The following is a 110,212-nucleotide window of genomic DNA, read 5'->3' on the forward strand; positions in this document are numbered from 1 at the left end:
CTCTCGCTGTGTCTCTCTCTTGTCAAATAAATAAATAAAATCTTTTAAAATAAATAAAAAATAAATAAAAGCCTTTGCTGGGCGCCTGAGTGGCTCAGTCGGTTAAGCGTCTGTCTTTGGCTCAGGTCATGATCCCAGGGTCCTGGGATCGAGTCCGGCATTGGGCTCCCTGCTCAGCAGGGAGTCTGCTTCTCCCTCTGCCCGCCACTCCCCCTGCTTATGTTAGTGCTCTCTCTCTCTCGCTCTCTTTCTGACAGATAAACAAAATCTTAAAAAAAAAAAAAAAGAAATGAAGATTGACTTTGATGGGCTCATCGGTAGACTGGACACGCCCCCCAAAAGAATCAGTGAGCTTGGAGAGGTCAATAGAAACTTCCCAAACTAAAGTGCAAAATAAGTCATCAGTCAGTTGAGAACTTCTAAGTTTTACCCAGCTTTGTCTGCATGAGGTATTGCTATTCATCACACAGACGACTAGGCCCTCTGATAACACGTGACCACCTTTGCAGGATGGCTAATCTTGCAGAAGTTTAGGCCACTGCTTGAGCTCGGCTCCCCCACCCCCAGAAGCACACACACCCCCTCTCACCTGCACATTCTGGGCAATGACTCCCCCAGTGTTTTGGATGATCTATGCCTCAATTAATAATAGAGGGCTAGACGGCACTTAGGGGACAAGGCCAACAGCAGGGGGAGCACTGAGAAGGTCTGACTGACATCATGCTGTGTTCCACAGACAGATTCCAGTCAAGAAATGGCAAGTGAGTGTGTGAAGAATTGATAGAGGAACAGATTGTGAAGGCAGGGACAAGATGCCCAATTACATGCAAGGTGAGGGCATGATCTCCGAGAAAAGGAGACTCCACATCGTCTGAAATGGGGCACAAACACCAGGTCAGTCAAGCAACAGTGGTGACTTCCAGTTGAGTCCCTCCCACCGTAATATCCTGGAGTGCCTCAGAAGCTTCATTCCTGACTCAAGGCCTTGGCAGAGCCCGAAGGTCAGAGTGGACCTGAGTTTGTAGGTGGGCCGAAGTGCTACTGTCAATAGAAGAAGGACTCAGAAGCCAGGCAAGGCCTGCCACCTGCTCATGCCCTGCTGTGGCTGAGCTCCAGGCACTGACTCACATTCTGCCCTGCCTTATGACTCACTTTCTTCATCCACGTAGAGACTCCCAAGCTTGGCCCAAACCAATGGATGTGACAGAACCTCCACTTTTGATCTTCCTGGGTTTTCCTATCCTTGCACACTCCCCACTGTCCCCTCCCACCATAAGTGCCTGTGATGGTTACTTTTATGTGACAACCTGGCCAGGCTGTGGTGCCCAGGTGTTTGCTCAGACAGTAGTTTAGTTACTGCTGTGAAGACGTTTTTTAGATGTGATTAATAGTTACAATCCGTAGATTTTGAATAAAGGAGAAAACCCTCCAGAATGTGAGTGAGCCTTGTCTAATCAATGGAAGGCCTGCAGCGCAGACTCAGGTTTGCAGAAGCAGCAATTCTGCCTCGAGACTGCAACATAAAAACCCTACCTGAGTTTCCCACCTGCCAACCTGCCCTACAGATTTTAGACTTGCCAACCCCCACAATTGCCAACTCCCTAATCTCTGAGACAGATGATAGATAGATATGATAGATATCATCTTCTTGGTCCTGTGTGTATATACGTATATACACATCTTCTTGGTCCTGTTTCTCTGGAGAACTCTAACTGATACAGTGGCTCTACAGAGAGAGGAAAGAGTTCATCTTCTTGCAGTAAATGTAAACCCACAGTTTTGGCCCAAAAGGAATTTTTTCAGTGAAAAACAACCATGCTGTCCATTTCTCTGACAATGGTATTAACAAAAATATATAACCTTTATTCAACTTTGCTGCTTTGCATTCTCTGCTTCACAGAGGTGCAACAGGATGTGGTCTCCTCGCATGTTGACATCAAAATTAATTCTTATTTTTAAGGAAGTCATTCTAACCCTAGCCAACCATTTTTAACTGCAGACACACAAGGGCTCCTACATCTCCAATGGCTTGGAGAGGTACCTGTGGAAACGATGGACTGCCTGTGACCACCAGGAACCCAGCACCAATCCCAAACCACCACATCGACCCTTGCTCACCAGCCTGTAGGGCCAACCTGATGAAGCCGAAACTTCCATTTTTGATTCTGCTTTTTGTTTTGTTTCGTTTTTTGAAAAATAAAGAAAAATACAGGATACTACCATCTGAGAGTCTCCGGAACATGCTGGCAATAATAATAAAATAATAAAAATAATAAAAGTGCCTTCTCTCAAATTACCTCTCTGGAGGGGGCTGAAAGAAGGACGGCCCTCTGCGTGCACTCTCCCATTACATCTCAGCCTCCATGTTAACTGACGTCAGCGGCGATGGCTTTCACAGCGCAGCGTGAGGCAGTCATTTTATTTTACTTTATAACGGTTTCCTTGACTGGAAAATGGGAATGTTTTTGTGGTTGTTATTGTTGTTGTTTTAAAGTAAACTGCCCTGCTAATTTAAGAACTTCTCTATGCAGTGGCCCCTACATAGCAGATACGGGACATCACACATTGAAGACTAAGGCAAGCTACCCAGCAACAATAGAACATAAATGTGCCTGAAACAAATTTATAACACTGTATCTTTTAGCAGATAGACTCATAACTTTATTTTGACAAATGTAAGATAGAAAAATATCATAGAGTGAATATTGCAGTTACTGTTTTTGTAACAGGGTTTGGGATGTGCAGTGTGACTCGAAAGAGCAAGCTTAACTGGATGGACTCACTTCTGTTTGGGCTTCAGTTAATACTGAATTATTGTTCAGCCTTTGCATTTGCTTGAAAGAATATTGGACACAGTAAAACTGGCTTTTCAAAAGGTTATGGCATTCAGTAATAAATATTATGAGGCAATGAACCCAAACAACCTTTGAAATAGTTTTATAATTACTAAAAGCCAACTTTAAACTTCAGGCTTAAAGCTAAGAACTCATATATTCAAAATAGCTTTAACATTTTCTACCAATATATAATAGAATAATAGAGTACTTATTTTTTTAAAAAGTGAAGAAAGATTAGAGTAAACATGATATTTCAGATGACTATAAACGGTAAACATCAATTCAGTATATATAGATGTATATGTATTATTTCAATAATACACTCTTGCTCAACTGGCCATAAAACCTGTAGTTCTAGCTATCACTGAAGACGTGTCTGGGTATGTCCTCTTTGAGCTTATTCACTGTGGGCATCCCGTCTATACTCCATCTTCCGAGGGGGTGGGTTGAGGAACTCTAAGTACATGCAGGTATTTGGTTATGGTTATAAAGAAAGACATAAAATTCATGTGCCAGGAGTCTGCAGTCAGAACCGCTGCGTTCCTTCCTTAAGCTTCACGCTTGTTTGTCTCTGTGATGCCTCAGGTAAACTCACACTAAATAATTCACACAGGTGCTCACGCTGTTGCTGTCAGTCCCTTTCAGCTTCCTTCTTTGCTTCCCTTCCCCACTCCTCAAAGGATAAAATTGTGCGGCCCCTCATTAAAATATGGTATCTCTAACATACAAAATAAGTGTATGTACATATATACATACATGCATTTCCTTTTCAAGGACTGGGTAACTCCTCATTTTCTATCAAATAATCCTTTTTCATATACTTGGTTCCCCTAACTAACCTCCACACTTCCAGGTAAGCATCCTTCAATGACCTCTTGCTCACTTCCGCGGGGCCATCTGTGTTCTGCGAACTCCTAGCCACCTGCGGGCCTCCGCCGGGGCTGCCCCTCGCCTCTTGCCCACTCCTCTGAGTGGGGCCACCTGCTGACCCGCCATTTCCATCCTCCGCGGGTAGCTCCTCCATAACGAATGGCAGCTGATCTCCACTTGGCCGTGCTTCCTCGCCCCCGGGCTGCGTCTCTAGGTCCTCGTAGTTGCTTTGCTTTCTGGTCTCCACGAATTTGGCCACACAGTAAATGATGGAGCCCAGAGTGTTCACCACCACGCCGGCAATGAACAGAGAGGTGGGTTCCACGTCGCTGAAGGCCACCATGCCCACTGTGATGGTGGCGATGCTCTTCACCACGCCTACGAAGCTGGTGGTCACCGCCGAGTTGATGTAGGTGCAGTGCAGCGTGGTGAAGTTCATGGCGCAGCCGATCAAGATGCAGGCCACGAAGATGCAGACCATGGCCGGGTCCTTCCAGCCAGGGAAGGTCCAGGCGTGGATAGAGTCGGTGCTGGCGAAGGAGCAGACGACCAGCAGTGGGGTGGCGGACACCGCGATGACGTACTGCGCGGTGAGCGGCCCGTGCTCCGTGTCGGCGCTGGCCTTCTGGATGAGCACCAGGTAGGCGGCGTGCACCAGAACGGCCAGCACGCCCGTTACGTACCCGATGGGGTCGCCGGTCAGGTCGCCGGCTCCTGGAGCGCCCCAGGAGAACCGCGGAGCCAAGGCAAGAAGGAAAAAGAGAAGACACCGGGTTGGCGAGGGTGGGTATTCACTGGGGCAACGCGTAGGGTTGGTGAGTAAGACAGGGTTCGCGTCCCAGCTCTGCCCAGGGGTATAAAACGCAAGAGCCAAGTTCAGCCAATGCCCAGTTCGAGGCATAATCGGAGGCGCCTTCCCTGCCATATCCCCGGGGCACCCTGGCTAGTTCTGTCCAAGACCAAGGCCCGGGAGAGCGCAGATGCCCTCGGGGTAGGCACGGAGGTCACCAGGCGCGTTGTACCCTTGCCCTCTCCGTGGGGCTCCGGAAGGAAGAGGGATCCCCAGCTACTGTCCTCTACCCCGGGCGGGCTGGGCGCCGAGCGAACGCCTCTCTCTCCCGACCCGTTTCCCGTTCCCGCCGGCTCCCTTCGGGCTCAGTCCTTCAAGCTCGGCCCTCACGTGGGGCTCACTCCGGCCCCCTCTGCCTCGCTCCCTCAGCACCTCGCGCGGCGCCAGAGACCCAAACTAGCCTCCGCGGCTCAAGCTTGGTTTCCATTGTCCCCCGACCCCCACCACTCCAGCCCCGCGTGACCCAGAGAAGTTCAGCGCCCCCCTCCTTCCGACTCAGCCTGGGGGCTCCAGTTCCCAGGCTCAGGCTGTTCCCCCACCCCTCCTGGAGGAAGGAAGCGAGGCAGGGCGGAGGAGAGGGGAGGCGGGTTGGGGGGGGAAGGGAAGGTGGAGAGGGCGATACCGGTTTAGGCGGGGGCGGGGGTCGGAAGCCCGGACTGGGGGGAGGGGTGCGCTCTAAAGGAGGAGGTCGGAGCGCTGGGAAAGGCTCGGCGTGGTGTCAGAAGTCCCGTTTGCGAGCCGAGCACCCACATTCAAGCCTCTCTCTGCCTCAGTCTCCCCATCTGGAAGTGAGGGCCTTGCACTAGGTGATCCCCGCAGTCTCTGTCCGGTGGGGTAGGGTGGGCCGGGGGTGGGCGCGGGTCCCGCTCACCTGCCAGGGCGGCGCCGCAGGTGGTGATGAGCACGGCCGCGAGCACCCCGGGCGAGGGCGCGCCGTTCTTGAGCACCAGAACGCCGATGAGCATGGTGACCAGGGGCAGGCAGCGCTTGAAGACCACGTACATGGGCAGGCTGAGGCCGCGCAGGGACCAGAGCGTGAGGCTGGACTGCAGCGTGGAGAGCACTGCGACCCCCGCGAAGGAGCGCGCCAGGCTCAGGCCGAAGGGGGGCACGGCGATGAGCCCCAGGCGCCGCAGCAGCTCCAGGCTCAGCGCCGCCGTGGAGCTGGTCAGGCACTGCACCAGGGTCAGGAAGGAGAACTGGTAGCGGCTGATGAGGAACTTGAGCAGGATGTTGAGGGAGCCAGAGAAGACCCCGTGCGCGATAGCCACCGAGATGCCCAGCACGCGGCCCCGGCACAGCTGCCGCATCGCGCCGGCCGCGCCGCACCCGGTGGTGGCGGAGCTCCGGGACCTGCGGAAGGAGAGCCGGGAAGAGAGCCGCGAGCAGCGGAGCGAGGGCTGCGGGGGTGCCCGCCCAACGCCGCGCCGAAGGGCAGGGGGCGCCGGCTCGCTGCAGAGGGCAGCTCCAGCCAGGCGTCCTCGCGGCTCTGCCGCTTCGCGTCCAACTGCCCCGCAGCTCCCGGGAGGCAGTGACGAGGGCGGGGGACTCCGAAAAGTGGCAGGGGTGGGGGGCTGGTCTGAGAGGAGTGGCGGGAAACCTAGCGACAGCGATCTGTAAGTATGTGACGAGCTGCAATGGGTTGTGTCCCGCGCGGTTTCCCAGCCAGGGCGGACGCTCTGCTCCTGGAAGACCGGGCAGCTGCGGCTAGCGGGACCCGACTCGCACCTCTCCGGCAGCCCAGCGCCCATCCGGGCGGGCTCTCCGGGCGCCGCCCCCTCTCCTCCGGCCAGGCCAGCTGCTCCCGCTGGCCTGTTCTCTCCAGCGCCGAGCCCAGGGGCGCGGGTTGCGGGATCCCGGGCACAGCTAAAGATGGTAGAAACAACAGCGCTCCAGGGTCGAGCTTATTAGCCGCAACAAGTGACAGCACCCTCAGCCCCAACCCTTCCCTTCCCACCCCGAGCTTCAGCGGCTTTTCTATCCGCCGTCCCTACGGGCGCAGCCGCGGGACCTTGTCCAGCTGCCGGCCAGGAAAGGGGAAAAAGTCGGTGCCAGCCGGCTGCGGGGCTCCCTGATGCTCCCGCGCCGGCACCCCCACATTGAAGAAACCCACGGCCCCAGGACACCACCCCCAGCGTGCTTTAGGGCGCCAAGCCTGGCCTCTTCCCGTGGCCGCCAGCGCGCTCTCCAGTCCGTGCGCCTTCCAGGGAGAGACCTGGGATGACTCGCGTGGCTCTGGGAGAGTTTGGGGGGGGGCGCTCCTTGGCCTCACCGGACTGCGGAGCCTGGGGGCGGAGGCAGGGGCACACGTTCCAAGTGGGGCAAAGATGTGAAATAAGCATAAAAGCAGAACCTAAGTCTCTGGAGGGAGAACCCTCCACCGATCTGGGGGATCCCACGGGGACGACGGTGCCCCACGGGTGGGCGGGGAGCGACTGGCTACGCTGGGAGGGGCGGGGGGCGGGGGGCGTTGGCAGGGGAGGGAGGGCGTAGCGGGGGCAGGAACCCGGGGCCAAGACCGCGCCGAGACTAGGTGTAGCTTTCTCTGGAACCCCGGGAACCGACCGCAGCCTGCGGGGCTGTCGTTGGCGGCTTTGGGGAGCGGGACAACCCCTACCTCTTACCGCCCGGGGGCCCTGCAGGACTTGAGAACTGTTTACTTTCTATCTGGCTAAGAAAAGTAGGAAATTATTTTCTCCGGGCACAAGGCTTCTGTGACCCTTCGATCTGAATTTCGTTCCCTGGAAAGTAACGCCCGGACACGGAAACCCAGCAGCAGCAAAGGGGTTCGCTCAGCCGAGGTCACAGCTAAAAGCCAGACACAGTTCAGTTTTCGCGCTACTTTAAAATTACAGACTTGGCCAGGGTTTGGGAGCAAGGAAGAGAGCCTGAAATTGCAGCGCACCACCTCGCCCTTTCCTTCACTTTTCCTAGCCACCCACTGCCATCGGGATCCCAACCTCCTAGCCCTTAACTGCTGCACGAACTAGTATACACGAACCGCTTCTTTAGTGATTCTTTTTTCTCCTCCTCCATACTTCCCCCTCTGTGCTGAACGCGGCACTTCCAGCCCGGATATTGAAGCCGCGATTATTTTTACCAGAGCAGAAAAATAATTTCCACCAGGGACTGGCAGCATCACTGCAGTCCTTATTCTGGGCCAGCTTTGCATGTGCTGGGAGCTCACGTTGGTGGGAGAGATCTAGGTTTCAACCAGTCCTGCCCAGGGCCTAGTAGGGCCACCTCCCTGCCCCCCTCAGGTGGACACTCAAAATGTTTGCAAATGGCTCAGTGTGTCAACTTTCCAGGAATAACACTGAAAAGCAATTTACTGAAACCCATGCTTCTGGTTCCCTGGGAAATTCTTTGTTTTTGTTGCTAACAGCTATGGTTACACACTATTGGCCATTTCATGGGCTGTTTTTCAAGTGATGTTCTTTCTTTAGGGAATGGGGTCTGAAGCAGCAGGTCACATTACGTGTATGTGTATAGTAGAAGCATATAAACAAAGTATACTCAGATTAAAAAAAAAAAACCTTGAAGATTAACTTTTTAAAGAAATCAGCAAATAACAGATCTCTGCTTCTGGGGACCATTCCAATAAAAGCCATCTTAAGTGAACACAATAAAGAACTGTCTGCATAGACCCAGTTTTGGAGTGATTCATTTCTGCCAGCAATTATAATTGCTTCCATTTGTGATACTAACATTAGGTAAAAGATTTGGGGCTGATTCAGCTATCTTACCCTTCTCATTTAGGCAAGAAAATTTAGCTTAATACTTGAAACCTGCACTGGCATGAAAACAGTTCATTTTCTCTACTTTATTGCATATAATTCTTTTCCATTAGGGCTTTCATTTAAAAAAAATTAATACCATCTCCCACACCAATTACTAGATGAGCTCCTAAAGAAAAATGGGAAAAACAAGAATACTATGTTTAGCAAGGTTAATTGAACAAGAATGTAGATCTGAAGGTCAAAAAGCTATTTGACATACTGGTATCAAGCTCCATTATCTTTGGAGCTACTTAATACATATTGATGGCATTAAATAAATCCTTTAGGTCATTCGTTTGGCAAACATATAGAGCGAGTATTTGGGGCCAGGCAGTTGGTTAGCCACAGAGAATTCAAAGACTAGCACTCATCTGAGTTCTTCAGGATTCACAGGTGCAGGTGAGACAACACAATGAGGCTTATGCAACAGTGGGGCCCCGTGGCGGAAACGAGAGCAATAAAGAGGACAATAAAATCAGCTTTCTCAAGAGGTATCAGAAAAGACATCCTGGAGAAGGAAATATGGTCTTATTTCATTATTTTTAATTGTAAAAGTAACCCATTCCCATTATAGTATGTACAAGGAAAACAGACTTTAGAACAATAATTGAACATGCTATCTTCAATATTCCCCACCCCCAACCCCATACCAACCCCACTACACAGAGCTGGCTACTAGTGCAAACCTTTACAGTTTTCTTATGTATCTATTTATACATACATAATCCCCTTTTTAAAAAAATGATAAGGGCGCCTTGGTGGCTCAGTTGGTTAAGCGACTGCCTTCGGCTCAGGTCATGATCCTGGAGTCCCTGGATCGAGTCCCGCATCGGGCTCCCTGCTCGGCAGGAAGCCTGCTTCTCCCTCTGACCCTCCCCCCTCTCATGTGCTCTCTCTCTCCATTCTCTCTGTCTCAAATAAATAAATAAAATCTTTAAAAATAAATAAATAAATAAATAAATAAATAAATGATAAAATGAGGACATCGACCTATTTGTGTATAATTTACTATTTTAAAAAGCGTATTGTGGGCAGGTCAGCCCCCAAGATCCCTGCTTCCTTGTAGTCACACCTTTGGTCAATCCCTCCTACGTTGTACCAGGGCTGGTCTGTGTGACCAGTAAGACACAGCAGAAGTGATGGTGTCACTCGCTGAGATTAGGTTATAAAAGACTGAAACTTCCATCTGGAACTTTCTGTCACTCAGCTGGGAGGAAGCCAGATGCTATGTTATAGAGACACTCAGGCAACCTGTGGAGGGGCCCACATGGTGGGTGCCTGCTAACAACCACGTGAGTGACTTTGGAAGCTGATTCTTGAGCCCCATTGGAGCTTCAGATACCTGCAGCCCCAGGTGACAGCTTACCTGCACTGTCATGCCAAAATCTGAGCCAAAACCACTCAGCCAAGCCACCCTTGGATTCCTGACCTATGGAAACTCTAAAATAAATGTCTGTTGTTTTAAGCTGCTAGGTTTTGGGGCGCCTGTTATACAGAAATAGGTAACTAATACACCAATCGATAGCAATGTATTTTTCATGTCAGGACACATAGTTCTACCTTATTCTTTCTGATGATTGTTCCATAGTATAACTTTTCTTCTGTAGACAGGCATCTAGATGTTACCAAACAATGATATAATGAATACCCTTGGACATTTGTTCTTACATACTCTGTATGTATTTGGGGTGGAGACATACAGACAGGGAATTCTAGAACTGGAACTGCTGAGTCAACTGGTAATTGAAAATCTTTACTGCCAAACTGCCTTCCAAACAGGTGTATAACAGTGCTCTCACTTTTTTTTTTTTTTAAGATTTATTTATTTATTTTAGAGAGAGCAAAAGAGAGCATGAGCATGGGGGGGGGGATGTTAGCAGAGTTGTAGAAAGGGGCAGAGGGAGAGGGAGAGAGAATCTCAAGCAGACTCCCCTCTAAGTGCAGAGCCTGCCCTGGGGATTCATCCCACCACCCTGAGATCATGACCTGAGCCGAAATCAAGAGTTGGACCCTCAACTGAGCCAGACAGGCACCCCAACAGTGCTCTCACTTTAACTTAATATTATCAGTATTTTAGTGTTTGCCAAACTGATAAGCCAAAAAAAAAAAAAAAAACCCAAAAAACAAAAAAACCGGAATTTTAATTTGCATTTCTTTGTGGTCAATTAAAGTCTGGGCACCTTTTTTGAAGTCTATTAAACATTTGCACTTTTACATCTGTTAATTATCTATTGATATCCTTTGTCCACTTTTATGTTTGGTTGTCTTAGTGATTTTTGAGAGCTCTTTATAAATTATGGCTATTAAACCATTTGTTACATACGTTGCAAATATACCTTCCAATATATCTTAGCTTTGCTAATGGTGTGTTTTGCTCTTTTAATTTTTGTATGTTGTCAGTCTTTTTCTTTAGTCATTTCTCATAACTTTCAAATGAGGGGGAAAGAATTTGTCAAACCAACGTATACCTGAAACTAATGTAACGTTATGTGTCAAACTATACTTCAATCAAAAAGAAATCAAGAATTCACTGAGCCAAGAGCAGGGCAAACCAGGCACGTGGACTACGTTGGACAAAAACAGAAATGAAAACCTGCATTATTTATACAGGGGGTCTGTGAGCACAGCCGTGTTGTGGAGCACAAAGTGGGCGACGACGTGCAGGGAAGCAATGCTGCAGAGAGAGGCAGGGGCTGGTCCCAAAGGACCGCGGCTGTCTGATTCATGAGCTGGAACTTTTTCCTGTAGACAATCCTATACGCAGAGAAAGGTTTTACACTCAAATTGATGTAATCAGATCGCATTTTTAGATCTGTCTCCGGCAGCTCCAAGGGCACAAAACTAGAAACAGACCCCTCATTTAGGGAGGGATCATCTGCTGGGACTGTCCAGAGAAAACTTAACAATGGCTTGAACCAGGGCAGTGGTGATTGGATTGAAGGGAGGAGACAGAATGGAGAAGTATTTAGGGGGTTCAAGGGACAGGACTTACATGATTCGACTTGGAGTAGAGAGGTGGGCAAAAGGGAAGGAACAAGAATGGTATTTAACTCAGCGTGAGCGCCTGGGCGGACAGTACCGGCAAGAAATGAGAAAGCACGTGCCAGAGGAGCCCGTTAGGGAGCAAGACCAGTGCGGTTAGAAGCAAATGAGCACAAAGGCTATGGGGGACCTGGATGGGGGAGGCAGGAGATACAGATTTGGAAGTTTTCCATAAACACATGGAAGTAAAAAACATTGAAGTGGATTATCTCACTCAAGAAGAGGCCTGCTAAGGAACTAATGAGTTCCTTTTTGGAAGAGCCAAATGATAGCCAAGTTGGTCAGTTAAAAAGTGCCAGAGGTAGAAGAGAGAGTGAGCTCTCAGCCTGGATCTTTCTGGGGGTGACATACCTTGATAGGGTCACTCCAGACCCAGGGTCAGTTTCTTAGCAACTTAGACTTCAGATCCAGTCACGGCAGAGTTCACATTCCAACTCTATACTTGTTGGCTCCTAGACTCCTGAGAGAGCTTCATTTCTTCATTTCTTTGTCTGGAAAACTGGGAGGGTTTCCTTGCAGGGACGTTATGTAAATCAAAAGGACTAACATGCAGAAATCCTCTCACATTGTGCCCAGATCACAGGAGAAGTTGGAGAGGCACGCAGGACGACAGCTAAGAGTTCAGTGGCCTAGAGACCAATGCTGTCCAGAGGCTGCTTGGCTTGTGAACCACCAAGAACTTAAAACTCTTGGGAATTCTCTTCCAGGAGAGAATCCAGCACCTTTCCTTCTAGTTTTCCAATCCTAGCTCCAGGGAACCCACTGGATAAACATTCACCCACACTCGGGGCACCTGGGTGGCTCAGTCAGTTAGGTGACTGCCTTCGGCTCAGGTCATGATCCCGAGGTCCTGGGATCGAGCCCCCACATTGGGCTCCCTGCTCAGTGGGGAGCCTGCTTCTCCCTCTCCCTCTGCCTGATGCTCCCCCTGCTTGTGCTCTGTCTCTCTGTCAAATAAATAAATGGAATCTTAAAAAAACTAAAATAAATTATTTAACATTCACCCACACTCTTTCATATAGAGGGACTCCAAGCACCCAAGTTAAGTATTAAGGAGTTATTGTTCCAGAAGTCTCTCACATCCTTAAAATCGAAGGGGGGGATAATCCAGAGAGATGTTCGTTTTTAAATCACAAGTACATGTTTCAAAAGATACATGATCCATTATTTTAATAAAATCTCTTGCATTCTCAAAGGAAAATAAGTAAGTGATTTTGTTTCATTGTAAATGGGAGCTGGGTGAGGTCTTTTTAAAGGTCTATGATAAATCCAGCTGATACAGAGACCCCCACTGTGAACCTGCTTTTACTGAACTGTGCTTGGTGTGATGCCTCTCGTTCTGGAAGGAACTGAGAAACAGCTCCATGAGCTATATCCTCATGACAGCCCTAAGGATGTGTCTGACCACCTGATCCTCACATTATACTCTTGTTATGAAAGTAGTGTCCTCTCTATGGGGCCTCCCAAAAACAATATATACTGATTGGTCTAAGAACTAAAAAGAGTTGTACTTTTCCCTGAGTACATTCATTCATGTAACAAATATTTCGTGAGCACCTTCTGTGCACCAGGTATGGTACTAGGGCCACGCCTGCGACAGGACAAAGCCCTTGCCGTTAGGTCTTGGGCACTGAATTGTGTACTCAACCAGGCTTCCCGTTTATGCTGCCGGGAGCAACTTTCTAGGACTTTGAGGTATAGATGTTCAAGCTCCACTCACGGCTTCACTTTATGTTCCTTTTGTTCTGTCTCTTACGTGGTCTTGTTTTTTTATGTGGTAAGCTGTCAAATTTTTTTTTTCTGGGACAAGTAAACAAATATGTAATGTAAATATATATATATTAGACAATATATATATAGTCTATTTTTTGTTGTGTTACTACAAATATATTTTGCTCTTTAAAATTTTCAAGAACTTGTTAAAAATTTAACAATTTTTGCCATTTTTATTTTAATATTATATAAAAATATAAATATTATGCAAAGTTGTTTGTTTTACCAATGTTTCCCTTTCCACCTTTTTTTTTTTTATTTTTTTTTAACAGATCATCTGCACTTAGGGATTTTTCAAGGAGATTTAGGGAGGTACTGACTGAGGAGGGTTTATGGCATTACTTAGGGATAGTTTCAAGGGTAACTGCTTGAAACTTAGTAGGACCTAAGACTTTTTGCCCAGTGACCAGTTTTGTTGTTTTTTTTTTTAATTGATAGTACAGAAGTAGGAAAAGAGAAATATAGGGTTAAGGTTATAACATCTAAAAAGATTTGAATAAATGTAAAAAACATGTAAGCTTTTAACTCACAGCATTCCATGTTCTTAAAACATGCAACCAGTCCTTGAGACGATCTCACTCAGTCTGTGTGTCAAGAACATAGTAGATGCTCAATAAATACTGCTGAATCAATCAAATCTACATTAGAGCCCTGTTACTGAACCACAGATATCTCTATACTATGTATAGTATTGTATTCATATATACACTGTATTAGAAAAAGCAACCTTGCTAGGATGTCATAAAATCATAAGTACTCAAGAGATGTAGTTTATTTTAATTTTTACCAACAGCAGTGATTATATTTTACATCAAAAATGACAAATTAAAAATGAAATATATCACTATCAATATAATCTACAGCTCTCCCATATTTTCACCCATTTTACAATACAGAGATCACATTTCAACAGACACTACAAGAGCTACCATAACTTCAATTATTCCTTGGATCTTAAGAAATATGGCTTATGTACCAGGCTTAAATAGTGAGCCAAAGTCTTTATCAGCTGCCTCAAAATTGTTCCAGGGTAAATTTTTAAAATTTGAAATTTTGACTAGCACATAAAAGCATAGTACTATGATATCGATAGTTAATTTATTTCCTGTTAAGTAGCCCTCAGCCAGTCTCCTTTGCTTCTGACTGGGGGAGTACATCTCAGGCTGGCATAGTGAGGCAAACAGGATCATATATCTTTATTGTTTCGTCCCAAGCACAATCAGCCACCTAGAAAACAAAAAGGAAGTAAAAAGAAACGTAATCTACAAACATTCAAGGTCGGCAGCAAAAGCTGAGGTCACTGAGAGTGGAAGCAGATGGCCCGCTGGTAAACATTATTTTCAATAGGAAGAAGGCCTCATTTCCCTCTTAAGGATACATCTCAGGGATTGTTCCCAACTGACGGAAATTGCCTATAAGGATCTCCTGCCTCCCCGCGACCTCACCTCGGCCCCCAGAACTACATCATCCCCTGCCTCCCCGCGACCTCACCTCGGCCCCCAGAACTACATCATCCCCTATACGTCCCAAGAGAAATGTTGAAAAAACCCACTCCTAAAGTGGGAACGAAGGCACATGCTAGGTATCGTGGGGACAGAAAGGAGATAACGTACAGCTCTTGCCTTCTCAGAACGGTTCATTCACGACCTGCGATGAGAAGCACTCAAGAGACTCTCAGAGGAGGGACTATCTGCATCCAAGTGGGGAGGCGTCGGAAGACTTCACAAATGCTGTGGCATTCACCCTGGCCCTCTTTAGGGGCAGACGTGGGTGCCAAAGACATTCAAGTCTAAGAAGTCATAAAAACATGAAGGGGGCAAAGGCCGTGGTGCTCAGGAACCGGGTGTTAAAAGGCTTGTGAGTATATCAATGTCTCAGAGTCTAAGATTGATACATAAAATCAATGTAGGGGCACCTGGGTGCCTCAGCGGGTCAAGCATCTGCCTTCGGCTCAGGTCATGACCCCGGAGTCCTGGGAACGAACCTGCTTCTCCCTCTCTCACTCCCCCTGCTTATGCTTTCTCTCTCCCTCTGTCAAATAAATAAAATCTTTAAAAAAATAAAAAAATAAAAAATAAAATCAATTGTATCAAATAACAAAGTACTTAGTAACACATTTAATAAAAGACGTGAAAAACAACCACACTAAAAACAAAAACACTGCTGAGAGAAACTGAAGAGGCCTAAATAAATCAGGAAATATGTTCATGGGTTCAATGTTGTTCCGAATTTAATGCTCCCCAAAATAATTTATAAATAATTCATGATCTCAGCAGGCTTTTTAATGAAAATGGACAAGGTGACTTTTAAAGTTTATGTGGAAATACAGAGGACCTAGAATAGCTGAAAGAATCTTGAAAAAGAACAGCAAAAATGTACTTCTTATACTACCTGACTCAAGACTTACCATAAAATTATAGTAATCAAAACAGTGTAATATTGGTATAAGGATATACAAGTAGATCAAGGAACAGAACAGAGTTCAGGAATAGATCCCAACTTGGACAACAGCTTTTCATCCAATGTACCAAAACAATTCAACAGGGGAAGGGAAGTCTTTACAACTAGTGGTGCTAGAAATGGACATCCATATGGAAAAAAAAATGAACCTCAGCCCCAACTTCACACCATAAACAAAGATTAATTTCAGGGGGGATGTGCCATGGACCTAAATATAAAAGCTAAAGGTATAAAGCTTTGAGAAGAAAACATAGAATATATTCTCAATCTGAAGATTAGTGAAGATTTTGTAGACAGGACACAGAAAGCAATAGCCACAAAGATTTGTTAGGTGCAACTGAAAATAAAACTTTTGCTCATCAAAACACACTGTTAAGAAAATAAATAGGTAAGACATAGAGTGGGAGAAAATGCTCTCAAAACCAATGCATCTGACAATTTGTATCCAGAATATATGTAAAGAACTACTATAACTCAATCATGAAAAGACAACCCAATTAAAAACGGGCAAAAGACTTTACTAACAGACAAAGATATATGACCAATAAGCAGACGAAAAATAAAATGTTCACCATCATCAGGCATCAGGGAAATGCAAATAAAAATCACAATGCGATACCACCACAGACTCATGAGAATGGCTAAAATCAAAGGCAGACAATATCAAATGTCAGCAGGGATGCAGTACAGCTGAAACTTGCACACACGGCTGCTACAACCACTTTGGGAAACTGGCTGTTTCTTATGAAGTTAAACATATACCTATCTTTAAACTCAGTAATTCCACTTCTAGAGGTTTATCCTAGACAAATGAAAATGGCTTTACGAAACAATGCAGAGCAAGAATGTTCACAGCAACGTCATTCACAATAGCACAGAACCGGAAACAACCAAAATATCCCTTGACAAGAGAAGATAATAAATTGTAGTAAATTCCTACAATGAAGTGCTGCTGAGCAACCCAACAGAGCTATCCATAGGCTCAACAATGTGGTAAGTCTCACAAACATTAAGTTGAGTGAAAGAAGCCAAAAACAAGAGTAACTTACAGGACATTCCATCATATATGTTCTAAAACACGTGAAACTTAATCTAAGATAAAAAAAAAATAGGGCAATGTTTGGTTTTGTTTTTTCAGCTGGGGGTAGAGGAGGGGACAGGGGGAGACTGGAAAGAGATAGAAGAGAATTTTGGAGGAAGATGCAAATGTTCTATATTGTGATGGGATGTAGATTACACAGTGTACCCGTCTGTCAAAACATAGACCTAAGACTTGTACATTTGGATGTATGTAACTGATACCTAAATATAGTAAGAATAATAATCCAATAATAATAATAACTGAACGGGGGTGGGACATGAGTAGAGGAATAAATAAAACAAGAATGTTGATAATCGTTGGAAGCTGGGTAAGCGAAGGAAGTTCATTATCCTATTCTGTTAACTTTTTATATGTGTGGAATTTTTCACAATAAAAACAAAAACCAAAAATGTAGACAGTGACATGAAGGATGAAGTGGCATAAGAGAGATTTTGACTAAAGGTATTTGCACTCTATTCCCCACCTTTAATGGTTACAAAGGCTCCAAGTTTCATAAAGGAACTCACAGTCTCAGTGGACAGTTGAATTATCTGGCTGTTACGGAGTACAAGAACCACTCAGATTGATCTGAACATATTAACTCCTTATCACTCACTAACAGTATTTTAGATCACAATCCAAGCTGGAGAGAGCAGTAGAGACGTAAGCATTAAACACCAGACTCTTCAAGATCCGGTTGCCACCTACTTGTTCGTTTCTTATTGCACCGGGCCCACACACTCAATCCCGGCCTCTTGTTTATGCCTCTGTGCTCTTGTCCTTTCACTGATCCCCTCCCCTGAGTGACCTCTCTATTCCCTCTCTTCCCCTCTCCCCCTCGCCTTGTTCTGTCTGGAGAGAATACCTCTCTTTTGAAGAATCCGGTTAATCATCACTCCCTCTATGAAGTCATTCACAGCACCCATGCTATTCGGCTGTACTTACTTACAGACATGTGTGGCTTCGGCCCTTTGGGGGCACAGACAGTGTCTTGCTATAACACAGTAACTACTCAATAAATATTAGCTCAGAGAGTGTATTTTGCAGAGGAAGACTGCAGACAATAACGTTTTCTTGTGTTCATACTGAAGAAGCAGAGCTGGAACCAGAACTGAAATCTGTTGAGTCTGTCCACCAGAAATAAGTGCCTCATAAAAGGCAAACTGACACTCATTATCTGCCTGGTCCTGCAGTTATATGTTTTTATATCATGGGACACAAAGATCATTATATTAATTTACCCCTCTCATCTATGTATATTTTTTTCAAGTGCTAGACCTTTCCATATGTTATTTACTCGGGACTTATTTGCTCAGAACTTCAATAACTAACAAATATCAAGGCCAATGAATCAGCAAATGTTCATAAATCTATAAATTAATTGGTAAAATAAAAAAGACCTCAAACTGCAAATGATATGGAATTATGAATAGCTGATTCAAATCAATGCAAATAATATTTCTCCATTAACTAACTAAACTCCAGCTAGTGCCACAAGTTTAAAAAAGCTTACAATAAAAAAAAAAAATAATAGGTAAGAAGAAAAGCGCTTTACTAAACTAACAAGGAGGTGCCTGACTCTCCGCGGTACAGTGGGCTTCCTAGTAAGGAGAGATGGTGGTGTGGTCCCTGGCGGTGGTGGGCGGGGCTCTCATTGATGACCATCACCACCTCATGGCCTCTGGAGGCTCTGCTTCCCACTTAAGAATGGGAGTAAACACAAGGCTCTCTCTTAATGTTCCCTACTACCCATCCGAGGCCAGGCTGAAAGACATTTAAAAAAAAAAGACTTTAAAAATAAGCGTTAACAAAAAGACCGAAAGATAAGTAAAGCGAATGGCATGAAAATAAACAATCTGCTTTACAGGATGAGACTGACTCATTCTTCAGCCGGTCAAACAAAGCGAGGAATCTTCCCTAGCTCCTCTCCTACTTCTTCACGACAAAAGCCATCTTTCCATCCCATCTCCAGGAATACACTCCTGGCTACGAAGACTCCTTCAAGGCCAGACTCGGGATCAAGAACGAGAAGAGATAATAGGGTGTCTCCTTTCTCATCTACTGAAGATCCTCTTTCTCAGTTTCAGCCTCCTATACGGGGACTCACTTCTTTGCCCATGACCTTGCTGTCAGGAAAAACTGAAAGATGGCAATCAGCAAAAGGACTGCTGGGTGTTGTTTCAGCAAAATGCCGGCATTGTCCTAGGGCCTCACAGGGTTACCTTGTTCTGTAGGGGTCTGTGCCTTTCCCTGTCTTTGGGTTATTTTACAACTCTGAAAGTTATAGAAAACTGATAGTAATCAAATGATTCTCATCCATTAAAGTTGCAAATGAATGTCGTCCTGTGGAGATGCAACTGATGCCTCCCCTTGTCCCCCAGAAATCATTCCAAACATTACACTTTTTTGCCCTGTGGATATTGACCAGTTCTGCACCTATTAGGTAAATTCATTTCAGCCTTCAGTGATTGCCTGTTTATATCTGTTCTTTGGTTCCTCTGAGCCAGTTGTAAAATCTTTCATGAGTTACATAAATCTTTGATACATGTTCATGATATATCTGTGTGAGAGTCATGATCGCTATTTTGAAAATTATCCTCTAACATGGTCACATACAGGGAGATAGCTTATTGGCCTCAACAGGGAAATCATTATTTCTATGGAACATAATAACCCTTGTTTTCTCATAGGAGATGAGACAGTAACAGAAAAGCCATTTCATTAAAAAAACAAACATGAAATGGAGGGAATGGACAGATAATTATACTAGGAAAAAAAGCTAAGAATAATTGTTAAAATTAGGCATGAAATTGTCTACATCTCTTGGCAGCAAAGATAAAAAAAAAGCAAACAATAATGCAAGAAACGCAAATATCAGGACCAATTTACCAGTTCATCAGAAGAAATCAAGTTTTTCCTAGCACTTGCCTGGCTATAAGAGAAATATATAATATGCTTCCATTATAAAAGTCATTCAGTGCCAAAAGAGTGGTTTTACAAGAGATACAAAGTCATTCTTCATATGGCTGTTTTTAAAATAAACATCTCAACCCTCAAATAAGCCAAAAGTATACTATTCAACTGTAGTTTCCTGAGGGCATTTCTATAGGGTAGTGGTTCTCAAGAGTTAGTGTACATTAGAATCATCTGGAGAATGTGTGAAAACACAGAGGCCTGTTCCCCATCCTCAAAGTATTCCTTCTCAAAGTGCGGCCCTGAGATCAGCTTCACTGATATCTCCTAGGGCTGATGTACACCCTGGGATCTTCAAATCAAGTCCACAGAAGGGATTCAGAGAGTCTAAAGATGCAACATTTTGTGTGTATATACATCTGTGGGGGAGGGGAGAGAGACTCAATCATTTTCTTCAGTTTCTCAACCCCTGACCCCAAAAGTTTAATCCAGAGCATTCCCCAGCAGAGCATCATAATCACCTAGGGAACATTCTAAAATGCAGCCAAAATTGAGAACCTCTGATATAGAACCTCTGATGTAGATCAATTTTCTTAACTGGGCTTTTGTCATGTGCACGAACCTGGAGTTCTTCGGTAGTATCTCATGTACGGGAATTTTTTGCTGTTGACTAAACATTAAAAAATAAATGAATGAATAAATGAATGAACAAATGAACGAAACCAAAATTTAGTGGGGATTCAAATACTCTTGAGGGAGAATTCTCTTCCTTTCTCGAGGAGAAAGAAGAGGTTCATTTGCAACTAATATGGAAAACATCCTATGCCGTATTTTCACATTTATTTGAAACTGAAGTTTCAAATCTGGTAGGCTGATATGTGGTAGGAAGGTGGTGAACTGGGAGGAGGACCAAGAAAAAAAAACATGACTGAACGCTCTCTAAAGGACACTAGCCCCACCTGAAGCATCCCTACCCCCAAAGTTTATGTAGCTGCTTGATCCTGTTCTACATGAGGCAGTATCCAGAATTTCTACTTAATACACATAAGAAAATTTTATTAATCATGTAAGCTATGGTTAAAACCAATAGGTTGATTTATTTTTTTATTTGATATTTGCACCCTGCTGAGTTCTAAATGGGCTTAAGTGGTTTATAGATTAATGCACAGGGCCAAATAAAATAAATACAGATTCAGGGGAAAATGTCTGTTCTAAAGGGAACAAATGGAGCAAAAGCTTTCAGGCATCAGAGCTGAGCACATTACAACACTTGTAGAATAAATTAGGCTCTGTGCTTTGTGGTAACTAGGGAGAAAATGAGAGCATGCTGGGTAAGACGGTTTCTGTTCTCTAACAACATGCACATATGGATGTAAACATTTTTGTATAATTAAACCCGAACAGGATTTTCAGCAATTATACATCTTGGTCAAATCTGTATTCCTGTGTTTTGTAGAGTAGACCTTTAGTAAATGCTGTTGAATGAATGAATGAAATAGTGAGTGAGTGAGTGAATCCATGCAGTGGTTTTCTTCCTCCAGAGATTTTCTGGAGTAGAGCCTCACCCGTGGTAAGAAGCACCTGGTCAGGTGTGAGGTCAGAGATCTGGGTGAAGGCAACAAGTTGTATGGGAATGGGGAATATATGGGATTGTTGAGTGTCATGAATATTATTTAAAGAGATTTCACAGGGAGCCTTCTTTTATGTCCCAGGAACTCTTAGTCCAATATTCCTCTACACTACAAGGCTGTGTAAAACATAATTCATATATATGTGTATATATATATATACATGCACATTTATATTCATCCATTTATTTAACAAATATTTATCGGGTATGTCCTCTGTCAGATGCATGCTGAGGACATTACAGTAAACAAGATGGTCCTGGTCTCTGACCCCACAGATCTGGAGTCTGGCAAAGAGATGGATAAATAGACATCTACAATGCAGAGAAATATGGACAATGATAGACGAATTATAGGATCCAGTAGAGGTAGGGGTCACTATAACCAAATGTGAGGAAAGTGGATATATTCAGGAAGAAATACCATCTAAGCTGTGGCTTAAAGGAGAAGGATGCCTCGGCCAGACAGCATTTGGTGTTGCTATTGTTTGCTGGAGGTGGGGGACACACTAGAGAGAAGGAAAGTGTTCTAGGCAGTGGAATAAATAAGAATAAATGAAGACCTAAAAGTTCTAGCTTTAAAACAACTAAACTGCATTGTAACTCCTCAGATGAAACTCTTAATCTTTGGAGACAGGCTTTTTTTCTGACTCATGTCTGACTCCCGTCTAGGGTTTCTTGAGGGCTGGCTGCCAAGGCCTATCTTGTTTGACCCCCGCCCCCGACGGTGAGTGTGCACGTGGATACCACAGAGTAGGAGCCTCCAGACTCTACCTCTTCTGCCCAAGGATATTCAAGTGGAAAATGTATTCCTTAATCTGCATGCCTCCACTGTAGTACATGTCATCCCTATGCTCTCTGAATTTCCCTTAATCTCACATCAAAACACACATCTTTTCATTAAAATTCAGAATTAAAGTTACCAACATTATAGGTAAAATGTTTGTCAAAATGTTATATTTCTTCACTTAATGTAAAACTTGAAGACAAAATCTTCCTCATTATTATTTTAAAAATCTTCTATCTTCTAGGTAGTGAACAATAACTAATAGGATAAAATTCCATATAAGTTCAATTTTTAGTTATTTTATTTTCACTTTTAATAGCAAAACAAATATTCCTAAGTTTTAAGAAAAAGCACACTAATTAGAAATATGAATTACTCACTATGTCAATTCTTTAAAACATAATGAAGGCTTCTTGAAAAACGGAATAGAAATTTCTTATTACTCTCAATTTTGTGGACATTGCTTTTTGCCCTTGGGAAACTTGTTCAATTTACTGTAATTATCTGTACGACATACGGCCTTTTTAGTAAAAATGAACAAGAGGAACAGGCAGAAGGATGAAGAGAGAATGAAAGAAATCCCTAACAGTCAACTCTAAATTTGGAAAAAGCAGCCCAGTTATTATGTCGCAGTGTATTGAATTACGGGCTAAAGAAAGAACATGTTTTACCTATTCAACCAACTTACAGGAGGAAGTGACTACAGAGAAGAACATGGTTTATTATGTTAATGATGGAGTTTAAGTAAAAGTAAGGAAAGAGTTGACTTGATATACTAAAAATCCTTTTCATTCATTCATTCATTCATTCATTTATTCAATATTTATTTAGTATCATTTATTCAATATCTATCGTGTAGTTTGCATTAATCTACTCTGTATTTCCTGGCACAGAGCTGTCACTCAAATATTTACTGAAGCAAAAAACAAAAGGAGAGAAGGAAGAGAAGAACTTGTACCGGACTCTGAAAGGCAGAAGTGGGGAAGAGTGAGGGGAACAGTGGCAAACACATGGAGATGACAAATTACAAAATATAATTGGTATATAACAGAGGGATTACATGGAATGGTGGGAAATACAATTAGAAAGCAGTACAGATTATAGTGAATCTTAAAAGCAACATTAAAAATTCAGACTCGGGGCACCTAGGTGGCTCAGTTAAGCAACTGACTCTTGATTTTGGCTCAGGTCGTGATCTTGGGGTCCTGGGATTTAGTCCCACCTCAGGCTCCCTGCCCAGCGGGGAGTCTGCTTGGCGTTCTCTCCTTCTCCCTCTGCCCCTCCTGCTTGTTCTCTCTCTCTCTCTCTCAAATAAATTAATTTAAAAAAGTAAAAGTCCCTTATTAAAGATACATAATTTATCTAGAATCCTGCATATTAAAAATTATTCTTCTTGTGTATCACACACAAAGGCACACACAGTTGCTGCCACGCAAATGTAATTTTTTCCATTGTATTTTCTAACTTGATTACTGACATCTACATGGTATTCATTTTTGCACGTTTATTTTTACTGATCTTATTGAACTCATAATTTTTAACAGGCTTAAAGTTGATGTTCTGGATTATAACATTGACAATCATATGGAGTTGATACGAATACCTTTGTCAATATTTCTACCTTTTAAAGATATTTATATCCCATTTTGTTTTCTTCTATTACTAATTGGCCATGCCTCTTAGAACCACGTTGATTATCCTAGTGAAGATGGTCATTCTCATCTTGTTCCTACCTTTAATGAAGCCACTGATAGATTTCAGGTCAAGGACTAACAAAATCAGATTTGCATTATGGAAAGCTCTCCCCAGAAGCAGCGTTGAGAATCCGTGGAATGATGAAAAGAGCTCCGAGACCAGTTGGGAGATTACTGCAGTAACCATGGCAGAGATACTAATAAATGCTTATCTAAGGCAATGGAGCTAGAAGGGAATGGCCCAGATTTCAGAGATACTGGTGAGGAGAAATTTATAAACTTGACGCCCACTTGAATTTAGGGAGACAAGCAAACTAGGATGACTTCTCAGGTCTGGCCCATCATGCAATCAATTGAGCAGTTAGGAATACCAGGGTAAAAGTAAGACATCTATTGCAACCACACAGTAAATGCAGTTGGATAAATGGGACAAGCATCCCTAGCATATAATTAAATGAATTGATATTAAAGGGTGTCTACTTCTGTAAGGATGGTAAGAAGAAACTGGAGATGAAGACATTTGGCAAAGTGGTAAAGAAGATGAGGTTAGTACAATTAGCATTAAAGCAACAGGATGAGAAGATTTTTCTTTAAACAAATCTAAATCATATAGCTAAAGAAGAAGGAAATTTGGGAAAAGGCTAACTTGGTTTTCGGGGGGTTCCTGGTGACTTTTTGGGCTTAACATCTGAATGATGAAAGGGAGACAGATACAAGGGCGTAAAAAGAGAATGTTGATTTTGAGAGAGTAAAAGCAGCAGGTAAACCTACTAATTCTTGATGTCTAATAATGGAAGAAAAGCCAAATTTACTGGTAGGGAGACAGGACAGTGAGGGCAAGTGAGTTTTGAAAATAGAGAACAGAACTGGCTGAAGATCTAAAAGCACTGTGTACATCTGAGGAAGCAAAGACCTGCATGAGGAAGTCAGTGAGAAAATCAGGAACCCACTGGAAAAGGGAGAAACAGAGATAGAACACAGATATTGTGAGGTGATAGAGAGGGAAGAAGATATTTATTCTTGCTTATTTTTACAATTAAGTAGCAAGTAAGGTCACGTGTCCAGAGTGTTAATGATACTGTGGGAGGCTGAGAAAAGATATTGTGGAGAATGAATGGGCTAGAAAATCAAAATGACTTCAAACGTAAGTTGAGTAGGACCAAGAGCCCAGATGAAATTTTTGTGAAAATGTAGTTTGTGGTGTGCCAAGTCAGCATTTTTGCTTGGTTTCTCAGAAGCGATGACAATGAGCAAGAAAGTGGGTGATTCAGGATTGGGAGCCGAGGCAGCAGAGACTAAGATGTCAATAATTCTGCAAACTCTCACTGCAAGGGTTGTCCATGAAGCCCAGCAAGCAGTAGACACAGATTAACACATCCACCTTAGGGATACACCAAGGTCCTACCAAGCTGAGCCTCAGAATGTTTTACAGCTGGGGGAAAACAGGCCCTTGTTATATAATTTTCAGCTACAAATCACACAATTATGAGAGCATCAAAGAGGAAACAACAGAGACTAATAATGCCTGAGGACACTGGATGCTTCTGGCACATGTTCTTTTCAGCTCTAAAGCTAGTCTGTGACAGATGCAGAAAATATCACCTCCGATAAAAGGTGAAAAGAATTTAGTTATCTTAACTACCAATAATGCTGGTCTTCTTTTACAATTGAATTTTCCAACTTCATACTGAGAATTGCAAAATATTTTTATCCACTGTCAACTCGTAAAGGTGGCATCTAAGACTGTGGGTAGAGAGATTTGAATCAAAACATGAGCTGAATTTTTAAATGATGCCTAATTTTTAAAAATTTCTTTATAAATTTGTTCTTTAAAAAAAAGTTACATTAGTTTTACATGTACAACATAATGTTTCAATATACGTATATATTGCTAAAATTTTTTTTTACTAAAATGTCAAGAAAGTCAAAGATACTTTTAAAAACACATCTATAGAACTGGTTTAAATCAGAGCCAAATTTAAGCATCTTCCACTGAAACAAAATGAAAATATACAAAATTTCTTTTGCCCTAAAAAATGCCTTTGTAAAGTGCATACATGGTCCTATCATGGATAGTCTAGGATATTCACTCATTAAAGATTATATTTACCAAGAATTTTAGGAGTCCCAGAAGATAGATTTACATATGTAATATAACCACAACTATGAAAAATATGCATACATATGGAAAACGACTGGAAGAGTAGTTACTTTTGGGAAGGATGGGGGCAAGATGTAGAAAGAAGCATGAGAGAACTTTTTGAGATTCTGGTAGGGTTCTGTATCTTAACCTGAATGGTGGTTACACAGGTGTGGTCATTTCTTGATAACTTACTGAGCTGCTCAATTAAAATATGTGTATTTTCCAACAAGGAGGTTACACTTCAAATAAAAATTTCTTAAAGAAAAGACTGAAAAGAAACATACTAATATGGTGTAACAGAGATTCTTTCTAACGTGGTAGGACCATGGGTAATCGTTTCTCTTTTTTTTTTAAATATTTTTATTTATTTATTTGACAGAAAGAGAAACAGCGAGAGGGAACACAAGCAGGGGGGCGGCAGAAGGAGGTGCAGGCTTCCTGCCGAGCAGGAAGTGCGATGCGGGGCTCGATCCCAGGACCCTGACCTGAGCTTAACGACTGAGCCACCCAGGCGCCCCAATCTTTTCTCTTTCTTCTGAATGTAATTTCCCAATTTCATCACAAGAAAAAAGATCAACTTTATTAAACATATAAAGATTCTATTTTGGAATGAACTAATAAAGTCTACTTTAAAAGAGATTAAAAAGAGAAATAACTGTCTCCCAAAAGGCATGTGTAACAATATGTAAACCTATACCCAGATTATAAATACTAAACTAAATATCAATGAGCATTCAAAGGAGCAGAGTTGATACTATAGAGCACAAAGTCAGGAATTCTAAAAATATATTAATACAGAAAATCCCCATTATACAAACGGGTATATTACAGGTCCAGAATCATATGCCTAAAAACAGAAAAAGGGTATCCGATTTAGAAATAATAAGGATAAGAGAGACAAGAGAAAATGCCAGGACTGTACAAATCATGATCAGAGGGAAAAAAAAAATCAAAGAAAAATTTTCTGAACTGAAAGGTAACTTCAGCCTGGTTAACAAGAGAGGGGATAGAGCATTTCTCAGCAATTATCCTCAAAGAATGACCCTAGACACTTATTTGTCAAGTTTTAAACCTTTAAAGACAAGATCTTACATCTGTCAAGAAGAAAGGAGGTATAAGAATACTTTTGGATCTCATTTTTCAGATCTCTAAGAAAGAAGAAGCTAAAAAGAAAAAGGAATTATAAATATAAGAACTCAGATAAATCTCTTTTAAGATAAAGGATATATTAAGATACAAAGACCTAAAGTAACATCAGCAAAATCCAACAGCTGTTAAGATCACAAGAGACAACAAGTTTTTGAAAACAGATGGAAAGGTACTTTCTTAAAGGTGAGAGGAAGATACTTTCTAAGAGAATAAAATATGAACAAAGGGTGACATTAATATGCAATCGGTAAACTTAACCACATATTGTGAGAATAAAAGATAAATATGTCAAAAATAACTTAAAGTACCAACTATACCAACAAAAGGTTAATGTTATAGGTTTAAATGGTTGCAGCTACTCCTATCAAGAAGTAGTCTATTTTTCTTACTCTTTGAATCTGAGCTGGCCTCATGACTTGCTTTACAACAGATGGGCTGCTGCATGAACTTCTAAGTCTAGTCCTGGAGATGTCTGGCAGCTTTTACTCTTGCCCTGTTGGAAACCTACAACTGCTAAGTAAAGAAGCCCGGGCTCATCTGAAGACACATGACTCAAGACGACAATCAGCAATGCACCCTAGACACGTGAGTGAGGCCTTCTTAGAACACCCAGCTCTAGTTAAGTCACCAGATGACTGGAGTCACATGAAGGACCCCAGGTGAGACCAACAGAACTGCTTGGCTGAGTCCAGCCCAAATTGCTGACTCACAGAATTGTAAGCAAAGAAAATTGATGTTTAAGCCATTAAGTTGTGGGAGAGTTTGTTCGCAATAAATAACAGAGATAAAATAAGTGAGAGAAAAATAGGGACATGCTTCAAGAACTTGATCTCTTGTATCTCCCTACAAGGGAGTTCAATGCTACTTGGCAAAAACATAAATACTACAAATAATACAAATGTTTGTGTGAAAATGTGTTCATGCTAGATATGCAAAGAAAGATACTGGTTGAGGCATCATCTTAGTTTGATAAAAAGAAGAGGGATGCCTGGGTGGTTTAGTCGGTTAAGCGTCTGCCTTCAGCTCAGGTCATGATCCCAGGGTCCTGGGATCAAGCCCTGGATCAGGCTCCCTGCTCAGTGGGGAGCCTGCTTCTCACTTGCCCTCTGCCCCTCCTCCCTGCTTTTGTTCTCTCGCTCTCTCCCTCTCTCTCAAATAAATAAAAATTTTTTTAAAAAAGGAAAAAAGAAATTTTTAAAGATAAACTTATAGGGAGAAGAATAGACAAACTCGTCACTGAAAATATTATATGGAAAGTAACAAGATCCTAGATCTTGGGAGTTAGAAAAGCCTCTTCTTCGAATCCCAAATCCAACAGGTTACAAAGTCTGGACCTAGTGAGTTTCTCAAAGTCTCTCACATATCTACCACATTTAATCTGTCTTTTAATTTGGATGTTTAGACCATTTACATTTTTCCTTTCCTTTCCCTTTCATTTTTCTTTTTTTTTCTTTCTCTTCTCTTCTCTGCTTTTCTTTTCTTTAGCAAGCTCTACACCCAACATGGGGCTTGAATTCATGACCCTAAGACCAAGAGTCACATGCTCTACCGACTGAGCCAGCCAGGCACTCCTAGACCATTTATATTTAATATAATTGTTGAAATAGTCTGATTTAAAGGCTACTACATATAAGATCGTGTCCTTGGCAAAGAGAGATTAACTTTACTTCTTCTTTTCCAATTTAGATGCCTTTCATTTCTTTTTCTTGACTGATCTAACTAAAACTTCCAATACTATATGTTTAATAAAAATGGTGAAAGCAAGCACCTTGTCTTATTCCTGAGAAAAGCTTTCAGTTTCTCACCATTGAGTATGATGTTGGCTGTAGGTTTTTCTATATGGGTTTTATTATGTTGAGGTAGTTATTTTTTATAATTATCTTCATGATTGGCTTAATAGTTATAGCTCCTTTTCTAAAACTTACTAGATGTTAACTCGGGTTTAGAATAAACATCTTGAATTTATCACAATCTACCCTCAAATACTGTATCACTTCACATATAGTAATAACTTCATAGTGTACTTCCAATTCTTCCCTCATTTTATTATTGTCATGCATTTTACTTTTGTACATGCTATGAGCTCTACGATATACTGTATGCAAATAAAATGCATACAATACTATTTTTGCTTTAGGCAAAAATTTTCAGAGCGACAAAATTAAGTTAAAAAGTGTCTTGTATATTTACTTCATTTTTGCCATTTCTAGTTACTTTATTTTTTCTTCTTTCTTTCCTTCCTTCCCTCCCTTCCTTCCTCCCTTCCCTTACTTTTCCTTCCTTTTTTCCTTCCTTTCTTCCCTACCTCCCTTCCTCCCTCTGTCTGCCTCTTTCTTTTCATTTTGGTCTGGGTATATTTCTTCTGACATTTCTTGTAGCACAGATGTGCTCTGAGCTTTTGTCTGAAGTTTCCTTATTTCCCCTTCTTTTTTTTAAATGATTTTATTTATTTGAGAGAGAGCAGAGCCTGTGAGAGAGAGCACAAGCAGTGGGAGGGGCAGAGGAAGAAGGAGAAGCAGACTCCCCACTGAGCAGGGAGCCTGACAGGGGGCTGGATCCCAGGACCCTGGGATCATGACCTGAGCCAAAGGCAGACGCTTAACCACCTGAGCCACGAAGGAGCCCCCTTTATTTCCTCTTTATATTCAAAAGATTCCTCTTTATATTCTTCATTTAGTACTTTAAAAAGACATTCCTCTGTCTTGTGGCTTGCACAGTTTCTGATAAGAAGTCTTCTGTAATCTTTATCTAGATGCTTCTGGGTATGTTTCTTTTTTCTGTCTGCCTTTAATATTTTCTCTTTATCTTTGGTTTTTAGCAGTTTGAATATGGGTATGCCTTGATGTGTTGTTTTGTTTGTTTAAATCCTGCTTAGGGCTCTCTAGGATTCTCAAACCTGTGATTTGACTTTCATTATGTTTGGAAAATTCTCTTTAAATATTTCATCTTCCCTATTTGCTCTCTCTTCTTTAGGACTCCAATTACATATATGCAAAAACATCTGATATTATCCCACAGATGCTAGATGCTCTGTTCTCTTTTATTTCCCTCATTCTTGTTTTCTCCTGTTATTTTAGCTTGGGTAGTTTCTAGTGACCTATCTCTAAATTTACTGATGAGTCTTCTGATGGACATATTGAAGGGCTGCATCTCTGACACTGTACTTTTAAAAAATTACTATTTTCATTTGACTATTTTTATCTCTCAGCTGAAATCCCTCATCTGTTCACACATGTTGTCCACCTTTTCCACTCGATCCCATTTGTATAGCAGCTGTGTTTTCTGCCCGTGCTCTGCCAAAAGTAAAACAGTACTGGGGTCCCATCTCTCCTTGGAAGGAGGCCTCTTGTCTTCCTTGGATTTAGGGCTACTTGTTTGCCCTGCTGTCTCAGCTTTCTGATGGATTCACAGAAAGTCTGATTTTGTAGTTTATCTGACTTTCTCTTATTTTTACAGCGGAAATAATGCTTGTTTCATCTTTTTACATCTTAGGGAAAATTAGAATGTCCACTCCTTTTTTTAAAAAATCTTCACTGAGATGTAATTTAAATACCATAAAATTCACCCATTTTAAGTGTACAATTCAATGATTTTTAGGATCTTTACAGGGCTGTTCAGCTATCACCATAATCCAGCTTTAGAATATTTCCACCACTCCCAAAAGATCCTCTGTGTCCATCTGCAAACAATCCCCATCCTCATCCCCTACCACAGATAACCACTAATCTCCTTTCTATCTCTATAGACCTGCCTTTTCTGGACATTTTATATAAATGAAATTATACATTATACAGTCTTTGCATCTAGTTTCTTTCATTAGCATAATGCTCTGGAGCTTCATCCATGTTGTAGCATGTATCAAACTGCTCCCTTTTATTCCTGAATAGTATTCCATTGTATCGATATACCACATTTTGTTTATCCATTCAGCAGCTGACTGACATTTGGATTGCTCCCACTTTCTGGCTATGAACATTCATGTACAAGTCCTTGTGTAGATCTATATTTTCATTTCTTTTGGTTAGATATCTAAGAGTGTAAGTGCTGAGATGTATGGTAAATTTACATTTAACTTTTTAAGAAACTGTCAAACTTTTCCAAAATAACTACAAGATTTTACATTTCCACCAGCAGTACATGGGAATGTCCTCTTTCTTGAACTAAGTTCTTCTTTGAACTTCAAAGATACTATACTTTTGTAGTTCTTCTTTTACCTCGCTAACCATTCCTTCTCAATCCACTTTGCTGGATTCTCTTCTTTCAGACTTCTAGAGTTTCTTCTGAGCCTCTTCTTCACTTATATACTCTCTAGATAATTTTGATCTTCCCCCAAACTTTTAAATCGTTTTTATGCCAAAAACCTCCAAATTTGCATCTGTTACCCTAAACTCTTCCCCGAGGTGGACAAGCCTAAATCTGTTTACCTAGCATCTCCATTTGAATGTCTAACAGGAGACCTCTCCAACATAACTCTTGACTGTTCCCTATCCCAAATCATCTCCTCTTCCCCTATCTCAGTAAATTAAACCATTGCCCACCTTGTTTCCTAGGTCCAAATCTCAGGAGTAATCATTGATTTTTCTGTTTCTCTCATAGTCCATTTCTAACCCATCAGCAAATCCTACTATCTCCAAAGTAAACCATGTGAAATTTTCAGTAATTTTATATGGTTGAATCTACTATATTATGAATCTTTTCATCTCAACATCTCTTAGATTTTAAGTCACCATTATCTTTTTTTTTTTAAGATTTTATTTATTTATTTGAGAGAGAGCGAGCACAAGCAGAGGGAGTCGCAGAGGGAGAGGGAGAAGCAGGCTCCCCACTGAGTAGGGAGCTCGATCCCTGGGACGCTGGGATCATGACGTGAGCCGAAGGCAGACGCTTAACCAACTGAGCCACCCAGGTGCCCCTTAAGTCACCATTATCTTTTGCCTGGATTACTTCAAGAGACTCTAAGCTGCCCTCCCAGCTTTCAATCTTACCTGTCCTCTATTCTGCCACAACAGACAGAATGATTTTTTTTCTTTTTAAGTAGGCTCCATGTCCAGCATGGAGCCCAATGCAGGGCTTGAACTCGTAACACTGAGATCAAGACCCGAGCAAGAGTTGGACGCTTAACCAACGGAGTTGGTTAACCTACTGAGCCACCCAGATGCCCCCAGAATGATCTTTTAAAAGCACAAATCACTGGACAACCTCATGTAAAAGAATGAAACTGGATCACTATCTTATCCCATATACAAAAATTAACTCAACATGGATTAAAGACTTCAATTTAAGACTTGAAACCATAACACTTCAAGAAGAAAACACAGGTATTAAGCTTTGACAAGAGTCTTGGCAACAAATTTTTGGATCTGACTCCAAAAGCAAAGACAAGGGGAACTATATCAAACTAAAACGCTTCTGTACAGTAAAGGAAATAATCAACAAAATGAAAAGGCTGAATGGGAGAAAATATTTGCAAATCATATATGATAAGGGGCTAATATCCAAAATATAGAATGAACTCATACAACTCAATAGCAAAAACACACACAATCCAATTAAAAAAGAGGCAGAAGCTCTGAATAGAAATTTTTCCGAAGAAGAAATACAGATGGCCAACATGAAAAATGCTCAACATTACTAATCATCAGGGAACTGCAAATCAAAACCACAGTTAGATATCACCCCACACCTGTTATAATATGGCAATCATCAAAAAGACAAGAAATAATAAGTGTGGGCAATTATGTAGAGAAAAGGGAACTCTTGTAAACTATTGATGGGAATGTACCTTGGTGTAGCTGCTATAGAAAACAGTATGAAGGTTCCTTTAAAAATTAAAAATAGAACTACCATATAATCCAGCAATTTTACTTCTTGGTATGTATCCAAAGAAAATGAAAATACTAATTTCAAAAGATATATGTACCCCTATGTTCACTGCAGCATTATTTACAATAGCCACAATATGAAAACAACTAAGTGTCCATCAATGAATGAATGGATAAAGAAAACATGGTAGGGATAGATAGATAGATAGATAGATAGATAGATAGATAGATAGATAGGCAGATAGATAGATATAGATATACAGATATATAGATACACATATACACACATATATATATATGCAATAAAATTAAGCTATAAAAAAAGAATGAAATCTTGCCATTTGTGATAATATTAAGAGGAATCAGACAGAGAAAGAAATAGTTTGATTTCACTTACATATGGAATCTTAAAAGACCCCAAAACCAAAAAACAAAGCAACCAAGCTCAAAGATAATAGAGAACAGATTGGTGGTTACCAGAGGCAAGGGTAAGGAGTGGGAGAAATAGATGAAAGGGGTCAAAAGGTACTAACTTCCAGTTATAAAATAAATAAGTCCTGGGGATTATAAAATGGTACAGCATGGTGACTATAGTTAATAATACTGTATTATATATTTGAAAGTTTCTATGAGAGATCCTAAAAGTCCTCATCACAAGAAAAACATTTTTTTGTAACTTCATGTGATGAGAGATGTTAACTAGATTTATTGTGGTGATTATTTTGCAATATATACAAATGTCAGATCATTATGTTATATGCCTGAAATATTAATTATACCTCAATAAAGAAAATCCACAAATCAATTTCTATCATTCTTCTGCTTTTCAATCTCCAAAGGCAATTACAAAGAAAATCAAACACAGTACAGTCTACAGGTCCCTCCACAATTTGGCCCCTGCCTAGTTCCCATCACTTTCCCCCTCATTCAGTAGGCTCCTGCCACACTGGCCTTCTTTCTGTCCCTTAATAATAACAAACCGTTTCCCATATCAAGGACTTGACTGTTGTTTCCTCTGTGAAAAACACTCTTCCCTTAGATTTTTGGATGGCTGGCTTCATTTCATTATTCAACTATCAGCTCACATTTCACTTTTCTTAGAGTCTTCCCCAGACCATTTAAGCAAAAGTACCCCATCATTCTCTATCAAATTGCTCCAATTCTGAATAGCATTTATTACTATATGAAATCATCTTTTGGTTTATTATTTGATTTCTCCCCTGTATGTAAGCTCCATGACAGCAGGAACCAAGTCTGCTTTGTTTGCTGGTTTATTCTTAGTGCCTAGAACAATGCCTGGCCTTCAGTAGGCACCTGACAAATATGAATGAATGCATATTTTCCTAAAGCATCCTTAGCTTCCCTCTGTTTTAGCATTTTTCATACTACACTGTAATTACCTGTCTTACACAGCTGTAGTAGATACTCAATAAATGTGACTGAATAAAAGAATCAATGAATGTCAAAGAGCACTAAGAGAAACAGAAAAATAGATAATTCTGTAATAATACTTTCAAATGATTAAAAATACATTAATAATAAAAGATGCATTAACTAAAAAAACTCTTTAATATTTCATTTGTATGACCTACAACACATAGCAAAAATTATATAAAGTAAATTTGACTAACCTTGAAGAATGGGGAGAAACATAAAATTTAGTTGATAATCTCAACACTCAACTTTTAAAAATATGACAAGTAAACAAATATATTTTCTTAAATTCTAATGTTGAATAATATACCATAAATAAAGAAGAAACAATTTCTTTCATTCTCAAGTACTAGCCATGCTCCCTTCCATCCCAGGGTTTGTGATATACTATTACTTTTTTATGATATTCCTCTGTCTCTTCACTAGTTAACACTTCCTCATCAGATCTCAGATAAGCCTCACTTCCTTACAGATGTTTTATACAGGTCAAATATCTATCCTAATTATGAACCTCTGAGGAGCAACGTACTTCTCCTTCATAGGCTTGTCACAGCTGTCTATTCACGTTCATTTGTGAGATTAGTTGATACAACAGTAGATTAAATGCTTTATGAAGACATGGCCCACGTTTACTTTCATTCCTCACTGAATCCCCAGTACCTAGTACAAGTCCGACATATGAAAATATCTGTGGAAACAGTAAATGAATGAGAGGGAGTGGTCTTACTTTTAAGGTCCCTCCTAATCCCAAGATTCTGTCCCACTATGAGTTAATTCAGTGAAGATTTGTAGTACAATTGAACTGTATATTATGCCATTGAATTTGATGCTTCTTTAGAGCTCAAAGACCCCTGCTTCTCCATTCCTATTTGCTCCCAACAGCAACTATTTCCTTAGTACAAATGGAGTTTGGTTATTCAACCAGAAGAGATGGTTGGCAGTCACCAGATTATAAAATATACACACACATATATATATGGCCATGTGATAAAATCTCTTACTACTTAAGAGATTTTAAAATATGACTAATACAAAATGATTAATAAGTATGATTAATAAATCCTCTGAAAACAAAGTTCATTTTAATAAGGTGGTCTATGTGTGGAGGATTTAGAAAACACTTGACGCTCTGGGCGAGGAACTGCCATGACCATGTACATTGAGGAGGCCATAGTCTGGGACGCATAAAGTGCAGGTTAACAGAAATATATGAGAAGGAAAATATTTACTTAGGGTCTTTTGTTTGGTAGTGCCACATTTCAATAGGTACACTGCAACTTTTTTTAACTAGGACAGCAAACAGGTATGATTATTTTATTAAAAACCATCTATAATAAATGTATTTCTCAGAAAAGGAACTAGTTCATTTGAAACACATTATATTTACATTAAAGATAATGCTATTTCGCCTATCACTATTTCAGTTTCTTCTCAGATGTCATTAAATCATTTAAAAACAATTATTCTAATGTTAATGAGAATATTCTAATGCCTAATAAGAATATTTTATGTATTTATTTTTTGAGAATATTTTATAATGAGAATTGTCTTAAGTTCCTAAAATTAAAAAAAAAAAAGTATCCATTTAAATTTAAGAATACAGTAATGAGAAACGGGATTTGCTTTTGGTCCAAGTTCTAAAATTCATCATAAAAACATAATTTCTTAGTCATACTCTAGAATTTCCACATATTATTTTGTTTCATGATTATGTTGGTGTTTTCACATAGTCTGTGTTATAAAGTGTCTAATCACTCAACATACCATAGTGTTTCTGACCTGAGTTTATAATTTCCAAAACTGAAACTGCATTAAAAAAAAAAAAAAACTCTGAAGAATATTTAAAGTCCAAAATATTGACTCTCAAGTCCTCAAGAGAACAAAAGGGGTAAAATAAGAAGTTTATTAATTTTTTTAAGATTTATTTATTTTAGAGAGAGCAAGTGCATGCATGAATGGGGGGAGGGGCAGAGGGAGAGGGAGAGAAGCAGACTCCCCGCTGAGCACAGAGCCTCACACAGGCTCGATCCCATGACCCTGAGATCATGACCTGAGACGAAATCAAGAGCCCATGCTTAACCAACTGAGCCACCTGGGCGCCCCTTAAATTTAATTAAAACAGTAGCCATTCTACTCTATCTGGTTGCCCATTGGAAGCTTCTCTTCTGACACATGGTGTGGAGAGGATGATGATAGTCCTGAGAGGAAAATGACCTACCCATCATCTCAACTGCTCAGTGAGGCAACTGAATCTAGAACCACACTCCTGACTCTCACAAACCTCTGAGGACAAGCCATCCCCATTCTATTCTTCTCTTGTCACCCTTTCTATTGGGAGAGGTCTGCTCAAATGCTCGTTTATGTAACAAAAGAGATCAAGTTAATTAAGTAAATATACTTTGTCCTGCCCTAAAGGCAAAAGTGTCTTCCTGACAGCAGCACACGCCGTGCATGGAGCTAGTTGCAAACTGCATCGGTAAGAAAAGCATCAGGAGATCGCACCCATTACCTGAGTAGGACTCTGAAGACTTAAATCTAAACCACAAGTAAACTCCGTGTGATGTTCCACTGTTTCAAGAAGAGGGTCAGGCTTTGAAAAGTTCCAGAATCTGTGAATATAAACAGAAAGAAATAATTTAAGTGCTAAAACTACCCAAAAATGGATCTAAGAAAAAACAGATATTTACCACAGCAGGGTCTTTATCAAGACAGCTTCAACCAATTCTTAAATACAGAGCCCCACTATTGATCTACATAAAAAAACTAATAAAAAATGTACCCCATTCTATTATATAAAAAAATGAAATTATTAATCAATCTACTCTTGTAGATTATTCCCATTAGTATACCTTGTAGGATAGAAGCTTAACAAGTTTTAGTTAAAAAAAAAATTTTATATTGCACAAGGACATTTAAGATGAGATATACTATGCTTCTGTAGCAATTTCCAAAAGCATTCATGACTGTAAAATAAGGATATTGGATTACCCGAACTCTAACATTTTGTGATTTTTAAATACTTCATTTCTCAACAACTGATATGAAAAGATCTTAGGTTTAATTTACATTTCAACAGCAATTCAGATTCTTTAAAAAGAATCTGTTCTCTTATAAAAATCTCGGTAATTCTGAAAAAAAAAATTTTTTTGAGGCACAGCCTTTCTTATGGATTCTACATCAATGTAATTTCTAGAGTCAAGAATCTGAAATGTGTTTTCCTGGGCCAATATTAAGTATTCCATTTATTCTCTATAGACTGGGAGTGGTACTGTTTACCATAATATGTCTCTGATTTCTACTGTACAGATAGGAACTTGGCCCTATTTTCAATATACAAAATAGTACTTTATTTCTAAAGCTTTATTTGCTCATCATCTTTCTTATTTGACTCTAAACACTCCATAAAAATGGCACATTCAGGATCATAGAGTCATACTCCAATTCAGCCTCCCTAATGATCTGCAACATGGAACACACTGAAGGTTTAGCAGATCTCTCTGAAAGAGAGTAAATACACAGAACCAACAGTCATAGTTTGTTTAACCTGGTGATATTATTTCCCTAATAAATACAGGGTTGGTCTTATTAAGTTTGAAAAGGATTGTTGCTATGGATAAACCACTGTGTGGGTACCAGAGAGACAATGAATAAATAGCTCATTTATCAGATTACTGAAATCTACAAAAATATTTAAGGAGAGTGATTTTACTTTTGAAAATTTCCTGTTCAAACAAATGAGGGAACAGGCTGCAGTCCTTCTCAGAAATCATAAAAGTGGCCTCCACTGTCTTTGCATATTTGTTCCTTTGGGTCTAGAGACAGATACTGTACTGAAATCTAATTTTCTAGATTTTGATAATGTTTATATAAGCAAAAGTAAATAAGTCATCATGTAATTTTGTTTCTAGAACATGGTTATTCACTGATTTGCATTATTTGAAACAGTAATCAAATGATTTTGTAAATACCCACTATGTTCCAAAAAATATTCAAAATGGTTTTAAAAATGAGTATTTAATATGGCCAAAAAAATGAGTTAAAGGAAAAGGACAGGAAAGTAAATCTGAACTTGCAATGAGATTGATAAACAAAAATAAAAAGCATCTTCAACATCTCTGAAGGAAACACAGAGATGTTGCTTCATAGGCTGCTACTCATGAGTCAATGGCATCACCCCAAAGGACAGGGTAGTAGAATCATTCTATAGGAAGGTCAAGGTCAACTTAATCTAGGTATTCAGCTTTCTGACTTCATTTGGGATCTAGATTCTATTTCAATAGAATGGATGAGCATTTGTCTTCAGACCAACCATAGAAATTGGCTTGTGAATTTCAGCAGAACTTTTTAAGGATAATAAAAGCAAAAGGATTCATTTGTACCTTCCTGACAAGTTCCTGGAATGCAGTTTTTGTTATTATTTTGCTTTTTTTTTTTGAGCTAGTTAAGGAAAAGGTGGCACTGAGGACAAAACAGGTGGGCCTTATCAAAATTAGGATGCCCAATAAGAATGCATGTGTGAAAACATCCAACGTTAGCTTTAAAATATGATAAGGGAAGTCACGCATGCAGGAGGGCCGAAATTCTACTCAAAAAGTCAAGCTGCGGGCGCCTGGTTGGCTCAGCCCTGAAAGGAAGTGACTCTTGATCTCTGGGTCGTGAGTTCCAGCCCCACGCTGGGTATAGAGATTACACCAATAAATAAAACTTAAAAAAAAAAAAAAAAAAGGAAAAACTGAATTTGCTCTAATACACAGCTTAACAGGCAGTCAAGTCGCCATACAGCTCCACACCAGAGTCACACCCATCCTAACTTTAACCTGATAAAAACTATCAGGTATTTACCTGGCAATCTACAAAACACTTATCAAACAAGATACACGCTACAACTCTAAGGATACTATTTGGGGAAGGGAGGGTTAATCTAGCGAATGTCTTAAAAGTGCTACCGGCTTAATTCCATCAGTTCACAGCTCTGATGGAAATTATGTAATACACAAATTATGCCTATTGTGCATATGATAGTACAAAAATTATCACTTCCAGCAGAATGGCTGACTAGGTGTCTAGAACATTCTTACTGAAAAAAAAATCCTAGATAATAACATAAAACAAACACCACCACGAAAACTTCATAAGAGCATCAGTGAGGAGCACTCAGGTCAAAAGTAAGACTGAAGCTCAGAGCAGCACATCGACCATGAGCCAGCTTTTGCCTTGAGAGGGTCTGCTGAACAGGAAGATTGGAGCTTCAATTTTCTTTTTTCTTTCTTTTTTTTTTTTTGGAGCTTCAATTTTCTAAACTTCGAGGGGATCGGGAGCCAGAAAAATCAGCAAGATTAATGTTAATATTTATAACTTAAGAAAATTTTCAGTAAGCTAAAATATCTTAACAAAAATATCAAGTTAAAGACAGTAAATGGCACAAACTATGTAAGCTGAGAAAACCAAAAGCTAAGCAATGCCTCTATACACTATAATCCATTTTTCATCGCTAATGGCTTTTTTTAATAACAAAAGAAATATACGTATTTTTTTCCTCATTCCCACTCTCCAATGGCAACCACTGTCAACAGTTCGACGTGGACACTTCCAGAACTATTCCATGTTCCTCCATTCTAATTCCACCAGGAAGGGGCAAGCAGTAAGAAGGGGGTGGGCATTTCTCCACATTTTCTCATGTTTGCATGTAAGGGGGTGGGCAAGGTCTCTCCTTGCAATCTTCTGAAATCAAAGGTTCCATAAGTTCTATATATCTGAGGGCCTTCATGTGCCTATCACATAAGTAAAATAGGCTCCTTTTATTGGGAGAAGTCAGGCTCCATATATCATTAAGCGGTCAAATTAGGCATGTTATTGTTAAGTTCAATGTTTGTTTTGGTCCAGCACATATACGACTTGGTGCCTTTTTGTCTCTTTGCTGATGAAATCACTGACTATTTAAGCTCTCTCATGGGAAGTAAATATACCGGACAGGGTTCCAATGATTAAAAATATTACAGAACTGTAGGAACATTTTTCATTTAAATTGGAGATGGAGAGAGAGAAAAATTCATCACAGTACAAAGTCTTGTTTGAGTTCCTTTTTACCTTCTGATTCCACACTTCTTTAACAAAGCAAGTATGGAGCACTATGTTAAATAAAACAGCCAAACTATTTCAAAAATTAAGCTGAAATCATTTTTTACTTTACTAAAATATAATTTGAAATCCCTCTACTAACACTTCTGAAATTTAGCCAACATATGAGTTCAGTAGAACATTTATAATATTTTTCAAAATTCTTCTTTTTCCTTTCCTGTTCTCAACTTACGAGTTGGTCCATAATTCTCTGTGAGTCTTTCCTAACTACAATAGAAAGAGATGGGAAAAAATGTTGGCTCCTTTTTCATGTCTTAGAAGTTCATTAATTTTAGTCAAGCTGAATTTTAATTAATTTTAGTCACATTAATTTTAGTTGTGTTTTTAAAATTCTAAGCAAATTGCACAATTATAATTCCCTGTTTGCACTGCTTCAGGCTAGTATTCTCTAGAATGAAGAGTAAAAAATGTCACAACAGCTGTTTTCTCATCGCTTAATTACTTGTTCATTCAACAATTTGTGAGTCCTCGGATGTGCCAGGTACTGTGATGGGCGTCAGAAGGAAGAGAGATGTGGCGAGATAGACTGACATTCTTTAAAAAGACCACAGAAACATAAATGTCACTGCAACTGACAAGTGCCCCCAAAGACAATGTGGGATGGTATAAGAATGACATCCTGGGGTGCTTGGGTGGCTCAGTTGGTTGAGTGTCTTGGTTTCGGCTCAGGTCATGATCTCAGGATCCTGAGATCGAGCCCCATGTTGGGCTTTGTGTTCAGTGCCGAGTCTGCTTGAGATTCTCCCTCTGTCCCACTTGCGCTCTTTCTCTCTCTCTCTGTCTCTCTCAAATAAATAAGTAAATCTTTTAAAAAAAAGAAAAAGAAGAAGAATGAAATCCTGAGGAATTGACACTGAACTGAAATCTGAAGGTTGAGGAGTTAGCCAGGTAGAGACCAGCTGGCCCCTTGTCAGCAGGGAACAGAGAGGGTCCGATCACACAGGTCTTTTAGCCCACGTGAGGAATTTGGGATTTTCTCTTAAGTATAAAAAACAAAAGAAAAGGAAACAAATAATAATAATAAAAAAAAACGGAAGGAGAGAGGTGCCTGGGTGGCTTAGTTGGTTAAGCGTCTGCCTTTGGTTCAGGTCATGATCCTAGAGTCCTGGGATTGAGCTCCATTTTGGACTCCCTGCTCAGTGGGGAGCCTGCTTCTCCCTCTCCCTCTGCTGCTCCCCCTGCTGTTCTCTCTCTCTCTCTCTCCCCATGTCAAATAAATAAATAAAATCTTAAAAAAAAAAAAACTGAAGGAGATTTATATACTCGGCTTTACATTCTTTGAAAACATTTTCTTAGTAAACTTTTAAATGTTATAATAGTTTTAAATCTGCAGAGAACTTCTGAACAAAGTAGAGTTCCCATATAGTATGACCCTATGCAGTACGGGTCCAAAAAGAGTAAATACCAGCTTGGATTTAAGATGGTGACAGTGATGATGAAGAAAGGTTAATGGACTGGAGATATATGCAGGCAGAAGAATTAATAGAACAGAGGAAACAACAATGATTAATGGAATAGGAAAAAAATAAAGAATGATTCCTATGTTTCTGGCTTCTATCATAGTACTTATGATACTTCCATGTATTTAGTTATTTATAGATCTTTTTTCTTCTAAAAGGCACTAAACTCCTTGAATTCAGGGACAGTGTCCTATTCTTCTTTGTATGTCTAGCATATATAAAAGTATCTGACACACGGACACCCAAAGAACGTCTTAAATGAATGAAAAAAAATAAATGTGAATATTAAGGACAAGATAAATAACAAAGGCCAACCTCACAAATAAAGTAACTTTAAATCACCTATAGACATGGTTCCCAAATGATGGACCACAGACTCATTCCTCTGCTTTGCTGAGGAATTTTTTCTGAAAATTCCAATTGAGTAGATCTGTATGGAATCCAAAAATCCCTTCCCAGGATGTGGTGCTGCTCAACCAGCTAGGCCTGGAAGTTACCAATCTAAAGTAGCACTTCAACAGATAAGATTTGATAAATTCCCATCAGAAACAACAGTGATTCTAGTCATCAGGCAGAAGGGGAGGCAAGGAAAAAAGCCAGTGTGTGTGTGAGGGGGTGGTTCTCAACCTTAACTAAATGCAATCAACTGAGAAACTTTAAAAAACTGATGTGGGAATGCTATCCCTAGAAATCCTGATTTAATTGGCCTGGGGTATGTCATGGGCATTGGGAGGTTCAAACATTCTCCAGGTGATTGTAATGTACAGCCAAGGTTGAGCTTCTTGAGGGGGTGGGGGTGGGGTGGCAGATATTATCCATTAATTGAGAATCACTGATCTAGACCAACAGTTCTCAAACTTAACTTTGCATCAGAATCACCTGGCGTGCTTATGAAAAACAGAAGGTATGGAGTGAGGCTCAAGAATGTGCTTTAGAGATTAAGCAATCTATTGTGATACAGTTAATAAATGGCAGCCCCAATGTACAGACTTTACTGGCACCATGTCCAGTACTTCTTCTACTGAAAGATGCTGCCATTCGCTTTTTCTCGGTCATGCCAAGGAACCTGGAATATAGGTGGCCTGGGGCTCTTCAGGTAGCTCTGATTAACACCCTGAACGTTCAAATGGCCTTGGACCAAGTCAGGCTTCCCCTATACTCCTCAAACTACATAGAAAATTCCATTAGCCAAAGCCCATGCCAACAGTCCATTAGTCTGCCAGCTTACATTCAAAACCAATACCCTAAGAAAAGTACAAGCTAGAATAAATCTTAACTCCTCTGGCAAGGAGTTCAGAAATTTTCCTTTCTTCTAATATTTTTTACATGCACTTACTGGATCTCCCATCTATCTTGCTATCCCTTCCTGACTTTTGCATCACTCAACTGATCAGCTCTTTCTGTAACCTCACAGATCCCCATCTTTTTGAAGTGAATCCTCCCTGAGCAGAACACATGGAATCACGGGCTTATTATTTTATTGTCTGTATTGCTTTTGGAGGGGATTAAAACATAGAAATTATAGACTAGCAAAACAATCTTGTTAAAGAGCTAAACATTCATTCATTAAAGAATATTCATTGGGTGCTAAGGCTCATTTGTTTGCATGACTAGATTGGAAAGCTGTTTATTTTTGTAACTGGTAATGACAAAAATAAAGCCTAAAACTGAAAAATACTGTCTGCTAAATGAAAAAGTATGATTAATTTCAAAGAATTACTGAACAATTTTCAAAGAACTTTTAGAACGACTCATTCACAAAAATCCAGGAACCATATTTATAAACTTTCAAGGTTAAACACAAAATTCTAGAATTAAGATTCTCTACCAAAATAAATGCATTTTAATATTTCAGTTAAAACTTTAATTAGATCAGTATTTAAGAGGGACTTACTCCATCCACTTCATCACAATAAACATTAAGCCCAGGAGCCACATACCACAAAGCCTAGCGTACTTTGACAAATTAAAGAAAACCATTAGCTGATGGAAGGCTTGCTCTGAGAGTATTCATGGTTGCAATCCACAGGGATACAGGATGGTTTTCTGAAGAATGCCACATCTCAGCAAGAGGAGACATAAGAAGAAAAAAGTAAAAACTCTTAGAGGCTTTGTTTACTGCTCACTGGTACAAACTGGAGAACCATGAAATAATTTTGTAATCAAGTTTCAAACAACATCTTAAAAAAGAAACAAACTGGGAAGAACTATATCTGGCATGACATGAAATAGTATCAGTATCTCAGGGATGAGAATAGTCTATGTTCAACTGAACCGTCACCGGCACCAAAATGTGGCTACGGAGGTTAACTACCTACCAAATGTGACGAAAGTTTATTTCACAGAAGTACAGACCACAGTGGGATCGGATGAGGATGCAGGAGAACTTGGCCCCTAAGTGCTGAAGAACTAAACTGGTAGCAATTGCTCACCTGCTCCAGTCCTTTATCAGCTATATCCCTCTGACTCCTAAAGTCCTCATCTCTGCAGCTAAGCATTTGTGAATAAACCCACTCAACCTGTCAGGCGTCTACACAGCTTACAAGGATCTCCTTTACTGAACAACTCTCTTGTCAGTGGAGGGCGGATATAGCGATGGGGAGAGAAGCAGACATCGATACATGTGGGAGAAAGAAAAACACACGGAGCAGACCAAATAATTCTGCTCCTTTTCTGGTGACTGGGCAGGAAAGCTTAAGGAAAAAAAAAGAAAAGAAAAGAAAAAAAAATCAGTGCAGAAAGAGGAGAAATGAGAGCAGGCACTTGAGTCGAGCAGTTTCAGTACCTTGCCCGGCCCCTGGGGCATTCGTGCCCTGGTGCTCGGAGGGGTCCCAGATCCTGAGTAATGTCTCTCCTTTTCTATATAAGCTAGCTCGAGATGGGTTCCATTTTACACACGAGTCTGCACACAGTGCACACACATGCAGACGCACACATGCCCTTCACATGCTGAATTTTAACATACAAATAGATTGCTCATTACTGGTGTTTATTCTCTGTATGGTTCACTCTATTAGGTCAAATCTCCAAGATTCAGTGTTAGAATAGTGTTGCCACATTCCAGATTGGAGCTTCAGGGCAGACTTCAAGGGTGAATTTTTTTTTTTTTAAGATTTTATTTATTTGAGAGAGAGAGAGAGGGATAGCACAGAGGGAACATGAGAGGGAGAAGCAGACTCCCTGCTGAGCAGAGATCCTGACGCGCAGCTCAATCCCAGGACCCTGAGATCATGACCTAAGCTGAAGGCAGACGCTTAACCGACTGGGCCACCCAGGCGCCCCTCGAGGGTGAATTATTGATCCTTGAGTTCTTAGGGGACAGAACAAAGTACTAACAGCTGGTGGGTAGTACCTAGTTGATCTAAATAAACAGGCTCACTATGTGTGCAAACAAAGGGGTGGGGACACTGAGGTTTTCTGCTCAATTACCTTTTTCTTAAAAACTGTAACTGCACAGATTAGTATCCACTAATTCTACAAGGCTTATAACAAAGAACAGAAGCTTCCTGGACAGCCCCCTCCACCCTTCACCTCAGAGGCCATGGCTTTCCATTCTTTTAGCTGTTCCTTCTGATACGCTGTACTTAACTTCCACTATATTTCCAAATAATATGCTCATAGAATTCATTGATTATTTTCACTTTCACATATCTTTTGGCTTCCTACCGTGGAAGATGAGGCAAAGCATTATCTACATTAGAAAATATACATATACGCAACAAAAGCCACTCAGCTGCCTATTCAAACTGCACAACCGAAGTTCTTAAAAATTATAATGCAAATTAACTAACAAACTCCAGAAATTTTCTGCTAATCAACACAATTCAAAGTTCAAAGCAGTGACTGACACGGCACTAAGCTAAGGCTTAACATTCCTCACTGCTTTTAGATCTATGTATTTCTTCACGTGCTTGCATTAGGTTATGAATTACACACAGATTTGGTTTGGTTCTTAATGAAAACTGTCAGCACTAAATAGTTCTGAAAATGTTCTGCAGTTACAAATCAAGGAATTTAAAATCAAAAGTCTTACACATTCTTTTCTAATTAATGTACATTGTTTCATTTTATAGGAAACTACTTTCATTTTTCACCTGGCATTTAACTTGCAAAATTATGCTTCACTTCATCAAAAACTCTTTCCAATATGACAATAATTAACACAAGACTTTTCTAATTTAAACAAGTCTAATGGAAAAACTCTTTGGGACATATAAAAACATCAATCTATAAACAAACTTGGGATTTATTGCTTCATACATACAAATACCTTAACTATTAGTTATATGAAGCTCAAGGAGATTTATTAGTAAATTGCATATGACAATTGATTGTAGGAAAAAACACACACAAAAAATCTATCTGTAAATTTAGTTGACAAACAGGATACCAATATGATGGTTCCAAGTTTGTTAAAGAGCAAAATTTTGTGATCTAGTCAGTCCTGACTTAAATGCAACACAACAGCAAGTTTTACCCTGGAAAAATATCACTCTCTTATCCCAAGAGGACTTTCCACCTTAAATTCAGTTTGATTAATGACTACCTCAAACATAAAGGGAAAGCCATATTAAAAATACAATTGTTGTAGGCTTTTACACTCAAGAGTGAGCCAAGGGTAATACAACTTTTCATGTAATTTAAATTCACTTACATCTAAAACATTTATTTAGAATATACACGTACCAGGTACTAGGGAACAAAACAATGAAACAGACACCCATAGCCTGTAATCAGGTCATGTACTTTATTAACATAAAATACATCAGTATTAAAATATCCTTATCAGAGTTGAGCAAATATGTGAATGCGAATATTCTCATTCTTAAAAAGTAAACCAAAGATAACTACATTAAGATGCTTTCCTAATATCAGTGGTGAAGTTTAGTGAACCTCTGCCACAAAGCAAAACCTGTGATAGAGTTACAAAGACACATCTGAGATATCTGAGCGGCACACGATATTAAACAACTCTTTGATCATTTTCAGGATTCAATCACAGTTACTCAAATGTTAACAGTTAGTGTCATATCATAGCCACATAATTTTTCTTGTGGTTTGATGAACAAATGCAGAGGAATTAAGAACAACTGTCTGAAAAGATGAGGTAAAATCATCATTTGAAACTGCATCTGAGCTCACATTCAGCCACGTTTCTTACCTATTTACTTTGACTGACCTTTTTTTGTGGGTAAGGGGCACTAGGTAAAGTTGAAAGGAAAGGTTTGCGAGACAGAGTACATATTCAGCTATACTATCTGTTTACTTTGGCTGACCTTTTTTTATGGGGAAGGGGAAGAAAGAGAAGTATCTGCCTGTGGAAATCTCTGTGCTAATAAACATAAGGATCAAAAAAGCCCATCAACCACACCAAAGTTAAGACACTTACTATATAAAGGAAAATCCCGTGAGAGTAAATGCGACAAAGATAAAAGGTATTTCTGTGTCTGCTGCTTTGTTAAGATTCTAAGTTTACTACAATACGATTAAAGACCATTTTCCTGCTTATGCAACATAATCAAGCTATTTATCTTATTTTACAATTAAACAGTATCACTAAATATCATATTTATGAGAAGGTATTAGTAAGAAACGTTTTCAGTGTCTTATTTTACATGGGCAAATACAGCTTACTTTTTTCTCAAATGTTGTTATTTTTAAAATCACCAACCCAAAGAAAAATTCTGAGATTATAATGAACACTCATATATTCTTTGTCTACGTTCACCAATTGTTAAAATTTTACATTTGCTTTATCTTTCTCTACAAATACATATATAAAATAATATTTTTGCTGAACCATTTAAAAATAAATTGCAGGAGTCATCAGTTGAGTGTCTTTTTGTGATTCTGCTTCTTTTTTAACAATTTTGATCAGAAATATAAGAGCATATATTTATAGTGACATAGTACTAAGTACAAAGTTTGAGGAATGTATGTGGATGAAAAAGAGAAGAAACTAAAATTTGTTGAGTGCTTCATATGGGCCAGGCACTATGGGGACAGCTTTGCATACACTGATATTTAAATCTCATAATAATATATTTTATGACTGAGGAAACAATGGCTCAGGGAGGTCAAGTGACTTTATAAGAGATTAAATATAACAATACCTAGTGATGGCAAATTCAGGAGTTTAAACTGTATCTCTTTTTCTATTACATCATGCTGCCTTCCTAAGCACTAATTTTAAAACAAATATATAGATAATATATAGTGATTTAGAGAAAAATATAGGTTGAATTGAAGTAGTAGTGGTCATGTGGCCATGGATTTGAAGAAAATGATTCACGTATATTCACCTTTGTCTATGTGTACAAATATGCTCTGTTCTGGGTCATGCTGCACCAAATTCACAAGGTATGCTTCCCCCACCCAATCTTGACAATGTAACAAGAATTCCCATTCACAAAGCTCCTCCACAGTTTAAGCACCATAATTATCTTATTAAAGTAATGCTAGGGAAGGCATGAATGATGAATACCTGAACTCTCCCTACAGTACTTACATTTTAAAATAGAAAACTTATTATAACTATTCTCATTGAAAATATCTGCTATTTCTTGGAGCACTTATTATGTGCCAAAGGTGTTTACAATTTCATTTAATCTTCTGAACATCCCTGCAAAGTATCATTTCCTATATTGCACAGCTAGTAAATGGAGGAAACAGCCTTTCACCAAGTCTAATGGACTCAAAAGAGCATATGCTTACCCCACCACATAGAGGATTTTGAACCCATAGAACTTTCCTACATGTCTCCAGAGACCAAAGAATGCGGAAGGACAGTACTGCTTCTATATAACCTCCTGCCCCCCACTTAGTACTTCTTTCTCACCTACTTACTTTATTAAATTATAATTTATGAGTAGATATTTAGAAAAGTTAGCAATTCTATATTCTTTCTGAATGAAATAGATATGAAGTCTTGGTCCTAGATTGTCTAATCGCTCCCAATAAAACCTTAAAATTATATAAGTTGAAGTTAAACTACATTGTCGAGTCAGGAATGTATCCTATTTGTAACTTGGGACTTAAACATATTTCAATAACATATAGTTATTGAATATAGTTCACTTAATGACAGACCATCCGCTATGTATTTACCATAGTAACATTGCACTTATTTAGGAATCTGACTTTTGAGAAGAACAACATCTCAAAACAGAGAAAAAAAAAAAATCCAGAAAAGTTAGTGTATGTGAAAAATGGCTATTTTTAAGCTTGTGAATTGTATTAAGTGAGCAGATTAAAAATAGTACATACAAAAGCAGAACAACATGTCACCTGGAAGCGAAAGAGAGTAGAGAAACATACAAAGAGCAAAAGAAAAGAAACTAGAAAGTAAAACTTTCTGGGGCCACAGTTTCTCAGGACAGTTCTACATTACACAGACAGTTCAATAACTTACACACTGTCAGCCTTGGCCAGAGAAAGTTGGACTTTTTTAAAGAAAGATTTAAGATTATATACATACCTAAATTATACACCAATTAAAGAAGTTAAAAAAATTTGTATTAAGATACCTGAAATCCCAGCCGTCGGTAATCTCCTTTAAATTCTAGTTATATCTTTCCAAACACTTTTCAATAAAAATGTGTATACATACACATATGTTTGTGTGTATATACACTTATATGTGTATCTATATACACTTACAGGTGTATTTATATGCACATATATCATAATGCTGAAAGGCTTTTAAATCCGTAATTGTTAAAAGGATGGCACATGGCACATAACCTTTTATGCGTCCATCTTTGTCAAGACCCACTTTTGTAGACTACTTCAATCCCGAAATGATTATAGATATTATAGGCAATACTGTATTTTGGCAATTTAATCCCTAGGGAGATAATGTTTAACATAACAGGGGAAAATCGTACTATTTGGAGATACATAAAGGCCTGGGCTTACTAGAAGTGTTCAGGTATTGACTAATATAAAAAGTACCAGCTTTGAAAATAAAAGATCTAGGTTCAAGTTTGGCTCCATAACTTGCCAGTTGTATGATAATGGCCTACTCTTCCACCTCCCAGAGTCAACTGCCTTCTGGATAAAATGAGTACACACCCAAGGTAGTGTTGTGTGAATGAAAGGAAATACTGTATATTAACATGCTTTATAAACTAGATATGGCTAATCAAAAATAAGAAGCTGTATCATTTTAAACACTGGGTGTTATGTGTAAGTGGTGAATCACTAAATTCTACTCCTGAAAACAATACTATGCTATATGTTAACTAACTAGAATTTAAGTAAAAATTTGAAAAAAAATAAGAAGTTAAATATAAGAACAGATACCGATGTGGAAGAATTTGAGGCATAATGAAGACTCTTTATTTGGACCTATCCTGCTCAATATTCCTAGTGCCTGAAATCCGGGCGCTACTGACCCCGGAGGAAGGGGAGCCAACTGCTAACTGCAGGGTCTGTCCTGCCCATGCCAGGACCCTCTGCCCAGTCCCTGCCCACTCAATGCCAGAGGTGTCTGCCGGCGCCACCACAAAACCAAATATGCCCCCACTAAGAATTACTGCAGGTTTAATTTAAAGCGTAACTATCACCAGGGAAACACACACAGTAAGCCTCAGGTCCTTCTGCCTCCATATAAATAAATGGATAAAAACGTTCTTCAAAGGTAGTAAAAGCCACTGAAAGGAGAGGAGGTAAAGAATGCTTATGTGAAGTTTATCTGGCTTATAACTTTCCAGATATTTTCCAATGGAAATGCACACATATACACATATTACAATTACAGAAGCTTTTTAAAATCAGTAATTATTAAGATCACAGTCACCTAGGTCTAGGCCAGCCCCAGTGCAGTGCTGGAGCCAGCTCATTCTGGTTTGCAAGAGCTGGCTGCGCACAACTTCCCAGCCCTGGGCTTATGGACATCACGTCACGCTGGAAGCCTGGTATCCACCGTGATGGGAGGACTCATACCACTGAATTCTTTTTTTTTTTTTTTTTAAGATTTTATTTATTTATTTGACAGAGAGAGAGAGCACAAGTAGGCAGAACGGCGGGCAGAGGAAGAGGGAGAAGCAGACTCTCTGCTGAGCAGGGAGCCTGATACGGGGCTCGATCCCAGGACCCCAGGATCATGACCTGAACGGAAGGCAGCCGCTTAACCAACTGAGCCACCCAGGCGCCCCTATACCACTGAACTCTCATTTCAAACACTACAATTCAGGTTACCCCCACCTGCCTAGAGAGCCAGTTGTTAAACATTTTTCAGACCACTGGTCAGCCCTTATTGAATTTTGTTGAATAATAAACTGTTAATAAACTAAAATGGGGTCATTATCTGGTCTTATAAACAAGAAAAGCACTGATAAAAATACTAGAATCAAAACCACAATGAGATACCACCTTCCACCAGTTAGAATGGCTAAAATTAACAAGATAGGAAACAACAAATGTTGGTGAGGATGTGGAGAAAGGGGAACCCTCTTACACTGTTGGTGGGAATGCAAGCTGGTACAGCCACTCCGGAAAACAGTATGGAGGTTCCTCAAGAAGTTAAAAATAGAGCTACTCTATGACCCAACAACTGCACTACTGGGTATTTATACCAAAGATACAGATGTAGTGAAACAAAGGGGCACCTTCACCCCAATGTCCATAGAAGCAATGTCCCCAAGAGCCAAACTGTGGAAGGAGCCAAGATGTCCTTCAACAGATGAATGGATAAAGAAGATATGGTACATATATACAATGGAATATTACTCAGCTATCAGAAAGGATGAATACCTACCATTTACATTGACATGGATGGAACTAGAGGGTATTATGCTAAGTGAAATAAGTCAATCAGAGAAAGACAATTATCATATGGTTTCACTCATATGTGGAATCTAAGAATAGGACAGAGAATCATAGGGGAAGGGAGGGAAAACTGAATGGGAAGAAATCAGAGAGAGAGACAAATCATGAGAGACTCCTGACTCTGGGAAACAAACTGAAGGTTTCGGAAGGGGAGGTGGGTGGAGGGATGGGGTAACTGGGTGATGCGCATTAACGAGGGCACATGATGTGATGAGCACTGGGTGTTATATGCAACTGACGAATCACTGAACACTACATCTGAAACTAATGATCTACTATATGTTGGCTAATTGAATTTAAATTAAAAAATACTATACTTTTATAGTATAAATTGAATTTAAATTAAAGAAACACTTACACTTTTGGAGCTCTGAACTGAAACTAAATTTAAAAGTTATGTACTAGAGAACATGTTGATAAAAAGTTGCACACTGTCACCAAGAAAATGACCTCCCAGGAGGCAGAGGACAACAAAAGGCCAGGTTGAGGCTGCCTGCTTTTGTGGCCATAAAATACAAATTGTTATCTCACCCTTAAGACGAGAGCTGAAATGGGCCTTGATCAACCCCAAAGAGATGGTCTTCTGTCACCATCCACCCTGGCGGTGTAAGAAATGGCAAACACTTATACAGCACTTGCTCTGTGCTGCATTTGTGGGTATTACTCATCCTGTCCTCACAGCAAGCCACTGTGGTAGGTACTATCATCCTCTCCATTTTACAGAAGAGGATACCGAGCACACTGTTTTAAAATAGCATGTTCAAGTTTATACAGATAGTAAAAGGAGGCCTGGCTCCATAGTCTGTGGTCCTAACTCCTATGTTACCCAGGAATGTGTCACCCCACAATTAGTCCATTCAACTTGTATTTCCCACAACCCCAGATCTGTATTTGTGACTACATGCCTCTCTGCTACACCCACTAATCCCAACACAAATGACAGGCTCGGGACTCCCTGAAGTGTGTTTCTATTTTTGTCCAGGCCTTTACTTTTATCATTTTGCCAGCAAGATATTCAGAACTGTCTATTACAAGGGCTGTCAGATAACAGGCATTCTATAAAAATGCCTAAATTTTAAAGCAGAGTACAGCCCTACCATTTTGTAACCAAAGTAGCTTAACAGTGGAGTTGGAAACATTAACATTGCTGGTATAGGCAGAGTGAGTTTCACATCACACAAGCTTGGATGAGCACAGTTTGAAAACACTGGAATTAAAACTCCCTATTTTTCTTGCCAAAAATTTTATAAGTCAAAAAAAACCACTGCTGTTTGGTATATTACTACCAAAAACCATTGACAAAGAATGTTTGGAAGGTTAGGCTACTTATAAAAGTATCATGAAGCTGAAGAGCATTACTCTTTAAATTTATCATATTAGTTTCATAAATTTTGTATAAAAATTTTTACAAATTTTATGAAAATTAGATCTTTAAGTATCTAAGAAGTATTTGCTACACCTGGAAGAGACAAAATGTTGCTTTTTCTAATAAAAAACATAATTTTAATTTAACAGCTTTTACTTTTGTTTGGCTGCATTACATCCTGGATCTGCTGATTTCCAACTGTGTTTACAAAACAATCCACTTAGTATGAAACCAAAAACAAGCACTCAGAACTCAAATCATGCTCCTGCATGGTTGGCATATAGCGAACATGCCTCAGCAGAAAAAGAAGTTACTAACGAAGAGTACATCAGAAGATGATGTGCTAAAATCTATGGTGATAACATTCACAGAAGAATGGAAATAATTCACTATGAAATATTTTAGATTTAGTACTATCTTGAGTGAAGTTTAGAAAGAACCGATATGCTATCTTCTTCTTCTTTTTTTTTTTTTTAACATATAACGTATTATTCGTTTCAGAGGTACAGGTCTGTGATTCAACAGTCTTACATAATTCACAGCGCTCACCGTAGCACATACCCCCCCCAAGAGAGCAGGAAGGGAAGAATGAAGGGGGAAAAATCGGAGGGGGAGACGAACCATGAGAGACTGTGGACTCTGAGAAACAAACTGAGGGTTCTAGAGGGGAGGGGGGTGGGGGGATGGGTTAGCCTGGTGATGGGTATTAAAGAGGGCACGTACTGCATGGAGCACTGGGTGTTATACGCAAACAATGAATCATGGAACACTACATCAAAAACTAATGATGTAATGTATGGTGATTAACATAATAAATAAATAAATAAATAGATTCTAAAAAAAAGAAAGAACCGATATGTATTTTTTTAAAGATTTTATTTATTTATTTGACAGAGAGAGAGCGCGCGCACAAGCAGGGGGAGTGGCAGGCAGAGGGAGAAGCAGGATCCCTGCTGAGCAGGGAGCCTGATGTGGGACTCGATCCCAGGACCCCGGGATCACGACCTGAGACTAAGGCAGATGCTCAACTGACTGAGTCACCCAGGCACCCCAGAACTGATGTGTATTTTTTTAAATATTTTATTTATTTATTTGACAGAGAAAGAGATAGCAAGAGCAGGAACACAAGCAGGGGGAGTGGGAGAGAGAGAAGCAGGCTTCCCACCGAGCAGGGAGCCAGATGCGGGGCTCGATCCCAGGACCCCGGGATCATGACCTGAGCCAAAGGCAGACGCTTAACAACTGAGCCACCCAGGTGCCCCCTGATGTGTATTTTTATAGAGTATATTGCCCATCCACTAAAGGGAGTTCTGATATTTTTCATAAGGTTGGAGCTTTTATTTAATCTAAACACACTAATTTCAAATGTTATGTTACATATTAATTTTTAGATTTTTATTATTTATTCAGTGAAACATAATGAGCTACTATACAGGTAAAGGACTTAATGCTTTTTCTATTAGATATGATAATATATCCACTTAAAACAAAAATATGAAACTCGAATTTTATAATACTAAAATCTCCATCACATCGTCAGTTTTGATATAATGAACATAATATGAACTATTTTAAAACGAAATTTTAAAGGCTTAAAAAACTAGACAAAATATAAAAATGGACAAGTAAATGAAAACTTATATTTGAAGAGCTTATGTTATAAAAACTAGCCGTCCAAATCTAGAGGTAATATTTGTATAATTATCAGTGCTGAAAATTAAACAGGTTATTGCTGGTCTTTTGTCTTAAATTTTTTTCTTTTTATCAAAATGAGTTTTCTGGCACTAAAAATATCATCAATCCAATGAGATTTAAAATTCTTCAGGGGATAAAATTAACTCATATCACATGGGTTAAAAAATCTACCAAAAACAGGGGCGCCTGGGTGGCTCAGTTGTTAAGCGTCTGCCTTCGGCTCAGGTCATGATCCCAGGGTCCTGGGATCGAGCCCCGCATCGGGCTCCCTGCTCAGCGGGAAGCCTGCTTCTCCTTCTCCCTCTCCCCCTGCTTGTGTTCCCTCTCTCGCTCTGTCTCTCTCTGTCAAATAAATAAATAAAATCTTTAAAAAAAAAAAAAAATCTACCAAAAACATCTTTTCTGACCTTTCCAATGCGTGGTCACCACACACAAATAATGAGAACTAAACTCATACAAGACATTACTACAGTTAAAGTCGTATTCTCAGCATGTTTTGAAAATTACAAAATACAGTACATATATTAAAAAATGAAATTTTAAAAAATGATTTTGTTTTCTTTATCTACTTTCCTTCTCATAAGGAAGTCTTTGGTAGTGCTATATTGAAATACAGTGCTATATTGAAATATAACCTCCAGTCACATTTAGTATGAAGGTAGCACAGTAAAATAGCCATAACGTATGTTAAAATGAAAATTCTATTTCTGGAAAAAAGAGGATGCTGCTTCTACATACTGCCTGTGATGGAATTTGGCTTAAGTTTTTTACTCCACTTCATATTGAGAAAATGATTATCAATTTTGTAGGGGAAAAAAAAAAGAATTCTAGGCTTCAGGCTTGACTAGGGATAATATTCCCATGAAAACCTTAAAATGGCCCTGATGAACGGAAGCTTAGGGGACACTAAAGCTTGGCTGGGAAGGAAAGAGAAATATAAGAGAGAACTTAAAAGAAGATACAGGATAAAGGAATAAGTTACAGGCTAAGGGGGAAGTCAGTAGGGAATTGGAGAACAATAATAACGGAGGGAGAAGGGGAGATTTCACGGAGTCCTGAAAACAACAAGAGCTTATGGGGTTAAGAGCACTCATGTCCAATGGTAGCAGAGAAATGGATAGGTACAGATTTAGATCAATCTGCAGGCTTGCAGTAGAAAATGAGATAATTTGTGCTTGAGCTCTACAGTTATTATTTTTTAAAGAGATATAAAAGGCCTTTTAGTGAGTAAGGTTGGTGAGGTGTCTTAAGAAGAAAAGCAAACTAGCACAGTATTTTCAAGCATGTCCTCTTCTGTAATTCTTATAATCAATTTGTGAGGAGAGATATTATTAATTCCATTTTACATATGAAGAAACCTGGACTCTAAGTTATATAGGAAAACTGTGCATTAAATGTCCTTTTCAGTTATATGTGAAGGATCTCCTATTATTCGTTATCATTTCACTTTTTCCAAATGCTCACAAATACAGCTATGACACTTGTGACCTTGGCAGGATGTCACTGAAGCCATTCCTCTCCCCAGAAGCACTAAACATCTATCCCCCAATCTCCAGTCTTGCTCAGGCTTCAGGAAAGAGGCAAAACCTAATTCTTAGAAATAGAGAGAAAAGTAAGACTGTGAGCCTCAAATTGTGATGATTTTTGAGCACGTTCAGCTATCTACAAGATTTTGGAGTAGTACAGTTGATGTTCAAAAGTCCAGTCTCAACAAATATTTCTGAGACAAATTTACATCTACAAAAATAAGGCATTTCCCAACTGGGTCCTCAAGGATACTTAAGTATATAGATAAAATAGGGCATGGCCAGTAAGGTTAAGATCATAATGACAGTTCTGAGAAGAAGGTATAGGTAAGTCACTAGGTTTTTCCCTTTAATTAGAAACAGGACAGAAATGGATTTAATATGCCCCTTAATAATTCCTAGAAACCAGAAAGACCCAATTAAAATTGTTAGAGACACTAAAAATGAGATCAAAAGATTAATGCCCCATATCATTTGGTCAAGTCTCCAGTGATCAGTTTCAAACACCAGAAAGGTCTTTGAAATCCAAGGACTAGATTCTATATCCAGAAATCCCTTTTGAGCCCACAGGTGACACCATGTAAAGAGAGAAAACTGAAAGTTCAACTCTTCATCCTGTTCAGCCCATCCAAAGGACTTCACATCACTGGCCATTCACATCTGGTTGAAATCTCTCCCGAAGATTCTGTGGCATACTCCTGTTTTAAGTGGGCTGGTCCCTTGTTTCTTCCAATATTAATTCTCTCCTGCATTTTGCTCCTCTTTCTCTAAACTTATTCATTCTTGTGGATTGACCTGTCAGTAAGTTAGTGGTCTTCAAATCCATATTTACAGCCCAAACCTCCAGCCAATAATCTAGCTCCACAATTCCAGTTTGGAAAAAGTTTGGGGTGGATGGCAAGCAACTGCCAAGTTTTCTTCCTGTCTGCCATGTTGCCATTCTTTGGCTCCCATGCCAGAAGTTCTATAATCACTCCTTACTATTTTATACAGACTACTAAAAAAAAAAAAAAAAAAAACAACAAACTGGCTATGGCATCCTTTTAATTGATAGCTGGAAGCCTCAGTGTGATAATGTTTTCCAATTTACCTGCATGCTTGTATTGGATAAGTAAAAAAAAAAAAAAAAAAACAAGTTAGGGCATGTAATGTCTCTCAAGGAATTGTTGTAAATTATTCTATTCCAAAGTACATTCCACAGAAACAAAGTTACATAGCTTCTACCATATCAACCACTGACTCAGAAGTAAAGGAGAGAGGAATTCTGGTTAGCTGAGGCAGCGAGGCCATGCAAATCCAAAACTCTTAGTGCATCTTCACAAAAAACTAACACAGAATAAGAAGAACAAATAAAGCTACACAAAACTTGGGGCACCTGGGTGGCTCAGTCAGTTAAACATCCAACTCTTCATTTCAGCTCAGGTCATGATCTCAGGGTTATGAGATCAAGCCCCACAACAGGCTCCATGCTGGGCGTGAGCATGGAGCCTGCTTGAAACTCTCTCTCTTCCTCTCCCTCTACCCCTGCTCATGTGTGCGAGCTCACTCTCTCCCCATCTCTCAAAAAAAAAAAAAAAAAAAAAAAAAACTTACACAAAACTCAGGCTTCCAACACACCTGAAATTCTAATTACAGGTAAAAAAGAAAAATAAAAACAGAAACACAATGAGCTATCTCCCATGTTCCAGCTGCAAGCCTAACTGGACACTTTAATCTGTAGCAGGGAAAACTGAACTGCAACAGTCAGGGTCGCCAGGAAAAAATATCAAATAACTTACGAGGACAAAAGAATTAGACTGGCATTGGAATTTCCAAAAACAAGACAGAAAGCGAGGCAAAAATGAGGTAGCATTTTCAAAAAACTCCAGAAATGTAAATCAAAGAGTTTCTATTCAGATAAGCTACACTTTAAGAACAAGGCTATAGAGAAACAGTTTTAAACATGCAAGAGCTCCTGAGAATTCTGAACCCATCAGCTCTTCTTAAGGAATTTACTAGAAGATAAACTTCATCAAAGTAAGACATGATGGGGAAATTTCAGCAAAAAGATTGATGATGAATATTTAATATATTTAGTCATATATCTAAGACTAAAACAAAGGTGAAAACAAAGTGGAAAAATAATTCATGTTAAATATTGCAAGGTCTGACAAAGTATAAATAAAATAACTCAAAATTTGACGGAGAAGAGAAAGGGGGTAAAAAGGAAAGTAGAGTAAGTTCACTGCTTGTTGTATATGCAATAAATAGGTGTTAAAATACCATTAAAAACTCACAAGTCAGATAACGGTTACATTTTTTAAAACGGGAATAAAGGCATTAAGAAATTTAAATAAAAGAAGAAAATAAACCTTCAAAACACAACAAAAAATACATCATATACAGAAACAGCAAATATAATACATATAATAGTCACCACATAAAATGATATGACAGACTTGATACCAAACATGTTTTTATCAAGAAATATGGATAGGTTAAACTTGACTATTACAATAAAAAGACTTTTTATTTAGTTCACCTAGCAAGACCCAAATATATGCTCTATACAAAAGACATATCAAAAACAAAATGTATCAAAAAAGCTAAAAATGAAGGTATGGGAAAAGATGTACCGAGAAAGTGGAAACAATCTGAAAGCAGGGGCAGTGACACAGGTAAGAGACAAAGCACAACTAAAGCTAAAAGGATCAACTGTGACAAAGAAGTATTCTCTTTGATGCTAAAAGTCTCAATTCACTATATGGCTGTTATAAATATCTATGCACCAAATACACCATCTACTTTTATGAAATCAAAACTACAAGAGTTGCAGGGAGAGAGACAGAAACCCACTGATAATACTTTTAACATCCCACTCTCAGGACAAAACAAATTAAGTGGACAAAAATTAAAATAAGATACAGAAGCTCTAAACAACAATCAGTAGAGCTTATGTCACATATTGAACTTTACAGCATGATAATACGGAATAAACCTTCTTCTTAATTGCTTATGAAACATTCACAAAAACTGATCATTTATTAGGTCCCCCCCAAAATCAATATGTTCTATAAAACAGAATGACTAAAAATTGTATTCTCTAATCACAATGCAATAAAACTAGAAATTTTAAACAAATTTTTAAAAATTAAAAAGCCCTTTCATTTGGAAATTAAATAACTTCCTATTAAACAACTCTTGGAAGAAAGGGGAAATATAAACAGAAGTTACAAATCTTTTAAAAAAGATAATGAAAACATTATGTATCAGAATGTATGGGCTAGAATTGAAAACAGTAACTAGAAGAAAATTCATAGCCTTAAACACCTTATTAACAAAATAAAAGAATAAATATAAATTCCTGGCTCAAAAGTTGAAAAAAGAACAAGATAAGCCAGAAGAAAGTAACAAGAAGGAAATAAGATAAAAGTAGAAATTAATGAGGTGATGAATAGAAAAACAATAGCTCTAATTAATAAGCCAAAATCTTGTTTGCTGAAGAGAAATAACAAAATACATATACCATTAAATAACTTAAAGAAGAAATCACAAACATACAAAATCAGGAATTAGAGTGAAATAATCATTGAAACAGGAGAAATTAAAAAGTCATGACACTACTTTATAGACATTTGTAACAAATAAATTTGAAAATCTGTAAGTTAAGGATAATTTCCAAAACTGATCCCATTAGAGATGAAAAGTTATCACCTTTGAATACTAATGCAAAAGCTCTAGATAAAATATTAGCAGATCAAATTCAACACCACATAAGAAAATAATACACAAAGATCAAGAGGGATTTAGTCCAGGAAGGCAAGGCTAGTTCAATCCATTACTATGATTCCTTAATAGCTCTAAGAAGAAAAACCATGATCATTTCCACAGATGCTGTAAAAGCCTTTGACAAAACTTAAGATCCATTCCTGACTTTAAAAAAGACTCAAGAAAACAAGAGTTGATACACACTTTCTTAGCATACAAACAAACATTTATATAGCTGACCCTTGAACAACCACAAGTTTGAACTGTGTGGGTCCACCTAACATGCAATTTTTTTTCAATAACCTATACATACAGTACTGTAAATGTACTTTGTCTTATGATTTTCTCTTTTTTTGAAAATATTTATTCATTTGTAATTTTATTCATTTATTTTTAAAGATTTTATTTATTTATTTGACAGAGAGAAAGCGAGAAAGCATCAGCAGGGGTTGAGGCAGAGGGAGAAGCAGGGTCCCCGAAGAGCAGGGAGCCCGACACAGGGCTCCATCCCAGGACCCTGGGATCATGACCTGACCTGAGCCAAAGGCAGACACTTAAATGACTGAGCCACCCAGGTACCCTTGCTTATGATTTTCTTAATAACACTTTTTTCTCTAGCTTCCTTTATTGTAAGAATACAGTATATGATACATATAACATGCAAAATATGTGTTAATCAACTGTTTACATTATAGGTGAGGTTTCTAGTCAATAGCAGGCTATTAGTTAAGTTTTGGGGAAGTCAAAAGTTATGCAGGGGTCAGCACCCCTAACCCCAGGTGTTCGAGGGTCAACTGTACTTTCACTTAAAGCCAACACCTTACTTTTAACAGGGAAGTGTTAAAGGCACTTTCATGAATATAGAATTAGACATTATAACACCACTTAGCACTTTAATAGAGGTATCTGCCAATACAATTAGAGAAATCAATCAGAGGCGTCAGAATTGGAATTGAAGATACATAACCATCTTTCTTTGCAGATGCTTTGATCATGTACTTGGAAAACCATAAAGAATCAATGATCTTTAGATGGTAGAGAAACAAGCATTCACAAACACTGCTGCTTGGAATAGAAATTGATATATTCCTTTCGGTGGGAATTTGGTGATAGACTAACAAAACTGTATGTATGCTTACATTTTAATTCAGCAATATCACTTCTAGGAATATACTCTGAAGTTAATTCTCTAATAATGTGCACATACAGACATACAAGGTTATTATTCATTATGCATTGTTTATTTATAAAATATTTGAGGACAAGCTAAATTCCCATAGGAGAGTAGTTGAGTAAACTATAGTACATCCACATAATGGAGTATTACGAGAATGAGAAGGATCTCTATGAACTGAAATAGAGTTATTTCCTGGATATATTTTATATGAAAAAAAGCAAAATTGAAGAGAGTATCCAGAGCACTCCATTTTTGTATAAGAAAGGGGGAAATAAGAAAATAGACATTGTCTACTTATCTGAGCAATATTGATTATTACAGGGTGTGTGACCCTGCAGAATGGGTTGGAAAGAATAGAGGAAATAGATCTTTCTGAATATACCTTTATGTACATCTTGACTTTGGAACCATGTTACTGTTTTGTCTGCTCAGAAAAATAGACAAAATCAGTAAGGATGGCAGGAAACGCTAAAATCGAATACAAACAGAAGCAAATGAATCAAACTGTGTTTCCAATCAATGACACAGCCACACTGATGATGGAGGGGAGCAGAATTAATCCAAATAACCTTTAAACATAGTATTTGGACTAGGGAGGAAAAAAGCCCTAAACAATGTGAACTCTAATTAGTACGATTCTGTCTCAGACAGGCACGGCTCTGCAATTCTGAAACTACTTTCTGAGCATTCTAGGGTTTGCAAGTAAGTCAATATATTGTGGATAATGGGAATTAGGAGTTACAAATCTGGAAAAGGAGAAAAAATAGAACAAACCTTGGGTAGTGTGGGATTGGAACTGGGATGTATGGATAGACACACACACACATACATATATATTCGTACAGAGATGCAGATGTGCACACACATACATACACACTCATCTATATACAGTCACAAACATGATAACACTCTTGCTGGCTTTTTTCAACTATAACAATCTCAGCCTTAAGACTCATATAATTAGACCCGGAGAAATGGAATTTCACAATTTTTAAAATCTAAATTTAAAAAATACTGGCTATGCAGCCTATTGTGTGGAAAGGAGCCACTATAGGAATAGCTATCAGGAAAAAAGGCTTTTAAACAGAACAGCCAGGCTGTCTTCAAATAGCAAAGAATATATGCATGTGGCCAGATCAGAAAAACAGAAAAAATATAATATTAATCCCAGTGGCAAATATTCAAATGTGCCCAGCTCAGATTATTTTCAGATTAGTACAATAAATACATTATTTTTCATAAAAGTTGAAAAGATGCTACTTGGTATTTCACAATGAAACTTCTCAAAAACTACTGTACCTTACAGTGAAATCATAGGAGCAAGAGGCCAGAACGGAAGCATGAAATGGTGAAAACTACAAAAACAAAACAAAAATTTTTTTAAGTTAGCTGTGAGTATAACATGCTACTTCATAAGGTCATTCCCATGAGCGCTACAATAAAGTTTAATCAAGACTGTCACTTAAAATTAAGTTTCCCCAAACCTTATATGCTTTAACTCAAGGCAAAAATCTTCTGGCCTTTTAAGCATCAGCTGCAGGAAATACATTTACTTTTACATTCTCCAAAGAAAAGTCATTCCTCAAGCCTTCTGGCACTTATTTAGAATAAAATATTCCCAAAGGGTTGCCATTCTGGAAAAATTAAATACAATTTCATAATGGCTATCCAAAAATGACTCCTACAAATATAAGGGATTTAAGTATATGATTGTACAATATGCAATTATGTAATTTACCAATTTTATGAATACATACTATGATTGCTATATGCACAAGTATCAAGTCATCCTTTAATTGTTAAATAAAAACATCTTTAAAAGAATTTTTGTTATTTGTATATCACAACTACTGCAAAGGATAGCAAGAAGAAAAACTGCAAATTTAAAGACAAATATCTTTTAGATAAGTTATCAACATACTTTAATAGGCTGCCCTTTGTAATTATATTACTTTAGTTTTTTTTCTTCCCAGTACTTTACTGGTTATATATACATAAATATAACTACATTCGAATATGCTTTATAGTTTGCAAAATACTTTCAGTAAATTACCCAACTTCATTCTCAAAAGCACTGTGAAATAAATATTGAAAATATTTTTCAACTACTATAACCTGTGTGCCATTAAAACAACAACATGGCACCGGATCTCATATGCTGAGTTGCAACCAGTAAAATTTAAAATATTAATTTAACTGAAAATTCAGAATTTTTGAAATAGGAATAACCCAATATCGTATTTAAAAGATGAATAAAGTACTTCTTTGCCCTTAGTATAACAAAACAAAGAATGAAATTAGGAGATGTCACTTAATAATATGTTTTCCACAGTGACTCAGCAAAACCCACCAATAAAAGCTGGGAAGCTAATATAAGTCACCTTAGAACCAGGCACATTTCTTGGGAGTGGTAGAAAAAAGTCATCTTTATCTCATCCTCTGCTGTTGGCAGAGTGGAAAATTTTCTAGACCCCAAATGTTTGTGAACATTCATATTTATTACCATGTTAGAGAAAAGAAACCTCTCTGTAGTTTCAACCAAAAAAACCTTCCCACTGAATGGGAAATTATGAAGAATACCAAAAGCAAATTACCATAGTTAAAAACACATAAAAAGGAATAGTAGAATGGAAAGGACAGAATGAAAAAACATTTCTATTTAACCTTAAGCACTGATCGGCTACATTGTCCCAATTCACTCAATAATTATTCAAATATTTTACCTAATTTTAGCTTTCATTGTTCATCATCCTTAATTGGCTAACAGAAATATGCATAAAAGCATCCATAACCCCAACCCCTAAACGTGTTTTCTATATACTTTATTGGTTATGTTTATATTTATACTCTACATATAAAAAGAAAAGATAAACACTTACTTTCACTCTCCTAACAGCATAGGTGTGACCAAGAAGTTCGAACACTGGCTGCCGTACATTCCTCAGGTCCCAGCCTCTCAAACTACAATCCACTGCCCCCGTCACCAGCAAATTCTGCAGAAACGATTCGGAGAAAAGTGAGCAGTGCACATAACAGAACAAGGCACAGTCTCAAATGACATTGTGGGTTCTCCAATCTACCTTCAGTAGTATCAGTAAGTACATAAGGGGTTAAAAATTATGCCTGACGAATGAGCGCACCTTTCTCTTCAGTGTATTGTGAGGCTTTACCAAGTGTTAAAAGGCAAGAGGCCTGTTAACTTAGGAATGGGGGGAAAAGGAAAGGGTACAAATTTGATTTTTATGTTTTTCCAAATCTAATTCAATCATTGTTCCCCGCTCTCGTGGGCCATGTCTTAATACAATATCTAATCCTTTCTGAGAACCTCTGCACGTAGTGGTGAGTCTCTCCTATCTGGTCAGGTTTTATAAATCCCTCTGTCTAGAGCCATCGGTGAACCCACACTTCCTGGCTGAACAGGCCAAGTGCTGGGTCCACAGTCAGGCCCATCCCATGTCAACCAGAGCAGTAATTCATTGTATGAATGTGCTGGGTTTCAGTGTAAGCTCATTTGAGGAAAAATTTCAATAATTTAAAACAAAAACAATTTTAACAACTCTCAACTGTGTATCAGCACCTTTTTTAGAATTCCCAAAAGTGTAACATATAGTCCACAATTCATTTCCTATATGGAAAACTCATTTATGATGACAGAGATTTGAACCGCAGTTATCAGCACTGAAATTGTTTTTTAGATCAAGTATTATTATTGAATATGTACTCTATTTTCTTTTAATCAATTTTATTTCTTTTCGAAGAACTCCGCCAATACAATGCTCTCTTAACTTCTACTAGTTAATTGAAAACTGAGAAGAAACAAGGCGTATGTTTTACCTGTCTGTCCCAGTTAACAGACCACTTCAGGTACAGAAATAGTACATCAACACATGTTTAATCCATTTCTATTCTGAATTCATATGCTCATGTGGTTAACTGAAGCTTTGCAAAGAGATACAAACAGACACTGTTATCGACAGAAGCATGAAGTTTGGTTAGGCTTATATGGGAAGATGAAACAAAATTTTAAAAACTGGTAGACTGTCAAACTAAAAGTCAAATTACAAATAGTTCAGCAGCCTAACCAGCAAAGTGAATGAGAAATGAAAGCAGACGATACAAATTGGTAGGGTTAAGAGCAATAAAGAAAAAAAATTACATAAATTATAAAGCAGCTTTCCCAAATAAGCAAGTAAGGCTGCCCTGTTGAACTTTGAGAATTTCTATTTCTTACTCTGTCTGTTTTATGTGCACTTAAATCCAATTAATGCTAATGCAGGTCACTCACAATCATGAATCAGAATTGAAAGGGACTGAATTTAACTTAATGGTCCATAAACGCTACCAAAGTCCACATAAACGAAGAGAAAATAAAATCCCGAACATTTCAACAATAGGAAGGGCTCAGCAGCAAGGGACAGATCCAGACAGGAGGGTACCTCATTGTATTTACACCAGTCACAGCTCAAAATTTCTGCCTGATGTGCAGGAACCACAATTCTGACTCCTGTTGACTTCACATCCCAGATTCTCAGAGTCTGATCACCTGGTGAGAGATGAAGACTTGATCACTTTCCATCACACCACTTGGATGCTCAGTGACATTGTACTCATGATGATAAATTGAGGGAAAATACTCTGTTTTACTGTTAGGTTCCTACCATCTATATATCATATGCATACATATATTGGTTGTTTTTTTTTTTTAAGATTTAGAGAAAGAGAGAAAGCACACGAGTGGGAGGGGCAGAGGGAGAGGGAGAGAGAATCTCAAGCAGACTCCACAGTGAGGCCGGAGCCGAATGTGGGGCTTGATCTCACAACCCTGAGATCACAACCTGAGCTGAAAACAAAAATCGGATGCTTAACCAACTGCGCCACCCAGGCGCCCCCACATACACTGTGTTTAACTATAATAATGCATAGGACCTAGTAAAAGTGATGAACTACAAAAAGTAATGTGTGCAACAATGTTTTTAGATCTACTCAAAGCAGGAAAATCTGAATTTCACACTGAAACAAGTACAGTGGTGACTACATACACACACACATAGCGGATTTCTCTTCATGATAGGAAAAGGCCCTGAAAATCCTCGGTTTCTAGTCTATAAGAAACCAAATGCTAAAAATTTTACTGTTAAAAGTGGGCAGTCTACCAAGACAGAATAGAGAATTTTTAATCTTCACGTTTATGTTTACTACATTTTAATAGGCCAGTCAGAGATCTAGTTTTCTCCTTGGAAAAAAACAAGTTGAAAAATTCAGGGATTATATCTTGCAATATTACAAAAATGGTTTGCATTGCTTAGTTTCACAAACTTACCTTTAATTAAATGTTTTATATGCTATTTGCCTTAGATTTTTATAAAGTATAAGGAGATAACAAAATGACCAGAGGAATAAAACTCAGGATATATATAGGTATCAACATCACCAGTAAATTAGAACCAGTCAGTGATGCTAAGAGAAAGCTGGTACAGCTTGATGAAAGAACGTGGTCTATGGCGCGATGGCAGTCAGGGTGTGGAATTCTGGTTAGTAGCTGTGTGACCCTGCACAAGTTATATAATATCTCTGAGACTCAGTCCTCATTTCTAAAAAAGAAACAGAATGCCTGCATGCAGGGTTGTACAAGAATTTAGTGTAATAAAGTTTCTGGCACTTAGCATGGTCTCTGGCACAAAGTAGATACTTTAATATATGGTATACAATAACACTAAAATTTTAAATTATCCTTTGCTTTACTTACCTATATTTTCCTGGATTCCCAATTCTAAATCATATTGTCATGTAGCTACATTCAGCAATTTTAGATAATTTTTTTTTCTGATTTCTTTGGAAGTTGTTGAAGAAAGATAAGCATTAAATTGTTGGTGGTAATGAAATGTAGAGGTTAAGTATGGGGGCTCTGGAGTTCCGGGGCTTAGTACTAATCCAGCTCAATCATTTGGTCCCTGTTGATGTTTCATCAAGTTACTTAACTTCCCTGATTCTCAGTTTCCTTACCTGTGATAAAATATTTACCTTACGAGTTTAAATCAGATAACGTATTTAAAAAAAAAAAAAAGAAAGCATACCCATGATTAGAAGTCATTCCCACCCCTATTACTAATACCATGAATAATGGCCAATATTTATTGAGTACTTACTTTATGCCAGATGGTGGTCTAAACATTTTGCATGTATTAACTTTTTAAAAACATAACAAGTGAGATAGAAATTTTGCTAATATAAGAAGCAATTTTTTTTTTTTAAAGATTTTATTTATTTATTTGACAGAGAGAGACACAGCAAGAGAAGGAACACAAGCAGGGGGAGTGGGAAAGGGAGAAGCAGACTTCCTGCGGGGCAGGGAACCCGATGCGGGGCTCGATCCCAGGACCCTGGGACCATGACCTGAGCCGAAGGCAGACGCTCAACGACTGAGCCACCCAGGCGCCCCTATAAGAAGCAATTTTTGTAGTAATTTACAAATGGGGAAACTGAAGCTTGTGGAGATGAAATAATGCCCTCGGGATAGCAAGCCATGGAGTCAGGATCTGGAACAAGAGCCCAGGTAGGCTGGCTCCCCAGCTGGCCTGCTCCATAATGACACTGTGCTCACCTCCTCATGTGACTGGAGGAGACCTGCCAGACAGCCAATGTTGGCTGACTCTTGAGGAATTCTTTTACTTACATGTTTTTTTCAGTAAATTGAGAGGAAAAAAACCTCACATACACACGCGTGCACACACATGACGTTCTGTCATATTTGCATCACAATTATCATAGAAATAAAAATAATAAAACAAATAAACTTGAAACCTCTATTGTACTTCCAGTCCCATTCCCCACCTTCCTTTCCCAGAGGCCACCACAACAGTGAATTTGGCATCTCTTTAGTCTGTGTTTTTGTAATACTTTCATTCCATTTTTATGGATCCATACATAGGTACTATCACTTTATGTGTGGGATTTGTAATTTTTGTTGTTTAAAAATACCATCTTCCTACTTTTTTTAAAATTTGAGTACAGCTGACACATAATGTTACATCAGTTACAGGTGTACCACGTCCCTATACCTTACGCTGTGCTCCCCCCAAGCGTGGCCGCCGTCTGCCACCACACAACGCTACTACAGTACTATTGACTGTACTCCCTGTGCTGTGCCCTGCATGCCTGCGACTCATTCATTCCCTAACTGGAAGACAGCATGTCCCACTCTCCTTCACCCATTTAGCCCATCTCCCAACCCTCTTCCCATCTTCCTACTTTAAAAAAAGTTGAAAACCACTCTGATAGAAGACAGTAACTAATACTTTTGGATCTAGCTAAATATGGTAGGGATGGGAGGGGATGAGGAGTCTGAAAGTACCAAATGGAAACTGTTCAGAATTAGTATAGACTAGAGCTTCAAATAACTCCAGGGGCCCTAATTACAGTCAATGTCGAGCCACGAGTCAGTAGAATTTGTTTCAAAATTTAAAATAGCTTTGATAAAATGATCTTTAGGCTTTCTCTACCTTCGGAGTATAAAGCAGGGTGATGTGGATGGCTAGGGTTTGGTCTGCCCAACAGTACATTTCTTATAGGAAAAGCATCCTTTTCTCACCATGTGACTCTAGAAGGATCTATGGCTCAACATAGCTGACCACCCAGGGAAAGGTCCAAGCAAGGCCAGTCATAGTATCTTATTCCCTGTCCTGATCACAGGTTAAAGGTAGGTACCTGGGATTTTTTTTTTTTTAACTATAACTGAAAAAATAATATCAGTCCCTCTCTTAGGATTAACAGGCTATAACACTGAGGAGCTGCTGGTGGCCACGTCTCACTGTCTGGGGAAAGCAGCTTGCAGGGTGAAGTCAACAAGCAGAGAAAAGTCCAGATTAAAGATAGAAAATGTGTCCTGGGGCTGTTCAAGCATCCCTTCCCTTTCTGGGGCTGTTTTTCAATAAATTCCTCAAAGACCTAAGAGAGTTCAAAGTCTATCACCTGTAGGTAAAGGAGACCCCTTCCCATCATGGAGGGAGTGAATGGAATTCCCCTAAAACTTCAGTCTGTAAGAAGCCTAGCCCCAGAGAAAAACATTTGATTCAGCATAAGGCTTCCACTAAAACATAGGAAATACCTAAATGATGTATACTAGCTTTCAAAAATTTATATTTAATATCAGGTCTGAAACTATAAAGTCTGCTATAGCAGCAACTAAAGCACTGTTTAAAGTTGAATGTGCTGTGTTCATCCTAGTAATTATATCTTATGAGTATGTGAATGATTTAGAGTATCAAAACATTACAAGGAATATGCACTGGGCCTTGAAGAAGTAACTGTTTTCTAGCAACATTATTGGAGTCTCACAAAACATAAGGAACAAAAGAAACTTGATACAGAAGTATAAAACAGGCAAATTAATTTATGCAATTAGAAGGCAGGACAGTGGTCACCCTGGAGTGGGGAAGGGGAGCCTCTCAGAATGTTCTCTTTCTTGATCTGGGTGCTACACACACATCTGTAGGTGCTCACTGTGAAAATTCTTTGCATTGTACACTTAAGACTATGCACTGTTCCATATGTGTATTATGCTTCACTAAAAGATTAAGCAATTGCACTACTAGGTATTTGTCGAAAGGATACAAACATAGTGATTCAAAGGGGCACATGCACCCCAGTGTTTATAGCAGCAACATCCATAATAGCCAAACTATGGAAAGAGCCCAGATGTCCATCAACAGATGAATGGATAAAGAAGATGTGGTGTGTATGTATGTGTGTATGTATATATATATATATACACACATATATTAATATATATATACACACACACACACATATATTACTCAGCCATCAAAAACAATGAAATCTTGCCATTTGCAATGACACGGATGGAACTAGAGGGTGTTATGCTAAGCGAAATAAGTCAGAGAAAGACAAATACCACATGATTTCACTCATATGTGGAATTTAAGAAACAAACCAGATGAACATAGGGGAAGGGAAGGAAAAATAAAATAAGATGAAAACAGAGAGGAAGGCAAACCAGAAGAGACTCTCAGCTCTAGGAAACAGTGTTGTTGGAGGGGAGGTGGATGGGGGATGGGGTAACTGGGTGATGGACATTAAGGAGGGCAGCTGATGTAATAAGCACGGGGTGTTATATGCAACTGATGAATCATTAAATTCTACCTCTGAAACTAATAATACACTCTATGTTAACTAAATTGAATTTAAATAAAAAATATATATGTCTATATATATTTATTTTATATGGCATATATATTTATATGGGAAAAAAAGATTAAGCAAAACACCACCAGCAAAGACTGGGTGGGTGCCACTCCACATTTCTCGGGGACAATATTTTGGTCCCTTACCATCATATTCAAGCAGCAGTCACACACACACAAAAGCCATGGCCTAGGTTGTCCCTTCTTGCAGTTAACTTAAAAGACACAAAAAGGAGGGAACTGCCCTGAAGGAGCTAAGAATTCCATTGACTTGACAGTCGTTTCTGTTGCGCACATTTGGCACTTCATCCTCCTCCTTTGTTTTCCAGGTGGGAGAGACAGCTCCTGGCCCCATGGTACCATGACTCACTCAACTCTTAGCCACCGGGATATCTGCATTTATGTTGGTTTTTTATAACTGCATTTTCCAGACAACTGGCCTTTCATTGTCAGCCAGACGTTGACCAGGGCCCTGTGACAGTGCCACCGTCTTCTTATCAGTGGCGGCCCAGCCACTGGCAGCACAACCAGTGAGTCTCAGTGCACAGCACGGGACAGGACATGTTGGATGCTACCCGTCTACTTTCAAGCTACAGCAGGTAAGACGAAGGTAAGAGGAAGGGAGCGTCAGTGCTGAAGCTGACTCTGCGAAGAACTGAGCAGCAAAAGGATGCATATTGGGCCCAATAATTGAACTGAATTGAAATGCCAGATGCTTATCAAATGTAATATGACTTTTTTCTTAGAGTAGAATGGAGATTTTTTTTTAACTACCAGACCCATTCATTCAGGCATGGCTATGACTTATGCAATTACATGGAGTCTGTAATAGCAGTAACTTAGTTTTCATGGTTCAAAAGAAAGTTTATTTCTTATGAATGTTCTTTATGTAATGAGCTTAAGTATTCTTCCCTTCTATCTCATGCAATTTGGAAATATGAATTCTGTCCTACTAACAACTTTCATGAACTAGACAAAATGCAATGTCCTTAGAGAACCTTTGAACGCTTTGGAAGGTAAATCTAAATCTCTAAACACTCCCCCCCCGTTTTGGCCTGTCCTAATTTAGCCAATGGTAACAAATTTAGTTCTACATTTGCAAATACCATCTAACTTCGAAGGTGACTCAATTCTTAGAATGACTTCAATACTATAGTCTCATGTATTATCTTAAAATATAAACTGCTATAAGCAGTTGAGTGGCATAATTAACCATATGTGCACCACTGGACTAGACATAAAAGTACATCTTGGCTGCCTATCATGTAAGCTTCCGCCATTTTAATATTTGTAAAAACAATATTTTATAACTTTGGGTTCCACAACCATGAAATTTACAGTTGAGTTTTCTTATGCAAAGATTATAGTATGTTTTATAACAAGCTTCTGTCCGTAAGCAAGAAGACAAAGTAAGAAAATTGATGAAGACCATAATATAACTCAAACAAAACTGAGGGAAAAAAAAAAAAAAACTAAGGCATTCTCAAACTACAGAAACCACTTCCTCTCCAAATTCAGCACTGAAACCATTCTGTGGGTTTTTAAAAAAGAGATGAATATTAAGCATGAAATTCCCATTATACCAACAGAAGTAAACTATTAGTTTGGCATCTCAAACAAAGCTATGCCATAGACTAGAACAGTGCTTTCCAAATGAGGCTGATCACTAGGTTCAGCTGGGGTGATTAAAAAATGTGCCTCCCAGAGATACTTGATTCAGCAGGACTAAGATGGAGCCCAGAATTCTGTTGTTTTTTTTAAAGCTCCCCCAACAATTCTGACAGCCAGCCAGGTTTCAGCATCACTGGCCTCGTATGCTATTACACAGCCATGCATTCCAGATTCTACCCGGAGCAAGTTCCTCAGATGAGCACTGGTAATCCTTACATGTGTTTACATGCCACGGTCATTCAGATGCTCCTCAAATATGCTCTGTTCTCGCACTTCCCATTCCTTTGCTTTCCAGCTCTCATCTCTTAACTCTCAGTTGTTCGTAGGTAACAGCTTGAACAACTATTTCCTCAGAATGGAGGACCAGCTTCCCTGACCAGCCAACTCTGACGAGATCAGGAATCCTTAGCTGTGTTTCCACAGAATTCTGAGCACACATGTTAATCATAGAAGGCAACACTTATAGAGCCCTCTGTGCCAGGTACTGTTCTTAGACTTTTGCACATATTAACTCACTTAATCCTCCTCAAAACTCCACAATGTAAGTATTACCATCACCCTTGTTTTCCAAGTGAGGAATGAAGAGACGGAGGTTAAACAGCATGACCTGAAGTCAGGTAATAGTGGTGAAAGAATTTTGTCTCAGACAGTCCAGCTCGGAGTCCATGTTTCTAACCACTATACTTACTATGTTACCTCTCCAGAGAACTCTGCACTCCTTACCATCCATTGTTAGTTTGTTTTTCCTTAGGATCTCTCTTTTCCACTGGATTGCAGCTCTAATAAGACAGAACCCTGTCTGTTTTCTTCCTCAACGTATCTACAGTGCCTTTCAATGTATCTTTCAAAAAACAGTGGCCATTCACTTAATATCTAACTGACTCACTGCCAATGTCCCTCTCAACAACCAAAATTAACCTTAGATAGGTTTTTAAAATTCTAATAAGATGGTTACTTCCCATATCTTATATAATAGTAATTAAAAATATATTAGTGTTTGCTTGTGTAAGGCACTCAGCTATGTAAGAGAATACACATGTCCGATAGGAAATGCATGAAAACAAGAGTAAGAAAATATGCAAAGAAGTTCATTTGCCTGCTAATACACTGTACATAGCTTGGTAAGCAAATTTTCTCATCTCACTTGAAATGGCAAAGGCACAGTGAAAGCTTCAGAGCGGGGCCCATCCTTTACTGTACCACAAACTCTCCTCTCGTAGAATGGAAGAAAAAACTTCAAATCTTTTCAACTTTATTAAGGAGGCTACTATTTGAAAACCATTAGGAAGGAATATTTCAGGAAAATGGCAAATGCTTAATAAATAAACCTTCCAATGAGTTTTTAAAAGCATAAAAGCTGGCAGAAAAATGGCTTTCCTTTATCCAATTTTTTAAAAAGAAACATTTTATAGCTCACAGGTCCAGTGCTTGGTTTTCGTGAAATCCCTTTAAGTGCTGGATGTGCATACAACCTAGTGAATGTCGGCCCCGTAGAACGTGTCCAACCACTGCCACCTAATCACTAGTCACTCTTTCCACTCCTGGTCTATGAGTTGGACTCCACCCTCTTTCTCATTTCCCATTCCCAACTGCAGGAGTAAGCTGGGCCCACACCAATCGATTACATCCCCCTCTCCGAGGCACAGTGATCAGTTCAGAACACTCACGTGGACCATCAGACGAGAGAAAATGAAACTTTCCTAGATGTCTGAGAAGGAGTCTCATACGTTTCCTACTGGACGGAAACCAGAAAGGATAGAGGGGTTAGAGCTGCTGCCGTCTTACTTTCACATGGTGCCTGATACAAAACCAACTTTAAAGAATACAGAAGAGACGGCAAGAACATCCTCTAAGCCCTACATCCAGCCATGCGTATAAAGCCAGATGTAATTTTGGACATTTCAACAATGAGAACAAATAAATTATCTTCTTACTTAAAGTGGTTTGGTTCAGAATTTCTTTGACTTTCAACCAAAGAAATCCCGGCTGATGTGACCACTATCTATATTTATTTCTAATAGAACACAGGAAGGTGATGTCATTAAGCAGATAATCTTTTTTTTTCTATTAAACCAAACGGACATTGTGATGATAAAAGACTGTTTAAATTTTACCGATTTGCAACGGGCAGATAGTTAAGTTTTGTGATTATATTGCTCACTCTCCACACAATAAGTCTTTTCCTGCTCTTCAGTCTCATACACTGAATATTCTGTATGCAACATCCAGACTCAATATTATGTATACCAAATAAAAGGCTAATATACACAATGTTGCCTGACATTTAAATAAATGCAGGTGTATTAGTTCAAGATTTTGTCACCATTAGATTTTATATTTGGTCATGGTCATAAAAAGAACAAGGAAAATGAAGATAATTTTAGAACCTTAAATATATACATCAACAAAATTACATATAATAGTAAGGTAAAGGAATTTTTAAAAAACTCTATCAGTAGTTCAAGGAGTTTTACTTATTAATACTTTTCCAAATATGTAAAATTATACTCATTATTAATTCCAGCTTATTATGAATGCTGCCAATTAGAGCTCCCACCAGACATGTCTTCACTGCTTCACCAGAAGGGAAGTATGTTTCAGTTCATTTTGAAGACAGATCTACTTTATACCACTAATTCATTCAGGGTTGGAAATGACTCCTTTGAAACTGTAGGACATAAGGCCAAACGGCATCCCTACTCGAAGAAAATGATGCTAACTAATGTCAATCTAATTCATATCCTTAAAAGAATTTTAATTGAACTTGTACTAATACTCTCTGTATTAGGGCTTTTCACCTATGGTAAATTATAAACATTATGCTGAACTGTGGTCGTCTTACAGATCTGATTCACCATAAGCATGAAACTCATTAGCATTTACACTAAAAGCATAAAGATGACTAACCAAGTTATATAGGCAGGTTAAAGGGTTAGTTAATTCGAATAGCACATCAATATTGCTATCACTTACTTAATACCCACCCAGCCTTATAATTAGCTGTGCCACAGAAAAATTTAAAAAATCAAAGAAGAAATTTAGGCTTTGAAAAGGAAATGTGCCAAGGAAAAATATATTTACTAGTGCCATCCCAAAAGATTTGATATCTCGGGAAAGATTTAACTCAGATTACGAACAAAACACTATGACTCAGACAACTTAGAAATTTTGAAAATAATAGTAATAATTTTATAAGTATACTGTTCTTCATTCTAGAAAACCATGCTGTTAATTTTAACCACTGAACATTTTTTGACTTAACTGAACCTCTATACATAGAATTTACTATTATTTGCTATTATCTTGGAATCTAAGAAATTGCTTAATCTAAGGGACATGTTTGTCTGTACACCATTTACCTGAAGATTTCCAGTTCTGAGTGTCTTCAACCTAATAATACTTAAGAATTGAAGGACATTTGGTCATTTTAAATTTTTAGAATAAAAAAATAATAAAATAAACAAAAGGAAAGGATTTCTGTGATGTTATATTTACTATGGAAGCCACTCAACATAATTCAACAACTCAGGGCGTTGATAGAGTTTAGTAGCAAGTAAGGAGCAATTATCTTACTGACTGCCTATTTGGGGGTGCTGGATAATTAAATGAGGAGACAACAGTAGACACACTCTACCTCCTCCCCTAGCTATTTTCTTCTCTCCTCCCCTAAACAATCAAACTGCACAGAAGAGCTTCCACTGCTTTATCTCCCCTCAAGACACTTTATACAAAGCGTCAGCAAACATCTCCTGTGAAGGACCCAACAGTAAGTATTTTTGGCTTCAAGGGCCATCCGCCTCTGCCACAGCTACTCACCTCTGCCATTACGGCACAAAAGCAGCTAGAGACAGTAAAAGGATGGGCATGGCTGTGTTCCACTAAATCTTTGTTCACAAAACCTGTCAGTGAGTCATTTTGATCTGAGGGCAGTAGTTTGTCAACCTGTACTCTAGTCTAAGGTTTCTTCTCTTTAGTCCTTCCTGGGGGCTCCGATTTACTACAGTGGCTTTACTTACCATTTATGAGCCAATGACACAATTTATTCATGAGGCTAGATGTCTCAGCTCCAAACTCAACCTACTCATCAACAGCCCCCTGTGTGCCATGAGCTCAGTGCGCTCTAAAACAAAACTCTAGATCTTCTCCTGCAAACTATTTCTTACCTCTGTTATGACATTAACCACCCACCAATTTATCCTTGGCAGGAATCTAGGAGTTATTCTTTACTCATCCTTCTCTTTTCACCTCTTGTACATCTTATAAAATCATCTCCAAATACCAGTCGAGTCAGCCTAATTTCTGCCAGCTCTTCTGCCACCATCCTGATCCAGGCCTTCATCTCTCGGTTAATCTTCCTGCATTCGCTCCTGCTCACCTCCCAACTGTTCTCTACACACAGCCAGAAGGAATTTTTTTAAATGCAAGCCTAATCATATCACTCCCTTGCTTAAACCTCTTCAGTGCCTTGCCCAGGTCCATAGGATAAAATCCAAAATCTTGAATCCAGTCCATAAGGTGTCCATCTGGGTGCCTCTCTACTGCCCAACCTCATTTTCACTACCTTTTCTTCTTAAGCAGTGGTCTCCCTGGCCTTCTTTCAGTACCTCAAATGCACCAAGTTCTTACTTTTGGTCCTATTCTCTCTGCCTAAAATGGTCTCTCTTTCTGTGCCATGCAAGGCCTCCCACTTTTCACTGAGCCAATTCCTTATTCATCCTAAATGAAAGCCAGAAAACTATTAAGCAAAAAATTGATAGTCTTGGCTACCAAAAAACTTAAATGCATATACAGTAAAAAAATATATATACAACATAAAACAGTTAAAAGACAAACAAAAAATGGGAAAATATACGTAAGATACAGAAGACTAATTCCTAAATATAAAAAAGAGCTCATACATCAATATAGAAAAACAACAACAAACAGCTCTCAGTAGAAAAATGGGCCAAAAACATGAACATGAGACTCACAAAGGAAAAACCATAGTGGTCAATGGACATATAAAAAATACTCACTATCCCTTGTAATCAAATATGCAAATCAAAACAAAAATAGGTATCATTTTTCACTCATCAAATGGGAAACCATTTAAAAGATTAAGGAGGTGCATTTATTTATCATTTCAAGGTCCAAATCTTAAAATAACTATTACCTTAACATTACCAGATTCTCACTATCAGAATTAACTGACATCATCTAGACTGGGAACGTTGTTGTTATTGTTTTGATTAATCTATAAGGTGTTGCTGCTCTATAATAAACACTTTTGAAAGTCATTAGTGTCATATAGATTGTATTTATGTATATATTCCCCAGATGATGTCATTTAATAAATCCTCACATTGGAATACTCGGAGACATTGGTTTACCCTTCCCACTACTTGTTCACAGGGGCAGGGTCAAAGTGACTCAAGGAGGCAGCCTAGCACAGCAACCCTGCCCTGCCTATGCCAATTAGTTGTTCACCTTTGTTTCATTCCTACACTTTTTACAGCTTTACTGGCACTCCGTACATTACACAAATTATCTAAAAGAAAAATGAAGCAATGTATATTAAAGTGTCAGAGATTTTAGGAAGGAAATAGTATTCAGAAAATTCTTTAGCCAAATGTTTATTGGTGGTAGATCAAATAAAAGAAACATGGTATACCTCTTTTTCTACCTTAAATTTGTTTTAATTCCATAAGCTTAAGTATATAATATAAATTCATATATAAAATTCATAAAATATAATTGGTGAATGTTCTTTTCCATCAAGTTTATTTAAAACTAGAGTCTAATAACTCCTTCTGAATGGTGGCATGATTCTCTCAATTCAACTATAATAGGACTAAGGCTACTAAGAAATCTCCACAATCAAAAGCTGTTTTATAGTAACAATGTTTGCAGTAGGGAAAATGAATTTGGGATGGGAGATTTTCTGATGCACAATTATAAAATTATTTTCCTGTATAATTTCAACAACAAAAGCCTTATAGCTATAAGCATATAAAACCTAACATCAACTAAGCAAATTCAGCCCTTAAAGACATCTGACTTTTCCCTCAGGAATATTCCCCATAAATATTTTTCACTTTTTTAAATATTTTTTATTTTTTATTAGAGAGAGAGCAAGCACAAGCAGGGGGAGCGGCAGGCAGAGGGAGAGGGAGAAGCAGGATCCCCTCTCAGCAGGGAGCCTGATGCGAGGCTCGATCCCAGGACTCTGGGATCATGACCTGAGCTGAAGCTAGATGCTTAACCGACTGAGCCACCTCGGTGCCTCAAACATTGTTTCATTTTTGTACTCCATATTCTGGAATGAGAATAGGAATTTTTATGGAGGAATATAAGAAAAAGCTAACCGTGGTTCTATGGAGGGGGAGGGATGAGGACTTACTTTTTATTTGGCATGTTTCTGTGCTGTTTGAATTTCCTCACTATGCATATGGTAAGTCTAGAATAGGGATTATGTAGGATACCATTTTTTTTTCTTTATAAATTATTTTTTTTTTTGAAAGTTACAAAAGCAGCAAAAAATAGTGATCATTTTACTTTGTCAATCATCACAAATATCTGTCATTAATTAGCACATATTACACATTCTCGTAACTGTTACTCAGACTTAGCCACCTTTATTCCGATAAACAAACCAAGGATAATGCCATCTAAAGGAAGGAGCTCAGGGGCTAATAAGAAGAACTAGAACGGTTCCCAATTTTGGAAGATTTATAACCAGTTATGATATGCCTAAGACAAACCATATTTGTTCATTAATAGTTGAAAAGTAGTCCACGCCTGGCTGATTCTTATCTAGAGGCTGATAAAGAATGAAACCATCTACAGAGCACAAAGAATAGTACAGTGGGCCCTTTCCCCCTCCAAATCGCAAGTACACAGCACCACCTGCTGGGGAAAGCAAAGCCACCACTCACTACAAGTAAGGCTTTTTTGGTAAATACCGAATTATTTACCTGAGGCTGAAGCAAAACAACCAGGGATGTGGGGAGACCAGATTGTGCTATAAATGACACTTTCATGGCCTCTAAAGGTGCACAGAGACTTTCCAACAGTTGGATCCCACTACAAACAAATGAATAGATCAATTACTTAGAGGTAAATTCAAATTCATGTTTATATATATAATATATATAATACACTATGTATTTATATATACACATGTAATAGACAGACATATCTCAAAGATTCTTTAAAGTCTATTTCCATATAAAGCAAAATGGTATTTAAGGGGCCAAAATTATCAATGCTGAGTTAATTGTTTACAGCCAAAAGGTTAAAAATGTTTAAATTCTAATAAATGCTTTAATACAGTTTTTTGAAAAGAAAATTAGCTGTGTAATTGAAAAGATATAGAAGTACGTCTTAGAAAAGAAAAAAAATTCAACGGAAGCTTTGCGGAAGAGAACATTTGGTTTTAAATACAGTAATGCTGACATACCAGTTTGACCGTTTGATCCCATGAGCCAGACACCACAAGCTGTTCACCTCTTGTTTGGCTCCAATCAACACTATAGACCTAAAAACATTTTAATGTGTCATTTGGAAAGCAAAAGAGCATCAAGTTCAATATTATATTTTATCTCTTTATAACAGCGATAGCCAGTTAGAACAACTAATTCACTTCATTGAAACATCAAATAAAGTCCTACAAATCTCAACATGGTGCCTGAGAAATGGAAAGGTCATTTTGTCCATTCCCCCAGACATATTCCTTACAGATAAGATTCCATTCTATGTTAATAGAATGCTACAGATGATTTCCAAACCTCCTTCACTAAAACAAATCATATATATTTTTAACCTACCAACAAATACTGTTTGCAGCACCCTGTAGAAATGTCAAAGCAGATTAGAAAGTTAGTCGTCTAAAAAAGCTTGCCAGGTCAGTGTTTATCAGAAAGCATTAAAATTCAATTAATATCCTTATCTGTCCTTTCTTAGAAAAAGCTTATAGGAACCCCGTAATCCTTTCAGATCTCTTGGTAAACAGCTTTAGTTATCCAACGCTGCTATTCTAATCTATGCTTTACTGCTTTCAGTGAACCATTTCAAATGAACCATTTGAAAACTTACGGAAATATTTTTTATTGTCATTTTATACAACAGATTATATACAGATCACTACTGTAAGCAAAGTTCCACAAAAGACATGCATAATTATTCTTTATTAAAGTAGTCCTGACATGGACCTGAGTATACATCACTAAATGTGACCAGCCAGCAGATTCTTCTGAGTCTTAAAAATTCTAGCTACCATATTTATGTAGGAAGCAGGGGTGTCTGCAGTTTGCTGTGGCTTAAGTATGGGTTACCTGTTCTCTGCTGTCTTCTGTGTACTGTGGCTAGCCAGGATGGAGTCTCAGTTTAAAAAATATCAGTAATACTGAGCCTGTCTTTGTTTAAAACTTTGATATTTTTCTCATCACAGAATTTTTTGAATTGGGATTTTTAAAAATATTGCAGTAAGACATTACCTGACTACTGAATTTTGGGGGTCCTCCTTAATTGTGTAACTAAGGTGAGTGCCTCACCCACCCTATCCTAGTCCTGGCCCTGCTGCTGTCCATATTCATGTAGAAGAGAGAAGATCAGTTGGAACACTCAAAAAACCACAATCCAGCAACAAAGAGCACCTCTTATAGAAAGGGCAGCAAAAACCAAAGAGCTGCTGTGGCCATCTGCTAGTTATGGATGGAAAAAGATAGCCTTGAAGTAGTCATTGAAGATCTTGAGAGCTAAAGAGTTTGATTTTATCCTCTAGGCCAGGGCATGGCAAATTTCTTCTGTAAAGAGCAATAATCTGGGACTTTATGGGCCATTTGGTTTCTGTATGTCGGTCTGGGAGAGCACAGAAGTAGCCAAAGGTGATACTTGATGAGTTGGCATAGCTGTGTTCCAATAAAACTTTATTTACAAATCAGAGAGCACGCTAGGTTGGGCCCTGTCCCATGAGTAGTAGTTTGCCGACTCCTGCTCTAGGCTGATGTGAACAGTCAAAAATAAGCACAATAGCAAACCTTTATTGAGCATCTATGGTATACCAGATACTGTCATAAGCATTTTACATATTTTATCTCATTAATAGATACTGTGCTAAGACCCAAAAAGTTTAAATTGTCCAAATTCCTAAGGCTAGTAAGTTGCAAAGCTGAATTCTGAACCTCCGTAGCCTAACTGCAGAGTCCACCCTTAGTAACCACACTAGGCTGTCTCTACATCATGCTACTTGAGGGCACTGTTGAAGTGGAATGACCTTGGGCTGCAATATTAAGGAAATAAAAGCCTGCCCTTCATTGGCGATTCACAGGTATCACCCTTCATTAGAGCCCACGTTGATTCCATTTTGTTTTCACGAATTATCCATATCCAAGAACTTAAAGTCCCTGTCAACTTAGTGACCTCCCATTCATCTGTCAAGACTTGGTCCCATTACATCCTTTATGGAACAAGCCTCCCCTCGACAAAACCCTCAATGCTTCCTTCCGAGCATCCCAACAGCATCTTGTACCTACTTATAATTTAACATTTACTGTATTTTACTACAATTTGTGTTAAATACCTGCTAGATTCTGGGAGATCCACCATGTGAGCAAAACCATCTTGTATGTCTATGCTCACTTCAATACAATAAGCACTCAATAAATGGGAGTTAAAATAATTTCTCCAATTAAATTTATCTTCACAATCTGCATCACTAAGTAGTTATAAAGAGCTACTATTTTCATTTCAGAGGATAACTGAACAAATATAACTAAAAACTAAGATCAACATCTCAGATTCCATGCCTCCACACATGTCCAGCATGATGTAAGATTTGACACCTTATGACTTCTCACCTTTCAAAACTGCAAGGGCCCCCACAGGCTCAGAGAGAACCCAGCCCTAGTGAGAACAAAAGACAGGAGGGAAGATAACTATGCTGACGGCAGTGTTGCTGCCAGCTCTATTATCAGTCCCACAACGAAGTGCAAGCAATAGGGCTAGGACAAAACTAAGGACAGGACGCACATGGTGAGGTTAAAAATGGGACAACAGGGAAGGAAATAAAGGCAACTCAATAAATATTTTATGTGTTTGACTGTGTTTACAATTTAGGATATGGGTAAGTAATTAACAGTACAGGCCAGGATATTGTTTAAAAAAAAAAAAAAACTATAGACATGAGTACAAAATGGGCACTGGGATGGAAAATTCAGCTTGATGCCCAGAAGAGAGGATCCAAGCAGGGCCTTGAGGCCTGGCTAAAATGTCAATAGCAGAAAGCAGAAATGAAAACGGCGATCAGAAACTCCCCCAAAGGCATACACAGGCGTAGATAGCACCCAAGGGATCAGGACTAGAGAACACTACAGGGTAGCACCAAGGTTTTGTGCCCAGGGACTGGTGGTGGTGGTGGCATTAACAAAATGGGAAGACTGGAGGAAAGAAGATAATGTGTAATTTTAGACCTACTGACTTTGAAGTGACAGCAAGATAGTCAAGTGGAAATGTCTAGTGGGAACAGGGTTTGGGCACTGACCTCAGGCTCTGAAAAAAAGTTTACAGCAGACAGATGTTTGGGAGACAGTCAAAAAAGGATGAGTAGATTCCATTATCCCAACTTCAAGTTACCTCACTAGTCCATTCAACAAGTATTTATTAAGCACCTACTATGTACAAGACACAAGGAAAAGAGGGGTATAATGTTAGACAAGACAGATAAAGTCCCTGCCCTCAAGGATCATAGAGAGGCTATAAATAAATAATTTCAGATTGTGATTTTAAAGAAAAGCTACAGAGCAAAACAAAACCAAGGAAGGAGACTGGGAAACAACGACAGGGGGAAGGAGTCATTTCTTGATAGAGTGGTCAGGGAAGACCCCCCTGAGCAGAGACCTGAGTGTAGCAAAGACAGAACTCTACAGGTTTAAGAGGAAAGGCTTTGACAGAAGAACAGGAAAAGACCCTGAAGCAAAAACAGGCTTGTCTCGTTTAAAGAACAGAAAGGTCAAGCAGGAGGGACAAGAACCTAAAGGACCATGGTTACAAGTTTGTCTATAATTCCTCTTAAGAGGCTACAGCCATTGAGCCTACGCTGGCTACCACCTAGACTGTAGGTAGCATCCTTCCACTGCTCTCCCCATCCATCCTTGCTCACCTCCAATCCATGATCTGCACTGCATAAACACACACGTTATTCCCCTGTAGAAAGCCCTTTGACGGTTTCATACTATGGGTCTCCTGCAACTTACCATCTTCACTCAACATTGAGATTTATCCATGCTGCTGCTTATTACCCAAAGGTCAAAGTCATGCAAAACTATGAATGGTTTAGGGATGCATACATATGCTGTAAAATTAAAAAGAAAAGCAAAGAAAACAGAAATAGAAATTCAGCATTAGTGGTTACTCCTGGGAAGAAGGGCGTAAAAACAAAAGGAGGGAGAAAGATAGAATCAGAAAAAAAAAAAAGTAGATAGAAGAAAAATAGCATCTGTAAAGTAGGAGCTCCAACGGCATAAGGAATGTTTTATTTCTTAAGTCAGATGATGAATATACAAGCATTCATTATACATTTTTACAGCTTACATATATTTCATACGCAAGAAATATATCATGGCAAATTTTTAAAAATCTTCAACATCTTTCCACTGATTTTAGCTTACCAGCCAAGATGCTAACTGTTCCAGGCGTGCAGGCTCAATCCCTCCCCTTCAAGCGTGCACTTTCCTTTGCCTCTAACCCTACTCCTCTGGCCTCTCCATCTGAATAGTTAATTCCTACTCTCCCTGCAGATGTAAGGATGCCTTCCTGGTCCCTTCCCCAGACAAGATCCTTTCCTCTTGTAGCATCCCATACATTCCAGCACTGATCACATTATCAAGGAGATAACCTGCGAGCTCCAGCCCCCCTCCCTAGAGAGGCACGAGGACTCCAGCAGGGCAAGGACACCATGCCTGACTTGTTCATCTTCCCCGCTAGGCCTCACACCATCCCTTGTACACAGTAGGGTTAATCAAAGTTTCTGGAATGGATGAAGGGGCAGAGAAACAAATCTGAATGAAGAGCACATCTCACATCAGTCTAGTCTCCCCCCCTTTCCCTATTCCCAATTCCTCCCCCACTCCCATTCAACCAGTGGACATGGCTTAATGGTCAGATTAAGGATAAAAAAGAAGAGGGGTACGCAATTATGCTTTAAAAGCAGGGTCCTCTAAAGGCCTATCTTATGTAATTACTCTTGGCAGTGGTGAAGAAAATTAATTGAGAAACTGCAAAAAGAAAAAAAAAAACCCTGAACAATATTTTGTGCTGCTTTATGAAATCTGAACCTTATCAAAACCACCATTTGAGAGGACAAATTTTATTACTGAAACCAATTCCCAAAGAGCTCATTTTTAATCTACTGTATAGCAGTGCCCTTTTTAAGTTGGTCTATTTAATTAAAAATCCTCAAATAAAAACTATGTTCAGAATGCTCATACTTGTCCGTATCAATACAAAGGAAAGGGACCCTGACTTTTAATCACTGAGCGATTAGAAAAGGCTACATATTTCTTGTAATGTGAAACAAGTTTTTTTTTAATTTATCATTATAGAAATTTTAAAATGCACATAAAAGAAGAAATATCATAATAAATCCCCAGGTATCCATCACCTACTTTCCATAATTATCAACATTTTGCCACCTTGTTTCACCTGTCCCGTTACCGACGGACTGCGGGAGTATTTTAACATCAGACCACTTCTGGGGCGCCTGGGTGGCTCAGTCCTTAAGTGTCTGCCTTCAGCTCAGGTCATGATCCCAGGGTCCTGGGATCAAGCCCTGCATCAGGCTCCCTGCTCCGCGGGAAGCCTGCTCCTCCCTCTCCCACTCCCCCTGCTTGTGTTCCCTCTCTCAGTGTGCCTCTCTCTGTCAAATAAATAAAATTTAAAAAAAATAACATCAAACCACTTCACTCATAATTAATTAAGCAGATAAGGATGTTTTCCTTTCTTATAAAAGCACAAGGCTATATTCACCTAAAAAGATGAATATCATCCAAAACTCAGTCCACATTCTTATTTTCCTGTCTCAAAAATGTCTTTTTACAGTTGGTTTATTTGAACCAGAAACCAAACAAAATCCACATTTTACATTTAGTTGTTGTCTCTTAGATCTAATCTAGGAAAGTCCTCCTCTCCCACCTTGCTCTTCCCATCCACCCTTCCCATGGTATTTATAATTGTTGAAGACACAAAGTTAATGGTCCTGAAGAATCTTCTATACTCTGGATTTGGCTGTTTCCTCGTGGTGTTACCATTTTCCTCGACCCTTCCCATTCCTTTAAGTTGGAAGTTAGGTCTAGAGGCTTGATTACATTCAGTTCAATCTTTTTTTTAGCTTCCTATTGTATTAGGTGTATAATTGTTGGTTGACCCACTTTTAGTGATCCTAAAACTATTCAGAAGATGTATCAATGTTAAATTAATGTTTTAGCATCCATGGATAACCTTTGCCTACAGTTGTTACTTCATTTGGGGATACTCAATGGTGACTTTCTAATTATGCTATTCCTTCTGCATTTATTAGCCAGAATTCTGTTAATGAGAAATTTTCCACATCAAGCTTCTGATTATTACACAATAAAATTTATACAAGAAAGGCAGGGTAAGTGCCTTGATTCTTTATCTTACCAATTTTCAGAATGAGTCCACTGTCCTAGTAATCCTTAGTGGTGACCAGTTGTTTCTTAATGATTACAACTCATGTAATGGGTGGAAATATACATATAAGTGTATGGTCTCTCTACACATTGTCTCTTCTAAACTTTTGATGTGATCCCAGTGGCCTTTCATAGTTTTCTGACACAAGAAGATGTCTTGGATTCATCTTGTATGTTTCCTCTCAGTCCTGGAATCAACTATCTCTCCAAAAATCCCAGTTCCTTCTAGTGGGAAATGGTATTTAGAGGCAGTAATCTGGACACTAGGGATATTTACTGTGACTGAGTTATCATTACTTTTTGGTCTTTATAGTCCAAAGAACCAGGACACATGTACTTTTTTAAACAGAGAAAAATAAATCATGAGTCTGTACAGATATTTCTTTGTTGTTGTTTGTTTTGTTTTGTTTTTTTTTTAATGTACAGATATTTCTCATCCAATAAAATTAAATGTCTCTTTTTAACTTCTTTATTCTCATCACTTTTCTCTTAGATAAAAATTTTTGGTTTCTGATAACATAATTACTGCTCTGCTTTAACCTACAATATGAGAGTTTCGTTTATTTAAATTCAGTTAGCCAACATATAGTACATCATTAGTTTCAGATGTAGAGTTCTATAATTCATCAGTTGCATAAAACACCCAGTGCTCATCACATCATGTCATGCCCTTCTTAATACTCATCACCCAAATACGCCATCCCCCAACCAACTCCCCTCCAGCAACCCTCAGTTTGTTTCCTAGAGTCAAGAGTCTTTCATGGTTTGTCCCTGTCTGATTACTTCCCATTCAGTTTTCCCTCCCTTCCCCTATGATCCTCTACGCTGTTTCTTATAGTCCACATATGAGTGAAACCACATGATAACTGTCTTTCTATAATATAAGAGTTTCAAAATAACAATACTGATCTTTCTGAATGCATTTTAAAACTTCTTTGCACTTCTTTTTGTTTATCAGACATATGTCATTAGGTTATGGACAATCACAATACTGTATTTTTAAAGTCACTAGAAATAATTATTTTCAATACCTGGTTACGAAGCCAATTTGATATACTACTAGATTGATTCATTTGTTTTCAATTTTTAGCAATTGCTTTTTTTTTTAATTAAATGGTGATTTTTAATTTTGTAAGATATTTCAATTGTTCCAAGGTCAAAAGTGTAATACAAATTATATTGGAGAAATTGTCCATCCTTGTCCCCTCTCCCCTGATTTCTTCCCTTTAAAGGTAACCACTTTTATTAGCTTTTGGATTATCTTTCCACTGTTCCTTTTTCAAATATATACAGAGATAACTATAAATATATACATACAAATATATATACACATACATATACATGTACATATAAAATATGTATAAAATTGCTGTTTCACATAAAACAAATTCTAAATATATTTAAATAGCTCTGCCAGTAATTCCATAGGATAACTTCACTGGATATCAGATTGTAACTAAACTAAAAAGAATTTCTAGTTTCACATGATTTAAAATTATCAAATAAGACTGTATCATTCTCCTACATATGTTTCTCACTAGATCTAAAGTAGGAGCCATGGCGTTCTAATTTCTAGACACGATTCACTTACCAACCTGCTTTGGAGACAAGCACAGGGTTTGAGACCCACAATGAGTACATGACAGACAGACTACAGATATAGTGACAGTAGTCATGCATGAAAGTCATTCTCGACCCAAAAATATCCCATTACAGTTTCCATCTATTTAAAACAATCATTTTCTCTTCCTTAAAAAAAAAAAAAGTTTTAAAGCTTTGAGTTTACCCCTTTGCAAAGCAAATCAAATCACGCTTTTTATTAAATATTTGTTAAAATCTACATTTTGAATCTACAACCCTCGAGATACTAGACAATATACATATTAAGGTCATTAGAACAGAATGCCTATTAAGTTAAAGCAGTGCGCATTGACGCACAGTGAAATCATCTGGGAAGCTACATAATGCTTGGCTCCAACCCCCAGACATTTGTGACCTGGGTATGAAAATTTTTAAAAGGTCCTTAGGTGATTCTAGTGTGTTAGAATCCAAGGCTCCAGTCACACCAGAGGCCCTATGAGTGCCTGAACATGTCATGCTCTTTCACAGATCGGCACCTGTGCAGACGTTTTTCTCTACCAGAAATGCCCTCCTCCCTTTGGGCTGCCAGTGAATTCCTACTCATTGTCCAAGACTCAGCTCAAATGGCATCTCTTTTGTGCCCTCTCTGTACCTTCTAGACACTTCTTTTCAATATAATCACACTGTATTAAATGGTTTGCTGGCATGTCCCAGAACTACTACCAGAAATCAGCACCTGAGTCTTATTCATATTTGCATCTTCAATGACTAGCATATGCCTGGCACGTAACATGTGTACCAGTACGGACAGGTCTGGCTTCTTTTTCTTTTTTTTTTTTGAGAAAGAGAGAATGTGAGTGTGGGCGGGGGAGAATCTTTTTTTTAAGAGAGAGAGAGCGAGTGGCGGGGAGGGGGAGAGGGAGAGAGAGAATCTTAAGCAGGCTCCACCTCCAGTGTGGAGCCCCATGCAGGGCTTAATCTCATAACCCTGAGATCATGACCTGAGCCAAAACCAAGAGTCAGACACTCAACTGACTAAGCCTCCCGGTGCCCCCAGATCTAGCTTTTAAAATACAAGTTAAAACTTTAAAATACTAAACAAAGTAAAAAAAAAAAAAAAAAAAAAGTGAATGCTTTAAAAACATAAGGACTGAAAAGTGGGGAAGGATATCACATCCTATTCATAGTAAAATCCAGAAAGACTCAACTGATACGTAATTGGAAACTATTTTTCTCCATAATTACAATTTTAGGGGGGGAAGATTTACACTTATTTTACATTGTAATAAAAATCTTACTGCAGTAACCTACTCCAGAATTTAGGTGACTAAATACCCAAAAGGAAATATATCAAGTTCAATTGTGTCCTGGAAGAAAGGAAGAGAGGAGGAAGGGAGTGAGGGAAAAAGAAAAGAGATAGATCTCTTTAGCTGAGAAGTCTGTTGTGCAGTTAAACATAAATGCAATTTCTAAAGGGAACAAACTGGTGTTAAATGCATGACTTACTATCATTCTGCATTAATATTTTTATGGGCATCCATCACTATAAACTTTTCAGCTTCTATCATTATCATAGGAGTAAATAATTAATTTTTTTAAAGTAAGCAAGGTCTTAACCATATGGCACATCTTTACTACGATACATATAGTTAAACACATTCTCTCCACAATGAGATACTAATAGTTGCATACTTACTTCAAAGATAAGTTTTCATAACCAAAAACTTCAAGTGGATCAAATCTTTTAAAAAAAAATTCAGCAAATTGATAAGGTTATTATTTGACAATGAAGACAAATGTTAACTATTTTTTTAAAAAACTGTAATCAGCACATGGGAAACTAGATATTGATGTAAACATTAAATTGAGTCACTGTCACCTTGAAAGTCATTCCTCACCAACTCTCAATAGCACCATGTTGTAAGGCATGACGTACAGAAACAAAATTCTCAGTTCACCCTCTCTTCTCCTTCTTGCTGGACCTTTTTTAAATTTTCCTGTTCTTCCACTCCTATTATATACTCAGCAGCAGGCTAAACTACAGGCATTTAATGGGCTCAAAAGACATAATGGCCTCTGCAGACACCAGGTAAACAAAGGAGAGAAGAATCAGATTCTTGCTTTGAGGCTAAGTTTAGAAGCTACGCACACAGATAATGTCCATGTTTTTCTTCCTTTCCATTTCACCAAGCCCTTCATTCCCCAGGCCTAAAATATATCTAGGTCTTGGATTTCTCCTTTTCACTTCAGCACCTACCCATCTGATTATCTGAAAATTGATTGTTGGACATTTTCTCAGTTACCAAGTGATGAAATGGGTAAGTGTAGGATTCCTAACTTGTTCTGTATCTTTTTAACCCTAGTATAATAAGATATAATAATAAGAGCTCTTATTTATTTAGTGTTGGCTCTGTTCTAAGTACTTACAACAACCCTAGGACATAGGCTACTATTATCCTCGGTTTGCAAATGAAGAAACTAATTTTCAGGAGAAAAAAAGTAACTTTGCCCAAGGTCCCACAGCAGCTAAGTTACAAAGCAAGGATTCAACCCAAAGTTGATTGAAACCTGGCTACTCATCCTTATTCTATACTATTACCCATGGGAAAAAAACGACCCATTGTTTGCTATTCTTGAACATGCTGGTGGGAAAAAAAAATAAAAGGAAATCAGCTACGCTCGTTCACTTACTAATTTATTCAACAAATATTTATTAGCTCCTCAAAACTCTCACTTGCTCTTAAATCCTTTTCAGTGTTTCTAGTATTTGATATAAGAGACATGCTTTGAATATATGCTGTATTTCTCTTCAATGACAAAATGCCAAATATTTGGTATTTTAATACTGAGCCTTAAGTTAATCACCAGAAATTCTTTCTCTTCACAATCTCACAGCAGATGGCCTTTACGAGTATCCTACATTCTCTATTCACCACCCTGCTTGGCATACTTTGATTTTTACTAAGGACTGTGAGAAAGACAAGTATGTTGTAGCAGAGCCAATCTCCCTTTCTTCCTTGCTCACAGAACCCTAATTCTGTCCTTCAGGGAAAAAGCTCTGTCCCTTCCTCATCCCAGGGCTGAATCTTGTTTAGGTGAAGGCAGGAATGGTGGCTTGTTTCCCTCATAAGTGACACGGTTAGGACCGGGGATATGATGCTCTTCTAGCTACGGAGATGTGAAGAGGCACCTGCTGTGAAGCTTTGAGGAAGCTTTTCCTCAAAAGGAGTCCCAAGACAGGGACATTCACTTTTTTTGCCCTTTGACCTTCAAAGGGGATAAGATGATACTTGGAACTATAAGCAGCGTAAGGAGAAAACAATGCCCACTGAGGATAAAAGAGCAGAAAGGCAAGGACAACTTGGGTATTTGATGGTACTGTCGAGCCCTGAATAACCAGCAGCACCCATTCCTTCTCCATATACTTGGTTATGTGAGATAATGAACTCTGTTGAATCTACTTTTCGTTGTATTCTCTAGTACGTGAACAGCGAAGGCATCCTAACTGACACACGCACTTATCAAAAATTGCGTTTGAAAAGAAATTAAGGGAAAAAAAAATAGCCTGAAAGAAAAAAACCCACAAAGATGTCTTCAGCTCAAAAAAACCCAGTTACATAATTATAGAATGATATAAACCTGGCTTCAGAGCAGTTCAAGTAACAGAGATCGAGGTGCCTTACCAGTGGATTCAAAGTAACCCAACACTACGACATGGCCAAGGAACATGTACAGCCAGCCATGTTGGGTAATATGATTAGAACCAGAGGCTCAAGATTATGGTGGCAAAGTTTTAAAAAGCTCAGGGGCGCCTGGGTGGCTCAGTCGTTAAGCATCTGCCTTCGGCTCAGGTCCTGATCCCAGGGTCCTGGGATCGAGCCTCGCATCGGGCTCCCTGCTCAGCAGGAAGACTGCTTCTCCCTCTCCCACTCCCCCTGCTTGTGTTCCCTCTCTCGCTATGTCTCTCTCTGTCAAATAAATAAATAAAATCTTAAAAAAAAAAAAGTTTTAAAAAGCTCAGCACTGATCATCACATTTCTAGAATAAATAATGTATGCAACGTCAGAAATGACCATGAAAAAGGGGAGTATGTGAAGGAATTTACCAAGAGGGTAAAAGATACAGAGACCATGTAATCTGAAGATAGGCTGAAAGAATTATAGATGCATAGTCTGGAAGAGGAAAGACTAAAAGGGGTCATGGTGGCTATTTTCAAGGGTTCCCTGGAAAAGGGGGGCTGGACTCATTCTCATCACTTCAGAGAAAGGTATTAGAAACAACAGTTGGTTGACAGAAGGTAGATCTGGACTTAAGATAGCAATTTTCTAATCATTAGAGCAATCTAAAGTCGAATAAGTTATCTCATGAGATAGTGAGATCCACTTTCACTGAGATGAAGTAAAGGCTGAGTGACTATCATCAGGAACATTCTGGAGCAGTATTTCCCAGAGAGTAGTACACACACCACTGGTTGTACAAGAGATGATTTTAACTGGCACATACATTTTATTTCATTCATTGCATATTTAAACGTACATTGAAAACTACTAAATGTACATTCTAAGTTAGCCATCAATTCCATGGCTTCCTAAATATAACTGTTTTAGGATAAGTGAAATAACAATGTAAAGATCATTTTTAAAATATATTAAATCAATATATCCCATTTAACATAACTAGATATATTATTTTATGACCTGTTGGTTATAGTCCTAGAATTTATAAGACAATACAAAGCACTAAAGATTTAAAAAAAAGGAAAAAACCTTTTGAGAGGAAAAATATTAAAGCAAAAAAAAACTAAGTTAATTGTAAGTAGTATTAGAAAAAAGCAAAAATCGTGAAGGTACCACAAAAATGTCCAAATTTTGGACATGCCGCTTTGTGGGGATTCTTGCATTGAACACCCTGAAACTAAAATTTCTCCTTTACCAGAGTTGTCTTCAGTGATTCTATGAAAACATGATCATTTGTAAGTATATTTATTCAGAGAGGCTTCACCATAAAATAGAGGACCTAAAATTTTCCGTTATTTTCAGTCACAATCTTAGAGATACTGATTTTTAACAGCTATAGCTATACAATGATTTCTGGAATCCTCACACGAGTAATCTTTTTATCACAAAAGACTAATATTCTTGCATCTAATAAAGCATTCACTGGAGGCCTTCTATGGGCTAGACGCTGTGGCAGACACAAGTCTGAACGTAAATGTGCAAGTTTTCACTTGAAGGATCTACTGCTACCTCGAGGAAAATTTTTAAACATTTAAGGTAAAATGCCAAAAGGGATTGTTCTTACCATCACTTTCATTAAAAATATATATGGTAGTTCTATATGATTGAAAACCAAACTATTTTCTATGCTACCCATGTATATATTCACAAAGAACCTACACACATGAACTGGCTTAAGATTTCAAATTTCTTCAGTTAAGCACTGTCTCATAATCAGTATTTGATGCTCTTGCTCCAGTATATTCTGAAAATCCTTAGGAATCTTACTGAAGCCCTAGAGGCAATCCTGTGAAGTCTCTGTGAAAAGGCCGCCCACTCCTGTCTTCGGTCTGCCGGGGGGCAGGCCTATCCTCCAGCGGGAAGAAAGTGACGGGCCTCTCCAGAGGGAATGGTACCACAGCATACTTACTACTGGAGGCGTCCTCGCAGACTAATGAGAAGCCTGACCTTTTCTTCTTTCCTAGCCCCTCAGGCCAAGATGTACTTTATGTTTCAATAATCCTATAATAAATGACATCTCACATGCATGAGAAATACCAAAGCTTAAACTTCTTGTCCCCATGTTTCCATCCCCAAGTGGATTTCATCCAAAGAAAAACAATGGGCCCAGGAAGACTGCCTTCATACCTCCTGAGCGTGTTCCTTGTAGATTTGCAGGGGCCCGGTGGCCTTGGCGGTGTCCCAGAGCTGCAGCGAGCCGTCGCCACTACAAGTGACCAGGACGTGTTCGTTGTTCTCACTCCAGGTCACGTCAAACAAACCATCATTCCAGTCAAAGCTACACCAGGGAAGGTGAAACAGAACATCTGGTTACCCAGGCAGCCGAACATAAAATAACAATCATAATTTTATAGCTTTTCTTCAAGTTTATCACATATTTTAACACACATTATCTCACAGTCTTCACGACTATGGAAGATAAGTAGAGCAAGCACTTGACAGAAGCAGAAATGCGTTCAGAGAGGTGAAAGGAACAGCCCAGGGCATCTGGGTGGCTCAGTCGGTTAAGCGTCTGCCTTCGGCTCAGGTCATGATCCCAGGGTCCTGGGATGGAGCCCTGCATCGGGCTCCCTGCTCAGCCGGGAGTCTGCTTCTCCCTCTGTCCCTCCCCCCTGCTCATGCTCACTCTCTCTTTCTCTCTCACTCTCTCTCTAGCAAAAATAAATAAAATCTTTAAAAAACATATTATTAAAAAAGAGAAAAGAACAGCCCAGGTCATACATATGCCAGAAAACTGCAGAGCTGGATGAAAATGAGGTCTCCCATCTAGAAATTTGGCACGATTTCCATGAGGGCATGCTGCCATACCTGGGTGCTCCCTGGTTTTTGTGGTCCACAGGAGGGAGCAGCAAGCACTTCACAATACTAATTTAGACCAATGATTGCAACTTTCCACATAAAACTTTCACCCGAGCTGTGAGCAGGTAGTTATCTTCTCACAGGATTTCCTTTCCTTTCTCTGACATTGACTGACCCTGATGGAGGTGTTAATAAGTCCAACAGTCAAGACAGTCATAGAAAGAAGAAAGGGCAAGAAGTGCTAGGTAACTCACAAAATGGATAATCAGCTCCTGAATGAGTAAAACTAAACTATGTGAAGAAGACAGAAAAGTTAGAAATGTCCCACAGTATACTAACCAGTTGACATTTTTTTTTATGTTTAAGCTTTATAGTTTATAACTGGACACTAAGAGACAAGGACTTCAGAAGAAAAATGATATAATCACAACTTACTGGCAAAACTATGTTCTCTACCATGCAAATGCTGAAGTTTCTTTTCTATTGCAAATTTAAAAATTAAAAAATCTTCTACTCATCAAAAAGATTCAAAATCTAATTATATTAAGGCTTTAATAGCAACAGAGAATACATGTAAGTTTAATCATTAGAGCCACCTTACCTTCTAAAAAGTCTAAGCCCAGATTCATTTTGATCCAATATTAGAAGGGTCCCACAGCCTAAGGAAAAAAAAAAATTCAAGGTCATGCTGTTGAACTTGCCAGGGGAGCATCTAAGGTCAAAGGGGACTGAGCACTGAGTACCTAATTTTACTACCACAAATTCCTCCCTAAAGTTATTGAGACCATGTATACAAAATGATCAGGATTGTGCTCTCCATTTCTTTCTATATTGCGCCTCAACTATGAAATATTAAACTTATCTCACCTACATTTGGGATCCAGACACAGCTCTAACAGAGGGGAGAGATATTTGAATTTGTATTCTGTGGCCAGGCAGGGTGCCAAAGCACATAAACCTCCCATGTATGTGTCATCATCCCCATTTACACGAAAGAAACCTTTGGCCTACAGACCCCAGAAACTCTGCTCCTTCTACTACGTTAAACTGCCTCACCAATAAACCTAAAATATATTCAACATAGGATTTTAAAACAAAATACCTGCTACCACATACTAGGAGGTAAAGTGCTGAATCAGTTATCTACCAAAAATGAATTATTTTACTAAGAGACAAGCATATTTTAAAAGTTGTACTTGTTATATGGACTGAGGGAGGAAAAACACTCTATTTAAACATGAATGATTTTTTAAAAAATACCAACTCTTTGTTAAGTTTTTACAAAAGATTTAATTTAAAATATCAAACTCTTGAGTTTCAACCTAACTAATGGGCAAGTATTGTAAATCTGAATGTGCAAATGCAAGCAATAAGAGCTAAGTGGTGAAAACATAAGTAAATATTTCTCCCCCTCTGAGGTTTAGAAACCACATCATTTTTTCTCGGCTGTAGGACCAAAAACAAAAACAAAAACAAAAACAAACAACTATCAAAATCTGATATTACGCAGTGACGTATTTCACAGAGCTTCAGTGCGTAAATAATAGCTAGGATACAAATTAAAAGTTAAAAATTTATAAATGGAACCCCGCCTTTGAATCTAGTCCTTGAAAAGAGACAGTGACCTTGAACCTCCAGCAACTACTTGCAAAAGTGTGTACTCCTCCAGAGACAACAGAAGTAGGGGCGGAACTTGGATCAATTGTTGGGAGACTCCAAGCGTCCGCTGAGGGCCATCCTTCTTACGGACAGACAGCCTGGATGCAGACTGTGGGGATGGGGGACCCATTAGCAGGTACTGGGGGGTGACCCTGCAGACCGCCGCCTTCCAAGTACTGGCAGGAGGGGTCACAGCCGCTAAGCCGAGGTGGCGTGTGGCTGGAGGTGGGGGTAGGGGGTCCGGTGGCGGTGGAGTCGGTGCACTAAGGAATAAGGACACGAGCCAGTAGGCACCTCCCACGTGCTACTTCCACACTGTAACTGGAAAAAACCACTGACTCGGTCTCCAGACCCACTCCGGACAAAGGAGGAAGCGGCAACTGGCTCGTTCCTGCGCTCCCCCTGGTGTTCATTTGTGGCACTGTCTACTGTCGGAAGTGCTTTCCGACCGCACGGTGAAGCTGGGCTCGACGGGACCCCGCCCCCGCCCCGGCGGCGCGGCCTCACCCGCAATGCCGTAGTGCTGGGCTGCGGCGCAGGCCAGCCGGCCCGGCAGGTACGGGGAGAACTCGGCCGCGTAGCCGTGGCGGCCCGGCACCCGCAGCGTCCGCACCGCTCCGCCGCGCGCCCCGCTCATCCCGCCCGCCGCGTCCGGGCCTCGCCGCCCTGGCGCCGCCACAACCGCTCCGAGTCGGAAGCGGACAGTCCCGCCTCGCCAAGTTAGAGACCCCGGAAGACGAGGCGGAAGTGAGGACAGCAGGAGCCCGGAATGCTGGATTTCGATTGGTCCGCAAAGGAAAGGACTTTGACTCCGACGGAGTCCATTTTTGTTTGGGGCAAAACAAAGAGCTTTGCGCCACCTATCCTGAACTAGATATAGCGAGGCGGTGATTCTAGGGTTAGGTGATGGTTCTGATAACTTCTGTTTTTGCACATCAGCCTTCACTGCGGAGTTTTTTGGGTTTTATTAGTTCATTGAGGTTTTGGAAGACTGGCATCAGGAAGTGTTTCTGACGATTACAAAGTAAGACAAGCTACAGCAACTCTGAAACCGAACAGCGAGCAAAAAGACAATTGAGTGCTGTGTTGTCCAAGGTAACTTGAAGCAATATTAAATCAGGCAGGAGTGAAGCTTAGGAAAAAAAGATATCATAAACAATTAACTTTTAAAAAATTCTCACTACGTGTATTGTATAGTAACTAATGCTCAGATGCGGGGCTAGTTAAAATTAAAGCTCATTCATTGATTCAAACATTTACCAAGCATGTACTATGCAGAAGGTGACTATATATAATTTATTTGTCAAATATGACACTTTTGAGAGTGAAAGAGAGTGCAGTAAATAACGAAGCCAGGTAAACTGGCACAAACCTTGTCGTATGGTCAGCTTTACACCAAGTACAGTTTTAGGTACTTGGGATTCAAAAGCAATAAGATGTAGTCCATGCCCTCAAGAGATTGTCTAACTTTTCAACAATTAACTGTGATCAAAATACTGTAGGTGCTATTAGAAATATATACAGGTATTTTTAAAAGAAGTTGTCAGTGCTGGAGGAAAACTTCAGAAAGAAGGTAATGTTTGAGATGAGTAAATGATGAGGTTTTCTTTAAATAGACAAGGAGATGGAGGACATTGTAGGATCAGGAGTAACATGAGCAACCCAAGAGATGTAAAAAAAGAAAAAGAAAAAACGCATGATCCATAGGAGATTGTACCAGCCAGGACTCAGCCTGGCCAGATAGAAGGGGTATGGTGAAGGCTATTGGGTGAAGAGACTAGAGTGTTGTACTGGGGCTGGATCATGAAGAGTCTTGTGTGCTATACCAATGGAATTGGATTTCTACTGTAATTTAAACAAGGGGAACCATCAGAGTTTTCCAATGTGATAAATTAAATGTTCATTCTAAAAGATCTTCTGTATCAAAAAGTTTCCTGGATAAATTTCCAGAGTATTACTCTAAGTAACAAATGTCAACCCCAAACGCTTCCATACTGTATTATTTCATTTATATAACATTCTTGAAATGTTATATACATTATAGAAATGGAGAACAGATTAGTGGTTGCCAGGGGTTACAGATGAGTGTAAATGGTTGGCCATAAAAGAGTAACATGAGGACTTCTTTGGGTGGTGAAAAAGTTCTGTATATTGACTATCAATGTTCATACCCTGGTTGTAATATTATACTGTGGTTTTTCAATATATTACCATTGGAGGAAACTGAGTGAAGGATGCACGGGAGCTCACTATCCTATTCCTTATAACTGCAACTGAATCTAAAATAATCTCAAAATAAAAGGTTTAATAAAAAATAATAAAAGATCTGGCAACACTAATTGGGAGGACAGAGATCAGAGATAGGGAGGCCGGTTAAAAGACTTTAACATTTGTTCAAGCAAAAGATTATGGTAATGGGAGTGAAAAATAGAGTCAGATGAAACTTTTAAGGCAATAACTTATAATAAATGATACACAAGGAACAGGGAGGTGTCAAAATGATTCCCAAATTTCTGACTTAGGTGCCTGGGTCGATACAAGGACTCATCACTGAAATAAGGACCATGGGAGGAGAAACCGGTATGGAAAGAAAATGAGCTCCAGTTTTAATACATTGAATGTGAATTTCTTATGAACTATTGGACATTCCAGTCAGAGATTAAGGCAAGAGTTCTGTTTGCATGTAGAAAATACATAAGTCATGGAAAGAATTGTCCTCACTCAGGAAAAGAGTTCTGTGAAAAGAGAAAAGGGCCAAAGACAGAACCTTGGGGAAAACATGCATATGTAAGAGTTGGCAGAGGAAGAGGAGTTAGGGGAGGACAGGGGGAGACACACAGATGGATCCTATTAGTTAATTAATCAGTTTGTTCAGGAATACAACTCGGATTAGGAGGGTTTGCACACTACACATACCCTCTAGTGTATACGTTTCATTGTTTTCATGTCCTTTGCCCTTGTGTGAACCTAAGATCCCAAGATGGTTGATGTCACTTCACTCTCACCTCCCATATGCTGTGTTTTTGAAAGTGACACAAGATGGCTTGTAAGCTCCTGGATCAGTGTCAACATGGAGGCTGCAGTCACTTACTTTATCAGACACAGACAACTTAAATTCCAATTTAAACTACATCATCTTGACCAAATAAACGCAGTGTGGGAGCCCTCACATTCTTTAGACTCACGGTCACAGAGAAAGACCAGAGACCCAGACAGCTAGTCAGCCATGAGTGTCTGCACCTGCAAACAGAAAGGAAATTAATGAGCCAGTCCCCAGACTTTCCTTCTAGGAGCAGCCACTTCACATGAAAAGGTTTGGGGAAGAAGCACCAAGTGTGACCATCTTATTTAGTGTTTTAAGCACAGTGAAATCTTCAACATTAGTTGGAATTAAATAAATACCTATAAGCTTAAGACAAGTTTTAATTTCATTTAAAGATGTTAACATCATGACAGGGCCTGGAAAACCTTCCTCTGCCAGAAAGTAAGGAAGTGCACGAAAAGATTATAAAGACCGTAGAAAGATTACAGGAAACCGCCGGAGGGGGCTTTTCCTGGGCATATATGGGCCAGTTAAAATATTGCTTGTTACAGATTATAACCTACTGAATAAAATAAGAATCTAAGAAACCATACAGATAAGAATAATGGGAGAGGAGGCAGTTTTTCTTTAAAATAGAGTTCCTATTAATAAAGGTAGAAGAAATGACAAAAATCACAAGGTAATCATTTGTCAGTCACCATAGTAATAATTGTTCTGGGCAAGAATTATCAATGGATGTTAAAACTAGTGAGAGGAAGTATAAAGAGAAACAGGATATTTACATAATCTCAAAGTATCTCCCCACTAGATTCTTATTAGTTAAAAAAGGAAATTTGGTAACTTTACAATGAAGACACCTAGCAAACACCACTCTTGGCCAAGTGATCCAACATCACCAGTAATGACAAATCAACATCATGTGCCTCCTGACCTGATGCACACAGGTCACTTCTGACACAACGTCACTTCTGTGACATTTCTGCCCAAACTGCTAACCTGAGGAATGCAGATAATGAGGAAACATCAGACAAACCCAATCTCACTGACATCCTACAAAATAACTAGCCTGTACTCTTCAAAAACATCAAAGTAATGAAAGACAAAGAAAGACTGAATAATTGTTGCCTAATAAAGTGCACTAAAGAGACATTGCAACTAAAGCAACATACGATCCTGAATTAAATCCTGGACTAGAAAGATGTTTTTCTTTTTCTGTAAAGGACAATAGCGGACAGTTGGCAGAAATTGAAAAGAGTCTTTGGATTAGTTAATAGTTTTATACCGATAATAATTTCTTGATTCTGGTCACTGTACTGTGTTCATGTAAGACTGTGTTCTTGTTTTCAGGAAGTATATACTATGTCTCAAGCACTTAAAAATTAGAAAATTGGGTTCTTAAACAGATGGCTACATAGATAAAGCAAAGGTGACAAAATGTTCATATTTGGGAATCTGCATGAAGCTTATACAGGATTACTTTGAATTATTTTTCCAACCTTTCTGTAAATTTGTAATACTTTAAAATAAAAAGTTTGTTGTTGTTTTTTTTAAAGTCTGAACTTCTGGTTTCTGATTTTGTATTAAAGGAGATTAGAAGTCACTACTCTGTCCTCACAACAAGTAAAAAGCTGAAAATTAACAACTCTTGTCGGATCTTTGAGGGGAGGACACATAGCAAACCTCTGCCCTCCAGATTGGAGAGCCAGACAGGTGAATGCAGCGAGTCATGGCTTACCAGAGCCAAGACTCAGTAGTGGAGACTGCCATGGAACCAGCACCTATATAGGAAAACACGATCTAGAATTCATAAATTACTGGAGGCTCAGTGCAAAGAAGTCTGAGAGTTAAAATCTCTAAGGAGACCCCATCATAGGGGGGATCCAAAATATTGTGAGAGTTACTTCCATGAGGCCAACCAGGTTCCCACAGTAAATATCAGAGAAAAATCACCTCCTGCTTCTGGAGGGGGGTGGGGTGGTTGAGGTGGGGAGAATGATTTTGGAATATGCTAGAGCACTCTGTTCTTAACAAGGTCTGCCCTCAGAGAAACTAGCTAACCAGAGCCTAACTGACCTGAAGGCAGAGAAATAGCCAACTCTAGCCCATTCTAGACATCCTGTCCTACCTTAACAGAGAAGGAAAAAAAAAAAAAACACCTGAGGAACACTTGGGAAGTTCACACTCCAGATGCACAAGCAAGGCTCACTAAAAGACCAAGACCTAATCACAGGAACAGAGAATGCTTCCCCAGAACCCACACCTTACCACACATTACTAAAGGCTTATTTATAACAGACCTGAAGTGTACAGTTCAATCAGTTTTGACAAGTGCATGTACCCATGGGACTGACACCCTTATCAAGACACAACATTTTCATCATCCCAGAAAAGTTCGCTTGTGCTCCTTCCTAATCAAACCTGCCCCTACCCCTGCCCATCACCACTGCCCGCTCCCCGCCATCAACCACTGATCTGATTTTCTGCTTGCTAAGGACTGCATAAAATTCCAGGACTAGAAATTTATTCCCTGTTTTTTAATTGACTACTTTAAGATTCCTCTTTTAAATGCAAATAGGCCACACAACAAAGAACACTGAGAATGCTGGGTTTTGATCTCAATTTGCCCTTTACTTCTCAGTTCTCTACTTTCCTTAGAGTTTTGTACAGTGGAAGAGTTTCAGCTACATCAATCATTTCTAGCTAGGAGGCCTTGAAGACTCTAATAGGGTGAGATAAAGTATTCTAAATATTTCAAAAGCCAATGTGGAACTGCACATTGATTAATCTGCTACAGAGGCCAGCCTAAAGCTCGAACTCCTTTGGTTTGTTTTTAGGTTGAAATTATATGGACGCAAGGTGCTTACACTTGTTCTCTGGTGTTGATGTTAATTTCTGATTGCTTATAAAAGCATAGCATTTCTGGGGCTCATGAAGGTAAACATTTGAAAAAGTTCATAGGTTGGGCACCTGGGTGGCTCAGTTGGTTAAGCGACTGCCTTCGGCTCAGGTCATGATCCTGGAGTCCCTGGATCAAGTCCCACATCGGGCTCCCTGCTCGGCGGGGAGTCTGCTTCTCCCTCTGACCCTCCCCCCTCTCATGTGCTTGCTCTCTCTCAAATAAATAAATAAAAAATCTTTAAAAAAAAAAAAAGAAAAAGAAAAAGTTCATAGGTTTTATATGGTTGATCTTTAAGGGTCTGCAACAGGAGTTTACCAAGCCCAAGTGGACTAAGACAGAGAGAGTTGCTGTCTGTCATACACACCTTATTGAGATAATTGAAAACAAATGAATGGTCGATTAGATAAAAATATCGCATCAATTTAAGTGTCTCAAATTTGATTACTATCCCGTGGTTATGTAAGAAAATGCCTCTATTTTTAGGAAATACTTAGGAAGTAAGAAGAGATAAAGGGAATTATAAAAGGATAATACTTCAAATGGTTCAGAAAAAACAAGGAACATGGACATGCACAAATAGAATTATAAACAAATACGGTAAAAATGTTAAGAATTTGGGAATCTGGGTAAAAGATATATGGGAATTTTATGTATTACTCTTGTCATATTTCTATAAGTTTAAAATTATTATAATTGAAAGGTCATCTTAAGTATGTGACTAAAGATTTTACTAATTCAAATTGTTCTTGTCCAGTTAGTTTGAATTAGTAGAAATGGGTCTGTTATGTAGTAACTGGGAGCCTGTGAAAACTTCCTATACTGGTGCCCGCCAAGTCCCTGTCAGTGAATCATATGTCAGAAACATCTGTTTTGTGATTCTACTGGCACTTCTGACTTGTATAAATTTGAGGGAGTATGTTTGGGAAGAAAAGCAGAAGTTTCCAGCTACTTAAGTCTACAGTGAAACAGAACTCATACACTTTGTATTTCAGAGCTAATCGAGTGGAAACATCAATGAGGAAATCCAGGTCAACTATAATTCTCGTCATGACTAAGCAGCATAAAGACTCTGACTACGGTGACCTAGAACTGACCTCAGGGAGAAATCAGTCAAAACAGGATTCTTCATTTCCAGGATTCTTGGTGAGGTTTACTCGGCAATTCATAAATCTTACCGTTTATGATAAGCATAAACCTCAGTTACTACATACATTTCACTTTTGAACAAACATATAATACAGTATCAACCTATTTCTCTGGACTGTATATGTTGTTTATATATTCTTAAGAAAGAAAAGTTTAGACAGAGAAACACTTTGCCAAGTATACAGGGAACGTGTATGATCATCTTAAATCTGAGCTTCAGACATTAATAATCTAGCATGCTCATTATGTGCCTCGGATTTCTTAGCTCTGGAAGATAGCATATTCTTCAAAAGCTATCATTCCAGGGGCCCTGGGTGGCTCAATCAGGTAAGCATCCGACTCTTGATTTCAGCTCAGGTATGATCCCAGGGTGGTGAGATCAATCAATCAATCTTTCTTTTCTTTCTTTTCTTTCTTTCTTTCTTTCTTTCTTTCTTTCTTTCTTTCTTTCTTTCTTTCTTTCTTTCTTTCTTTCTTTCTTTTTCTTTCTTTCTTTCTTTCTTTCTTTCTTTTCTTTCTTTCTTTCTTTCCTTCTTTCTTATATAATTCACAGTAAAAAGGAAGTCACCACACTGTGAGTCAATTCATTGTAAATAATGATGAACAGAAATTTCAGTTCTGATGATGTTGACTGCATGATTTTCAGCAAATAATTTCTCTCTGAGTCTCAGTTTCCTCATAAATAGAGCTTCCTAAGAAGGGCCAGTAGAACAGTGAGGGTTCTAGAAGCCACATGACTGAGAGAATTGTTTAGGAGAACTGGGGTAACCACTACACACCTATGAAAATGGCCCTAATTTGGAACACCAACACCCCAAATGCTGGTGAGAATATATGGAACAACAGGGACTCTCACTCATTGCTGGTGGGAATGCAAATGGCACAGCCACTTTGGAAGACAGTTTGGTGATTTCTTACAAAACCAAACATACCCTCACCATAGGATGCAGCAATTCTGCTTCTTGGTATTTACCCACAGGAGTTGAAAACTTATGTTCACACAAAAACCTGCACATGGATGTTTATAGCAGCTTTATTCATAACTGCTGGAATGTGGAAGCAAGTTGTCCTTCAGCAGGTGAATGGATAAATAAAGTGTGGTATATCCAAACAGTGGAATATAATTCAGTGCTAAAAAGAAATGAGTTATCAAACCTTGCAAAGATGTGGAGGGAGCTTAAATGCATATTACCAAGTGACAGAGGCCAATCTGAAAAGGCTACATACTGTATGATTTCAACTATATGACATTCTGGAAAAGGCAAAATTATGGAGAAAGTAAAAAGACCAATGGTTGCCTGGGGTTGCATGGTGGAAGAGGGGTGGTGGGAGTTGGGAGAGGTGAATAGGCAGAGCACAGAGGATTTTTAGGGAAGTGAAAATATTCTGCATGATACCATAATGATCGACATGTCATTTATACATTTGTCTAAACCCATAGAATGTACAACACCAAGAGTGAATCCTAATGTAAGCTATGAACTTTGGGTGATAATGATGTGTCAGTGTAGGTTTATCAATTGTAACAAATGTACCACTCTGGTGAGGGATGCTGAAAATGGGGAAGGCTATGTGTGTGTGAGGACAGGGGATATATGGGAAATCTCTGTACCTTCCCTCAATTTCTCTGCAAACCTAAAACTGCTCTTAAAAAATATAGTCTTAATTTTTAAAAAGTCTGGTGCATTAAAAACAAACCTTAAGAGCAATTAATGTTCTTAAGTAAATTAAAAAGTGTTAGAATTTGGTTTTATTCTCCACTACCCTTCAAAGAGAAAACTTTCAAGAAGCTAAAAAGGAAAATGAAATCTCCCCCCCACCCCCCCATCTCCCTAACATGGATTGCCTACGGATTTCTTCTGAAAGATTCTTTTGTTCCCTACACCCACTGACTTTTCTGGGTGTTCTTTAATGCTGCCCCCTACGCAGGAAAAATCTTTACCTTCTTATCCCACAAGCCAACTCTCTGTCCTCTTTCAAATTTCCCCATGAAGTTGACTTCTTCCAGAAATTCTAACTCATGTCTAAAACTTAACTTGACTTCTTCCAGAAATTCTAAACTCATGTCTGAAACCTAACTTCCAAATTTGAAAAGAACTTGCATGTAATATAGTTTGTAAGAATTGTAATTGCTTTTCTTATTTTCTCCCCTTTTGAGGGTGATACACAGCATAACCTTTTTGTGACAAATTCAGTGAATAAGATATTTATAAGATAATTATTATTAAGGCATTTTTTTTAATGGAGAAAGCAATGGACTGAATGTCAGGACTCTCTGCTTTGTGTTTTGAGGCACATTGCTTTACCTTTTGGTACTCTACTTTCTCAACTGTAAAATAAGTATGATGGATTCTGATCCTTTTTATCTCTTAATATTAGGACTCCAAAACTTGCTATAAAGAAAAGTGATTATGGTTGAAGGTTATTTTTATTCAAACTAAGACCACCAGGGGGTGGCCAGGCTTTATCCCAAAACCTAGATTCTATATTTCACTGACAAAAGTAACAGTTGCTTTTAGTATTGAGTTAGGTAGCATCACAATCCAAAGCTGAATTCAGAAAGTAAAGGTTGCTGAAAATCACACTCCTCAAGAAGAAGAAAGTTAGTGGTGCCACAAAATTAAAAGAGAAGTAAAAGGACCTCAAATTGGTTTTCTTTAAAATCTTACCACTTGTTTATAAGATCTTCATCCAAAGACTAAGAATATGCAGTTTTCTTGCATGTATGCTTTATAATTGAAAAAAATTAACACACGCACATGGTTAAAAATTATTCAGAGATGTACGATGAGAAGTAAGTCACCTTTTTACTCCAGACCCTTTAATTTTTCAGTTCCCTTCTTCAGAGAGAATATATTGTTCACTGAAAAAAAGCAAGTGCAGAACGATGCTTAGAATTAGCCACCATTTATGTTTTCAAAATATGTGTATGTGTGTATATGTGCTGCTAAATTCATAGAATATCTCTAGAAAGAAATACAAGGAGACTGGTAATACTGGTTGCCACTGGGAAGAAAAATGGAGACACCAAGAATCAAGACTTACTAGTCACTATATTTATTTTTTTTTTACCTTTTAATTTTATACCATATACAACTATCAGTTAAAAATCCCTACAATGTATTTGGAGATCATTCCATATCCACACATAGTTCTGTCTCAAGCTTTTTAACAATACAGAGGATTCTTAATCTACTTGAAATTACATATATTCAGCTTTACCCAAAATAATTTACTTTCATTTCCTTCTCTGTAAGTGGATATAATAATAGTCTTTAGGGCTGTTGTGAGGATTTACTGAGCAAATTATGCAGAGGGCCTAGTATTATGCCAGGCACAGAGTAAGCACTCAGTGAAGTTTAGATTTCTTTCTCTGTTGGCTTATTGAAAAAAAATTGATTAAGTGCCTAAAATAGAAAGACAATGGTGTGTTTTTATTGTCATTATTAATTAAAATTGTCTCTGTTGATTGTAGTAGACTTCTGCTCTGAAGAAATAAATACTGAAGAGTGAGTGTTAAACTAAATGTGTACCCATTGAAAGGAAGCTTGTCTTTTCGTTCTCGGGCAGTTAAATGAGGGAAATGAAAGAGCATGGAGCAATTATCCAGTCTTATTGTCAGCTAAGCTATACAATTTGAGTAAGTCAGGTCCCAAATGAGGAAGCTATTTGAGACTTTAAACTGACATATAGCATATGAGGCTTATCAACTATGTCACCACAATGATCAAGACATGATTGTAGGGGCGCCTGGGTGGCTCAGTCGTTAAGCGTCTGCCTTCAGCTCAGGTCATGATCCCAGGGTCCTGGGATCGAGCCCCACATCGGGCTCCATGCTCCGCAGGAAGCCTGCTTCTCCCTCTCTCACTCCCACTGCTTGTGTTCCCTCTCTCACTGTGTCTGTCTCTGTCAAATAAATAAATAAAATCTTAAAAAAAAAAAAAAGACATGATTGTAGAACACTGCACTTCATGTGACTATTTGTGATAGGTAGTCTGAATCGTGTTCTTCCCTCCCCGAATTTATACGTTGAAACCCCAACCTATATTTGGAGATAGAGCCTTTAGCGAGGTAATTAAGGTTGAATGAAGTCATAAAGGTGGGGTCCTAATCCAATTAGATTGGAGTCCTTATAAGAAGAGGAGGAGACACCTGAGCTCTCTCTCTTTCTCATGCATACACAGAGGAAAAGCCATGTGAGGATGCAGCACGAAGGTGACTGTCTACAAGCCAAAAAGAGACCTCTCCCAGAAACTGAATTTACTGGCACTTTCATCATGGACTTCTAGCCACCAGAACTATGAGAAAACAAATGTCTGCTGTTGCAGCCACCCAATCATAGGTATTTCGTTATGGCAGCCGGAGTTGACTAACACACTACTGAAGGAATTTCCTCTTTGTCAGGACAACTGGGAAATGTGCTGTTGCTCTGTTGATATATATGCCTGTCTTCAGTCAAAATTGTTTCTAAGACAAAAAAAAAAAAATAGACACAGACAGTACAAATTCGGAAACCTTTCAAGAAGTTAGTGATTACTCTAGCAGTAAAATACACTGCTGCGACAGTAAATTTAATCACCTTCATTTTACAAATTAGAAAACTGAGGCCAAAAGAAAGGAAGTCAGCTTCTTCACAACTGAACCAGAGCTGAGTTTAATCGGGTGCCCAGAGCTCTCTTCCCATTACACCTGCTGCTTTAGAGCCACAGGTCGTGTCCATTCCCGGGGCTTGAGGGCGTGGCAAAGAAGAGAGGAGGGGACAGTTGACTGCAGTCTCACGCCCTGCCATACCACGAAGAGGTCAAGGATTTAGGGACACACACTATCTTCCCTGAACCCAAAACAGGACCCCTGAGAGAAGGGCTTTTTTTTCCTCTCTTATTTAGGAGATCAGTGGAAATCTTCTTGATTTCAATTATAAATACACTAAGGAATTTGCAGATTATTTTGAGAACCAGGAATGGTGCATTTTACTCAATAATTTTACTCATAACTTGCACTCTGTAAATAATAACTATCTAGCTGAAATAATCAGCACTCTAACATTTACAGATGGATAGAAGTTTAATATTTAAAATTAGGGTTGTCCCACATCGGGCTCCCTGCTTGGCGGGAAGCCTGCTTCTCCCTCTCCCACTCCCCCTGCTTGTGTTCCTGCTCTCGCTATCTCTCTCTCTGTCAAATAAATAAATAAAATCTTTAAAAAAAAAAAATAAAATAAAATAAAATTAGGGTTATAGATAAGATTTTTTAAAAAGCATTTGCAACAACCCCCTAAGTACTACATATATATGATAATTCCCCATGTGATACAAATTTCTCCTTATAAATCAATCAATCAATCTATCATCTACTTATAGATAGATACACACACATGCAGACACACATCATACTGGAGATTAAGATATCTGTGACAAAGACGGTTGCCTATCCAATATCCATTTTCCCCTTCTTCCCTGTTAATAAGACCCCTACATTGATGGTTGCATGTATGTGCCCAGCTTTAAAGCTATAGTTTCCCTCCTCCCTGACAGATAACCTTTCTCCAAGTGGACATAATTGGATGAGGATTCTAGGAAAGCTATTTTAAAACAGCTGACTAGCAATCAGGCATTCCTCTCCTTCCTGCTGCCTGGAATATGGGCGTGATGGCTGGATTACAACAGCCATTTTCTAATCATGAGGTGACCATGAGGATGGAAGCTATGAGATAGGGATAAGAAAGGAGAAATAATGAAGGAGTTTTGATCCTGGGTGATAGTGGAGCCACCAAAGAAGTCCTGGGCCAGCTGAATCTGGACTTATTTTACAGGAGAGTAAAATGTATATCTTTTCTGAGACTCAATAATTTTGGATTTTTATTATATCTTCTAACTGGAGTATATGTTCCATGAGGGCAGGAATCTTGGCCTGTTTTATTCACTGGTATATCCCAGGGACCTGAAATAGGCATTCAAGAAATATTATTATTGAATGAATGCCATGTAATACAAACCTAAGTCTCACTGTATTTTTGTAATACTGCAAAGGGTAAGCTGAGAAAATTCTGGAGTTTTTGCAATGCTAAACAGAGATTAGCAAACAGAAAGCAGCTGGAACCTTGGCAAAGAGTGGCACAGGAAGATTTTTCCAACCTAAGCTAAAAATAGTGTGGTCTCTCTGGGAAGGACAGAGGCTGGTTCCAGCTGGGGTAAACTGTTTATGGTGATGCTGACCATGGAAAAAATTCTGAGGGGCTCTGAGATATTAGCCACTCCTTACCTTGCAATATAAGACTATAAAATTGTAAAATATTTCACCCCACCAGCAAGCTTTTCTACAATATAATTGATTAAATATATAAATAAATAAACCACATTACAATACTGGATTTGGAACATCTTGAAGTAAAATCCAGATCTAATTTGCTTTGTCTCCCAGCACCTTAAAGAATGCTGAATACATAATAAACCTTCCATAAATGTTGACGACTTGAGTTCAATTGGAGAAGTGGAATAGGAAACATGAAGTATTTATCTTCTCCTACTTCTCCCCTTCTCTTTTGCCATACCCCTCCCCATACTGCACTTCTCAAGTGGAGTCCAAGTTTACTAGAAATGTTGATGGAAGTTGATTTAAGGACTGCCTGAAATTCCAGTACTAGAAATTTATTCCCTGTGAATTTTTTACATGATTTCTTGAGGATTTTTCTCTTAAATGCAAGTAGGCTATATGACAAAGAATACTGAATTTTAATCTCAATTTGCCCTTCTTTTTTTTTTTTTTTTTTTTTTTTAAAGATTTTATTTATTTATTTGACAGAGAGACAGCTAGAGAGGGAACACAAGCAGGGGGAGTGGGAGAGGGAGAAGGAGGCTTCCCGCCAAGCAGGGAGCCCGATGCGGGGCTCGATCCCAGAACCCTGGGATCATGACCTGAGCCGAAGGCAGACGCTTAACGACTGAGCCACCCAGGCGCCCCTTTCAATTTGCCCTTCTTAGTTCTATACTTACCCCCAGAGTTTTGTTTCCTCCTATGTAAAATGGAAGTTTCCATTACATCAATCACTTCTAGTTAGGAGGGCTTGAAGACTATAACAAGGTTAGATAAAGTTTTCCAAATATTTCCAAAGCCAAACAAGAATTGTACATTTATAATTCTGCAACAGAGGCCAGCCTAAAATTCTAGTTTTCTTTGTTTTTAGGCTGAAATTATAGGGATGCAATGTTGTTACCAATTATATGGTTACAAACTGGTTCTCTGGTGTTGATATTAATTTCTGATTGACCACTTATGAAATCATGACATTTCTGAGTTCATGGAAGAAAAGTCTTTGAAAAAGTTTATAGGTTTTAAAAGTGTTGATCTTTAAGGTTCTGCACTGCCAAGAGGACTAAGGCATAGAGTTCCTGTCTGTCATTCACACCTTATCATGCATGAGTCTTTTCTTCAGCTTTATTGGGGTATAACTGATAAACAGAAGTTGCATACATTTATACATGCTTTGATATATGTATATATTGTGAAATGAGAAATACAATCAAACTTAACATACCCATCACCTTATATAGTTATCTTTGGAGTGTGTGTGTGTGGTGAAAACACTTAAAAT

General features: G+C 38.8%; 2 protein-coding genes and 1 long non-coding RNA gene across 3 annotated transcripts; 1 reads left to right on the forward strand and 2 right to left on the reverse strand.

Moving 5' to 3' along the window:
* Positions 1–2,638: 2,638 nt before the first annotated feature.
* Positions 2,639–6,476, reverse strand: SLC35D3 (solute carrier family 35 member D3). Its single transcript, XM_036097490.2, has 2 exons — positions 5,429–6,476; positions 2,639–4,421 (listed from the first exon to the last, which is right to left on the reverse strand). The coding sequence occupies exons 1-2, from the start codon at positions 6,306–6,308 to the stop codon at positions 3,607–3,609; spliced, it is 1,695 nt and encodes a 564-aa protein (XP_035953383.1). The 5' UTR covers positions 6,309–6,476; the 3' UTR covers positions 2,639–3,606.
* Positions 6,477–13,893: 7,417 nt separating this feature from the next.
* PEX7 (peroxisomal biogenesis factor 7) lies at positions 13,894–96,266 on the reverse strand. Its single transcript, XM_036097491.2, has 10 exons — positions 96,041–96,266; positions 94,476–94,533; positions 93,203–93,353; positions 79,511–79,588; positions 79,026–79,134; positions 65,638–65,744; positions 64,081–64,194; positions 62,501–62,556; positions 36,771–36,870; positions 13,894–14,378 (listed from the first exon to the last, which is right to left on the reverse strand). The coding sequence occupies exons 1-10, from the start codon at positions 96,168–96,170 to the stop codon at positions 14,310–14,312; spliced, it is 972 nt and encodes a 323-aa protein (XP_035953384.1). The 5' UTR covers positions 96,171–96,266; the 3' UTR covers positions 13,894–14,309.
* LOC118539130 (uncharacterized) lies at positions 96,249–109,368 on the forward strand. The gene is made up of 3 exons (XR_004918989.2): positions 96,249–96,628; positions 102,468–102,618; positions 106,806–109,368. It is a non-coding gene; the product is annotated as an uncharacterized LOC118539130 (long non-coding RNA).
* The last annotated feature ends 844 nt before the right edge of the window (positions 109,369–110,212 follow it).

The sequence above is a fragment of the Halichoerus grypus genome, chromosome 9, assembly GCF_964656455.1.
Source record: "Halichoerus grypus chromosome 9, mHalGry1.hap1.1, whole genome shotgun sequence".
Lineage (NCBI taxonomy): Eukaryota > Metazoa > Chordata > Mammalia > Carnivora > Phocidae > Halichoerus > Halichoerus grypus.

What these genes read in the sequence shown, in the direction of transcription:
- PEX7 (XM_036097491.2), bottom strand. Translation starts at nt 96,170, where the DNA reads ATGAGCGGGGCGCGCGGCGGAGCGGTGCGGACGCTGCGGGTGCCGGGC. An exon ending in GGGATCAAACGGTCAAACTG is followed by an intron (nt 79,135 to 79,510) that starts GTATGTCAGCAT and finishes ATTTGTTTGTAG; the next exon opens with TGGGATCCAACTGTTGGAAA. An exon ending in TCCTATGATTTCACTGTAAG is followed by an intron (nt 36,871 to 62,500) that starts GTACAGTAGTTT and finishes TTATATTCACAG; the next exon opens with ATTCTGGAACTTTTCAAAGC.
- SLC35D3 (XM_036097490.2), bottom strand. Translation starts at nt 6,308, where the DNA reads ATGGGCGCTGGGCTGCCGGAGAGGTGCGAGTCGGGTCCCGCTAGCCGC. An exon ending in CTGCGGCGCCGCCCTGGCAG is followed by an intron (nt 4,422 to 5,428) that starts GTGAGCGGGACC and finishes GGGGCGCTCCAG; the next exon opens with GAGCCGGCGACCTGACCGGC.